The 144,179-nt window shown below is 34.1% G+C and overlaps 2 pseudogenes; both read left to right on the top strand.

Moving 5' to 3' along the window:
- Positions 1-17,163: 17,163 nt before the first annotated feature.
- LOC149559568 (uncharacterized) lies at positions 17,164-18,580 on the top strand (annotated as a pseudogene).
- A 35,745-nt stretch (positions 18,581-54,325) lies between these two features.
- On the top strand, positions 54,326-113,525 carry LOC149559567 (pre-mRNA-splicing factor cwc22 pseudogene; annotated as a pseudogene).
- The last annotated feature ends 30,654 nt before the right edge of the window (positions 113,526-144,179 follow it).

Raw genomic sequence — 144,179 nt, 5'->3', positions numbered from 1 at the left:
TTTGGATGAAGTGTCTATTCAAGCTACACACTTAGAGTCAAGGGGTAAAGGACCTTTTGTTGATATTTTTGATAGTGATGTAAAGAAATCTTCTAAGAATGCAGAGACAAAGGAAGGAAAGAAGTAAAATACAGATAAGAAGTATGAGAAACTTTCTTGCACTCATTGTGACAGGAAAGGTCATGATGAAGAACATTGTTAGAAGTTGCATCCTAAATTGAAGCCTAAGTGGGCTCAGAAATTTGATCAGAAATAGAAAGGTAAGGAGAAAACAGCAAATGTTGTTATGAATCTTGGTTCAGATTCAGATGATGAGACTAAGATAACAACTACGGGTTTGAATGGTAAAGCTCCTATTTCTAGTATTTCTATTGCTAGTTGTGCTTCTACTTCTATAGTAAATGATTTGTTTGAGGATAAGAAAAGGAATGAGCCTTTTCATTTAAGGGTTTTTGCTAAGAACACTAAAATTGATCCACTCATACATAGTGGTTCTCAAGTGAACTTGATTTCTGAGAGTATTGTGAGAAACTTGGGATTGAAAACCACATTACATAAGAAACCTTATCCACTAGGCTAGATTTGTGAAAATGATAAGTTGCAAGTAACAAGACAATGCACCTTAAGATTCCCAATCACTAGTAAGTTTGTGGATGAAGTACAGTTTGATGTGGTTCCACTGAATATCTATGGGATAGTGCTCGGTAGCCCTTATCTTTATGACAGAAAAGAAATTTTCTACAGGGAAAGGAATCATTATCACTTGTTTAAAGATGGCATTTAGTATATTGTACATTCTCACAGGTTTAAGACTAATCATTCTTTTGCAAACATAGGGCACTTAAAGAGGTTAATTAATGCAAGTAAAGAGTTAACTCTTATGTTTGTTAGTACAGGTGGCTCTACACTTGAACTTGGAGAAGCTAACCAGGGTCAGATGTTGCAGGATGTACCCACAGTACAACATCAGGGAATAATGATTGAAAGCATTGATGGTTGCTTGGGTAAAAATGTTTCTATTGTGAAGGATCGATATGTTGTTGATTTATTCTCTTTCATTTCTGCATTATTGTTCAGCTTGATGCTAGTCAATGTTTGTTGGTTAGTGGCTATGACAATTGATGTAGATGCTTATGGAAGTGATAGAATAATGTTTATGTTCAACAATATTTCTGCAGTCTTCATTGTGCTTGTGAGCCAGGTATTCAGAAGTATAGATGATACAGGACAAGTGGGGAGGCCAAGTCCTCACTATATGTCAGAGTAAATGTCACTTTTGGAGGTCCAAAAGGTCTTCTGTGGGGAGGCCTAATCTGGTGGCTAATTTTAGTGAAAATTGAAGTGTCTTCAAATATCTTGATTTTTGCACCATCAAAAAGATCTCAACGTCCTGATTCCAACATAACTTGAATGGAGCAAAAAGGAGTCCATTTGTGCAAGTTATGCTCGGTCAAAGTTTTGGTCAACAGGAAGACCAGAGGGCTAGATAAGGGTTGCAATCAGACCATCTCAAAAGTGGTCAAAAAGTGGATTTCAAAATGAAGATCTCATCACAAGCTTTCCAACAATGTTTGTTTTGTCAAAAACGGACTTCATATGTGAAAGTTACAAGAATTTGAATTTTGGAGGTAAAAAAATATCATGTTGAATTATGATGACATCATGGTGGCATTTACACATCGTTGGCAAGTGGATGGAAGACTTGGGCTGGTGGGGACCAAACCCCCAACCACCTCTTTACCAAAATAAGACTTGGTCGTTGGGCCACACGGAGCATTCAACTTAAAATGTCAAATTTGCTATTTAAATTGTTCTTGCTGCCAAGTTTAGTTTAAACAACTCGTAGATTTGAACCCCTGACCTTGTGGCTGGTGTAAAAGCTATGTGGCCATTATTCCATGCGTTGCTTTTAGTTATATGTGGGGCATAATTTTTATTTGAGTTTAAAACAAAAAACCGCCTACTCTTTGAATAGGATATATTTGTTATTTTATTAATAATTAACCCCCAAAATTGTATAAATGCCAAAATATAAAAATGGCAAAGGGGTTATTCGAAGGGGGTGTTTTTTTTTATATCCTTAATTGGTTTTGAGACAATTTAGGCAAATTATTTTGTATAAAAAAGGGGGGTAGGATGTCATTTTGGAAGGCAATCAAAGTTGGAGAATTATTGTAATTCTTGAAGGAGACTTGTAAAGAAATTGGTTTTGGTGAAGTTTTGAAAGAATTGAGAGGTCTTGTAAGGAAATTTTTGAGCCATTCTTGTACATCAGAGTTTTGTTGCTATTGAAGTGCTCGAAGGAATGGACTTGGTGCATTTGTAATTGATTTTTGGAGATTAATCAGATCGGTTGCACTCTATTGGAGCCGACCCAGAGACGTAGTCACATTTGTGGCAAACTCTGAAATAAAACTTTGTTTGCACTTTCTATCTTCTTCTCTCTCTCAATTCTATTTATTTCACTTCAATCATTTGAGTTTTTGATGCTTAATTTCATTTACTTTAAATGTATTAAGACTTCCGCTAAGTTGTATTTTTAATTAAATATTCAATACTGCAATTAGTCTAGATCTATCCATCAGATCAGCTACAAGCATATCGTCAACATATAAACATAAAATAATGCAGCTATCATCATTCAACCTCTTAAAATAAACACAATGATCTGAATGACACCTACTATATCCATGCTCATCCATAAAATTGTCAAACTTCAGATACCATTGCCGAGGTGCTTTGTTTAAGCTATATAAACTTTTCTTCAATTTGCACACTAAGTTCTCCATACCTTTGACCTCAAATCCATATGGCTATGACATATATATCTCTTCATCCAAATCATCATGAAGGAAGGTTTTTTTAACATCAGACTACTCCAAATGCAAATCTTCAATAGCCACAATACTTAAAACAGTGTGAATAGAAGTCATTTTAACAATAGGAGAGAATATCTCATCAAAATCAATACCCTTTTTCTATGCAAATCCTTTTATAACTAACTTGGTGAAATGGACTCTTTGTTGAAAAATAAGACACGGGATTTATGCAAGTTGCCTGCAAGTAAAAGGGCTTTACAAAACAAGTGGGTTTACAGGTTGAAAGAAGAGGATGGAAGTTTACATAAACACAATGTAGCTATCATCATTCAATCTCTTAAAATAAACACAAGGATCTAAATGAAACCTACTATATCCATGCTCATGCATAAAACTATCAAATTTTAGATACCATTTTCGAGGTGCTTTGTTCAAGCGATATAAACTTTTCTTTAATCTACACACTAAGGTCTCCATACCTTTGACCTCAAATCCATATGGCTATGCCATATATATATCTCTTCATCCAAATCGTCATGAAAAAAGGTTATTTTAACATCAAACTACTCCAAATGCAAATCTTCAATAGCTACAATATTTAAAATAGTGTGAATAGAAGTCATTTTAACAACAGGAGAGAATATCTCATCAAAATCAATGCCCTTTTTCTATGCAAATCCTTTTACAACTAACTTGGTGAAATGGAATCTTTGTTGAAAAATAAGACATGAGATTTGTGCAAGTTTCCGGTAGGTAAAAGGGCTTTAAAAAATAAGTGGGTTTACAGGTAAAAGGATGTTTTTCTTACCTCCATCCTCTTCTTTCAACCTGTAAACCCACTTATTTTGTAAAGCCCTTTTACCTGTAGGCAACTTGAATAAATCCCATTTCTTATTTTTCAACAAAGAGTCCATTTCATCTTGAATTGTAGACTCCCTCTGAATCTTAGTATCCACCTACATAGCTTCATCATAACATTCAAGTTCACCAGCATCAGTTAGTAAAATAGAATACAAAGAGAGAGAAAATCTTTTTGGAGGTCTAATTAGCCTTGTTGATCATCTAACACTCACTAGTGTCTGTGGTATTTATTGTTGTAGTTGTTGCACATCATGACGAATTGTTAGAACATCATCTTTTGGAGTATTATCTAGCACTGCATAATCATCTTCTTTCTTCTCGTGTTTCTGCAACAGATCTTTGTACAATACTTTCTTATTGAATATGACATCCCTGCTTCTTACAATTTTACAATTTTCAAAATCCCAGATTCTTTAACCAAATTCTTTAATGCCATATCCAACAAATACACATTTCTTTGACATAGCTTCCAACTTGGTTCTATTTTCAAAATATATATGAGCAAATGCTTCACAACCGAAGGTTTTGTGAAAAGATTAACTCACCTTCTTACCAGTCCATGCTTCCTCTAGAATACTACAACCCAATGGAGTAGAGGGACCTCTATTAATCAAATATACAATAGTATTGAAAACCTCCACCATCATGTGTAAGGGTAGCCCAACGTGAAACCTCATGCTCCTTGCATGCTCCATTATAGTCATGTTCATGTGTTCAACCACTTCATTTTTCTGTGGAGTCCTTGGAATAGTTTTTGTCTACGAATACCATTAGTGGATCAATAATATTCAAATTCATGACTGCAATACTCACCACCATTATCAGATCTAAGACATTTTAATTTCTTACCAATCTTATTTTCAACCAAGCATTTTCATTTCTTAAAATCTTTAAATACATCAAATTTTTGTCTAAGGAAATAAACCAATACTTTTCTAGTTGCATCATTAATAAATGTAACATAATAATGAGACTCACCAAAGGAAGATACCCGAGCCAGTTCCCATACATCTATATGCACAAGCTCTAATTTCTCCCTTTTATTTTCCTTCCCAGTCTTCACAAAATTCACTCTCTTTTATTTTTCATACACACAACTTTCTCAAAAATCCATATTAAAACATTTTAGACCTGGTAAAACTTTCTTTAAATGAACTACTTTCATACCTTTCTCACTCATGTGCCCAAGTCTGTTGTGCCACAATGCTGTATCAAAATCTAGAGTAGCTATTTGTTCTCCCTGCTCAACTACAACAACTATTCCTAAACATTTTTGTTTCTTTGAAATAATTAAAGTAGAAGGAATAATATGATCTGTATAAAGATATAAGGTGCCTACTTTCACACATTTTGTTACTACAAGGGAACCTTTTGAAACCTTTCAATTTTTATCATTAAAAGTAACTACACAACCCTCATCATTGAGTTTCCCTACTGAAATTAAATTCCTACTCAGCCTTGGAACATGTCTTATATCATGTAGTAGCCAATGATTCTTATTCTGCAACTTAATCTTGACTTTTCCTTTTCCAACAATCTGACAGGTTTCATTATCTTCCAAATAAATAAGCCCAAAATCACCTTGGACATAATCAATGAAATAACCTCTATGAAGTGTGGCATGAAATGAAGCACTAGAATCTAAAACCCATGAATCATGAACACTTTCTAAAGACAAAAGAAAAGCATCCTCTTTGGATGTGTTACTTACCACATTTGCCTCCTTGTCTCCATCTTGCTTTTCTCCTTCATTTTTCAGTCGAGACTAGTAATCTTTCTTCTTATGCCCTATTTTACCATAATACCAGTAGTCATTTGGTATGGTAGAGGAATAAAAATCAGTAGTTTCACTAATGCAAAGTTAAAATTTTGAATTCATGTTATTGCACACAAGATATACAGTTCAAGTTGACTAAACTGTGTGTCATGTGAAGGCATGGATTTTCATACAAGGTGGTTAAGAACAACTTATCATATGACCTTGCCACTATTGTTAGATAGTTCAACAAAAACATGGAAAGCATAAGAACATCAAAGAATAACCCGTACAAGTTTGGTTCATTGTTAAACTACCTATTCTTTTATGTATAGAATTTTTTCCCTTCTAAAGGAACTATAGTTTGGAGAAAAGATTTTCCCGTGCTCTACAAAATAAATAGTCTATTGTCGAGATAGGTGAGAACTACAACAATATCATGGACAACTAATTCGATGTATTCAAAGAGAAAGTGAACAATAGGTTCAAAATTCTAAAGAAGTGAGTGGAAGACTACAAGGATGATGTATGCTTCATGGTAAATAGTGACAAGGTGTATATCCAGGTAGTTAAGCCTAGAATTGTGTGGGTGAAACCTCTTGGCTATGAGGTGAATATTGATGAGACAAAGGATATCATTGAAGCTCTTGTCAATGAACTAGTTGATCCTAAGGCCTCTTACTTTGGAACATGTGATGAAGCAAAAGCTAGGATTGAACTTGAAATAAAACTCCCATAGGTGGTCAACAAAGGAAAGAGAAGGATAGCAAAGCTAAAATCAAGTGCACCTCTCTTGTTAACCGAGGGAAAAGAATCTGAGAAAGCAGAGGATGTGGAGGAAGTAGAGGATGAGGAAGAATCTAAGAAAGAAGAACCTTTAAAGAAAAAGGGCAAGGTGATCATCACCAAGCCAATAAAGTCATCCACTGTTGTCTTCACAAGGAGATCACAAAAGAAAGCTAACAAGGAAGGAGGTGACATTATATTCAATAGATCTCCACCCAACTTCTAGGATAGGTTAAAGCAATTGGAAGAAGGAGCAGGGATAAAAAATTTTAAATCATTGAAATATGAGATTAGGACAATAAAGGACAAATTGTAAGTGGAAATACTCACTAGATCAGATCGCTTCTCAAGTCCCTAGTGAATTATTAGAAAAGATAAAGCCAAGATGGGATTTTGCTATGCAAATAGTTAAAGACATATATGCAAAAACCTTGAAGCAGTTATTACCATGCATATTAGATGCTAAGGTGAAATATTCATTAAATAAAAATGAAGAAAATTTGACTCTAAAGTTAAAAATACTTGTCTAGTTTTGATCAAGGACATTGAGCATGTTGTTAGGAATGAAACAAACACTTGGAAAAATGTCTATCATCTTCACAAACCAAGTGAATTTCTAGTTGAAGTAAAGGATGATGATGATGATGTTGAAGACAAGGATGAAGAGGATGATGAAGGATCAAATCATTTTGTTACAGTTGATTACAAAGAATACAAGGAGCAAGAGGATATTGAGGAAGAAAAGCAAAATGATGAGGAGACTAACCCAGTCAAAATAGCTGCAACAGTCGTTGCCTCTCTTCCTCACTCCCTAATAAAAGAATTGACTACATCAAGTATGGAGACAACTTTAGCAAGTTTGATTGTGACCACTAGTGATGTATCAAATTTCCAATCACTCTTTGCCCCTACTCAGCTCAACACATCATTGATAGAAGTAAATTCTACTTCATCTACTGAGCTGCAGACTCCTTCTTCATCAACTAAGTTGGCATTATCAACTATGGATGCATTGGCTACTTCAATTTTGAGTATATTAGTGCTAAGCACACTAGCTTTGACTACTTTAGTTTTGGGTTCTACAATTTTGGCTTCATCAATTTTGGATTCTTCAAGTATTTAAGTAAGTATTCATTTAGTTAATATACTATCAATTTTTATTGCAAGCCCAAGTATGTCTACTATTGTTTCCATTTTGGATATGAAGGCAATAAGTGTAAGGACAGTTGAGCCTAAGGGTCAATCGAGAAAAAAAATTTTGGGGAAAGGAAAGGAGATAGAGGAAGACATCAATTTAGATGAGGAAATAATAATCCCCAACTGGGATATTTACAAGCTTACTCTAGACTAAATGCAGATATTTGGTTAACTCCTCAAGGAAAATGCTAAACAAAAAAGACCAAGAGAGGAGAGAGATAAAGAGTAATTGAAGATGCTAAGAAGATTTTGACAGAGGCAATAGGAATTGAGATTGATTCTTCTCAACCTATTTTGTATCAGCTAGCAGAAGTAGTCCAAAAATTCAATGAGAACACTAATGGACAAGATAAGCTAGTGGAAAAGGCTGAAAATAAATTTAATAATACAGTGTTGCAGCACATTGCTCAGCAAATAGCCATTCAGCAAGTAGAGCTTTATATAATTTTGGTCAATCTTGAATCATTATGTTCAAATGTGTCATCACTTTTTGGGAAACTATGTGATGTCTCTAAGTTTACAAAGGAAATAAAGGACAAATTGTCCAAAATAGATATAGATGTAAAGGCTAGTGCTCAATAGTTGCAACTTGACCCTAGTTGGGGGAGAAATATGCTATGGGGGAGAACTTGTAACAAGTGTGAAATGATCAGTAAGACATGTATATAAAAAAAGATGTATAGTATATTATACATACCTTACAAAATCAATTTTGAAAAATCTCAAAAACTATAGTATACTCTTCTGAGCTAGTATCACATGGTGATGAATACAAGGTATTTAATTTTGGCTAATAAGTGTTTTTGTCACTAATGCCAAAAGGGGAGATTGTTGACATATCAGTGAGGTTTGTTATTAGTGTTGCCATCAATGCCAAAGGGGGAGATTGTTGACAATTGGCTAATGGAGATATGTAATTATTATCATTTATGGCAATAGATGATGTATGTGATTACATGAAACCTCATAAATAAAGATACTTAGCTTTTAGGACTCAAAAATTTGTCTAAGTATGAATTTGGTATATAATAGTGTATTGTTTTGTTTATAACTTGTTGTTGATGTCAAATTATGACTAGCAAAATTAGATGAAAATTGTATACATGTTGACGGTGATGTGTATAACCTTGGAAGTCAATACTAACTGTATGAAAATGAGATATTTATGTTTTAGCGAAACAAAACAATAGAATTGAAGGAAAGGATTATTTTGTTTACAAAATAATTACTTGTCCAATTACGGTCGACATCCTATATGTTTAATCTAAGTTGCAAAAGTGTATTGTAGTCTTAGCCAACCTGGAAAAAATTTGTGTAAGGGCATGGCATTTATGTAAAGGACATCTCGCAATGAGAGTGTGATTGTATGTGTTATCTTGTAATTGTTATGTTGAGTAATTGGATGAGAACCTTTTTGACAGTGATATATGCAAAGTTTTGTAAAAGCTATTTCATGATCTTGGATCGAGCTGAAGATCAAAGATCAGTTGAAAAGAAGTTACAATACCTATTCTAGAAGTCTGATTACTCATTTGGCCAGTGCACTCTTCTTGTAATTGGAAGTGCATGTTTGGGCAGTGGGCTCATCTTGCATTTATTGTACTACAACTCCTAACAGGGTTGGCATAACTCCTAATAGGGTTACAATCTTCTAACAAGGATTCATAGTATCCTAACAAGGACTCCTTATACTAAATTTTCTCATTGACTCCTAACTAGGTCCATCCTCTAACAAGGAACTTATATATCAGTATATTATCTAGTGGGTATCATCCCCACTGGGGTTTTCCCTTGGCCAGGGTTTCCCTAGTTAACAAAATATGGTGTTATGAGTTATCTTTGTGCATGGTTACTATTACTATTCAACATTACTTTATTACTTTGTTATGTATGGTTTAAAGTAAGAAATAATATCTAGTTGGTGACTAAAGTTTATAGATTACTGATTCACCTCCCTCCTAGTAATCCCTATTTCTAACAATTATGTGTTCCTAAGAGATCAATGAGGGGAAACTTGATTCAATAAAAGCATAATGGGGAACTTAGTGGTAAGTTTGGGGTCAATAGGACACAAGAACTAGTTGCTATGTTTTACTTTTGGCCTAAAAAGAACAGGGATATTAGACAATATGTGGAGTGTTGTCTGGCGTGTCAAAAGGCAAAAGGTACATCTTTCAATGCAGGTCTTTACCAATTCCTAGTAGTACTTACCAATTCCTAGCAGACCATCAGAGTGTTTAAGCATGGATTTTGTAGTAGGATTACAAAGGACCAAGCACAACTTTGATAAAATTTATGTCGTGGTAGACGGATTTAGTAAAATGACACACGTTGTTCCTTGTAGGATAGTACATGATGCTTGCCAAATTGCATACTCATTCTTTAAAGAGGTGGTAAGGATCCATGGCCTACCCTTAAGTATTTTTTCAAATAGGGACACAAATTCATGAGTCATTTTTGGAAGGCCTTGTGGCACAAGTTAGGCTCAAATTTGTGCTTTGGATCTGCCTACCATATTCATATAGATGTAAAAAATGAGGTTATCAATAGGAGTATTGGAAACCTACTGAGGTCTCTTACTAAGGAATATGGACAGTCTAGGGACCAACTCATTGGACAGGTAGAGTATTCATATAATGACACATTCAATAGGTCGAATCGTAAAGGCCCTTTTGAAACCATTTATGGGTTACACCCTAGAGGTGTGTGTGAATTAAGAGAGTTGAAGCATGGGAGACAAGGCAATGGTTATGTTGAAGACTTTACACATTCCATGAGGGAGCTCCATGAAACAGTGAGGAAGACTCTCATTAAGAACACTAAGAAACTTAAACATAAAATGGATGATAGTAAGAGGGAAATATAGTTCATAGTTGGGCACCTATTTATGGTCCATTTATAGAAAGCCAAGTTGTAGAAGGGGGTCCCTCACAAGATTTCAAATGAGGAGGTTCAGACCATGCAAGATATTGGCCAAATATGGCAACAATGCCTACAAGGCAGAACTTCTCGAGGAAGTTGGCTTGTCACCTATCTTCAATGTGGTAGACCTAATTATGTATAAACGTCCAGTTCCAGATGATGATCAAAGACTTAAGGAAGTCACCTAAGTAGTTGAAGACCTAAATTTGACTCCTCCCCCAACATAAATAACTAACATAGTACTTGATTCAAAGGTCTAGAAGAAGACTAGGACCACAACTTATTGGGAACATCTTGTCAAGTGGCATGGCCAAGAAGATGTAGAGGTTTTTGGCTTGCATTGACCCTAGCCTTGTAGTCCTAACTCTACCCTTTGGGTTTTTGGCTTGCATTGACCCTAGCCAAGTCAATTTGGTGTGTTTTGGCCTCAAAAGGTCATTGTTGGGTTTGCTCCTAGGTGGATTTGACTAGGTTCAATTCACTCTAGGTGGTTTTTTTTTTCTTGCTTTAGGTTGTTTATGTTTTGGGTGTTAGGGGTTTTGGGTCTTATACCCTAGCAACCCAAGAAAGGTGTGTTTTTGAGTTATCTTGTCCTCTATGACATTTTTACATCATTGTGCATAGGTTGAAGAGTATACCTTGTCAATTGGAAAAAGTTGGGGAACGATGTCAAAAAGATATCAATTGTGCAAAAGTTGCCAAACAGGTAAAAAATGGTCAAAATTATGTGAAATGATTTTGTAAAGGATAAATCATGCCTAGACATCATGACTGGGTCATAGTGGATAGATTTGGAAGTCCCCAGGTTCATAGTGGGCATTTCCCTATGGGTCATAGTGGATAAATCATGCCTAGACATCGTGAATGTGTCATAGTGGACAAATTTTTGAGTTTCTTGATTGCATGTATGGATAAATTGTTGACAACTACTTGTGGGATTGTTGCAAGAGTAGGGAAATGTCTAGAACTATATCTTGATCTACCCGAGCGCCTCCATGGGGATTTTAAACATTTCCCTCATGCGTAGAACCCCATACCCATCATATTATTTGCATGCATTATGTCAAACATATGGTTGATGTCATGCCTATGATTCCATATGTTGCATGCATATCAGTTTGGTATAACCTAAAACTCAAATCTTACATCTTTCGAGAGGAAGATTGAATAATCAATCCTTATAGATCTCCTTTTGATATTTGAATGATTTATTCTTGAGTTATATCACTTTATTAATGAATATATATCCTCTTTTCATGAAGAGATCAAGAGCATGAGGCATACATGAGTGCATCGAATACTGACTTTAGGTTAATGATCTCTCCAATTGTGCTTATATCTACTCTACATTTGTCTTCTCACAAATTTGTGAGACGAATGTTGAATCACTTTGTAAATCAAGTAATCCCTCAACTGTATATGAAGATTGATATTGTGGTGCTCTAGAAATGCTATGTAGAGGCTCAGCTACAAGAAAAGGGAGATTGGTATATACTTTTATATTTGTTTCTATCCTGCACCTCCTGATGTGTATGTATAGTGTTGGTCTTCTTATGAAGATTTGTAACCGTGACCCACCATACCCAATTTATAACTCTTGATGAATCTAGTTGAAGCGTAGTACCACTGTCAAATGATTCTTTCTTGGCACCCATCAACTTGTCAGTCGTAATAATGAACTCCACATCAAACACCTCCATGTTTCCATTATCTACTAAAGATGTCTTATGGAGTCTATCATATGGGCATGGTTATTATGTTAAATAGATTACATTCTTAGATTAACAATAACCTATCAACATCAAGAAACATCCATTGCATTGGTGTAATGATGTATATTGCCTTGGTACTTTATCAAACAAGTTAGTAGCTTTGCTTAGTAGAATCTTGACAACTATTGATCATGAAATCAATCTGAATACCTGCAGTTGCATCTATTTTGCCAAATGTATACAAAATTTGTAATCATGATGAACACTCTTTAGTGTGGAATTTGGTCACACAATTCACCTGCCTTGTTTATACTGCCCAAGCTGCAAGGATAACATCATTTTTAGACAATCGATCAACTAGTTTCCATGTCCTCTTTATGTTTCCACATAATTAGCATGTCACGTGGAGTGCCCGATCATGAGTAGAAAGTCTGTATCCTAGTGCATTTTGTCAAGTAGGTCATAAATTTCATACTTTGGCTAGTGCTTTCCTTAGACCAACATATGGCTTCACCATGTTTTTCTCATGTTGATATTTGCAATCAAATAAAAAGTATGGGGTTTGGTTTCCATACAAACTTTCTACATAGGCAAGAAAGCCACCACCCTTCTCTTATTATCAAAGGTTAATAATAACTGACTTCCTATACATAAGCACCCAATTCTAGTCTCCTTCATTGATTTACATAGCTGACTCTTCAATAACCAACTTCACACTTTACTATCATGCCTCCTACATATCGGGCTACACCCTAACTCCTACTTGAGCTTCCTCCTTGAGGTTCTCTCACGACTATTTCTTACCATTGAAGCTGCCACCTTTCTATTATCTCCAAAGCATTCTTGTTGGAGATTCTTCCTTTGCCATCCACCACCATCACCCTTGCACACGACGATGGTAAATTTAGTGAAGTAAAAAAAAATGTTCCAATGACTATTTAATCAATCATGGATTAGGGAGCACAGGCCAAGGAGTATTTGCAACAACTCTTTCAAACATTGTTCTTTCTCCTTCATCACACAACCCAACCCAAACCACTTCTTCATGATCTTCATGGATACCTTGCATCTTTGTGTAGATGTCATCCAATGCCAAATAACTTGGAATGATGCACATCATGGGTTTTGTATGGAGAAGTAATATCACTTTCCCTTGTAAATCAATAATCTTCACCTACTAATTTTTCTTGAGGAGGAAATCTGTTTCCAAGAGAGCTCTTAGGATTTCAACATTTCTCTCCCCAATGATTTCTTTAAACATTATCTTGCTTTTAGATTTTTTAAGCCTCTATCGAATACCTTGAAGAAATATCTTCGTTCTTTCACGATTGAGATGTATTTTCTATCATAGAGAGGCCTTTGAGATGACTCCTCTTTCAAATCTTATCTTTCAACATTCAGAAAAATGAGGTTAATAATTGTTTTTGAAATACGTGTTTTGAGCCTCTAGCCTTAACCTTTTTGGATGAGAGGTTAAGGTTAATGGTTCAAAATACGTGTTTTGGAAATTTATCTTAACCCCTTTTTGATGGAGAGGTTAAGATTTTAAGATGAAATACATGTTTTGGATCCCAAACCTTAACCTTTTTAGATGAGGTCAATGGTTGAAAATTTGTTTAAAAACACGTATTTTGGAAACTTATCTTAACCTTTTTTTGATGGAGAGGTTAAGATTTTGAGATGAAATTCGTGTTTTGGAAGGCATCATTAACCTTTGATAACTTAAGACTCGGGAACCAGATTTAAAAAATTCAAAGTGTTGGACAAGCCTGAGACAAAACAGATGCATCAAGTTCAGGAAGTCATTAAAAATACAATAGATAATTGGCCCTTTCAAAGCTTGAAGTTTGATATGTTCAAACTTGTTTTCACTCAAAATATAGATTGAATTATTACAATTTAGCAGGTAAAAGATCCATGGCAACAATAATCAATTCAATTATATTTGATTAAAATCAAGATTAAGATTGAAAAGAAATAGTAGTTGATATTTTACTAAGATTATAATTAGATTTTCATATAAAATTGAAACTTTAATTAATTATATAATTAAAGTTAACCATTAAATAAGTATGAATATGATATTTATAATTATATTATTCTAATATATTTTAGCCGATAGGCTATTTGTGGGAACTTTGTTCCCGAAAATTAAACTTTTGACCAAAATTTTGCAAGAGTTTGACTGAAAAATTGAAAATCCTTCCCGTTAATTATTTATCAGCTAGTTTTTTGATATTTATTAGTTGTTATCTCCAGTTTTAACTATTTTTTTTTTTTTTTTTCTATTTATTAGTTGTGATCTTCACATTAGCTCATGTTGTGATCTATTCAACTAACTTTTGATTTTTAAAATTGATTTAGATTTTAGTTTTTAAAATTTAATTTTTTTTTTATATTAGTTTAATTTTTTTTTTTAATATTATTTTTTAGTTTCTATAATTTATTTAGTTAATAGAATATTTATTAGACTTTTTTTTTGTATTTCTCTTATTAATTTTTCATAATAAAGTTTTTGATGGGTTTTTTAAATGAATTTTTTTTCATATTTAATAAATTTAATTTAAATAAATAATATTTATTAATCTATTTAAAATATTTTAGTAAATATTTTGTTATTTAAATTAAAAATTAATAATAATCTAATTTGTTCACATAAGATTATGATTTAAATATCCACTTTTAAGTATTTTTTTTCTTATTTATTTAAGAAATAATTACTTGTTATCTCACATTAGATTATGTTGTGATCTCTATTTATTAAACTGTTCATTTTTTTAAATTAATTTAAGTTTTAGTTTTTGAATTATTATTTTTTAATTAATTTTATTTTTTGGTTAAATATTATTTTTTCAATTTCTATAATTTATTTAGTTAATACAATATTCATCAGAGATGTTGCTATTTTTCATATTATTAGTTTTGTATTTTTCATATTAATTTTTTGTAATAAATTTTTTGTTTTTTTTTTTCATATTTGATAAATTGAATTTAATTGTAAAATATTGAAATTATTGAACACATTTCTTAAGCAATATTCAAATTTCTTAAATATTGTAAATTTTATATCTATGTTTTAATCATTAAATTTTTTTATTTTTATTTAAAAAAAACCTATATTTACATTATTTAATGTTCATTCTACATTTTTCTCTTAAATCCCATTTCCCACTATTGCATGTACAAAAGCATGCGACTGCTAGTATACTATACGATATTAAATAAGTAAAATTGTCAGTATAGTATTTAATAAAAATATTGAAAAATTTTCTATAATTTTTGTTTTTAATTACACTTGGATATGATTTATGATTTATTGAATTTTTATTTCTATTAAAAGTATATGTAATGTATTATAATTTTAATAATATAATTATTTAACATATAAAGTCATGAATAAAATTGAAATAATTACAAAATGTAAGTATATTATAGATTTATTTGTTAAATTATAATAATTAAAAATAGTTTATTCTTAATGTTAAATTTTATTTTTTATATAACTATTTATTTAATTTTTATTCAAAAATAATTTAACTCAAAATATACCATTTAAATATTAATTATATACTATCTATTTCAATTAATTAATTTTTTGTACATCATTCTTAAATATTCAAATAGCAAGATATTATCTAAATTTAGACATTGAACTAAATACCACAGTCAACATATGCTCTCTTATATTTTATTATAATATAATTTTTGTTGCTCAAAAAATTAAAAAATTATGTTATATAATTATTTAAGAAATATTATTTAATATTATTATTATGAAAATACTACTGCTTTCATATTATAATTTATTTATAATATATAAATAATTATATTTATATATAATTTTTTCAATATATTATAATATTATAATTAATTTATTAAATTAAAATTAGATTTATAAAAACTAAATATATTAAGCCACTCTATGACACTTGTTTTATTATTACGCCGAGAGGCGTTCTATACAATGGTAGCAAAAATGCCCAGGAATATCTCAAGATTCTTTGTCAATAAAAAAGAATTGGGAGCAGTTACAAACTTCAAAATTAAATATTTAAAAAGAATTCTTGAAATAATAGCTGGCCGAAATAATAGGTAGCCAAATAAGGCCAAAATAATAGGCCCAAAAAAGTAGGTCCTGAAAAAGTAGGACTCGAAAAAGTAGGGCCCAAAAAAATAGGGGCGAAATAATTTCAATATGATTTTTTTTTTTTGTTAAATATAATTTTTCATGCACATTCATGCTTTTTTTTTTGTGGGGAGTGGGGGAATTTGAAACAAATTCGTGGAATGTGAAGAGACGTCTGTTTGGGGATATGAGGAGCCTCTCAGAAGTTATAAAACCAAGGCTCCTCATTTCATTTTCATTTTATGTTTTTGCAGGAAGGAAGAGGTGGAGGTTATTAGAAGATTAGATTGGAGTTTTTGAATAGGAGTAAATTGAAATTTTTGAGTAATATTTTTGCAGGTGAGATTTCTATTTTTTATTTACATTTTCATTTAGATTTAGATGTAGATGTAAATTGAAATTCAAAATTAGTTATAATATTCTACTTTGATTTAGATTTCAATTTTAATTAATTTTTAATTCTTCTAAAGATTATCTCTGAAAAACAAACAAATTTTGTTCTAGGAAAATCTATTATGGATGGAATTCTAATCATTCAAGAGATGATTCACTCGGCCCAAAAGAACAAAGAGGCTTGTATGTTATTTTAATCACAGTTGGAATTTATGAAAATGAAAATAGGCGCCTCGAGAATGATTACTCTCAGCGTAATATATATAGAGGTATATAAAAATGTATTGCGTATTACGGTGTTTTAAGAATATGCATGTCTATTTTCTCCGAAATAAAAGTACTTTGACGTGTGGTCAGTTGTATATCTTCGAGACGAGTTTTTTTTTATAGTTTCAAGTTGAGCTGCAGGGGTTCGAAAGCCAATTTTCTTGATTTGTTTGTTTGATTGAGGCTCTCCTTGCCAAGTAAGTTCACAGCATCTTCCCTGGTTTGTGTGAAATCTGAAAAAAAACTGAATCTGCTATTGTAAACGCTTGAAAATATAGGGATTAAGTATTTTAAATTTTGTTGTAGGCGTGAATCTGAATTGGCCATTCAAACCGAGACATCAAACATGAGCAGACACGGTGAACGAGGGAAGCAGTTCTCAGAGGGTGAAATTTTTGCGGAAGAAGACAGAAAGGGAGAGGATAGCGAGGATGAGAAGTTTGGAACAGGCAAGAGAAATAAGCAAAAGATCGTGGAAGATAATTCTAGAATTAGGGTTTCTCCCCAGGAACGCAGGAATGAAAGGGATCGCGGCAGAAGGCACCGATCAGATGAAAGAAAATCCTGCGAAAAAGAAAAGCTTGTCGATTCCAGCGAAGAAAAGATCAACCGGTAGCTCTTGCATAGAAGTAGGGAGATGGACAGGGACAGGGACATAAACAAGAGAAGACACGAAGATCCTGACAGATATAGAGAAACAAGGAGTCACATAAAAGAGAAGCCTGAAGAAAAAGATGGTTATGAGAAAACCAGGTCTCATAAGGAGACAGGCAATACAAACAAGCGGGACAGACAGGCAGTGGAAATGAAAATTTCTGGTGTGCCCGCTCCATCTCATAATGGGAATGGCGAGGGTCCTGTAAGAGGAACAGAGAAAGGTACTGGAAGAAGTGGGGGGGTTTACATTCCCCCATTCAAGCTGGCGCAAATGATGCACGATGTCGAAGATAAGAGTAGTGTGGAATACCAGCGGATGACATGGGATGCCCTTCGAAAGAGTATCAATGGGTTGGTAAATAAGGTAAATGCATCCAACATCAAGACCATCATTCTAGAATTGTTTGCAGAGAATCTGGTCCGTGGAAGGGGTCTATTTTGTAGGTCGTGTATGAAATCCCAAATGGCATCCCCTGGATTCACAAATGTTTTTGCTACCTTGGTTGCTGTAGTTAACACCAAGTTTCCTGAAGTTGGTAATCTGCTCTTGCGAAGGACTATATTACAGCTCAAAAGGGCATACAAGCGCAATGACAAGCACCTGTTGATAGCAGCACTAAAATTCATAGCTCATTTAGTGAATCAACAAGTTGCACATGAGATCATTGCCTTGGAACTACTTACTCTTTTACTTGAGAATTCTACAGATGATAGTGTAGAGGTTGCTGTTGGGTTTGTTAAAGAATGTGGATCTTTGTTGCAAGACCTTTCACCCAAGGGTCTCTATGGGATTTTTGAAAGATTTAGAGGTATTCTCCATGAGGGGGAAATTAACAAACGAGTGCAGTTTTTAATTGAAGGTCTTTTTGCAATTCGCAAAACAAAGTTTGAGGGTCATCCAGCTGTGCGTCCAGAATTGGATCTTGTAGAGCAAGAGGATCAGTTAACACATGAAGTTTTCCTAGAAGATGAACTTGATCAAGAAGCTGGTCTGGATGTTTTTAAACCAGATCCTGATTTCATAGAGCATGAGGCAACCTATGAAAAACTGAAGAAAGATATTCTTGGATTTCACAACATGTAGCACATAAGAAGGTGCTACCACTGCATTTACAATCGTCGCTGGCATATAACTGGCAGATCTGCATACTTCTAGTTGCTGGTTTAAAGAAGAAAACCCATACATACCTGAGTGGAACCCTAACCAGTTTCTATTCACTGTCCTTGGGGGTTCTTTATTTTACCCTAAGGAATATTACATGTTGTCCTCACCTTTTGAGCTTAAAAGATTTATTAGATAGGGTAGTTCCTTGACCAAACAAGTGGTGTACCTTTAAATCCAAATTGCTTATGTTCTCACTAAAGGGACATGTGGTCACTGGTGATGAAGAAGATGGTTAAACAAATGAATAAGTGGCATAATAATTTCATGTCTATTGCTGAAAATTTCAAGTTTGCCTTAAGGTTGGTATTGTTCTTCACAATAGAAGTAGCTTAAAAAAAAATGGTTAGAGCTTTCCTTCGATCAGATGGTAACCTAGGTAGGAGTCTTGGAGTCAATTGAGAGTGAAGTTGCAAACCTAGAATTCAAGGGAGAATATACCCTACAAATTTTGTATATTAAGGATATTTCTTTGGTTGTGAAATGGATCCTAAAAGCTCTTAATGGCTGTGAAACCTGGAAACTTTTTGTGAGATATTGATAGTGGTTTCTCTTAATCTAAACCCCAAATGAAAAGAACTGTACTTTTTGCACCTGTTGTTTGGGAACTTCAAAAACCATACTAGTGAATCTTTGGTGTTTAGCTTAATCTAAAAGGATGGAAAACCAGTGAAAACTGAAAACATTTGCAGTGTAATGGGATGTGAATAATATCAAGATTTCTACTTCTGCCCTTTCAAGCTTATATGACAGTCTATAAAATTATTAGTTAGCATTTTGCTTTAAATGAGATTCACTCTACTATTAAGTTATCAATAAAGAAGTTTAGTCAAACTGTTACATCCCTTGGCAAGCCCCCAGACTTGAAATTTCACATTTCTAAAAAGCACTTTTAGCTTTATGAAGGTTTGCAGCTGGTGTTGCATACATTATTGCTGATTAGTGATTACACTAGCTACCCTAAATAAAAATCAGAACTAGGGTTTCTATGTTGGTGTTTCCATTTTTATTGCTACTGTCATATTTATCCAACAGTTGGTTACCATTATTAGATTTCCACAGTTCATTTGAAATGTGTGAATTTATATCTAGATTTTATTGTGTAATTATTTTTAACATCAACGTTTCGGATCACACTCCATGATCCATCATCAGGATGAGAGAATACAAAATAGAGAAAAAAACTTGCACAAGAGTTGATTATCAGATTATCCAATTCCATTTTCATATATGGTTAATCTCAGTGTATAAGGGTTTCATATAAACAATGGTAAATGCCTCTATCACTGTTCATAAAATATCAGTCACGATCAGCAGTCATATTTGACACATACAATTCATATCGTAGTATTTTACTATTTACTATTTAGTATTTGCAATTTTGTTATTTTACTAATTTACCACAGATTCATTTGAAATGCAATTCTTATACATTCTTCATAACTAGTTTTTGAAGTACTATATCTATATTATCTCTGCCCCAAGCCCCATCAATCATCTTGCCATCCCCAAATTTAGGTCTTTTGCCCCCCCCCATCTTGTCCCCTCATTCCCCTGTCCCAAAATTTGGTGAAAAATGATTTAAATCTAAATCAAGTATTTAAAAATATTAAATGTTAATATTAGAAAGACAATCAAAACATTTTCAAAATGAATGTATTAATTTTTTTTAAAAAACACATAAAATCAAGGTGACAAGCTAATTATATGAATTGACCACCATTATTCAGAGAGCAAAGTTATCAAAATACATAGGAAAGAAATGGATTCGAGGTTATTTCTCTTTGTTGAGCTTCTACACCATTGTCAAAGTTGCCACTCAACAAAATAGCCCCAAACTAACTCTGCAACAATGAGCAGTTGTCATAACCATCACTATGTCAAGAATGCAACCAACAAACAGAAATTCCTCTTTGCAAAGTTAGTGAGACAAAGATGGAGTCTAGAAGTAACATTTAGATGCCCAGTGATGTAACTTTATGTGTTAAGTGAAATAATATTAAGCTGCTAGTTCGGATTCCAGTTCTGATGCGGGTTTGATAATCAGCTTCGAAATTCACTTAATTTTTTTTGGGTTCGATTGTCCAAGATTTTTTTTTTTTTAAATTATATATATATATATATGATGCAACAAATAAGTTCATACACCACTATGCAAATATTAATGCAACTTAGCAAAATACACCGCCACATATATTAATGATTTAATTGGAATGGCATGACAAAATGTCGGAATACACCATATCAATGTTTCAATGTAAAAAAAATAATGCCAACATTATTAATCAGTCATGCGATCAAATATTATCAAAACTCATCAACGAAATCATCATCATTAGGTAGTTGCTGGTTAGAAGCACAATTGTGTCACTAGCATTAGTATTCTCATCTGCAGCCTCAGGATCAACTTAAATATCACTTCTGCAGGTTCATGATCAGCTTCAACATCATTAAGTATCTCATGAGCACCATCATCAATTGCAAGTGCATCAAAGTGGATTAACAACTCTGCGGTCTAGGTTTTAACATCCCAATGTTTTGCCTCCCCTTTTTTGTAGGTATTCTCTTTGTGAGTTGTGAGCTTCAAGTTTGAATGCACAAAGACCAAGTTATCTATCTTCTTAGATTTTAATTGGTTGCATTTTATTGAGTGGATGGAGGAGTATGTGTTCCAATTCCTCTCGGATGATGATGAACTAACAACCTATCAAGATTTACAAATTTGAAATTATAGCATGACGAGTTTTGAATATTTATCAACAAGAAATTAGAAATTATAATTTTAAGATTAAAGAACTTGTGATAAAATTTTGATGGCAATAGGTTGCAAGTTCTGGTATATTTGTCCATGGAAGCACCCCCATTCATGAGCATCAACATTGTTCTTGGCTTTAAGAGCTTCAAGACCACAATCATCGGTTCTCTCGAAACTCTTAAATTCAGACCTCACTGCATGTCATAGGAGCTTGGGAAAGAGTCTTCGAAGGGCTCCCTTGTACCTTTTAGCAACTTCAGAATCTCTTAAGTGGGGCAACTCTTGTCATACCCCCCTTGAGGACCAATTCACATAGAACTCGAGGCTCAATGCAAAGGCAAGTAGATGTAAAGGGCCAACTTGCTCAATGGCTTGGATGAGAATGTTTGCAATGAAAGGATTGTCCTTTACCTCTCTTTCACAATCCACAATTTTAAAAAACATTGCACCTTCTATAGAAATTGCAATAACATTCATTTAAGAGGAATATTTAGCAGGCATCTTCAATATTAAATCTAGTGGCTTCACCGTAATTTGGCATCAAATTTTGGCCGAGCAAGCCTTCACCAAACTATGGCCAAGTCTCAAAATTTACGACAGACAGCCAAACACACTGCGACAACCTTTTCCTCAATCGTGGCTTGCTTTGTGTTTAAACATTACAAGCATAGTGTTTTATATACTTTGCATCCAACTCTCCCATGAATGTGGGACAAAAGATTGTAAAATTTTGGCACCTACCAAATCTTTTATTAGTAGTGTTTTTAAATTCTCTGGCCACTGAACAGTCTTCCCAGCATGCAATTTTTGTCCATTGGAAAGTGATCTCCGGCCGTTGTCAAAAATTTCTGGCCATGGTGTAAAGTTATGGTCCATAGCGTTGAATTTCCAACAAAATTTGTGATTCCTGGCACATTTTTTTGCCATGCTCTACATGACACACAGAACATTGACAAGTGGACACACATTTGCCCCACAATTGCGCACAGAATCTAGTTAACGCTTACTTAGCTAAAACATCTACCATGTTCGTAAGCCATACAACACAGACAACACTATTCGTATAGCCACATAGACAATTATGCACTATACCTAACACATCAACAAGTTTTTACTGTATCTATATGACACATGTTCATACCATACTGTATGAACAACCCAATCAATTGCCACGTCACCTAGGGAGGCTAATTTTTTGCTGACATCATCATTTCACAAGAAAAAAAATTGAGGGTCATATGACCATCAAAACTAGGCCTATTATAATTGTTGTGATGGCCATTTGAACATCAATTTTAAGATAGTAGTTTTCCTGCTAGACCCCTCTCTAGATTGCTTTTTGATTTGGCAGCCTAACTTTGAAAGCCCATAACTTGGTCATCCAAACTCCAATTCAGGTGCAATTTTTTTTTGAAATTGGGTATAATTTCCTAAATTTTCTAGTGATGGTATTCTTTTCTAGTTTTGGTGCAAGGAGTTTTTAGAAATTGGATCTTTTGGCAACTGTACCTGCTTAATCCTACATTTTGCAACTTCAAACACTCCATACGAGCTCATCTAGTCACCTTTTTAGGTTCTATTTTTTTTTGAAATAGCATTATTTTTCATTTACTTTCCAGATCTATAGTCAAATTCTAGGTTGTGTGGACCAAAATCTCACTTTTAGAACTAGGGTTTTTTTGCATTGTAAAGCTTTGATTACTTTACATATTTGTTGTACATATGAGCTATAGTGCTCAGTGACAAATTTGGGTCTCAAAAGGTAGTTGTAAAAGAAAAATTGAAAAGTCCACTTCGTTCATTTTGACAAGTGGCTCATTGTACATGCACTACTTGTAAAGTGCCAAAAGCATCTTTTTTTGGGCGTCTTTTGATTGAGTGAAAGGGGGGGGTGTACTTTGTTCTTGTGTCTCTCTTTTGTGCTCTTTTCATTTTCTACATCATGGGTTCATCTAAATGTCCATCTCTAACTTCACACAATTATTCTACATGGAAATTTATTGCATGGAGTATATTAGTGGAAAAAGGTCACAGTCTTTATGTTGATTTTACAATTACCAAACCTACTAATGCTAAAGAACTCATTGAATGGAAAAAATAAGACCAGTAGGCTTTAGGAATTATCATGAGATGTGTACATAGAGATCTATTCTTTCACATTGCTAGTTGTACTGAATCCAAACCTATATGGGACAAACTTGAATCATTATATGGTAAGGTGGATGAAGAAAAGGGATTTCAGAGTGAGGATGATCTACTTCTCTTGGATCCAAAGAACTTTGACACAATTTAGGATTACATCAACAAAGCCAATGAGTATAGGGCACTACTTAAAGATTGTGTAAATCCCATGAAGGATGACAAGTTGATTCATCACATCCTAGAGAGGCTACCTTCAGAGTATGCTTCCTTTGTTTCAAGTTTTAACACTCACAAGTTAACCATGGGGACTGCTTACCAAAAGCCCACATTTGATACATTTGTAGAGATGTTGATTGTTGAACAATCTCACTTGATAGACTTAGGACTTCCCACAACATCAAATACCAAAGCCTTGATGGGCAGTGATGAGCACCAATCAAGTCAAGGGGGAAAGTTCTAGCAACAACAACAAGAAGTAGTGGAAGAAAAAATCATAATCTGAGACACAATAGTCGTCCTCACAGCAAGACAATTCTTCTTCCAACAAGAAGGGAAGTAATGAAAAGAAGGACAAACTTTTTTGTGCATATTGCAAAAAGCCAAATCATGATGAGCATCATTGCAAGACTAAGTGAATCGATGAGTTGGAAAACCTACTTAGGAAGAACAAAATGCAAGTGCTAGGTACTTCTAAGGATTCTACTCCAACCTCTTCAAAGGGTAAAGGGCAAGCACTTATGGAAAATTCAAGTTTTTCTTTGGAATGGATACTCAACTCAGGTGCCTCCTATCATATGAGTTCTTCAAAGGGAGATTTTTCTTCATTGAAGCAGTCAAAGGTACCACACATCTTCCTGGGAGATGATACTAAAATTGAAGTTGAAGGAAAAGGACATGTGGAAATGGACAATGGGGAATTAAAAGATGTTCTCTACATTCCAAACCTTAGCTTCAATCTCCTATCATTTTACCAAATCACTCACCTTGGAGATGGTCACAAAGTTCAATCGATATGCATCTTGAAGAGAAGTATGATAAAAGGAAGTCTTCCAAAGCACCTGTTGTTCTCCAATTGGTTCACATGATTTTAGCTAGACCTTTTGTAGTGACTTCAGTCAGCCAAAGTCACTACATCATTACTTTTGTTGATGACTTTTCAAGATTCACATGGGTCTACTTTCTTCATCACAAGAATGAAGTGGTTCATAAGCTTCAAGTCTTTAAGACTCATGTTGAACACAAATCAAGGAAAGCCATCAAGGTTCTACAGGTGGACAATGAGAACAGATATGTGGATAGAAGACTTAGAGACTTTTGTAAACATGAGGGAATCGATCTTCAGAATCCACCAGCATTTAGTTTGCATAAGACAAATGTTGCAGCTATGAGGATTAGGACTCTCAAAACCATGGTAAGTTGCATGATTAAAGACAAGTCTCTTGATCCAACACTTGAAGTTGAAGCCATTAGCAGTGCTACTCACATACTTAACAGGTCTCCTCATAATGCCTTAGATGGGAAGACTCCTTTCACGGCATGGTGCAATGGAAAACCAATTGTGAGTCACTTCAGATTCTTTGGTTGTCAAGCATGGGCAAACCTATCTTCCAGTGGATGCAAGGCACTAGCACCTAGGCCTTGTACTTTCATAGGATATGAAGACAATGTGAAGGCTTACAGACTTATGGATCTAGAGACTCGTGTAATCTTTGTGGAGAAAGATGTTCACTTTGGGGAAAGTTCACCCTGCTTATCCTTTACTCCTCTTCGCACTTCATACACAATGGAAACTAATAGTGACACCAGTGATAATGCTTCAATAGATTCAAACATGTGGGGTTCTATCAACAGTTGCAATGAGAGGTCATGTCATCAGTATAGTCCACATGCATACATTGCCATAGTGAAAGGTCTAGCACATTAAGGTGCATGTTGTCTTCCAGCTCAAGCTTCAGTTGATGACTACATGGCAAACATTGCAAGTTTTTTTATGGAGTCACACACCGTAGACTTGGGAGATAGCCTTGATGATTCACATCTTCTCATTAATGAAGATGAACCTTCTACAGTGGTTGCGAGGGTTCACTCTGACCCTTATGTCCATTCTCCACATGATCAATATTTATTCGTTGGCGTGATTATGGACCCTTATGTACAACAATTGGAGGAGGTCTCTTTGGCAGTTGAGGAGATAGTTGGTTCATTGGAATAGGTTCAATAGGCATCCTTGCCAAATCTACATTCATTCTTTTCAGCATAGTTGGAAGGGGCGAACATCAACATCAACACAAGGATACTTGAGCACATTTTATGAACACCATAAATCTTCAAGATTTTACCTTTGTCATTTTTTCTTCCAAAGGGGAGGAACTTCATTCTGCATTCTTGGACCAACTTCTTCTTTGGAGTAGCACTCACTAGTCACCATTCTTTTTTTTTTTTTTTTTTGGGGGTGGTGGGGGGGAGGACTACCTTGTCTCTCTTCCTCTTATTTCTTATGGGGGACTTTTTCCTCATATGAGGTTTAGTTCTTCTCATTCTTCACTTTTGTATATATTGGATGTATGTCATAATGGGGGGTCTTAATCACTCCATCTATCCATGTATCCCTTTTCATATCCCTTTCTCGGGGAGGATTTTTCCCATGAGATTTTCCCTCTTTCTTTGCTTTATGAGTGATTTCATTTCATTATGTACATGGGTCCCTAACATGGCCTAGTAGCTAGGACCCATCGTACATTTTATCCTAGTTTTTGTAAGCTTAAATGCATTCTCCTAAGTTGAACTTAAGGGGGGGTGTTGGTGTAAATACATATTTATTATTTACACTTACTTAATTTTACTTAGGTTAATGCATTATTTTTTTTATTTTGCATTATTTTATTATTTTATTTTGTGAGACACTTAGGAGTTTGTGTACCTTTTTGAGTTGTCATGTTGACAACATAGAAGTATGCAACTTTATTTCAGTACATGGTGTCTACAACACTGGAGTTTGCATCATTCAATAAGTTGTCATGTTGACAACATAGTTATTCACACTCCTTTAATTTTAGCACATATTGTCTACAATGCTGATTTGTGTGTAGGCTTATCCTCTCATCATCGCACTTACTTCCATGCTTAATAGAGGATAACCCATATCTGGTGGACATGTGCCTAGTTGTATGACTTATCATGTAGCTGATTCCAAGGCATTCTAGATGTATCTTAGAGGCCTTTATATACAGGCACTCCTAGTGTACTCACACAATGCATATTGAATGAATATATTGTCATTTTGATCGTACTCTCGCTTTCTAGTCTACAGTTTACTTATGTCTGAGTTCTTAGTTCCTCGGTGAATTTTACCCTAAGGAAAATTCTTACACATCCAATCTTGAAAATTCTTAGTTATCTCATTCTCAACCACCATGCTAAGAAGAAAAATCATATTTGAAATATCTTTATTAGAAAGTGTCCTATGAAGAGTCCTTGGTAATTGTGATTGTCATTTCCTTAGTTGATCTAACCAACTTTTGGAAACAATATTCAAACAATTATTTTTATTTTGAAGGAAATATCCTCAAGCACCTTCTTTGGAGATCTCTATGAATTCCTCCCTCACTGGAAATCTAGATTAAATGGAAATAGATACCAGATTAAGTCTTGTTATGACCTTACATTCTAAATTTTTAATGGCTTTAGAGTTTCAATCACATATTTTCGTAACTTCTCGAACTAACTAGTTTGGTGCACCAAAGTGCAAGTGAATGTCCTCTTGCATGAGCTAGCAGATAATCCAATGTTTTTCATGCCAAAGGTGATCTATCCTCTTTACTTATTGCTTGCTAAAAATATGCAATATCAATGTGTTCCATATTTGTGTTTGATATTTTCAAAAGAGTGCCTATCAATATTATAGGAGGCTCCTTGCCTTGGAACTTGTATTTTGTTATTTTACTTGCCCAACTTCTTATTCAAATGACTTGAGTGTGATGAGCGGTGATATATTTTTGCAAAACTCCAACCATCGTGCTCTAATTGCTTTCACAAATATCTTAAAATTCCAAATATTGTCCTTTCACTGACTCAGGAAAAGTCTTCAAGGTTATCTCTTCAAAAGAACATTAAAATCCAATCTATTTGATTTAAACTATCAAAATCAACCTTTGACTTCTATAGAATTTGATTGCATGTGTTGTAAGGAAACTTGCAATAAAAATTATAATTGTTTCCAATAACCCATAATATATCTAAAACATATAAATACTTAAAATACACATGCAAGAGAATAGACAACATACCAAAAAAATGTGACACAAGATATATGCTAGGAAACCCTCATCGAAGAAAAACCTAGCCTCCAAAAACATCCATCACCATGTATTTCAACAAAATCACCATTGCAATACAACCATGGAAGCCTTCAAAGCCATAGTCACAACCAATCAATCCATGTGAACAAACATGAATCCACACATCCCATGCCATGCTTCCAACCTTCACAAATGCTCCCTTGGGTAACCTATCAAGCCTTGTCTTGCTTGACTTTCTTTTTTGCCCTTTTGCCTCTTTTTTCTTTTCTCTACAATTACCCTTGTGGTTGCTTATATAGTAGCAAGTCCCGCAAAACCACCAAGTTGTATTACATAAACCAAATGTGCTACCTAACCCATTGACCTCACATTTAATAATGGACATTTAGTTATTTTTCCCAATATTAAATAATTACATCAAATATTATCACAATGTGTCAATACAACACACCAAGAATGCCCCATGGGAGCCTCTCATTATTGCATGCTCATCTAGGTGATTCTAGGTACAACATTACATGATAAAACAAAATAATACAATATAACAATATTATGCAATGTGTGCAACAGATAATCTCAACATTTGTCTTAATGGGTATCTTCACAGCTATATCATTAACAAGTACCACATTCTCTAGATTTGGCCATCATTCTCATTTTTTTTGTGCTATGTTGGCAGGTAAAGGAGTATGGATAAGCCTATGAATTAAAATATTAGTCTTTCTAATTGTCTACTTCAAATACCACTTGATAACTTTCTATCTCTTTTTGCATAGACTTGACTAGTCATACATTGACAATCAAACATTCTAGAAGCAAAGGTATTATGTCAAATAGACTGCATGCTTAGTTGGCACCAAGACATGAATCCTTATCTAAGGTGGCATTAGTGACAATTTTGTGTATCTTTCCCAGTGAGATAGTCACCAGAGACATTGATATCAATGTAGTTTAGACATTTGTCAAACATACTCACATGCTTTGCTTATATTCCCCACAATCACTTGAACTACATAATTGACAACATTTATTCCTTTCTGGTGCAGGAACACCTAGGCTAACTCCTAGTCCTAACTCTACCCTTTGGGTTTTTGGATTGTACTAACCCTAGCCAAGTTAATTAGGTGTGTTTGGGCCTCAGAAGGTCATTGTTGGGTTTGTTCCTGTTGGAATTCTTTAGAATAAATGAGAGGGGTGGTGAATCAGTTATCCAAGGTCCAGATGTACAAATAAAAATTTTCATAGCTTAGTGAACCCATATCCATAAAACATATTTATCATTCATGCATCCATTAGATCATACAATCACTTAAACTTGTAGGTTACTGTCAAATCAACTTTATATAAATGTAACATGAAACATAACATATTCAATAACACATTTGACACAATGATTTTACGTGGAAAGTAAATTTGGGAAAAGCCACTAGTAACATGCTACTCATTCTCACTCTTTTGAAGTGATGCCTTGTGCAAGGAAAACCCTATTAATGGTTACAATGCAGACTATTAAATGTGACTTGGTTAGAGCATTTCAATCACCCTATTATGAGTGAGCCTTGTTAGAAGATTTTAGATCATTCACTTCAAATGTCACGGGGCTAAAGGATTTACAAATGACTGTTAGGTCAACCTTCATCCAAAGGATTTACCCTAGACTGGTACAATGATTAGAATGTAATAGTAAGGCTTGATCTAATAACAACTTACAACACACTTGCAAATTACAGATCTCTGTTTCAATCCTCCATTTTGCTTGGCTTTCACACTTCAGCTTTGATAACTAGTTCATCCTTCAAGCATCCATGCCCTTAAGACTTCTTGCTTTACCTCCCAATATCAGTCTCTTCTATTTAGTCACTGAATGAAGCAATACCCTAGACTCCTTGTCTTCCTTAGGTTCTCACACATGACAACCATTGCTGCTAACCAACTGTCTCTATAAATAGATAATTAAGATCTTTTGTCATTCTTCCTCTATCATCCATTTTAGGGTTAGGTAGGATTAAATGGATTCGCCCATCTTTTCATTCTTTTTCCTTCTAGAAACTTCTCTTTCAATCCTCTTTGAATTCACCTCCAAATGGTTTACTAGTTTACCATAAACTATGTGCCACCAACTCATCATTGTTATCTTCAACACACTTTACAAAATTCAAGAAAATAAAATACTTAACTCAAATTATCAAATCCATGATTTAACATGAATACTGACAGTTGACATCAATATGTTGTCATTCAACTTCCATACTATTCTTCCACTCATCATCCACTAGATAACTCAATAAACACTAAAGCTTACTGGTGCTTGACATCAACTAAACTTTACTCAGCTTACACTCTATCACTCTGCATACACTAAACTTTGAATTTTCTTGGCTCTAACTAATTTCTACTTGGCTTGCACTAACTTTGCTTGGCACCTACTATCTGCTCAGTCAAGCTTGGCAAACTCAATTCTTCTTACTTGTTCTTCTAGACTTAATCAGTGTATCCATCCTTTGCAACCTTAAGTGATGGGAAACTTGTATCAATCTATTTTCAACAATCTCCCTCTTTGGTGATGGGAAACTAGTAAAACCAGTACAACCAACAATAACAACAAAAATAAAATAATTCTTTGCATTGAAATCTCTCCCACTATCATCAAATTTCATCTTAAGTATAGGTTACAAAATTCTATTTTGATCAACAAAAAATCAACTCATCCTTATGATTCCCTCTTGATCACTTCTTATATCTCCCTCTTACTAGGTAGACATAATCATTAGGTACACTATCTCCCTTTCTGGATTACTAGATTTCTCCCTTTCTTTGTCTTCCTCCCTCTTTGACAATAATTCCAAAGACTTGTTATCTTAATATGCAGATATGAACATTTTCAATTTCTTCCTCTATCACCTAGCTTGTGATTGATCTGCAACTCTAGCTCTTTGATTACTTTAGACAACTCCTAAAGTAAGATCCACTACATCAATGTGTAACATATGTCAATTTTAGGGAACTTCTCATGCTTTTTAAATAGCCTTTGATAGGAGTATCACCCCTAGTTTACCTCTTAGATACTCATGAGTATCCTTAGGTAATGCATTTGTGAAGATATCAGTTATTTGCTCTTTTGTATTCACATATTCCATCTTCACCTCTTTATCTAACTAATTCTCTCAAGTAATGATACTTGATTGCAATGTGCTTAGTCTTTGTATGCATCACAATAAAGTAGCACTTGTATTATCACAATAAACTATCACTAGTTCAATGATTTCCTCCATCATACCTTTAAGTAGTTGTTTGATCCATACAATATTTGTACAATTTATTGTAACAACAACATATTCAACTTCAACAATAGATTAAGATATGCAATTTTATTTTTTTCTAGTCCATGTAACCAACCTTTTTCCTAAGAAAATGCTCCTCCACTAGTGCTCTTTTTTTCATCAATATTTCCAGCCCAATCAACACTATTGTAGGCTCTCAATTCAAATTTTTCATTTTTCTTGTAGTGTAGACCATAGTCTTATGTTCCTTTTAGATATCGAGCATTATTCTCTTAATAGCCATCAAATGATTCTCCCTGGGATTAACATAGAATCTTGCAACTATCCCAACAAATAATGCAATATTAGGTTTGTTATGTGCTACATATTGCAATTTTCCAATCATAGACCTATGTAATGTTTGATTCACCTCGACTGAATCATCATTAATAGACAATTTTTATCCTATCACCATAGGTGTGCTTATTGGCTTGAAATCTTCCAATCCAAAAGTTTCTAGTATCTTCTTTACATATTTTGACTAAGTGATATATATACCATATTTCACCTAATGTACTTGCAAACCCACAAAAAAATTAATCCCTCCAAACATAAACATCTCAAATTCTTTCTTGATTTTATTTGCAAAAGCTTTATATAAAGTATCCTGACCTCCAAATATGATATCATCAACAAAAAATTTAGATATTAAAATACCTTTTCCTTTTTCTATCTTAAAGTATAGATTTTTGTTATCATCAATCCTCTCAAATCCAATTTTCACAAGATAATTGTGAAGCCTTTCATACCATGCTCTTGGTGCTTGTTTCAAACCATATAAAGCTTTGTATAGATTACATACCATGTTTTTATCGTTAGCATCAACAAATCCTTCTGGTTGTTCTATATAAACTTCTTCTTCCAATATTTCACTCAGAAATGTATACTTAACATCCATTTGATAAAATTTGAACCCTTTATATGTAGAGTAAGCAAGCAAATTTCTTACTCCTTCCAATCTTACAATAGGAGTGAATGTTTCTCCATAGTCTATCCCTTCTTCTTATGCATACCCCTTGCAAACTAATCTTGCCTTATTCCTTGTGACTTCACCATTTTCATCTAACTTGCTTCCATACACCCACTTGGTGCCAATCACATTTTTATCTTTTGGTCTAGGAACTAGAGTCCATGTCTTATTCTTTTCAATATGCTCAATCTCTTCTTTCATGGGTTTACTCCAATCCACATCTTCTAAGGCATCTTTCACTATTTTAGGTTCATGCATGCTAAGAAAACATATATCATTTCTCAACTTGTCCCTTGTCATTGGTCTTGCATCTTTATTTGCAATAATTTGCGCATCGTGGTGATGTCTTCTAACGTACTTTGACAATCTTCATTTTTCCCTATTTTCCTCATTTGGTCTATCAACTTCTAAATCACTATGTACTTCTCTAATAGGTAATTCAACATCTCTTTCATGTACACTAATCTTAGAATTAGAATGTGCCTCAACTTCATTTTGTAACTCGACACTTGAATGTAACTCAGTTCCTAAATGCAACTCGACATTCATGGTATGTGACTCAACAGTTACTGAAACTTACTGTTTATTTGCAACTTGATTTACAACGTCTTCATCAATAGGCACACCTTCATAAAATTATACAAATGATTTATATTCCTCTAGTTCCTTCATAGATTCGGCCTCATGTACATTTGTATATTTATCAAATTTCACATTTGCACTTTCTACAATTTTGTTAGTGTTAAACACTTATAAGCTTTACTTCTTGTGGAATAGCCAAGGAATATACCTTCTTCACTTTTTGCATCAAATTTAACATTCTTGGAATCCTTGAGAATATAACATTTTCTTCCAAATACCTTAAAATATTTTACATTGGGTGATTATCTATACGATAGGTCAAAAGGTGTTGAGTGAGTACCTTTCTTGAGTTACACACAGTTCAAGGTATAGACAGTTGTACTTACAAGCTCTCATTAGTATTTCAAAGCAACATTCTTCTCCATTACGAGTGTTCTAGCACAGTCCATTATAGATATGTTCCTCCTTTCACCAATTCCATTTTGTGGAGGGGTCCTAGGGGTAGATGTTTGTCTTTTGATTCCTCTGTCATTACAACACATCTCAAACTCATTTGATGTAAATTCTCCATCTCTATCAAATCTCAAACATTTTAGAATTTTACCTATTTCCTTCTCAACTCTTGCGAAGCACCACTTAAATTTTTGGAAAGCATCATATTTCTATTTTAGAAACATAATTGTCATCATCCTAAAATAATCATCAACAAATAGCATAATATACTTATCACCTTTGTTGCTTTGCATATCAAATAGTCCACCCAAGTTAGTATGAACAATATCCAATATTCCTTTAGAGATATGAGTCTTACTCTTAAAACTTGACTTTGTCATTTTTCCTAACTAACATTGTTTGCAATTTATATTGTCAGGTTTCTTCAACTTAGACAAACCTTTGACTCTTTTTACTGGTACTAACCAACTTATCAAAATTAACATAACATAACCTCTTGTGCCAAAACCACACATCATCAAATTGTACAGCTAGATAAGCAACATCATCCATATCAAGGTAGAATAGATCACCTCTAGTTTGATCACCTTTCCCCATTAGTTTTCCATCAGTATCATATATCTTAGCAATCTAGTTCTAAAACTCAACCTTACAACCTGAGGTATTCAGTTTTGACACACTCAAAAAATTATAGTTAAGTCCTTCAAGATAATAATCATTGTCAAATATATAAAAAATTATGAGTTTGATAGAACCTTTTCCTTTTATCAGACAGGGTGCATCATTACCAAACCTTACACTATTTCCACCATAATAATTCAAAGTAATGAACTTACTTTTATCTTTAGTCATGTGATGTGAACACCCAGTGTCAATGATCCATCTATCATTCTTGTTCACACAAGACACTAGTGCAGTTGCCTCATCCTCATTAGAATCATCCTTCATTGCAACATACACCACTTCATCATCATGATCATCATATCCATCTTTGGTTTCCCAATGGAGTAAGACTTCTTGCCTTTGTTTTTATAGTCTTTGTTGTCTTCTTCTCTTCTAATTTTATATTTGTCTCCACCTTTGTAGTTCTTCTTCTCTGCACATCTAGTAGCAATATGACCAACCTCATTGCAATTAAAACACATGATAGGTAACTTATCTTTGAATTTTCCTTTACCACTATGAAATATCCTTGCTAGTAGTGCTTCAAGTTGTTCTACATCCTTCTCATCTGTATCATTGTCACCGAAAACATATTTTCCCTTTTTCTTCTTCTTCTCATTAGGTTTCTTTAATGTCAACTTAGCTTTGAAAGAATATTCAACATTGTCAGATTTGAAGTTATCAAAATTGGATAGCTTAAAAGTAGTGAGCCTACCTACTAGATTTTCAAGAGTCAGATTAGAACCTGGTATACATTTCAGGTCATGTATTATAGGAACTCTAATAGCATAGATGGGCATTAATGTTCTCATAACTTCTCTTAAAACAATATCATCATCTATCTTATAATTAGATCCTCTTATTGTATTAACAACATCTTTTATCCTAGAGCAGTATTGAGCAACATTATCACCATCTTTCACTCTCATATCATTGAACTTACCTCTACGACTTTTAAATTTGGCTCTCAAAACATTTGTATCACCTCCATAAATGGTGCGAAGGGCATCCTACATTTTCTTTGCATCATTACAACCTTTGATATCATTGAACTCGACATATCTTAGGGCAGAGGCCTAGTTGTGTTCTTTCTTCTTTTTTAGATCTTTAGTAGTTAGGGCTCTAGTAGGATTGACATGCTCATTAGCAATGGTAGATTGTGCATGAACTCCAAGATCTCCTAGCCTAGCTTCATCAGACTTTTCCATGTAGGAAAGTTATCTCTATTAAGCTTGGGTACCTATCTTTTTGACATCTTGATCTTATGCTTCTAGTGCGTTCAAGCTAGTCCTCTTTAAGTAGATGGCTCTAATACCAATGGTTAAAATTCTTTAGAATAACTGAGAGGGGGATGAATTAATTATCCAAGGTTCAGATGTACAAATAAAACTTTTTATAGCTTAGTGAACCCATACCTTAAAACATATTCATCATCCATGCATCCATTAGAGATCATACAATCACTTAAACTTGTAGATCACTATCAAATAAACTTTGTAGAAATGTAAGCATAAAACATAACAAATTTAGTAACACATTTAAGACAATAATTTTACGTGGAAACCAAATTTGGAAAAAACCACAAGTAACATGCTACTCATTCTCACTCTTATGAAGTGATGCCCTATGAAAGGCAAACCTTGTTAAAGGTTACGATACACATTGTTAAATATGACTTGGTTGGAGGATTTCAATCACCCTATTAGGAGTGGTACTTTAGATCATTCACTTGGAATGTCACCCAGATAAAGGATTTACAAATGATTGTTAAGTCAACCTTAATCCAGAGGATTTACCCTAGACTGGTACAATGATTAGAAAGTAACAATAAGGCTTTGATCTCATAACAACTTACAACATAGTTGTAGATTACAAGTCTTTATTTCAGTCATCCATTCTACTTGGATTTCACACACTTCAAATTTGATAATTTGTTCACCCTTCAAACATCCATACCCTTAAGCCTTCTTTCTTTGCTTTCCAATAGTAGTCTCTTCTATTTGGTCACTAAATGAAGAAATATCATAGACTGTCTTCCTTAGGTTCTCACACATGACTACCATTGCTTCTAATCAACCATCTCTATAAATAGAAAATTAAGATATTTTATCATTCATCCTCTATCATCCATTTTAGGGTTAGGTAGGATTAAATGAATCTACTTCTCCTTCAACCCTCTTTGAATTCGCCTTTAAATGGTTTAACATGAATTTTGTTCAACCAACTCATCATAATTATCTTCCACATGCTTCACAAAATTCATGAAAACAAAATAGTTGGCTCAAATTCATCAAATCCATGACTTAACATGAATACTGGCAATCAACAATAATATGTTGTCACTCGACTTTCATACTGTTCTTCCACTTGTCATCCACTAGATAACTCAACAAACACTAAAGTTTATTGGTGCTTGAAATCAACTAAACTTTTCTCGGCTTACACTATATCAATTGGCATACACTAAACTTTGACTTTTCTCGGCTCCAACTGATTTTTGTCTTGGCTTGCACTAACTTTTCTTAGCACCTACTATCCACTCGGTCAAGCTTGACAGACTCAATTCTTCTTACTTGTTCTTCTAGACCTAATCAATGTATCCATTGTTTGCAACCTTAATTAGATAGTCAATGCACTATATCATCATTGTCTTAAATTATCCTTGTACTTCTTGTCCATACGATAACCCAACCTTTCCTTTAGGTTCTATTGTTATCTCATTTGATCAAAACCTCCTCATTAATCAAACAAATGATAGAACTCAAATCATCTAAGTAGTTGTCTTATAAGAAAGTAATAAGTTTGACATCAATGACAAAAAAATGATTGAAACACATTCTCATACATGTATCAATATGTTTTCAACAGTTCCTAGGTGGATTTGACTAGGTTCAATTCACTCTAGCTAGTTTGGTCTTCTTGGTTTACGTTGTTTGTGTTTTGGGTGTTAGGGGTTGTTGGTATTATAGCCTAAAAACTTGAGAAAGGTGTGGTTTTGAGTTATCTTTTCCTGTATGATGTTTTTATATCCTTATGAATAGGTTGGAGACTATACCTTTTCATTTGGCAAAAGTTGGGGAAAGAGGTCAAAAAGATGTCAATTGTACAAAAGTTGAAAATAGGTAAAAAATGGTTAATATCATGTGAATTGGTGTTGTAAATGTTAAATCATACCTAGAAGTCATAAATGGATCATAGTAGACAAATTTGGAAGTCCCTAGGTGAAGAAAATCAAAGTTGCTAAAAAATGCAAAAAGTTGTCAATGTTGCTAGCAATTTTGAAAAGTTGCTTGACAACTTTTTGACAGGAAAGTTGTATAACACAAGAAAGAGGTTGATGGTTATTATAACTATCTAAAACCTCTTGGGAAACTTATAAAACCATGAAATGAAGCCATCCTAGGGGTTGAGAGTTGTAACAAGCAAAACTTTGCAAGTAAATCCAGGATATATAGTTCAAAGTTTGATAGTTTTAAGTTTCTTGATTGCATGCACAGACCAATAGATTGAAAGGCTCATTTTTGTGTTGGATTCTTATTTTTCATGATGTTATAATACTTTTCATTTTAGACTTCAAGTTATTTAGAGTTCAATTGTGCATAGCTAGCAAATCATTTGTACATAAATTGTTCGTTGTTTTTGCTTTGACTGTTTTTGGGAAAATGGCTCACCCATGAATGCTCAAAATGGAATCATTATGGTTTTTGGGGATATGTAAGTGTATCCCTTTGGCAATGTAGAACGTAAAGGAGAGGCCTGGAAAATCATGACAACTATTTTTAATGTGATGCCCTAATTGAGTCTTGGATGCATGGCTAGGTGGTCATAGACTTAACAAGTGGATGCGAGTAGGTTGAATGCATTAGGTGGTTCAATATATGAGTTTTAGAAGGAGAAGGGATGTGAAAGGAAGCCTCATTTGAAAGGGCATGTTTCCATGATCAATTTTGCTAAGGTTTTCAATAGACCCTAGTGAATGCTGACAAGAAGGCTTAAAACCCTTATTTTTAGGCACCTATATAGGAAGGAGGTGTACAGATATGTTGGAGACTTGAAACCAAAAAAATATTTAAGCTCTCCCAAAAGGGTATCTAGATCTTGAATTATACTACTAGCTTGTTAAGACAAATTTGATGGTATAACCCAATAACCTAGTTTAGAGGCCTAATTTAGCTAGTTTGGTCTAAATTGGTGAAATCGGTCAAGAAGATTATGGATTTTGAGACCAAGAGCATAAGTGAGGTCCAAAACCCTTAGGATGAATTCTTCAATCCTTTTAGAAGGTGTAATGACCCCTTTTTAGGATCATTTGTTTATTTACAACTTTTTCTTTATTTGTATTCTTTTAGCCACAATTGTCTGATTGATAATATTATGGGGGTGATTCTTTCAATTGCCGAGATAAGACCTGATTTGGAAGTTCTGATATGTTGTGATTCTATGTGAATTTTATTATAAGCATAGTAGGTAAAGATGTAACAAATTTTTCTTTTTCAATGATCTAATTAGTTTTCCTTTGCTGGATATCTGAGGTTGACAGCTGCCAATCTGTTTGGCTGAATAAATAGTAAATAGTATCGGATTCTAACTCATAATTCATTGTACCAAATGTTCAATCTCTTCTCCTGTTGTGTCTCTATTTATTTCCTCCAATTATTCCAGGTGTATATCTAGGTTCCTCTATCTGCCACTCATTTGAGATTTTCTCTGATGAGCCAGATACCCCTTCTTGATGTATGCCTACTGATGAAATTCCCAAGAAGATAATTATTCATGCTCCAATATGTTTTCCTTGCTGAAGGTATTTCTCCTTATCCAAAATTAGGTTGATCTTATACCTCCTATCTCTTATATGTTATATGGTTGCAACCCTTAGTATGAGTCAAAGGTCATATACATTAAACTAGTTTACATATGTTAACATTTTAGTTAATGTATAGTACATACTTTTAACAATATTTATTTATTATAATTTGTGAAAGTTAAATGATATTTATTTCTTTTATATTTTAGATGATATAAATTACATCAATTATTATAACATATATTTAATGATTATATAATATTATACAATGGTTTGTTCTATGTATAGTTTTATAATTATTATCTTTCTTATATGTGTTTAATGGTTTTCATTATTTAACTTAAACTATCAACTTGTTATTGATTTAATAATATCAATATAAGAGTGTTAGTTTATAAGGATTATTAATTGATTATAATTGATTTATTTATAAAAGTATCTAAGTGAAATATGAATTTACCATCTTAAATATGTTTATTATTATATATAGTTGACATAGAGAATTATATTTAATAGATAATGATATTATTATATATTTTTATTATCTTATATATATTCATATTATATCATTTAATTACATTTTAATGTTTAGGTATATATATTCTTACTGTTGTATAGTTGTTGGGTCTTATTTAGAGGTTCATGACACATTGCCCAACATTCTATTGCCTCAGTGAGAATTCTAGAAATGAATTGTGAACCCTTAACTTGTCCTTTACAATCATTATTAATTATATTAATATTGTAATTATGTATTTTATTATTTTTATTAATTATATATAATTTTTAATGATTATATATTTATTCTTTAATAATATATTATACCATTAATAATATATCAATATTTCTTTTAATATATTATAACATTAAGTAATAATATATTTATTTATTCGTAATTATTTACTTAGATTGCCCAAGTTAGGGGACATGACAGAGGTATCAATTGTAATGACCCCTTTTTAGGATCATTTGTTTATTTACAACTTTTTCTTTATTTGTATTCTTTTTGCCACATTTTGCTGATTGATAATATTATGGGGGTGATTCTTTCGATTACCGAGATAAGACCTGATTTGGAAGTTCTGATATGTTGTGATTCTATGTGAATCTAATTATAAGCATAGCAGGTAATGATGTAATAATTGTTTCTTTTTCAGTGATCTAATTAGTTTTCCTTTGTTGGATATCTGAGGTTGACAGCTGCCAATCTATTTGGTTGAATAAATAGTGAATAGTATCAGATTCTAACTCATAATTCATTGTACCAAATGTTCAATCTATTCTCCTATTGTGTCTCTATTTCTTTCCTCCAATGATTCTAGGTGTATATCCAGGTTCCTCTATCTGCCACTCATTTGAGATTTTCTCTTCTGAGCTAGATACCCACGCTTGATGTATGCCTGCTGATGAAATTCCCAAGAAGATAATTATTCATGCTCCAATATGTTGTCCTTGCTGAAGGTATTTCTCCTTATCAAAAATTAGGTTGATCTTATACCTCCTATCCCTTATAGATTATATAGTTGCGACCCTTAGTATGTGTCAAAGGTCATATACATTAAACTAGTTTACATATATCAACATTTTAGTTAATATATAGTATATAATTTTAACAATATTTATTTATTATAATTTGTGAAAGTTAAAATGATATTTATTTCATTTATATTTTAGATGATATAAATTATATCAATTATAATAATATATATTTAATGATTATATAATATTATACAATGGTTTCTTCTATGTATAGTCTTATAATTATTATCTTTCTTATCTGTTTTAATGGTTTTCATTATTTAACTTAAAGTATCAACTTGTTATTGATTTTAATAATATCAATATAAGAGTGTTAGTTTATAAGGATTATTAATTGATTATAATTGATTTATTTATAAAAGTATCTAAGTGAAATATGAATTTTCCATCTTAAATATGTTTATTATTATATGTAGTTGACATAGAGAATTATATTTAATAGATAATGATATTATTATATATTTTTATTATCTTATATATATTCATATTATATCATTTAATTAAATTTTAATGTTTAGGTATACATATTCCTACTGTTGTATAGTTGTTGGGTCTTATTTAGAGGTTCATGACACATTGCCCAACATTCTATTGCCTCAGTGAGAATTCTAGAAATGAATTGTGAACCCTTAACTTGTCCTTTATAATCATTATTAATTATATTAATATTGTAATTATGTATTTTATTATTTTTATTAATTATATAATATTTTTAATGATTATATATTTATTCTTTAATAATATATTATACCATTAATAATATATCAATATTTCTTTTAATATATTATAACATTAAGAAATAATATATTTATTTATTCATAATTATTTACTTAGATTACCCAAGTCAGGGGACATGACATAAGGTGGAAGGATCATGTCTAGTGAAAATGGGAGTTTGGAAGGCATGTTGAAGTGACTCATTTGAGAATGCAAGTAGAAAACTCATTGGTGTAATTAGATAGGGAGATGTAGGGGGTAAATTAGAAATCTTTTGAGATAAGGGTGATAAAGGGGAACTACAATAGGCTAGTAATGAAGCCTAGGAGGTCCTTAGTGAAGATAAGGGCTAGTGGAACCAATCCTATTATATTGGATTGGTATGAGGGACATAAAAGATTGGGCTTGTAGTTAGATGTATCAAATGGAAGAATCAGTAGGCGAGACAAAAATGGTGACTAATGCAGAGTTAGGCAAAGAAATGGGTAAGAAAGGGGAGAGAGGGATCCTTGAAGAAGCCATATGAGAAATGAAAACAAAATTAGAGGAAGTTGTTAAGGAAGCTAAGAAGAAAGACCAAGAAGGTGAAAGTAGTGATAAGGGTAAAGAGAAGATTGATCTCATTCCTAAACTAGATCCTTCATTAAATAACCATTCCTAAAAGCCATCAAGGCATTGGGTTGAAAAGTCCTAGAAGGATTTTTTTTGTTCAGTGGGAAGATGGACCTTGAACTAGTGATGGAATGTGTTTAAGGGATGGAAAACCACTTTGAGCATAAGGGGGTCACTAAAACACAAAAGGTTAAGATATCCCAATCTAGGCTAAGAGGGTCAACAATAACCTGGTAGAAGTATCTCCAATAAGAAAGGGAGAAGATGGGAAAGAAACCAATTTCAAATTGGAAAACTATGGTGACAAAGGTAAAGGAACAATACCTACCTAAAGACTATGAGATCCAAATACACAATGAGAGGTAGAGCTTAAAGAAACAAGAAATGGATGTAGCAACCTATACTAAGGAGTTTCATAAATTATGTCTGAGATTAGGGACTCAAGAAGAAGAACCTATTAATGTGGCTAGGTATTTAGGTGGTTTAAGGTGGAACACACAAGAAGAAATCAGTCTATAAATGCCTACAATAGTCCATAAATGTTTCCAATTGTCTCTTAAGATGGAAGAGAGAAAGAAGAAGAAATAAAACTCCAAATCTAGAGGTAGAGGTGGAGGTAGGGATGGAAGGAATCAAAGAGTGTATGGTAGTCAAGGTGTAGACTCAAGAAACCAAGGGGAAAATAAGTGAACTAGACAACGAGAAGGGAATTCCAATAGTGGGGGTTTTAGTAGGGGAAGAAGCTACAATAATGGTGGAGGAAGAAGAAGCAACAATCAAGGTAGAGGATCCTACTTTTCAACCATGAAGTGCTACAACTGCAATCAGATGGGACACCTTGTATATAGGTGCCCTGATAAAGGATCTACTTCCCAAGGGAGTCCAAAAAGAGTCAATTTTGTGCACAAACAATCTAGTAGTAGTAACAAACCATCTAATCTATCATTTGAGTCAGAAGAAGGGGGAAATCTAATGATAAGAAGAACACTAATTAAAGAACCTATCAAGGAACAAAGAAGCCAAATAAGAGCTCTATTTAGTGTAAAGTGAAAGATGATGTGAAAAGTGGATAAGGTCATCATAGATTTAGGTTCTACAGATAACATTGTGTCAGAGGAGGTAGCTAAAAAATTGAATATGAAAAGAATTTCACATAGTAATCCCTACAAGGTTATATGGCTCAACAAAGGACATCATGTTCTTGCAAGTGAAAAAGCACGCATTGAATTCTCAATAGGGAGGTATAAGGATAAGGTGTTATGTAACATTCTACCTATGGATGCATGCTACCTTCTACTAGGAAGGCTATGGCAATTTGATAGGCAGGCAATACACATACATTCAAGAAGGATGGTGTAACATTCAAGATTTAGTCTTTAATAGAAGAAGGAGAGGTGCAATTTACAAGTGCTAATGTCCTCATAGTCAGTGAAAAGGATTTCTTGTAGACATTGGAGAAAGGACAAGGGTTAGGGTATGCCCTGTTGTTGAAGCCCAAACAACAAGTTGCTGATAAGATAGGAAAGAAAAAAAAGTTACCCAAAGAGGTACAATAAATGCTTGAAGAATACAATGAAATTACTAGTTATGGACAAGTTGTTACCCTACCTCCCAAGAGACCTATTAGCCATCAAATTGAATTCATTCTAGGAGCCACCCTTCCTAACAAAGCTAGCTATAAAATAACCCCTTAATAGAATGAGGAAATTACCAAGCAAATCCAAGAACTCTTAGACCAAGGCCTAATTAGCAAAAGTATAAGCCCTTTTGTTGTGCCTACTATTTTAGCACGTAATGGGAGGGGGGGGGGGGGGGGGGGGGGGCGGTGGGGGGGAGGGGGGGAGAACTTGGAGATGTTGTACAGATTCAAGAGCCATAAATAGGATCACCATTAGGTATATGTTCCCAATACTTAGGATTGAAGACCTAATGGATTGTTTAGACGAACCAAGATACTTTACCAAGATAGATATTAAAAGTGGTTATCACCAAATTAGGATAAGGAAAGGAGATGAATGGAAAACAAACTTCAAGACCATAAAAGGTTTGTATGAATGGCTTGTCATGCCATTTGGCTTATCAAATGCACCATCTACTTTTATGAGGCTTATGAACAAGGTATTGAAGGATTACATTAGTAAGTTTGTTGTTGTATATCTAGATGACATTTTTATTTTTAGCAAAACTAAAGAGGAGCATATCAAGCATTTGAAAATTGTTTTCAAGAAATTTCACGAGGAAAAGCTAATGATAAATTTGGAGAAATGTGACTTCATGAAGCAAGAACTGGTGTACCTTGGGTTTGTTTTGTCTCAGGGGAATCTCAAGATGGATCCTAGCAAGGTGGATGCCATCCTCAATTGGCCTACTCCTAAAGTTGTGTTGCCCCACTTTTTGTTTTCTAACGAGTTGGAAAAAGTCAGTATTGTTTAGTAGGAAAAGTGATTGAAGTCCTCATTCATGTTCGAGTCTAGGTCTAAGTCCCTGAGGTTAGGTGACCTTTATTGATTTTTCCTTTTTACCTTCTCTTTCCCTCTTGCCAGGTGGGTGTTTATTTTCTTATGTACTAGTCAAGTAAGTTAGTACCTAGTTTGATAGAGATCAAATTTTCCCATTTGATGATCAATCATGTTTCATATTTTCTCAAAACATACCACTCTTTTATAAACAGGCGTTGGCAAAAAAATAAAAAATATCTTCTTCTTGGTAGGTTTCGTACCCATGAAGGTGATTTCCTGTAATAACCACTTAAAGACATATATGTATTAGAAACATGCAAAGGTGAAAGGTTACAAGATAAATCAACATTCTAATCTAAGTTAAGATCTCCAAGCATTGTTCAAATTTTCTAATACTCAAATATTTAAGCCTTGGTGAAAAATTTGAAGTTGTCTTCTCCTCGGCAAGTTTTCAACCCATGAAGACAATTTTTCGCAAGACAACTTTAGGCGAATAACAAGATATTTTAGGATTCTTAAATAGGTCCTCACATCTCAACCAAGCATTCCTAGCTTCCATAAATGTTGTTGTAGAATATTTGGTTTAGAAGGAAGCAACAGTGGAAAAGTGGAAAATGTCTTCTCTTCGGCAAATTTTCAACCCATAAAGACAATTTTCCAATTTTTCAAAGAAATCAAGTTAATGATTAAATCCAACCTCTATATTGGATGCAGAGCATGTTACAATGATATTGGAATGGATCAAACATTAAAGAAGAAGAAACATAGCAAGGATCTCATCAAGTAGATTTTCCTCAACGGGGTACCCTAATGGTAACTTTTCAAAACTTAAAGGAAACCAAAAAAAATAAGTAGTGGAAATATAGAAAGTTACCATTGAGTTCAATGGAATAGTGAAAAGGCCTCTAGATGTGCATTGAACTCTCACATTTACTATCCAATTGGTATTTCCTTAAATTCATTTGTGTGGCATGAATTCTCAAGATCAATGAATGAATTGAGACTCTCATATATAGATGGATAAGCAGTTGAATAAATTACCACTTTCATTTGATGTTTCTTTATATGAATACACATAACTTTTGAAAAAACTATGACTATTGCATTCTTTATCTCATTCACTTTCTCAATTCAAAATCTCATTCATGAACTCATGACAACCAAGTTTATGGGTTTTGATGGGTTAACTGGGATTAAGTCGGTATTGCAGAACTTCACAGATACTTCTTTTCACTTCTTTGACATGGTAGACTTCCAGAAAAGTTTGAGATCTGTATGAATTCATCCCATCATCAAGAAGCCCCAAGGATGTGGTTTAGTTGAAACAACTAGTTTCTTGGTTGTGGTCCAAGCCCTTGAGTTTATTTATGAGTGTAGTCATCACTACAACCTAGAAACCAGGCAAATTGTGCTACTCAATGATACAGTGATAATCTCAGTTGATAGGGAAACAATGGTGAATTGCCTTCATGTGCTAGAGCAAGAGGAGTTCCCCAATTTAGGCTTTGGTGGAGCCATCTCAAAATTCGTAGCTAAAAAGATGATTTGGAGGAAATAAATCAGGAAGACATGGTTCTAGAAACCATGGAGTGATAAGAGTAAAGTTCCCAAAACCTTGTTTGGGACAAACCTTAAGCCAAAAATCATTGATATTTTTGTCCTCTTGCATAGGTTGAAAGGTAAGGTAGAAACTTTGGTTTCTTTCAAGCAATATTTCTTTTTAGTTCAAGTAATTTTCTCAAATACCCAATACATTGACTGGGCTCAAGAGGTAAGCAAAATCATGTCCAATACTCTCTAGGCAGCCAAGTTCTATAATACATTCTACATGTCTTCCTTCTAGATTTACCTCATTCCAATTATGGCTTGGCCTCCCAAGATTAGAAAATTTCCCTGATGATGTTAAATCTTATGAATTCTATCCATGTCTATAGTTATAGAATAGTTATTCAGATGATATGTTAAGGTGAATGATGCATTTACTATGAGGATTTGTAGGGAGCTACAGGGATGCTCAGAAAGGAGATTTAGCCTAGAAGCCTTGGTTTCCATTAGTCAATTTGGATGTTTCTTCATTTAGTTCTCATCATTTTCATATTTGTGTCTTATGACATTTGATGGATTCCCATTAAAGTTACCAAGGTATCTAAGCGACATGATCATGTTGATCGAGATCAAAAGGAAAGCCCTACAAGTGAATATACTAAGTGAGAGCCTAAACAAGAAAGGATAGGAATTCCTTGTGAAAGTTAGAGCCTTCACCTCTGAAACCCAGTCAAATGCCAAAAAACATGATGAAATTTTTTGAGAAGAAATATAAGCGAGACACATATGAAGTCCTAAGGCTCATGTTTGACCCAAATGGGTATGCCAGAGATGTCTTGTAAATAGGGAGCATGATAAAACATGTTACTACCATTGAGGACTATTGGGAAAACTACAAAGATGAGTTCGAGAGTCATGATCAAGCCTTTGAGAGATTGATAGTTGACCATGTGAAAATGTATAAGATTAACATTGATGTAGAAGGAGTTGAAGGCAATGGTCAGAACATGTATAGCAACACTTACTTGACTAAGCTAAGGAGTGTTCCAAGAAATTCAAAATCTTATGAAGAAGTTGTAGTAGACCTAGATATGATAATGGCCATAATCTACAAGAGAATTGGAAAATGGGTTGAATGGGCCATGACATAGTGAAGTAGGAGCAAAGGTACAACCATCCAAGCATCTCTGGATATAGTGACAACCTCCTCTTCCCAAAGTGGTAGTAAGATGTGACAACCACTTGGAAATCAATGAAAATTTTTAGTGTTTTGGCCGATGTTGAATGTGGCTACCAAAAATAATAAGGAATATTCTAGATTTATAGTGAATATTTCCTATGGGGGCCGGGGTTTCACCACTTGGTTCCTACAAAAGAAATTCTCTGCAGGCCGAATAGGCCTAAAAAAAATTCTAAAATTTTGTAGAAAAATGCAAATGGAAATTACAGAGCAATTAAATCAGATTTGAAGAATTAATTTGTAGATCTAAAAAATGATCATACTAGATTTGCAAATAAGGCCTTCGGGTACCAGTCTGAAAAAAAAATTGCCTCAAATTTGACTATGGCCTAGGGTAGGAAAATTTATAGTCAAATTTCATTGAATTGACATTCCAAACGTAATGGCGAGGTCCACTTTGGCTCTGGATGCTCCTAATGACTATAATACTCCAAATCTAGGTTGAGGTCCTCTAAGAGGTGAGGCAAGAAGATGGTCTCCAATGGCTATGTGAAGAGAAATTCCTTCAGCTCTAATACCATGTAAGAATTTTACTTAGGGAAAAATCACCCAAGATCAAGGAACTCAAGCACAAGCATAGAATAGACCAAAGTATGATCAAATAACAATATGATATTCAATTGATGTTATGTCATGTACATATACACTAGGAGTGCCTAAATATAAAGGCCTCTAGAATGCTTCTAGAATGTCTAGGAGTCAGCACACTAATAAATCTTACAACAAAGCACATGTCCACTAGGAGTAGATTATCCTCCATTAAGCATAGGATTAAGTGTGATAATGAGAGTATAAGCCTACAAAGGTGTAGCACGTAAAATTATGTTATAGACACCATATGCTTAATTAAGAGTGCAAACTACTATGTTGTCTACATGAAAACTCAGTTAATTATGCAAACTCTAGTGTTGTAGAAACCATGTGTTGAATTAGAGTTGCTTACTTCTGTCTTGTCAACATGACAACTCATAAGAGTACGCAAAATCCTAGGTGTCAAACTAATAAATAATAAAATAATGCATTAACCTAAGTAAACTTAAGTAAAGTGTAATAAGTAAATACTTATTTACACCAATATTGACATCTATAAAGAAGCAACCTACTATAAGTATGAGGGATTTTGTTGCTAATTTCAATAAGATAAATTGTAGAATATGCTAATTTAAATAAGATAAATTGTAGAATCCATACTACTAATAGACCTACTATGGGTAATTTGAAAATATTCTTCATAAGCTCCATGCCACCAAATATCAACTATGACCTCAGGAGATCCCATCCCATGAATTTGATGGATGCTCAAAAGAAGGTAGTTGAACTAGAAGATGACTTGTCTCTGTTGGATAAAGGAAATGAGAGCTCCAAACCAAAGGGATTTCCAGTAATACTACTTCATCAGATGATATGTTTCAAACATTGTCAAATGAACTTGTTGCTATGAAGAGACAACTTCCCAGATTCAACAATTCTTACCAATGAAATTACCACAATCAGCTAGGAAGGAATACCAATGGAAAATTCCCACAACTTACAAGTTCTCTATAGAAATTGGCTATAGAAGTTACACCTAAGAAAGGAAACATGTATGTTTTCCACTTAACAATAGATCATGGTAATGAAAGTTGTCCTGAAACGACCTGTATGATGCAATTGTTATCTACTAACAAGTTGAATGTTAAAACTTTTGGTTCTAATTCATATTTGTACTCAAATAACAACTCTAGAAATTTATTTTTAGAGTATGAGTTGGGCTCAGAAAGACAAGGTGAATGTTATGCAATGATTGATGGAACCTCATACACAATACTGACCAGGAGCCAAAAACACAAAAATCAGTCTTTCAGTCATAGCTCGGGAAGTGAATGTGCCTCTCTTTTAGGTACCAGTCATATTGATCAAGGAACCACAACCTCTCAATCAAGTAAGAACAAAAATTCTTTTGATTTCTTCCAATTTTTTAAAGACTCTAGTATTAAAATTTCCCCAATAAACTATTTGAAATCTTATCCTTCTGAGTTAAAAAGATTGGTAGATCATTGCAAAGAAGATAATTTGACCTTGAACCATAACATTACCACTAAAAAGGAAGACAAGTCATTAAAATCTAACCTTTTTGATCAAGAAGAGTCCATAGTTCTAGCAACTTTCCCTAGACCGAAACTAGATCCATTCTACGTATTATTATATATTAATGGGTGCAAGTTGAGTAATTGTATAATCGATTTGGGTGCCTTGGACAATGTAATGCCTTATCTTGTAGCTAAAGCTCTAGGCCTCACTCTTACTTGTAAGGTGCATGGTAGATGTTATTCTATGGATGCCAAACATGTCCCCCTACTTGGAAAAATTAAGGATGCTCAAGTAGCATTGACCTCCCATCCAAAAAGAAATAGTTGCCAACTATCCTAGTCATAGATATTCCAGCCAACTATGGATTGCTTCTAAGAAAAAGTTTCTATAGAGACCTAGGAGGAGAAATAAAATAGAATTGGTCTTAGGTAGTCATACCCATAGGAAGCAAGAAAGTAAAGTTAGAACTTGAGGAGAAAGTAAAATTTATAGTTCTAAAGTCAGATGATCCCAAAAGTTAGATTCTCTACCAGGAATTTGAATTTGGTAGCTATATGTTGTTTACTGAAGATGTTTCAAGTGACCAAAAAGTCAAAAATAAAGAAGATCAAATTCTTATGGAAGAAAAAGAATCATCATCAATATGGACACTATAATTTGATGGAAGTTGTTCCTTATCTAATTTCGGTGTGGGTGTGATATTCATATCGCCTAAAGGAGAACCTAAAGCCCTGGCATTTAAGTTAGAATTTGGGAACATGAACATTACAATGGAATATGAAGCCCTATTACTTGGGATAATAGTTATGAAGGAAAAATGTATAAAAATATTGAAAGCTCAGGGTGATGCAAAGCTTGCTGTGCGACAAATCACGGGGTAGTACTTTGTAAACAATCATAAATTGAAAAATTACAAAAATAGGTTTTGGGCTGAAATCAAATGGCTCGTCGCATTCTCAATTGGATCAGTCCCAAGGGAAATGAACTCTAAGGTAGATTCTCTGGCCATTTCTACCTCCTTACCACTTCTTCATCCAAAATTCAAGAAGAAAATGTATCAAATAGAAATTGTGTACAAACTTTTCATCCCCAACAATGTAGAAGCATGACAAGTGTTCGAAGATGACAAATGTCTATAGCTATTTCTAAAAGATGCTGAAACTATGCGAGAAAGCCATCCTAATGAAACCAACCAAGAATATCCTCGCAAAAAGAAAAAAAGAGGAGACTGATGTAATATAGCTACAAGGTAGTATCGTTTGCCCATACTTTGTGTCATTAGAAAGATTGTTTTAATAGGCATGATACTTACACTAAAGAAAAGAGGATAGAAAATGGACCTACCACTAGTGCAAATGAGGGAGTAAATATTGGAGATCTATAAAGTCCCAAAATGATCAACATCAGAAAATGTTACTCACCCGAGGAAAAGGAAGATGCCAAACATATTTTTTTAGAATATCAAAATGTATTTTTAGAACAAGATTTAGTGTGCAAAGAACATTAGCAATAAGAAAAACATTCACAAACATAAAACTATATTCTCATATAAGATTAGACAAAAGAAGGTGTAAGAGAGTGCAAACTAAGAGCAAGATCACTCCAAAAGCCTCCTTGATGTTGTAGATGTATCCTTTGATGTAGATGTATGCTCAATAATATTGCTCAAACTTCAAATGGATGGATGGGGTGAGTGAAACAAGGTTTCAAGAATCGAGTCATGGAGCGATTTTGCCATTATAATGGTATTTTGGTAGTTTATGAGCTCTCAAAATAGTATTATAACTTTGCATGGAAGGTGGATTTTTTTGTGAAGGGTGGAGGTTCAATTTATAGGCAAGAGGCTTGAGGGATGGAGGGCTAGGATGCAAGGATGGCAAGATGGTGAGGGAGGGTCAGAATGCACTCAAAGGGGAGCACATGGATTGTACTTGTTTAGCACCAATCAGAGAGTGACACATGTCACAGGGAGAGTGGGTGGAGGAAAAGGCATGGATGAGTCAACAAAGGAGGCTCAAGGCCTTAAATGGCCCTCATAAGTGCTTGTAAGAGAATTCATTGGGTTTTTAAGAGCAATGAAGGCTTGGTGGTTGGGATATTTTAACAAGATTTAGTGTGCAAAGAACATTAGCAATAAGAAAAACATTCACAAACATAAAATTATATTCCCATATAAGATTAGACAAAAGGTGTAAGAGAGTGCAAACTAAGAGCAAGAGCACTCCAAAAGCCTCCTTGATGTTGTAGATGCGTCCTTTGATGTAGATGTATGCTCAATAATATTGCTCAAACTTCAAATGGATGGATGGGGTGAGTGAAACAAGGTTTCAACAATGGAGTCATGGAGTGATTTTGCCATTATAATGGTATTTTGGTAGTTTATGAGCTCTCAAAATAGCATTATAACTTTGCATGGAACGTGGATTTTTTTGTGAAGGGAGGAGGTTCAATTTATAGGCAAGAGGCTTGAGGGATGGAGGGTTAGGATGGGAGGATGGCAAGATGGTGAGGGAGGGTCAGGATGCACTCAAAGGGGAACACATGGATTGTGCTTGTTTAGCACCAATCATAGAGTGACACATTTGACAGGGAGAGTGGTTGGAGGAAAGGGCATGGAAAGGGCATGGATGAGGGTGGGTGAGTTAGTGGCTAAGCTTAGTTAGTATGGGTGGATGGGGTGGATTAGGCTAAATGGAGGATTTAGGATAGGTTGGGGGTTTATTCTATTTGAGGGTTTTATTTATTAAAGTGATTTTAATAAATTTGGGATTTGGAATTAGATAGGAGAATAGGATTTAATTGATATATAATAGGTTATTTGATTTATCAATTAGGAATATAGATGATTAATTAAATTAATCAGCTAGGGGATGACAAAGGATTAATTATAGGAATTTAATTAATGATGCCTTTAGAGATAGCTAAATAGGATTACTGAATCGGTGTAATCAGATTTAGGTGTCTACAATATTCGCCTAGAGCTATGAAGATTTGAAAACTTACAAAGGTGGGAAAATGAAACACTAGATCCCCTTGAAATTTGATGCAGCTCCTCCCTAACAAAAGCAAAGGAACTATAATTTCAAGGTAGTAGACATCATATTTCAGGAGGTCAACAAGATCCTGAAGGCCATAATCATTTACCCCATTCATCACTATACGTGGATAGCAAATATAGTACTAGTTAGAAAGAAGAATGGAGAGATAAGGATCTGCATGGATTTTAGAAATCTAAATGAGGCATCTTTGAAAGATAATTATACCCTTCCAAACATGGATTATCTACTACAAATAGTAGCCAAAGATAAAATGATGTCTATGCTTGATAGCTTCTCAAGATAAAACCATATAGAAGTGGAAGAGAAAGATCAACATATGACAACTGTAGTGCCTGCCCCTAAGTCACATTTCAGTCATCCTTGCCAAACTCTTTTAGGCCAATTTTATGTTCGATGATTAGTATTATTATTTTAGAGATTATCAGATGTTGTTTTACACTCAGTTTATTATATGATGAGATTACTTGGTATTCTATATTTCATGCATGTATGATGATTATTCAATGTTTTCAATTATCGATGATGATTAGTTAGATGGTTTATTATCACATGTACTTTCTTATGGATACTTACCCCATACTACATGTGTATGGTGTATGTGTTTGCTTTCTTTATGTATGGTGTTTCTGATGTGGTTAAGGAAGGGAGTCGTAGTCACTTGCTAGTCGGGATCTACACGATGCACCACTTCCTGCCATTGTCTGTTTAGCTTAGAATATTGTGTTTGTACATGCGTGAATTTTATGCAGGTTGTAGGTACTGGATATCAACTTCCCTGAATTGCCAGGATGAGCGTACCCTATCGCATTATCTCAATGGTAAGAGAGGGGAGATAAACTCTTAAGTCCAAATCCTAAACCCTTTAGCCGATTGTCCTAATTGATAATTAGGACAAGTATCTGAGTTAAGTACCCTCTCAATGCATCAAATGATGTAATTTCGTGATTATAACCCTTTTGTTTGATTTAGTATGTGTTTTTCTATGATGGGTTTTAGTATGTTGTTAAATGAGTCCTTGGTGTACTTTCTATTAATTAAGTTTAATTAAAGAGATTAAATTAATGATTTAATTTAATGTGAATTATTATGACACTTCAATATTTAATGAAATTTAATTAATTGAGAAATTAATTAAATAATAAGGAATTAAATTTGGAGATAAAAGTTTTATGTCTAAATTTAGAACGTGATAATATTTAGTTAATTTACTAATAATATATTTAGAGTTCATTTTAAAATAAATGCTAAATATTATTATTATTTGAGTTAATAAATATTTTATCAATTAAGTTTCTAAAATAATTTTAAAAGTGAAAATATAATTATTTAATAAAAGATTCTAGTTCGCATGACTTGTGCATAAGATTAAATATAAGAAATAAATTAAAAGGATAATATAATAGAAATAATAATGTTATTTTAATTTCATAAAGTGCGCATGGGTTTAAAAGTAATAAAGATTAAAAATAGAAGTCAAGTGGAAAAATTAAATAAAGTTATTTAATGATTCATTTAATATGCATTAAAAAGAGAAAGCAAAGATTAATAAAAGTTAATTTTAGAGTTAACTCAGTGGGGCAAGGAGTCCTCTTGGGTGAACGCACAATTAGTGCCCCAATTTGAGGAGAAAACTCCTTATCACAACTTTGGGGGTTCATTTTTTTGGAGACACATGAATTTGGACAAGGAATTTGGGAAAAGAATTTTAGAGACAAGAATTTTGGGAGACAATTTTCGGAAGGGGATTTCAGAAAGAGAATTATAGGAAAGATATTGAAGAGAAGCAAATCCTCTCACAGTTTCGGGGACTTCGTATTAGCATCAGGACCAGGTAGGGTCTTGTGCTTTGATTATTTGTTAAATTATGCAATTTGAGATTCCTGTCTTCTTCGTGAGTGTTAAAATCAAGTCGCTAGGTTTCATTGCATGAATCTCCTGTTCTTTGGTTCTATATCTATGATAGGGCATTGTTAAATTATGTTTAGAAGAAAAATAAATAAATTTAATTAGGAACCCTCATCTTCTAACTTAAAGAAGACACAATTGAATTAGGAAGGGTTTGAATTTTTTTTTAAAAAAATTCTAAATTGAAAATTTGGATAGTTGGCAATAGTTCCTCTATCAGAGTAATGTGGTGATCAAATTAAAATATATATATTTATAGTTTAATAAATTATAAATTATTATTAATTTCATAAAATAAATAAATTTATATTTGAAAAGAATTGGTTATAAAATGTAGTCTATGTATAAAGTTTATAAAATAAATTTATTTATTTAAAAAAAAATTTATTTTGCAAACATTATAATTATGATAAAATAGTTTGTATATAAAATAAAATTAAATTAAAATTTATATTAATATTGGGGGGGCGGGGGGGTCGTTGACCCACACCCCCACCCGTCCTTTCACTACCATATGTTGTAGTAGGTACTGCTATGGCAGCAGTACTGCTGCGACAACAGGTACTGCTGATGCAGCAGTACCCTGCGACAGCAAGCCAGGAGTATATGATACTGCCGCAACGATTCAAGGGATCGCTTATTATATTTTTTTTTAATTTTAAAAGTTTGATTATATGATGCATGATTACAATTCAACTTTTAAATAATTTTTTTAATTAAAATTTTAATTATTATTTGAATTTTATTAATTATTAAAAGATTTTAATATTATATATATCATTTTAATATATATATTAACTTTATTAATATATAATAATTTTTTATGAATAGTTTTATTAACACGTAATAATTAATCTATTAATACATTTTTAAAGAAGTTTTGTAAATATCCATCTATTAATAAGCTTTTAGTTATATATTAATAAATTGATAATTAATGAAGATATTAATATGTGTGTTAGATCTATAATTATTAATTAATTTAATTAAACTTAAATTTAATTAAAGGTAATTAATGATGAATACTAAGTGATTAAATTGTGGAATTATTACTTTTAAAATATGATGGGAGTGTAATTCTAGTTTCATTCGAACAAGTAAATGGGTCAACCTGTAGGGTAATCTAGAAATCTTTTGAATTAGAATCATACATTGAAAAAAAAACTAAAATGTTACATTAACTCAATAGTATATTATCAATCAAACCAAACTTGATACCTACGTTTTGTTTTATGTATGTTGTTTGTGTTTTGGGGTTTTGAGGTTTGTTCTAGTGTTGACCAGTTTAGGTTGTTACCAGAGGCTTGGGATTGTGAATGTGATGTTATGATGTTTTGGTCTTGATCTTTCTTAACCCAACCATGGTAATGTGATGGAGTGCTGTATGATATGGATGTTTTTACTGGTTGTTATTGCTTTTCAGTTTTTTTATGTGAAGCGGAGGTGTATGTTTTTGAGTTCCCTGACTTAACCATTTTTGAATCATCGATCAGTTATACCTAGGGTTTCTTTTCAGTCGCCTCGATGGGATTGAAGTGTCTTGCTATGCTCTTGATGATGTCATGTTGTGACATGTTTGACTTGACCATTTTGGAGTCTTCGATCAATACTGTGATTTATCATTGATGTCTTCAGATGCTGATAGAGATTTGTGGTGATCATTATGAGTATTATTTGATGCTATTTAGTTGCTCATGGAGAACTGATATAATGATTGTGGATTATATTTATGATGTTTTCAGTTGCTTGTATAGGACTGAGGAGATTTTATTATGATTCTTTGATTTCATGAGCCTAGGGTAGGTTATCTATGTGTAGTGTCGGGAAGTGGCTTGCAATGAGGGACGAGAGACTCGAAGTGGCTCTGGGCATGACTCATTGGAAGTTTTTTGTTTTAATAAGTGAAAATATCTCATCTAAATACTGACTTAAATGAACCTAATAAGATAACTCTATGTTCTCTCCCATGGCTTGAGTGTTACTATAGACTAGGATGGGGTAGAGAGAATGCTTGGTTGCGACCTTGCATTCCATAGCATGCCTCGTCAATACGAGAGGATACTAATGGCCGCAAGACTACTGGGGACCTGAGATTCCTGAGGGATTGCTCGAGTAACTTCCAATGTAATTCATGTGATGACACTTTCCCGCTTGCATAGCAGGTTTCCTACATCTCTTTGTGGTGCCTCTGGGTCTAGATGTCTATCTATGTTGAACCTTTGAGTTAGTATACTTTTAGGATTTCCCAGACTTAGAGAGTACTTGTGTTTTGTGTTTTGATACCTTGTTTGGGACTTGAAACTATCTCCTCATCGCGGTGGGAGTGGACCATCTAGGTTCCACACGGTCGGGTGGTAGTGCTTTTACTCTTACCATTGAGATCCATCTGAGACACTGTGGCTGGAGTATTACTATTGGCTTATATCTTCATTCTGTTCATGGATTATTATGATGAATAGTTAGATTTTATGGTGGATGTTTTATCATTTTATGATGGATGGATGTATCATGTATGGTATATAATTTCATTTATTTTACTGTGCTTTGTATCATGGAATTGAGGATGATGTATCTTTATCTTTATATATGTATATTCTTTTAAGCCTTTCATACCCTGTGACATGTATAGTGGATGATTGAGCATTCTGAATTAATTTGCCAAGAGGCATTCGGAACAAATGTATATTATGGACATTGGACTTTCTGATTATTCTTTCATATGTACGTGGTAGTTGTTAGACTTAGAATTAATTAAATTTAAATATGACTCCATGTCTTGGGATCCTTAAGGAATGTAACTTGTGATGTATGTTTGTTAATGATTACATGTTATTGCTTCTGCTACTATGTGTTTGATGTGTATGTTATACATTCTTACTTTAAAAAAAAAAAATGTTCAGTAAACTTAGTAAAACTTTAGGTTAATTCTTTTGGGTCCCTTGGCGGGGCGTTACATATGGTATCAAAGCCCAAGTTTCTACATTGGGAGCTCTAGGTATATTGGAACGCCACTAGTGTTAACTAATTGAACAAAAATGAAAACTTTAAAATGTTATGTGTATCTCTTTCAAACTGAAACTTGAAACTAGTTGAACTGAAACATGATGTAAACTATTAGTTGCATATTTTTCATACTTCAACACTTAGACTTCAAAACTGAAATTATAATTAAATTGAAATTATAGGTAAACTGAAAATTGAAACTATCTTGTTTGCAAAACATGTATTTTTTATCTATGTGTTTGAGTAGTATGTTTAATGGTTATTATAGCATCTTGTGTCTTGGATATTATTGTAGGATGGTATCTCGGATGAGATCTTCCATTAGAGGTCATAGCCTTGGCCGTGGCAGAGGCTGTGGACAAGGTAGAGATATTAGTGTTCACGAGTCTATCCACGAGAGCCCCATTCAGGAAGAGAATAGGGAAGAGCATGTCAGTGAGCATTAGGAAGAGAACCATAGAGAGGAGCATGCTGACTCGGAGGAGGTTGACATGAGGCAAATGATGCGAACCATCATTGATCGCCTACCTCCTGTTCATGATCAAGATAGAGCACATCGGGCAGGACATGAGCATAGACCTAGGTCTAGGAGCCCTCTGAGCGATCCACATAGATCCATTGTATCTTGACACATGAAGGACCTTCAGAGGTCCAAGGTCAAGCCCTTTAATGGGAAGGGTTCTGGATATGTAGCTGAGCAGTGGCTTATTTCCCTTGACAAGATTTTTTCTATGCAGGACTTTGACAGTAATGTCAAAGTGAGGTTTGCTATCACCAACCTGGAGTTCTTTGGGGCCACTTGGTGGACAATCGTGGAAAAGAAGTTGGGCTTAACCATGAATAGTTTGACATGGGATTTATTCTTAGAGAGCTTCTGTGAGCGATTCCTACCAGAGGAATGGAAGCAGCATAGAGAAGATGAGTTCCATAACCTGAGACAGTACACTATGACCGTTATAGAGTATGAGCGCAAGTTCTTTGAGCTCATGCCCTTTTCAAGATTCAGTGACAACCCAGCACAATTGGCACAACATTTCATTAGAGGTTTGAACAACCGTTTAATTGGGGGTGTTAAGGTGTTTGAACCTAAAACCCTCAAGGATGTGGTACATTGAGCAGTCCTTGTAGAGCAGAGTGTGAACTTAGGACATGGGGGTTTTGTAGGAGCACCTTCAACATCAGGATCGAAGGGTGGTCAGGGAGCAGGTGGCATTAGGAAACCTCCTTCAGGGGGTAATCAGCAACAGGAAGGAACTTATCCTCCAACACAAAATGGTGGTGATGGTTCCAATGCTAAGAACTATCACAAGACTCATTGCAACAAGCCCAACTAATATGATTGGCCATCTCAGAGTGTTCAGTCTTATCCTAGTGGGGGTAGTTTTCAGTAGTCTAGTACACAAATCATCTTATTGCACTCAAAGGAAACCACAATTCTCAGGCCAGAGACCTGCAGCTTTTGAACCTACAGTTGGTGGCATGGGTAGAGCCCAGATAGTGTACTCAGTGGAGTCTTATCCTCCTACAAGGGGAAAGGGTCCAATGGGACCCGCACAGTAAGTCCTTAGCTTTTCTTTTGTTGTAGGCTTCCAAGAGTAAGCCTAAGTCTAGGGCAGGTGGATGTAGTGCCGGCCCCTAAGTCGCATTTCAGTCATCCTTGCCAAACTCTTTTAGGCCAATTTTATGTTCGATGATTAGTATTATTATTTTAGAGATTATTAGATTTTGTTTTGCACTCAGTTTATTAGATGATGAGATTACTAGGTATTCCATATTTCATGCATGTATGATGATTATTCAATGTTTTCAATTATCGATGATGATTAGTTAGATGGTTTATTATCACATGTACTTTCTTATGGATACTTACCCCATACTACATGTGTATGGTGTGCGTGTTTGCTTTCTTTATGTATGGTGTTTCTGATGTGGTTAAGGAAGGGAGTCGTAGTCACTTGCTAGTCGGGATCTACACGATGCACCACTTCCTAACATTGTCTATTTAGCATAGAATATTGTGTTTGTACATGCATGAATTTTATGCAGGTTACAGGTACTGGGTATCGACTTCCCTGAATTGCCAGGATGAGCGTACCCTATCACATTATCTCAATGGTAAGAGAGGGGAGATAAACTCTTAACTCCAAATCCTAAACCCTTTAGCCGATTGTCTTAATTGATAATTAGGACAAGTATCTGAGTTAAGTACCCTCTGAATGCATCAAATGATGTAATTTCGTGGTTATAACCCTTTTGTTTGATTTAGTATGTGATTTTCTATGATGGGTTTTAGTATGTTGTTTTATGAGTCCTTGGTGTACTTTCTATTAATTAAGTTTAATTAAAAAGATTAAATTAATGATTTAATTTAATGTGAATTATTATGACACTTTAATATTTAATGGCATTTAATTAATTGAGAAATTAATTAAATAATAAGGAATTAAATTTGGAGATAAAAGATTTAAGTCTAAATTTAGAACGTGATAATATTTAGTTAATTTAATAATAATATATTTAGAGTTCATTTTAAAATAAATGCTAAATATTATTATTATTTGAGTTAATGAATATTTTATCAATTAAGTTTCTAAAAGAATTTAAAAAGTGAAAATATAATTATTTAATAAAAGATTCTAGTTCGCATGACTTGTGCATAAGATTAAATATAAGAAATAAATTAAAAGGATAATATAATAGAAATAATAATGTTATTTTAATTTCATAAAGTGCGCATGGGTTTAAAAGTAATAAAGATTAAAAATAGAAGTCAAGTGGGAAAATTAAATAAAGTTATTTAATGATTCATTTAATATGCATTAAAAGTAGAAAGCAAAGATTAATAAAAGTTAATTTTAGAGTTAACTCAGTGGAGCAAGGAGTCCTCTTGGGTGAACGCACAATTAGTGCCCCAATTTGAGGAGAAAACTCCTTATCACAACTTTGGGGGTTCATTTTTTCGGAGACACACGAATTTGGACAAGGAATTTGGGAAAAGAATTTTAGAGACAAGAATTCTGGGAGACAATTTTCGGAAGGGGATTTCAGAAAGAGAATTATAGGAAAGATATTGAAGAGAAGCAAATCCTCTCACAGTTTCGGGGACTTCGTATTAGCATCAGGACCAGGTAGGGTCTTGTGCTTTGATCACTGGTTAAATTATGCAATTTGAGATTGTTGTCTTCTTCGTGAGTGTTAAAATCAAGTCTCTGGGTTTCATTGCATGAATCTCCTGTTCTTTGGTTCTGTATCTACGATAGGGTATTGTTAAATTATGTTTAGAAGAAAAAAAAAAAAAAATTAATTAGGAACCCTCATCTTCTAACTTAAAGAAGACACGATTGAATTAGGAAGGGTTCAAATTTAAAAAAACAAAATTCTAAATTGAAAATTTGGATAGTTGGCAATAGTTCCTCTATCAGAGTAATGTGGTGATCAAATTAAAATATATATATTTATAGTTTAATAAATTATAAATTATTATTAATTTCATAAAATAAATAAATTTATATTTGAAAAGAATTGGTTATGAAATGTAGTATATGTATAAAGTTTATAAAATAAATTTATTTATTTAACAAAAAAATTGTTTTGCAAACATTATAATTATGATAAAATAGTTTTTATATATAAAAAAAAATTAAAATTTATATTAATATGGGGGGGGTCGCTGACCCACACCCCCACCCGTCCTTTCACTGTCGTGTGTCGCAGTAGGTACTGCTGCGGCAGCAGTACCCTGCGACAGCAGGCCGACAGTATATGATACTACCGCAGTGATTCAAGGGATCGCTTATTGTATTTTTTTTTAAGTTTAAAAGTTTGATTATATGATGCATGATTACAATTCGAATTTTAAATAATTTTTTAATTAAACTAGAGAGAACGCTTGGTTGCGACCTTGCATTCCATAGTATGCCTCGTCAGTACGAGAGGATACTAATGGTCGCAGGATTACTGGGGACCCGAGATTCCTGAGGGATTGCTCAGGTAACTTCCAATGTGATTCATGTGATGACACTTTTCCGCTTGCATAGAAAGTTTCCTACATGTCTTTGTGGTGCCTCTGGGTCTAGATGTCTATCTATGTTGAACCTTTGAGTTAGTATACTTTTAGGATTTCCCAGACTTAGAGAGTACTTGTGTTTTGTGTTTTGATACCTTGTTTGGGACTTGAGACTATCTCCTCAGTGCAGTGGGAGTGGACCATCTAGGTTCCATGCATTTGGGTGGTAGTTCTTTTACTCTTACCATTGAGATCCATCCAAGACACCATGGCTGGAGTATTACTATTGGCTTATACCTTCATTCTGTTCATGGATTATTATGATGAATGGTTAGATTTTATGGTGGATGTTTTATCTTTTTACGATGGATGGATGTATCATGTATGGTATATAATTTCATTTATTTTACTGTCCTTTGTATCATGGAATTGAGGATGATGTATCTTTATCTTTATATATGTATATTCTTTTAAGCCTTTCATACCCTGTGACATGTACAGTGGATGATTGAGCATTCCAAATTAATTTTCCAAGAGGCATTCAGAACAAATGTATATTATGGACATTGGACTTTCTGATTATTCTTTCATATGTACGTGGTAGTTGTTAGACTTAGAATTAATTAAATTTAAATATGACTCCACGTCTTGGGATCCTTAAGGAATGTAACTTATGATGTATGTTTGTTGATGATTACATGTTATTGCTTCCGCTACTATGTGTTTGATGTATATGTTATACATTCTTACATTAAAAAAAAAATGTTTAGTAAACTTAGTAGAACTTTAGGTTAATTCTTTTGGGTCCCTTGGCGGGGCATTACAACAACTTTTACCACTCCTTGGGGTATGTTTGCACACCATAGAATACCATTCAGTCTTATTAATGTCAACATCAATTTTTAGAGGTGTACGAATAAATATTTTTCTTACTTGTTTATACACCCTAAAATGGTCGCCTAGACTATGGGCCCCCATTATTCAATTTATCAATTTATCAAATTTCTTGAATCAATGGTTTGCAATATATTATTAAATCAATTCAAATCAATTTCCTTGATCAAATTTGATTATTTTATTTCTAAGGTTGATCATTTTATCCTAAGTCTTATTTAATTAAAAGAAAATCTCCTCTTTTAATTAAATAAAATAAGTCCCCATTTAATTAAAAGGAAACCTCTCTTTTAGTTAAATAATTCATCCGCATTTAATTAATTAAGAGAAAAATCCCTCTTTTAATTTAATTAAATATCTCCTATTTAATGAAAAGAACTTGCTCCCTTTTAATTAAATAAAAATCCCACTTAAATATCTCTTGTTTTTGAAAGAGAAATAAAATGAATTCTTTTATTTAATCCCTACACTTAAATGCACATATTTCTAAGTGGGACTTATCTTTTCACTTTCTTCTCAACCACTCCTCTTTTCTCATTGGTGGAATTTCGTCTCACATGGATCAAACTCTATTATCCCTTATTTGTTGTGAGAAGCCTCTCACCCCCATAATTTCCTTTATAAGGGAGAGCCCTCTCCTCATTTTAGACACGGATGATGTTATTGTTATGCTGCAGGTTTGGAGAGCAATTTTTGAAAAAGGAGTTTTTGAATGCTAAAGCTTTTTGTGGAGAACTTCTATCTTCTTTTCTCATTCTCTCTTGCACCCATAGCTTTCATCATGGGCTTTTATCATTGCATTTGCATGTTAGTTTAGAGTCATATTTGCTTTCATAAGATTAGATCTTGCTTTCATAGATTAGATTTTGCATTGTTCTTGCATTGTTATCATATAGATTAGTTTTCATCTCCATTTGCATGCATTTTGGATCTTTGAATCTCTTATTTCATGGTGCACTTGCATGGGCATGAACTAGGTCAATCTGAAGGCCTCCATTGCAAAACCCTTGCACTCCATGACTAGAGAGCTATGAGTCACCATTTGAGACCTCATTCTTGAGTAATCTTGAATATAATGATTCATAGAAGTGTGCTCACATTTTAGGCATACATTTCTGGTGCCCACCATGTTGCAACCCACCTTTTCTTGCTAGTTTTTGTGCAAATTTGTTTGCAGACTCAAAGAAACCGTGTATTTGAAAGATTTGCTCATATCTTTCAAACGGATGCCTATTTTGATCTAAATTTTTTTTTGCAGGGCAGCAATATATCCAAGAAGCTTTGGACCAATTTTTAGACTTTTCTAAACTTTTTTTCGAGCTTTTATGATATTTTCTTTATTTTTCATAAAAAAAATATTTTCAGGCATAAATTAGCAGATTTTTGTTAGGATAAACCATAGACAGAAATAAAAACTACATGCAAATATAACCAATAACAGAAAAATAATAGAACACATAGAAATGAACACAAGGCACCAAGATTTAACATGGTTCACCCAACCCTTGGGCTACGTCCACCAAATAGCAAGTCCGATCTTATTACAATCCAGTGATTACAACCTGATTACAAACCGTAATCCCTTACAGCTGAATACCGCCGCAAGAACCAATTTTGTATCACAACATTATGAAAAATACCCAACCATGCAAATATAAGCAATAATAGAAAAATAATAGAACACACAGAAATGAACACAAGGCACCAAGATTTAACGTGGTTCACCCAACCCTTGGGCTACGTTCACCAAACAGCAAGTTCGATCTTATTACAATCTAGTGATTACAACCTGATTACAAACTGTAATCCCTTACAGCTCAATACTGCTGCAAGAACCAATTTTGTATCACAACATTATGAAAAATACCCAACCCTAAGCCCTTTTTATACAAATATTAAACCTCTTTAAGGTTATAACATGTCGGCCATATGGTGGCCATAATATGTCGGCTACGATGTCGGCTACTGCCCTGATTAGTCACCACAATCTAACAATCTCCCACTTGGGGATTGATCAGGCTCCACACTAAACAACAATCTCCCACTTGGAGATTGATCCTGTAGCAATACCACTACCACATGGGGCTCCCAGTGGATCAAACCATCCTGGACTCTACTATTCTTTTATTCATGTTCAATCTAAAAGACCAACCGAAGCTGAAGAGGAGTTCAGCTTCTCCCTTGTTACAACCTTTGTCAACATATCTGCTGGATTGTCATTGGTATGTATCTTCTCCAGCTTTAACTGTCCATCCTCCAAAACTGACCGAATGAAATGGTACCGCAACTGTATGTGTTTGGTCTTAGAATACAGAGCTGAATTCTTAGCAAGATGAATGGCACTCTGACTATCTGTGAACAAATAATTATCCTTCTGAGGATGTCCCAATTCTCCCAAGAAGAACTGAAGCCATATCAACTCCTTGGCTGCTTTTTTAGTAGCAACATACTCTGCCTCTGTAGTGGAGAGAGCATTAATCTTCTGTAACCTAAAAACATAGCTCACGACTGCCCCACCAACAGTAAAGACCTAACCTATAGTACTCTGCCTGGTATCAATATCCCCAGCCAAATCTGAGTCAACATATCCCTGTAAATCAGTAGTAGAGCCCCCAAAGTGTAAACACTTATTGGATGTTCCTTTCAAATATCTAAGAATCCACTTGATAGAATTCCAATGCTCAAATCCTGGATGACGCATATACCTGCTAACGACTCCCACTGCATGTGCAATATCTGGCCTAGTGCATACCATAGCATACATCAAACTTCCTACAGCTGAAGCATAGGGTACCTTGGACATCTTATCCTCCTCTTCCTATGTCTTGGGACACATCTCCTTAGTCAATTTCAAATGACTAGGTAAAGGTGTGCTAACAGCTTTAGCATTCTCCATAGAGAAACATTGCAACACCTTCTCAACATAATCAGCTTGAGATAGCGTCAATGTTCTATTATTCCTATCTCTGCAAATCTTCATACGAAGGATTTGTTTTGCTGCCCCCAAATCCTTCATAGAAAATGCATGTGCTAATTGGCGTTTTAGCCCCGTAATATGATCCATGTTAGACCCAGCTACAAGCATATCATCAACATATAAACATAAAATAATGTAGCTATCATCATCCAACCTCTTAAAATAAACACAGTAATCTAAATGACACCTATTATATCCATGCTTATGCATAAAACTGTCAAATTTTAGATACCACTGCTGAGGTGCTTGCTTCAAGCCATATAAACTTTTCTTCAATTTGCACACTAAGTTCTCCTTACCTTTGACCTCAAAACCCTATGGCTGAGCCATATATATTTCTTCATCCAAATCACCATGAAGAAAGGTTGTTTTAACATCCATCTGCTCTAAATGCAAATCTTCAGTAGCCACAAGACTTAAAACAGTACGAATAGAAATCATTTTAACAATAGGAGAAAATATCTCATCAAAATCAATTCCCTTTTTCTGTGCAAATCCTTTTACAACTAACCTGGCCTTAAATCTTTTCTTCCCTCCTTCCTCTTCTTTCAACCTGTAAACCCATTTATTCTGTAAAGCCTTTTTACCTGCAGGTAACTTGCACAAATCCCATGTCTTATTTTTCAGCAAAGAGTCCATTTCATCTTTCATTGCAGACTCCCACTGAATCTTAGTATCCACCTGCACAGCTTCATCATAACTTTCAGGTTCACCAGCATCAGTAAGTAAAATAGAATACAAAGAGGGAGAAAACCTTTGTGGAGGTCTAATTTGCCTTGTTGACCATCTAACATTCACTGGTGTGTGTGGTATTTGTTGTTGCAGTTATTGCACATCATGAGGAATGGCTGGAACATCATCTTTTGGAGTATCATCCAGCACTACATAATCATCTTCTTTCTTCTCATGTTGCTGCAACAGATCTTTATACAACACTTTCTCATTGAATATGACATCCCGACTTCTAATAATTTTAAGATTTTCAAAATCCCAAAGCCTATAACCAAATTCATTAATGCCATATCCAAAAAAGACACATTTCTTTGATTTAGCTTCTAGCTTGGTTCTATTTTCAGAGTCTATATGAGAAAAAGCTTCACAACCGAAGGTCTTGAGAAAAGAATAACTCACCTTCTTACCAGTCCATGCTTCCTCTGGAATACCACAGCCCAAAGGAGTAGAGGGACCTCTATTAATCAAATATACTACAGTATTGATAGCCTCTGCCCACATGTGTAAGGGCAACCCAGCATGCAACCTCATGCTCCTTGCGCACTCCATTATAGTCCTGTTCATGCGTTCAGCCACTCCATTTTCCTGTGGAGTCCTTGGAATAGTTTTTTGTCTATGAATACCATTAGTGGAGCAATAATCTTCAAATTCATGACTGCAATACTCACCACCATTATCAGATCTGAGACATTTTAATTTCTTACTAGTCTCATTTTCAACCAAGCATTTCCATTTCTTAAAAGTTTGAAATACATCAGATTTTTGTCTAAGGAAATAAACCCATACTTTTCTAGTTGCATCATCAATAAATGTAACATAATAATGAGAGCCACCAAGGGAAGATACCTGGGCTGGTCGTCATACATCTGTATGCACAAGCTCTAATTTCTCCTTTTTGTTTTCCTTCCCTGTCTTTACAAAACTCACTCTCTTTTGTTTTCCATACACACAACTTTCACAGAAATCCATATTCACACATTTTAGACCTGGTAAAAATTTCCTTGAATGAAGTACTTTCATACCTTTCTCACTCATGTGCCCAAGTCTATTGTGCCACAACACTGTATCAGAATCTACAGCAGCTATTTGTTCTCCCTGCTCAACTGCAGTAATTGTTCCTGAATATTCATTTTTCTCTGAAACAATCAAAGTAGAGAGGAACAATATGACTTGTACAAAGATATAAGGTGCCTACTTTCACACCTTTTGCTACTACAAGGGAACCTTTTGAAACCTTCCAATTTTTATCATTAAAAGTAACTACACAACCCTCATCACCGAGTTGCCCTACTGAAATTAAATTTCTACTTAGTTTTGGAACATTTCTTACCTCATGTAGTAGCCAATGATTCCCATTCTACAACTTAATCTTAATTTTTTCCTTTCCAACAATTTGACAGGGTTCATTATCCCCCAAATAAGCAAGCCCAAAATCCCCTTGGACATAATCAATGAAATAACCTCTATGAGGTGTAGCATGAAATGAAGCACCAGAATCTAAAACCCATGAATCATCAACACTCTCTAAAGACAGAAGCAAAGCATTCTCTTCAGATTTGTTACTTACCACATTTTCCTCCTTGTCTCCATCTGATTTATCTCATTCATTTTTCTTTCGATTCCAGCAATCTTTCTTTTTGTGCCCTGGTTTCCAATAGTACCAACAATCATTTGGTCCTCTCGATTGAGACCTCCTCCCCTTTGACTTTCCTCTTGATTTTCCATGATTTCCAGAGTTACTTCCTCTTTCAATCGTTCTGCCCCTGCTTTGTGCATTTAAAGCACTTCTTGATGTAGATCCACCTGAGGATTTTCTACTAGTTTCCTCACTTAAAATAACATCGATCACATCATCATATTTTATGGTACTAGATCCAAGAACAAAATTACTCATCGCCATTACCAAGCCATTCCAGCTTTCGAGCAAAGAACACAAAATCAAGAGAGCCCTAATTTATTCATCAAAATTAATACCCACAGAAGATAATTGACTAGTAATAGTATTAAACTCATTTAAATGATCTGCAATAGATCCACCTTCTGCCATTTTCATATGAAATAAACGCTTCATGAGAAATACCTTATTTGAAACGGAGGGCTTTTCATATAGTGTCGCTAGGGTTTTCATCAAATCTTCTGTCATCTTTGCTTTTGTAATATTAAATGCCACCAATGGTGCCAAGCATAACCGAATGCTTTCGAGTGCCTTTCTGTCCAAAAGATCCCATTTAGCCTTTGACATAGTTCCCTGATTCTTGGCTTTTCCTTCCAACGGCTTCCATAAATCCTTCTGATATAAATAGTCTTCCATTTGCATCTTCCATAATTGGAAGTTCTCCCCATTAAACCTGTCAACCCTCAACTTACCCTCATCTGCCATCGCTCCCACTCAACTATGAGACTCCCACTTAACCGTGACACTTTCCTACAGAGGATAACTAAAAGACAACCTTGCTCTAATACCACTTGTTAGGATAAACCACGGACAGAAATAAAAACTACATGCAAATATAACCAGTAACAGAAAAATAATAGAACACACAGAAATGAACACAAGGCACCAAGATTTAACGTGGGTCACCCAACCCATGGGCTACGTCCAACAAACAGCAAGTCTGATCTTATTACAATCCAGTGATTACAACCTGATTACAAATCGTAATCCCTTACAGCTCAACACTGCCGCAAGAACCAATTTTGTATTACAACATTATGAAAAATACCCAACCCTAAGCCCTTTTTATACAAGTATTAAACCTCTTTAGGGTTATAACATGTCGGCCATATGTCGGCCATAATATGTCGGCTACCATGTCGGCTACTGTCCTGATTAGTGACCACAATCTAATAATTTTTTAGAAACATTTATAGTTTCAGAAAGCTCTTAGAATTTCAAATAGAATTGGTTCTTTGTGTTTCAATTTTAGAGGTCATATTACGGGTCAATAATTTGATTTGCAAAAATTGGTCTATTTTGACAAAACAACTCCCTAGGGCACAAATTAAATGATCTTTTCAAAAATTTTACATTTTTGGAAAGCTCTCTAATTTTTGATAGGGGTTACTTTTCTGTATTTTGAGTTTTGGATCTGAATTCATATCATGTAGATCCTATCTTTATGACTAAGTCAAAAATCAATTGAAAAAAAAAAGCATTGAATGAATAGTTTGCATTTCATTTTTACAATGAATCAATGCATAATGTTGGATTTCATTTGGGTTACTTGCTAACTATCATCACTCTTAAAAATTAGATCTTCATATCTAACCTTGATTTTGCATGAGTTGACATATATTGCATTCATGAGTTTGTTGCTTTGTTCATTGCGAGCGAGCGATCAAGTGTAAATGAAAGGTACAACAAAGAAAAGATGTGTTGCGAGGATTACCAGGTAATTTTTTTTGACTGATAACACTTCATTTGGAGCTAAAACTAACATCTCTTGTGTTAAGCTTGTGTGTGTATTTCCTTTCATGTTGTCATTTTACAACACGTGCATAATTTGATACTAGGTTGTGATCTCCATTAGTTTCCATTTAGCAGGCTTAGTTACTTGTGATAGATCTAATTAGCTATCTTGGGTTATTGGACTCGCTAATCCACCGGCCCCTCATTCCACCTTGTGGTTGCAAGCTCAGCACCACATTAAACGGGGAGGGGTCTACAGGACATAAGCGTTAAATGTTCCACTAGGCAACCCTTTTGTGCTTTTCAGAACTCACTAGTTTCACATCTTTGGACTCACCTCACATTATTTAAAGTGTTAAGTGTACCACCTTGTGCTCTTTGGTTGCTTTTGGATAGATTTGCTTTCGAGAACTAACATCTGTACACACATAGTAATTAGGCCCCCATGAACACTATTCATGGATCTTAAGGGAGTGGGTTCCTAGTGAAACTCCTCTCTAAGACAGATTCCTTGTAGGTGGGGAGGATACTTTGAGCATCTCACAGATAGATGAATCTTCAACTTGTTGATTAAGGCATCCTTTCTCCGGAGAGGTTGATAGATCACCAGGAGTTGATATCATAGATCTTTAAGAGATACTCTTAGTTTAGCATGTCGGATTAATTTGTCTACTCTTATTGGGCTAAAAGTGAAAAGGTGTCAAAAATTAAGATCTGGAAGCTAAGTCCCCTTATGGTACACTATTGTGGGTTGGTCACCTTTAGAGAGGGTTAACCATAGTAGACAATCCCTCTACAGGGAAAACTACGTTAACAAAACCTCACGCGGTAATAGCCATTTTTGCCATGGTAGTGACAACCACTATATAAATGTCCTTGTGGAAGAAATCTCCATGGGTGTGGTTCATTGTGGGTTGTCAGATCTCCCCAGTAGCTCTTGAAGATTAAGTTCTCGGACTGTGTCAAAACCTCAGTGCGTCGAGATTGGAGGTCACCCCTGTGATTCATAAAAGTTGCAGAGTCAAACCATTACTAAAAACTTTAGAGAGGCCAAACTTTTTCATTTTCTAGGAATGTGTGCAATGATTGCAAGACTCTTTGAAAATATACATAATTAGCTCTCTTAGGGATTAGCACAAACTAAGTCACTTGATTGTTCATGCGAAAGGTTGCTTTTCCCTTGCTCATTGTTTTCAAACGTGCTTGATATCACCTGCTTGTTGTTCTGCGTGCTTGTTTATCTACTTGCTTACTCAAAATGATTTAAATCTGCCGTCTATCTATAAACAATCCTAAAATAGTGGCACTTCACTTAGCTGAAGACTTGCGTCTTGAAGTTTGACTAGTCTCATCTCTTAAGTTACCTATGGTCTTCATTTCTTAATGTTTGTCATACCTTGTGTCACATTGGTCATAATCTCTGGCTATTCTAGCCTTTAAATCAGACCATTTGTGCCTAGGTGGACAACATTCTTGTTATTATCTCACCCTTTTTGAGACTAAGTTCTAGTGTGGTCATTGTCTAAGCTTCTGCTTTTTGTCATTATCTATGACTATGGCAACTTGACTTATGTTCTAAAACTTGGCTGTCACTACTTGAAACATAGTAGATCAAAATGGCTAACAACAAATGTGCTAAATCGAATATTCCTAGTGAGGAAAAAGGGATTCTAATTACAAACATTAAGAAACAAATTGAAATGATAAGTGCTCAACTTCAAATACTAAAAGAAGAGGAAAACATATCATTGAACAAATTCTGTTTCGAGAGAAATTTTCCCTTTTTCCTATGACAACCAAAAATCACATTCTTGTGATCTTGAATCCAAGACATCTGAGAACACCTTACATACACCCAAGAAATCTAGGAATATCTTTGAAAACAAACCTTGGGAACCTAAACCAAAGTGTGATTTCACACCTTTGAGAAAATCTTATGAATTAATCTTGGAAGAACTTCTTGAAGAAAAACTCATTACTTTACCTAAGCTCACTTTGGCAGGAGTTTCCTTTATGAGTAACTATTGTGTCTATCATAGACATAATTTACAAAAAACTTCCCATTGTAAGGAGCTGAAAAACAAGAACCAAGATCTCTTTGACAATGGTATAATTCAAAAATCTAAGCTCTCAACTACTAATGATTATACTCTCAAGAAGGATCAACCTCATGAAACCATGTCTAATAATGGTTCAAACACAACTTCTACTTCCTCCAACATACATCCACTTTCTCAATTGTCCAATCTTTCCAACACATATTCACCAAAAGAACTCACTACTCCCCCAGTTGACTATGTGTACCCTCAAGGACTACCTTTAAAGGAAAATCAAGCTAATCTTAACTTAGCTGTAAACCTCTCCCATACTACACAAAGCAAAGATCCAAAACCTCCATGTGTTGCTCCTCCTATTATCCCCAATCCAACTATTCCTCCATTGTCCCTTCAAGAGCCTATTATGGAGACTCTACAAATATATTCGAATATAGATTCAGATACTCCCTTATCCTTGGATTTGGTTTCATGTCAAGAGGACCACTTAAATGATGAAGAAACAAATGTTGATCAAGACCAAGATTCCTTCATCCCCTTTCAAGTCTTCCAAGGTCTCGTTCCTCCATCTCAAAAGCCACATAGTCCTCCATCTCCCATGTCATGCACCTCTACTAAGCAAGATCAAGATATTCCTTCCACCATCCTTAAGGAGATTATAAAAGACCAAGAGAAGGATACTTTTCCTATGTTACCTAAAATTCCTTTTGAAGAGAAAAGTGCTCCCTCGCTCTCTTATTCTACCTTGCTACATTCACTTCCAAACTATGCTCAAGCTTTAAATACTCCTGTCAAAGATATTGGTCCTATAACAGTTATTCATAAATCTATTGATGACTTTGGTCATATTTCTCACTCTAAAGATGCTGATATCCCTACTCATGGTCCATTCACATCTTCTAAATCTATCCTTGGTCCCTACCCATCCAAGCTAAAACATTCAAGTCTTCCATCCATATTGGGACATTATGTTCCTCTATCTCATATTGCCACTACTAGCTCATTACACATTCCTCCTACCTTACCCCAAGATCAACAAAGATACACATACTTGAACTCTTCACATTCACCTTTCCATCTAAACCAGTCATATTGGCCTCATTCCTCCACAAGTCCCAAGTCCTTTGGAAGCAATTTGGATGATCAACTCAAAGACAAGTGCATGAATCCATCCTCAACAGTTCACTATGTCTCCTCTAATTGACATGTGAACGTCAAGAAGGAAAAAACAAAAAAGAGACCACAAAGGTCGACTATTCAAAGAGCTCAACCAAAAATAATGTGGGTTCTTAAATATTTTCTTGAAGAAATGTGTTCCAAAGCATCTAATGAAAATCAAAATCTATATGGATTCCCAAGTCTCTTTTGAAGGACTTGAATATTGAAAACAAATAAAAGTTGACATTCAAGCTTCCAAAGGCTTCCACTCCATCTTCTTCCCAACATCTTCCTAAAAAGGTTTCAAAACCTTCTACTCCACCTTCCTCAAAAATTATTCCACCAGCTCATACATCTAAATCTCATACTATTTCATCCATATTTCCTCCATCATTCCACTACCCTTCAAGGTGCATGTCAATGTTGATCTTGCCCACTTTTTCTTCTCCTCTTGCACATCCCTTTCAATACCCTATCCACTCCACCTTCTATACTTCCCCTTTTATCCTTCCATCCCATTTATCTCATCCATGGCCTAAACCTTGTCCTCCATATACCTTTTCGACTATCTCCCTCGATTACCTTATCAACATCTTTGAGCGTACCTTGCTATGGCTTTGGCTTATCATAACTTATCTTTCTTATAGGAGTGCTATCTCACTTGAGAAAGGCTTGAATTCTTTCCAAAAACTCTAAAAATCAAAAAATCAAAAAAAAAAAAAATTTAAAAAAATGAAAAAGTGCCTTGGTGAAAACCACTTCTTATGGCACCTTGGTAGCAAAAATAAAGAAAAATAAATCTGTCCTATGGTGAAAACCACTTGTTGTGGCACCTTGGACAAGTACCATGATGAAAACCTGGTAAACAAGCATCATGTGCAATTCTTCCATCCATGACATCCTATCATGATCTTTCGTATCCTTCAGACGTTCTCATTCCTAAAGTCATTCACTCATAACCTCCATAACAAACTTTGCTATCATATTTGGTGAACCCTTTGGTCTTGATCAACAAAAGAAAGAAGAAAATTTAGTTCTTAGCAATCTCTTGACATGGTCACTTTCTTGGATTACCTACACGACACCCTTCACTATACCATGAGCTTATATTGTTATCCTTTTCCCTAGCTTGGGTAATCTTGTGAAGACTTTCCTTGAGGGTAACATTCACCGCTTCATACTCCTTGTCTTTCCATCTCTGCTTATCCACCAACTTGCTAGTACATCTCATCCTACACCTTGCTAGACACTGGAACAAAATCAAGGTGATTCTTCTTTAGAGTTAGTAATCTCTAAAAAAATCCTAAAAATCAGAAGAAGTCCTAAAAAAAATAGTTATCCTGGTGAAAACCTAGCAATAGGCGCCTTGGTAACACCAAAACAAAAAATTGAAACATCTCAAAAAAATACAAAAAAAGAAAAAAAATTAAAAAAATACAAAAAAATCAAAAAAAGAGAAAAATACAAAAAAAATTGAAAAATAGAAAAGCGCCATTGGTGAAAATGTAGAAATAGGTATCATGGTAGCAAAAGAAGAAACATTTCTGGCAAGAAGGTGGAAACCTGGTAAATAGGTGTCTCTTGTTCCCAATGCTTCATCTTGCAGTGCATCTTCTGGCTATTCTGTACAGTCGCTTTCACGCTTTTGCTTTCCTACTTTTCCTGCTCATGTATCCATGGATTGAGTCTTTTCCCAGCTTGGGGGCATCCCCCCTTAGTGTCACTCTTTTCAAGGTTCTCCTCATAGAATCTCTTTCATGACAGTCACCAGTTGTTTCAAACTGCGTCTGCCTATTGTCGTTAGTGTCATGCTTTTTGAGATTCTCCTCATAGAATCTCTTTCGCAATAGTCACCAGTTGTTTCAGTTGTGTTTGCCTACTATTGCTTAGGTCACGTCTCCAGCTTCATTTATGGAAGATCTCTATTGCGTTAGTCACGAGTCATTCTGGCTGTGTCTGTCTACTGTCGCCCAGTCCTCTTTAGGTTCTTCATCGTGAAGATTCCTCTTTAACATCAGTCACCATTCATTCTGACTGTGTCTACCTACTGTTGTCACCCTACTAAAGAGATTTCTTTCAAATGTATTCTGGACATTAGCACTTGACATCAATCCCAAAATATTGACCTCAAAACTGATGTACTTGTTTGGATATGTTGAGCATTTTCTTTGTTTTCTTTTTTTTGCTTTATCATATCTCCTCAAGCAACTCGATGATGTCATCTTTGACTAGAGAAGTAATGACTGGGGGCATGATCTTTTTCTGTGCTTTTTTTTTGCAGTTTAGTTCCAATAAGTTGATCTACTCCTATAAAAGGGGTGTCCACTATAAGAGCCTCCATCTCATATTGGATGGCCATGTGTACCTCAACTCCTTTTATAAGAATACGTCAATAACGTTGGTTTTTCTGCTTGTTTTTTGGAGTGAACTTTTCATGCTATAGTAAATAATAATACTCGTCCTGCTAAGTGAAAGTATGGGTCACTGCGAGTATATCTAGCACACTTCTGTCTTAGGTTATGAACACAAGGGTTGTTGCGGACAGAATGAATACTGAATTCTTAGCATAAGAGGGATCTCCTGTGTGTTTGGTGTGCCTGTCATGCAAGCAACATTTTGGTCATCCTACCATTTATGCTTTGATGCTTATGTTAACTTGCTACCTTAAAAGGGACAAATGTTCTGGTCATTCTAGCTTCTTGTGCCTTGAATGCTTACATTTAATCTCAACAAACCAATAAGGTATGTTATATTCATATTTCCATGATTGCAATGTCAGTGGGAATTGTATGACCTATGAGCTTTGCTCTATATCTGGTGATGATTAAATATTGAGGCTTGGTAACCAGACCTAGGGATACATTTAACATAGTCTCGCATTGCATACTTCACTTGTATAAGCATGTGATTCAATTGTGAATCTACTTTCACCTTCTCCGATGAGGGATTTTTGATCTCTTCAAAGTATCATGTTCTTCACGACTGCACAAATGATCCATTAATCACTCTTTTGGCTACTTTGGCTGCTTAGAACCCATTTTTTGGGGATCAAATTCAAAATTTGACACACTTGAGTAGCTCAAAAATGCATTTTAGAATTTTGGTCAATCCAAATTCTTTTGATACTTTTGTGATTCTTGGAATCTTTTCAAATCAAACTTGGACTTTTGGACCTCAAAATCACTTCGGATCAACTTCCACATTTCTTTAGATCATTCTGATCTCTTCAATTTCTTTCAATCATTTTGATCTCCTCATCTTTTCTTTAGATCATTATGATTTCTTCTACATTCTATTGAATCTCAAAATTGATATACTGCTTCACATCATATTTCTAGTGTGTCATCTTTTGATTTTTCTCCCGAGGGGGCAGGATGATTACATCATTGAATACTTATTTCTTGGGTCATCTCATTCCCATCTTATGTCCTCGTCACTTAGGGCATCTCATCACTCGCGGCATCTTGTTAACTTCTATCTGGCATCTTTTCTATCGATATTATCTTTTCATCAATTGATCAACCTTATAAAAGCTCTTCTTAGAGTTCGATGGATAGGTATTGGGATAGTCTAAACCTCAACTCCTAAAGATCAAACCTCGTTTTGGGGATGATTCTACAACTCATGATTGGACCTTGTTATCTTTTATCAATCTCAGGTATCTAGGTGTTCTATCTAGATCCTTGAAGGTTAAGCTCCATTTTGGAGATAATCTTCTAAATGCTTTCAATCTCAAGTATCTAGGTGTTCTATCTAGATCCTTGAAGGTTAAGCTTTGTTCTAGAGATAATCTTCTAAATGCTTTCAATCTCAGGTATCTAGGTGTTCTATCTGGATCCTTTAAGGTTAAGCTCCATTCTGGAGATAATCTTCTAAATGCTTTAGATCTCAAGTATCTAGGTATTCTATCTAGATCCTTGAAGGTTAAGCTCCATTCTGGAGATAATCTTCTAAATGCTTTCAATCTCAAGTATCTAGGTGTTCTATCTAGATCCTTGAAGGTTAAGCTCCATTCTGAAGATAATCTTCTAAATGCTTTCAATCTCAGGTATCTAGGTGTTCTATCTGGATCCTTGAAGGTTAAGCTCCGCTCTGAAGATAATCTTCTAAATGCTTTCAATCTCAGGTATCTAGGTGTTCTATCTGGATCCTTGAAGGTTAACCTCCATTTTGGAGATAATCTTCTAAATGCTTTCAATCTTAGGTATCTAGGTGCTCTGCCTGGATTCCTTAGGATTAAGCTCTCTTCTAGAGATAGTCCTTAAAAGCTTAGCAATTGGTCTTCGTATCATACACTTCAAAACCGATCCTTAAATTAAATCACTTTTAATAAATACACCTATCTTGATTAATTAAATGTAATTATTTAATTAAATGAGAAAGGTATCTTCATAGTTGCACTTGTGACTAGTGATTATTGTGTGATTTTTTTGATGTCCGTTAATAATGGCCCAATGATGAAAATAAGTTCTTTAGATTCTCTAATGAATGATGAACACAATATCCTATGTTATAGTTGCTCTTTTGCAAGTACACCATTGCATTTTCATGTAGCTTGCATTATTAGACTTCATGTTAGTTTGCATTTTTAGGCTACATTATGAGTTTGAGAGGGTTCTCCCTTCATCTTTATTGTGGACTTTTAATCAACTATGGTCATGTTTTGATCTTCATTTCCTTATCTTCTTTCATGATCTCAATCAAAATTTTTATCTTAAATAGTTGATTGATTTTGGGGCATTTTCTTTTCTTCTTTCTATTTTCTTTCCATATCTTTCAAACTCCTATCTTCCATTTTCTTTATCCCCCACTTCTTTTCTTCTAAAATCACCTTTGGGGCATAATATTTCATGCTTGATGATCTACCTTGATTCAATGATTCTTATATCTTTCATCTTACATCAAGAACCTTATCTTTTGTTTGATTTGATCAAATTTATAATTTTTTTGTCTCTCCTCTATCTCATTTCGATTTCGATCATGAGGGGGCAATAATTATTAACTTCAATCTTTGATTCAATTTATTTCTTTGACTACATGTGTTCCCAAATATATTACACATTAGTCAAGGAGGGGAAAATGTATACACCCTAAAATGGTCACCTAGACTATGGGCCCCCATTATTCAATTTATCAATTTATCAAATTTCTTGAATTAATGGTTTGCAATATTTTATTAAATCAATTAAAATCAATTTCCTTGATAAAATTTGATTATTTTATTTCTAAGGGTGATCATTTTATCCTAAGTCTTATTTAATTAAAATAAAATCTCCTCTTTTAATTAAATAAAATAATTCCCAATTTAATTAAAAGGAAACCTCTCTTTTAATTAAATAATTCATCCGCATTTAATTAATTAAGAAAAAATCCCCTCTTTTAATTTAATTAAATATCTCCTATTGAATTAAAAGAACTTTCTCCCTTTTAATTAAATAAAAATCCCACTTAAATATCTCTTGTTGATGAAAGGGAAATAAAATAAATTCTTTTATTTAATCTCTACACTTAAACACACATATTTCTAAGTGGGACTTATCTTTTCACTTTCTTTTCAACCACTCCTCTTTTCTCATTGGTGGAATTTCGTCTCACATGGATCAAACTCTATTATCCCATATTGGTTGTGAGAAGCCTCTCACCTCCATAATTTCCTTTATAAGGGAGAGCCCTCTCCTCATTTTAGACACGAATGATGTTATTGTTATGCTGCAGGTTTGGAGAGAAATTTTTGAAGGATTTTTTGAATGCTAAAGCTTTTTGTGGAGAACTTCTATCTTCTTGTCTCATTCTCTCTTGCACCCATGGCTTTCATCATGGGCTTTTATCATTGCATTTGCATGTTAGTTTAGAGTCATATTTTCTTTCATAAGATTAGATCTTGCTTTCATAGATTAGATTTTGCATTGTTCTTACATTGTTATCATATAGATTAGTTTTAATCTCCATTTGCATGCATTTTGGATCTTTGAATCTCTCATTTCATGGTGTACTTGCGTGGGCATGAACTAGGTCAAACTGAGGGCCTCCATTGCAAAACCCTTGCACTCCATGACTAGAGAGCTATGAGTCACCATTTGAGACCTCATTCTTGAGTAATCTTGAATATAATGATTCATAGAAGTGTGCTCACATTTTAGGCATACAACTTGAAGGATAGAATCATCATTATATATTTGGTTGACCTTATTGTATTCTCAAAGAAGATAAAAAATCACGTAGAAGATCTGAAGAAGGTGTTACAAAGGTGTCGAGAACACATAATCTCTTTAAATCCTAAGAAGTCTATTTTCAACATGAAAAAAGGAAAATTACTTCGTCATATAGTATCACAAGAAGGTATCTGAATTGATTCTGAATGAATTGAGGCCATGCAAAGATTAAGTCTACCTGTGAGCAAGATAGGAGTTAAGTCATTTTTTGGACAAGTGAATTTCCTCATAAGGTTTGTATCTAATTTTTTCGAAACCATTAAGTGTATTTTAGACATGATGAAAGGGAATTCAAGCTTTAAATGGAATGATGCTAAAAATAAGCCTTTTAAAGTATAAAGACTGCCATTGCTAATGCTCTTGTCTTATGTCATCCTGACTACAAACTAGACTTCATGATCTATTGTTATGCCTCTGAACACACCTTGTTAGCTATCCTCATGTAGGATAATAAAGAAGGAATAAAAGCTCCTATTTCCTTCATGAGTATACCCCTAAAGAACCATGAGTTGAAATATTCTCAAATTGAAAAACATGCTTTTGTTGTGGTCAAAGCATTGAATTTTTTGGATTTTATATCCTACACTCTCATTTTGTGCTTCATGTACTTGACATAGCAATAAAAAGTGTATTGAATCAACAAGATGTAGTGTGCAATACCAGAGGGACATGGGTAGTTAAAACACAAGAGTATGACATTAAAATTAAGCCTACAAAGTTAGTGAGAGGTAACACCTTATGCAAGGCTATAGCAGAGAACAAAAACGTTGAAGAAGAGGATGAGAAATAGTTGGTTTTTGGTGGTAAGTCTACAAGACCCTTAGTTCAAAAATATTACATACCTCCTAACATATGATGAACATCCTAAAAGATTGAAAAAAAAGCAAAGAAGAGACCTAAAATTAAAGGATTCTAAGTATGTGATTTGGGATGATAACCTTTTCAAAAGATCCTTAGATGAAACTTTCTTGAGGTGTGTAGATAAACAACAACAAGAAATATTGTTGAAAACATTTCACGATGAAGCATGTAGTGGGCATTTCTCATCCTCAGTTACTGCTTTTAAGATATTGCGATAGTGTTATTATTGGCCCAGAATGTTTAGAGATGCCTACTACAGGGTGTCCAAATGCAAAGAAATTTAAAATGTTCATAGGTAGGCCCCAATTAGCTGCACTACCTCTCAGACCCATGGTAATTGAAGGTCCTTTCCAACAATGGGGTCTTGATTTCATTGGCCCTATTAACCCAACATCTAGTGCTAATCACACCTACATCATCACTACAACCAATTACTTCAAAAGATGGGTGGAAGCAAAGGCCACAAAAAAAGCACTTCTGAAGTAGTCTATGAATTCATAAAAGAAAATAAACTAGTTAGTTTTGGTATACCCATTAAATTGGTAATGGATAATGCAACATATTTCTCTTCCATTGAAATCACCAAGTTTTGTTTTGAATATGGCATAATAGTTAGCCACTCGTCTAACTATTTTTCGCAAGGGAATGGTCAAGCAAAATTTAGTAGCAAGAACTTGGTGAACATTGTGAAAAAGATGGAATCAGATAATTAAAGGTCCTAGCACAAGAAGATTCATGAGGCCCTTTGGCCAGATAGAGTGACCCCAAAGAGAGCGATTGGAATTTCCCCTTTTGAACTAGTCTATGGAATGAAGGATAGTCTTCCGTTACCTCTAGAATTGGATACAAAAAAATTAAGGATAGTAATTGAAGATGACATCTATAAAGATGGATTGGAGAAGAGGATCCTATATCTAAGCAAGCTTGAAGAAGAAAGAAAGAAATGGTGGATCACATCACACAACATTAGATGCATGTGAAACAACTGTTTGATAAGAAGATTAGACAACAAAAGTTTATGATAGGAGATATTGTACTATTAGGATTTAACCACAAATAGAAATCACAATTACATGCAAATATAAACAATATTAGAAAAAGAATAGATCATACAAAAAAGAACACAAGACACCAAGATTTAATGTGGTTCACCCAAACCTTGGGCTATGTCCACCAAATAGCAAGTCCAATATTATTACGATCCAATGATCACAACCTAAGTACAATCCATTGCAAGAACCAATTTTCGCATCACACCTTATCTTACAATCCCTAACCCTAAACCCTTTTACAAGTATTTTTTCTACTTTAGGGTTAAAACTAGTTACAACATGTCAACCATAAATTGGTGAATATAAACAATAGCCAATTGGAAAATACTAGCCCAAAATTTTATGCCATTGGTGAATGGCGAATAGTAGCCCAAAATTTTGTGCCATTGGTGAATAGTACCCCAATTTTTTTCTAACCCGAAGAATTTATGAAGTATGTACAGTAATTCTTTGATTAGTCACCACAAACTAACAATCTTCCACTTGGGGACTGATCAGACTCCACACTAGACAACAATCTCCCACTTGGAGATTGATCTTATAGCAATATTGCTACCACATGGGGCTCCCACTAGATCAAACCATCCTAAACTTTGTTGTTCTTTTATTTATGTTCAATCTAGAAGACCAACAAAAGCTAAAGAGGAATTCAACTTCTCCCTTGTCATGATCTTTGTAAACATATATATTGGATTGTCATCTATATATATCTTATCCAACTTTAACTATCCATCATCCAAAACTGATCGAATAAAATGGTACCACAATTGAATGTATTTTGTCTTTGAATGTAGAGCTGAATTCTTTGCAAGATGAATGGCACTCTCACTATCTATAAACAAATAATTATCCCTCTAAGGGTGTCCCAATTCTTTTAGGAAGAACTTAAACCAAATCATCTCCTTGGTTGCCTCTGTAGCAGCAACATACTCTGCCTCTATAGTGGATAAAGCATTGAACTTCTGCAACCTAGAAACCCAACTCATAACTGCCCCACCAATAGTAAATACATAACCTGGAGTATTCCTCCTAGTATCAATATCCCCTACCAAATTTGAGTCAACATATCCTTGTAAATCAGTAGTAGAGCCTCCAAAGTGTGAACACTTATTGGATCCTCCTGTCAAATATCTAAGAATCCATTTGATTGCATTCCAATGCTCAATTCTTTGATGACTCATATACCTACTAACGACTCCCACTATATGTTCAATATCTAGCCTTGTACATACCATAGCATACATCATGCTTCCTACAACTAAAGCATAGGGTACCTTGGACATCTTATCCTCCTCTTCTTGTGTCTTTAGACACCTTTCCTTAATCAACTTCATATGACTAGGTCAATGTGTGCTGATAGCTTTAGTATGCTCCATAAAGAAACATTGTGACACCTTCTCAATATAATCAACCTGATGGATAATTTTAGTAAAAATTGAAGTGTCTTCAAATCTCTAGATTTTTGCACCATCAAAAATATCTCAGCATCCTAATTCCAAGGTAACTTGAATGGATAAAAAAGGAGACCGTTCGTACAAGTTACGCTTGGTGAAAGTTTTGGTCAATAGACAGACCAAAGGGCTAGATAAGGGGCAAAATCAGACCATCTCAAAAGTGGTCAACAATAGATTTAAAAATGAAGATCTCGTCACAAGCTTTTTAATGACATTCGTTTTGTCAAAAACAGACTTCATATGTGAAAGTTATGAGAATTTGAATTTTGGAGGAAAAAAAATATCATTTTGAATTCTAATGACATCATGGTGGCATTTACACATCATTGGCAAGTGGGTGGAAGACTTCGGCTGGTGGGGGTCGAACCCCCAACCACCTCTTTACCAAAATAAGACTTGGTCGTTGGGCCACATGAAGCATTCAACATACAAATGTCAAATTTTCTATTTAAATTATTCCTGCTACAAAGTTTAGTTTAAAAAACCCATGGATTTGAACCCCCGACCTCGCGGCGGGTGTAAAAGCTATGTGGCCATTACGCCACGCATTGTTTTTAGTTATACGTGGGGCATAATTTTTATTTGATTTTAAAATAAACAAACCGCCTACTCTTTAAATAGGATATATTTGTTATTTTATTAATAATTAACCCCAAAAATTGTATAAATGCAAAAATATAAAACTGGCAAAGGGGTTATTCGAAGGGGGTGTTTTGTTTTATATCCTTAATTGGTTTTGAGCCAATTTAGGAAAATTATTTTGTATAAAAAAGGGGGGTAGGATGTCATTTTGGAAGGCAATCAAAGTTGGAGAATTATTGTAATTCTTGAACGAGACTTGTAGAGAAATTGGTTTTGGTGAAGTTTTTAAAGAATAGAGAGATCTTGTAAGGAGATTTTTGAGCCATTCTTGTACATCAAGGTTTTTTTGCTACTGAAGTGCTTGAAGGAATGGACTTGGTGCATTTGTAATTAATTTTTGGAGATTAATCAGATTGGTCGCACTCTATTGGAGCCGACCCGAAGACATAGTCACGTTTGTGGCGAACTCTGAAATCAAACTTTGTTTCCACTTTCTATCTTCTTCTCTCTCTCAATTCTGTTTAATTCACTTCAAGATTTTTAGTGTGTGATGATTAATTTCATTTACATTAAATGTATTAAGACTTTCATTGAGTTTTATTTTTAATTAAATATTCAATACTGCAATTAGTCTAAACCTGTCCATCAGATCAAGTGGTATCAGAGCCCAGTTGACTATTATTGCAGTTGTTTTCTTGAATGCTAACAAGATCTAGGATTCAAAAGGGCGAATGCAATCTTGAAGAATTTAATCCTGAGATCGAGAAGCGTAGGACATTTCAAAAGATGTCAACTTCTGGAATGGAGGTTCCTGATGAGATCAGTGAGCAAAAATTTCGAAGAGTGTTCCTTGAGATGAAGTCTAAAGTGGAAATTCTTCTCCAAGAGAGACATGAACGACAATTGAGAAAGGAAAATAAGGCTAAGAAGAAGGAGGAAGCAAAATCCTCATTAAAGGATGACAAAGCCAAAGGAGTAGGAGGTGGTAGTGACCCTCCTGAACCTCCGTCCTTGTCTTCATAATCTTATTCATCTTCTCCTTCTTCTCCATCTTCTCCTCATTCTACTTCTTTTAATCCTTTCAAGAGTGGGTATAAGCCTAAGATCAAACTAGATGTAAAATTTGACTTGCCTAAGTATTGTGGTGAACTTGATGCTGAAAAATTGGATGATTGGATTCAAAAAGTTGAAGTCTATTGTAGAGTCTAGAACCTATTAGATGATGTTTATAGGATCCAATTAGCTACTCTTTAGTTAGGAGGTACAACTTTAACTTGGTGGGAGAGTAAGACTAAGGTAGAAGTTTCACAACATGGTACAATTATTTTAACTTGGGCAGAGTTTGTTAATGCTCTTAAGAAGTAGTTTTATCCCTTAGGACATATGCAACAGTTAATGACGGATTGGCAAATGTTTAGGCAAGGGAAAGGTCAAACTGTCCAAGAGTACAACCATGAATTTAAGAATAGCGCTATTGCTTTGAATGTTCCTTTGTACACCCAGGATACTTTGTTGAAGTACATAGGAGGTCTTCATTCCTACCTTAGACATTCTGTTTTGTTATTTAAACCTTGTAATTTGGATGAAGTGTCTATTCAAGCTACACACTTAGAGTCAAGGGGTAAAGGATCTTTTGTTGATATGTTTGATAATGATGTAAAGGAATCTTCTAAGAATGCAGAGACAAAGGAAGGAAAGAAGGAAACTACAGATAAGAAGTATGAGAAACTTTCTTGCACTCATTGTGACAAGAAAGGTCATGATGAAGAACATTGTTGGAAGCTGCATCCTAAATTGAATCCTAAGTGGGCTCAGAAATTTGATCAAAAATAGAAAGGTAAGGAGAAAGCAGAAAATGTTGTTATGAATCTTGGTTCAGATTCAGATGATGAGACTAAGATAACAGCTATGGGTTTGAATGGTAAAGCTCCTATTTCTAGTATTTCTATTGCTAGTTGTGTTTCTACTTCTACAGTAAATGATTTGTTTGAGGATAAGAAAAGGAATGAGCCTTTTCATTTAAGGGTTTTTGCTAAGAACACTAAAATTGATCCACTCATATATAGTGGTTCTCAAGTGAACTTGATTTCTGAGAGTATTGTGAGAAACTTGGGATTGAAAACCACATTACATAAGAAACCTTATCCACTAGGCTAGATTTGTGAAAATGATAAGTTGCAAGTAACAAGACAATGCACCTTAAGATTCACGATCACTAGTAAGTTTGTGGATGAAGTACAGTTTGATGTGGTTCCACTGAATATCTATGGGATAGTGCTTGGTAGCCCTTATCTTTATGACAGAAAAGAAATTTTCTACAGGGAAAAGAATCATTATCACTTGTTTAAAGATGGCATTTAGTATATTGTACATTCTCATAGGTTTAAGACTAATCATTCTTTTGCAAACATAGGGTAGTTAAAGAGGGTAATTAATGCAAGTAAAGAGTTAACTCTTATGTTTATCAGTACAGGTGGCTCTACACTTGAACTTGGAGTAGCTAACCAAGGTCAAATGTTGCAGGATGTACCCACAGTACAGCATGAGGGAATGATGATTGAAAGCATTGATGGTTCCTTGGGTAAAAATGTTCCTGTTGTGAAGGATCGATATGTTGTTGATTTATTCTCTTTCATTTTTGCATTATTGTTCAGCTTGATGCTAGTCAATGTTTGTTGGTTAGTGGCTATGACAATTGATGTAGATGCTTATGGAAGTGATAGAATAATGTTTATGTTCAACAATATTTCTGTAGTCTTCATTGTGCTTGTGAGCTAGGTATACAGATGTACAGATGATACAGGACAAATGGGGAGGCCAAGTCCTCACTATATGTCAGAGTAAATGTCACTTTTGGAGGTCCAAAAGGTCTTCTGTGGGGAGGCCTAATCTGGTGGTGAATTTTAGTGAAAATTGAAGTGTCTTCAAATATCTTGATTTTTGCACCATCAAAAAGATCTCAATGTCCTGATTCCAACATAACTTGAACGGAACAAAAAGGAGTCTGTTTGTGCAAGTTATGCTCGATCAAAGTTTTGGTCAACAGGTAGACCAGAGGGCTAGATAAGGGTTGAAATCAGACTATCTCAAAAGTGGTCAACAAGTGGATTTCAAAATGAAGATCTCATCACAAGCTTTCCAACAACGATTTTTTTGTCAAAAATGGACTTCATATGTGAAAGTTACGAGAATTTGAATTTTGGAGGTAAAAAATATCATGTTGAATTATGATGACATCATGGTGGCATTTACGCATCATTGGCAAGTGGATGGAAGACTTGGGCTGGTGGAGATCGAACCCCCAACCACCTCTTTACCAAAATAAGACTTGGTCATTGGGCCACACGGAGCATTCAACATAAAATGTCAAATTTGCTATTTAAATTGTTCTTGCCAGCAAGTTTAGTTTAAACGACTCGCAGATTTGAACCCCCGACCTTGTGGCTGGTGTAAAAGTTGTGTGGCCATTGTTCCACACATTGCTTTTAGTTATATGTGGGGCATAATTTTTATTTGAGTTTAAAACAAACAAACCGCCTACTCTTTGAATAGGATATATTTGTTATTTTATTAATAATTAACCCCCAAAATTGTATAAATGCCAAAATATAAAAATGGCAAAGGGGTTATTCAAAGGGGGTGTTTTGTTTTATATCCTTAATTGGTTTTGAGACAATTTAGGCAAATTATTTTTTATAAAACAGGGGGGTAGGATGTCATTTTGGAAGGCAATCAAAGTTGGAGAATTATTGTAATTCTTGAAGGAGACTTGTAGAGAAATTGGTTTTGGTGAAGTTTTGAAAGAATAGAGAGGTCTTGTAAGGAAATTTTTGAGCCATTCCTTCACATCAGAGTTTTGTTGCTGCTGAAGTGCTCGAAGGAATGGACTTGGTGCATTTGTAATTGATTTTTGGAGATTAATCAGATCGGTTGCACTCTATTGGAGCTGACCCAGAGACGTAGTCACATTTGTGGCGAACTCTGAAATCAAACTTTGTTTGCACTTTTTATCTTCTTCTCTCTCTCAATTCTATTTATTTCACTTCAATATTTTGAGTTTGTGATGCTTAATTTCATTTACTTTAAATGTATTAAGACTTCTGCTAAGTTGTATTTTTAATTAAATATTCAATACTGCAATTAGTCTAGATCTGTCCATGAGATCAGCTACAAGCATATCATCAACATATAAACATAAAGTAATGTAGCTATCATCATTCAACCTCTTAAAATACACACAATGATCTGAATGACACCTACTATATCCATGCTCATCCATAAAATTGTCAAACTTCAGATACCATTGCCGAGGTGCTTTGTTTAAGCTATATAAACTTTTCTTCAATTTGCACACTAATTTCTCCATACCTTTGACCTCAAATCCATATGGCTATGACATATATATCTCTTCATCCAAATCATCATGAAGGAAGGTTATTTTAACATCAAACTACTCCAAATGCAAATCTTCAATAGCCACAATACTTAAAACAGTGTGAATAGAAGTCATTTTAACAATAGGAGAGAATATCTCATCAAAATCAATACCCTTTTTCTATGCAAATCCTTTTATAACTAACTTGGTGAAATGGACTCTTTGTTGAAAAATAAGAAACGGGATTTATGCAAGTTTCCTACAAGTAAAAGGGCTTTACAAAACAAGTGGGTTTACAGGTTGAAAGAAGAGGATGAAAGTTTACATAAACACAATGTAGCTATCATCATTCAATCTCTTAAAATAAACACAATGATCTAAATGACACCTACTATATCCATGCTTATGCATAAAACTATCAAATTTTAGATACCATTTTCGAGGTGCTTTGTTGAAGCTATATAATCTTTTCTTCAATCTACACACTAAGGTCTCCATACCTTTGACCTCAAATCCATATGGCTATGCCATATATATATCTCTTCATCCAAATCGTCATGAAGAAAGGTTATTTTAACATCAAACTACTCCAAATGCAAATCTTCAATAGCTACAATATTTAAAATAGTGTGAATAGAAGTCATTTTAACAACAGGAGAGAATATCTCATCAAAATCAATGCCCTTTTTCTATGCAAATCCTTTTACAACTAACTTGGTGAAATGGACTGTTTGTTGAAAAATAAGACATGGGATTTATGCAAGTTTTTGATAGGTAAAAGGGCTTTACAAAATAAGTGGGTTTATAGGTTGAAAGAAGAGGATGGAGATAAGTGGGTTTACAGGTAAAAGGATGTTTTTCCTACCTCCATCCTCTTCTTTCAACCTGTAAACCCACTTATTTTGTAAAGCCCTTTTACCTATAGGCAACTTGAATAAATCCCATTTCTTATTTTTCAACAAAGAGTCCATTTCATCTTTCATTGTAGACTCCCTTTGAATCTTAGTATCCACCTACATAGCTTCATCATAACATTCAAGTTCACCAGCATCAGTTAGTAAAATAGAATACAAAGAGAGAGAAAATCTTTCTGGAGGTCTAATTAGCCTTGTTGATCATCTAACACTCACTAGTGTCTGTGGTATTTATTGTTGTAGTTGTTGCACATCATGAGGAATTGTTAGAACATCATCTTTTGGAGTATTATCTAGCACTACATAATCATCTTCTTTCTTCTCATGTTTCTACAACAGATCTTTGTACAATACTTTCTTATTGAATATGACATCCCTGTTTCTTACAATTTTACAATTTTCAAAATTCCAAAGTCTTTAACCAAATTCTTTAATGCCATATCCAACAAATAAACATTTCTTTGACTTAGCTTCCAACTTGGTTCTATTTTCAAAATATATATGAGAAAATGCTTCACAACCGAAGGTTTTGTGAAAAGATTAACTCACCTTCTTACCAGTCCATGCTTCCTCTATAATACTACAACCCAATGGAGTAGAGGGACCTCTATTAATCAAATATACAATAGTATTGAAAACCTCCACCATCATGTGTAAGGGCAGCCCAACGTGAAACCTCATGCTACTTGCATGCTCCATTATAGTCATGTTCATGTGTTCAACCACTTCATTTTTCTGTGGAGTCCATGGAATAGTTTTTTTTCTACGTATACCATTAGTGGATCAATAATATTCAAATTCATGACTGCAATACTCACCACCATTATCAGATCTAAGACATTATAATTTCTTACCAATCTTATTTTCAACCAAGCATTTTCATTTCTTAAAAGTTTTAAATACATCAAATTTCTATCTAAGGAAATAAACCAATACTTTTCTAGTTGCATCATTAATAAATGTAAAATAATAATGAGAGTCACCAAGGGAAGATACCCGAGCCTGTTCCCATACATCTATATGCACAAGCTCTAATTTCTCCCTTTTATTTTCCTTCCCAGTCTTCACAAAATTCACTCTCTTTTATTTTTCATACACACAACTTTCACAAAAATCCATATTAACACATTTTAGACCTGGTAAAACTTTCTTTAAATGAAGTACTTTCATACCTTTCTCACTCATGTGCCCAAGTCTGTTGTGCCACAATGCTGTATCAAAATCTAGAGTATCTATTTGTTCTCCCTGCTCAACTACAACAACTATTCCTGAACATTTTTGTTTCTCTGAAATAATTAAAGTAGAAGGAATAATCTGATCTGTATAAAGATATAAGGTGCCTACTTTCACATGTTTTGCTACTACAAGGGAACCTTTTGAAACCTTCCAATTTTTATCATTAAAAGTAACTACACAACCCTCATCATTCTGTTTCCCTACTAAAATTAAATTCCTACTCAGCCTTGGAACATGTCTTATATCATGTAGTAGCCAATGATTCTTATTCTGCAACTTAATCTTGACTTTTCCTTTTCCAACAATCCGACAGGGTTCATTATCTTCCAAATAAATAAGCCCAAAATCACCTTGGACATAATCAATGAAATAACCTCTATGAAGTGTGGCATGAAATGAAGCACTAGAATCTAAAACTCATGAATCATGAACACTTTCTAAAGACAAATGCAAAGCATCCTCTTTGGATGTGTTACTTACCACATTTGCCTCCTTGTCTCCATCTTGCTTTTCTCCTTCATTTTTCATTCGAGACTAGTAGTCTTTCTTCTTATGCCCTATTTTACCATAATACCAGTAGTCATTTGGTATGGTAGAGGAATAAAAATCAGTAGTGTCACTAATGCAAAATTAAAATTTTGAATTCATGTTATTGCACACAAGATATATAGTTCAAGCTGACTAAACTGTGTGTCATGTGAAGCCATGGATTTGCATACAAGGTGGTTAAGAACAACTTATCATATGACCTTGCCACTATTGTTAGATAGTTCAACAGAAAACATGGAAAGCATAAGAACATCAAAAAATAACCTGTAAAAGTTTGGTTCATTGTTAAACTACCTATTCTTTTATGTATAGAAGTTTTTCCCTTCTAAAGGAACTGTAGTTTGGAGAAAAGATTTGCCCGTGCTCTATCAAATAAATGCGTCTATTGTTGAGATGGGTGAGAACTACAACAATATCATGGACAACTACTTCGATGTATTCAAAGAGAAAGTGAACAATAGGTTCAAAATTCTAAAGAAGTTAGTTGAAGACTACAAGGATGATGTATGCTTCATGGTAAATAGTGACAAGGTGTATGTCCAGGTAGTTAAGCCTAGAATTGTGTGGGTGAAACCTCTTGGCTATGAGGTGAATCTTGATGAGACAAAGGATATCATTGAAGCTCTTGTCAATGAACCAGTTGATCCTAAGGCCTCTTACTTTGGAACATGTGATGAAGCAAAGGCCAGGATTGAACTTGAAATAAAACTCCCATAGGTGGTCAACAAAGGAAAGAGAAGGATAGCAAAGCTAAAATCAAGTGCACCTCTCTTGTTAACCGAGGGAAAAGAATCTGAGAAAGTAGAGGATGTGGAGGAAGCAGATGATGAGGAAGAATCTAAGAAAGAAGAACCTTTGAAGAAAAAGGGAAAGGTGATCATCACCAAGCCAATAAAGTCATCCACTGTTGTCTTCACAAGGAGATCACGAAAGAAAGCTAACAAGGAAGGAGGTGACATTATATTCAATAGATCTCCACCCAAATTCTAGGATAGGTTAAAGCAATTGGAAGAAGGAGCAAGGATAACAAATTTTAAATCATTGAAATATGAGATTAGGACAATAAAGGACAAATTGTAAGTGGAAATACTCACTAGATCAGATCGCTTCTCAAGTCCCTAGTGAATTATTAGAAAAGATAAAGCCAAGATGGGATTTTGCTATTCAAATAGTTAAAGACATATATGCACAAACCTTGAGGTAGTTATTACCGAGCATATTAGATGCTAAGGTGAAAGATTCATTAAAGAAAAATGAAGAAAATTTGACTCTAAAGTTAAAAATACTTGTCTAGTTTTGATCAAGGACATTGAGCATCTTGTTAGGAATGAAACAAACACTTGAAAAAATGTCTATCATCTTCACAAACCAAGTGAATTTCTAGTTGAAGTAAAGGATGATGATGATGATGTTGAAGACAAGGATGAAGAGGATGATGAAGGATCAAATCATTTTGTTACAGTTGATTACGAAGAATACAAGGAGCAAGAGGATACTAAAGAAGAAAAGCAAAATGATGAGGAGACTAACCCAGTCAAAATAGCTGCAACAGTCATTGCCTCTCTTCCTCACTCCGTAATAAAACCATTGACTACATCAAGTATGGAGACAACTTTAGCAAGTTTTATTGTGACCACTAGTGATATATCAAATGTCCAATCACTCTTTGCCCCTACTCAGCTCAACACATCATTGATAGAAGTAACTTCTACTTCATCCTCTAAGCTGCAGACTCCTTCTTCATCAACTAAGTTGGCATCATCAACTATGGATGCATTGGCTACTTCAATTTTTAGTATATTAGTTCGAAGCACACTAGCTTTAACTACTTTAGTTTTGGGTTCTACAATTTTGGCTTCATCAATTTTGGATTCTTCAAGTATTTATGTAAGTATTCCTTTAGTTAATATACTATCAATTTTTATTACAAGCCCAAGTATGTCTACTATTGTTTCCATTTTGGATATGAAAGCAATAAGTGTAAGGACAGTTGAGCCTAAGGGTCAATCGAGCACAAAATTTTTGGGGAAAGGAAAGGAGATAGAGGAAGACATCAATTTAGATGAGGAAATAATAATCCCCAATTGGGATATTTACAAGCTTACTCTAGACTAAATGCAGATATTTGGTTAACTCCTCAAGGAAAATGCTAAATAAAAAAGACCAAGAGAGGAGAGAGATAAAGAGTATAAGATAATTGAAAATGCTAAGAAGATTTTGGCAAAGGCAATAGGAACTGAGATTGATTCTTCTCAACCTATTTTGTATCAGCTAGCATAAGTAGTCCAAAAATTCAATGAGAACACTAATGGACAAGATAAGCTAGTGGAAAAGGCTGAAAATAAATTTAATAATAAAGTGTTGCAGCACATTGCTCAGCAAATAGCCATTCAGCAAGTGGGTATGTGCAGGATCATGGTGTGCCAAAAAGTGGCGATCTGAAAAATATGTAGTTCTGAAATGCCTCAAAGAATTTCAAAATCTATTCCCACTTTTTTCCCACCCATCCTGATACTAAATGAAAACAATTAATACCTTCATAATTCCTACTATATCTTTCAATACCAACCTTATATGGTCATCTTTAAAACATCCTGAAAATGTGTTTTTGGCATGTTCTTATGTGTTTTTTACTTCAAGCATGTAGCTGACGACTTTTTTTTAACCAAAATTTGATGCAATGAAAAGGGTTTCTCAAGAACGTTCTTAGCTTTTCATAAATGTACGTTTTGTCAAATTATGAGTTTAGTAAGTAATTATTACTTATTTTCTAATGGAGTTAGCTACAAAGTGTTGATTGACATACTGGTTGAAAAATAGCTATAACTTTCAAACCGTATAAGATTTGTGAAATCCAAAAGATGCATCAGATTCTATGCTTTGACTAGTATAAGAAAAAAAAAAAAAAAACTTAATTTTGATTTTTTTTGAACTGGTTAAGGTGGTCAGGCATGGGAGTTTTTTAATTCTGAAAATAGTATAGTAGAAAATTCATAATTAATTATTTATTTGAATAAAAATTGCCAAAAATATGCATCACATCCAGGCATGAGTCTACTTTTTATATCTAAAATTATATTTAAAAATAGTATCATTTGATTATGATTAAGGTGGTCAGACATACACCTACTTTTTATTTTTGCCCTAAAATTTTTGTAGCACTACATTAAAATCCAAACTTTTGACCAATCAAATAATTTTTTCTCTAGATAAGGTCTTATAGTTTAGAAACTAGATTCAATTTCCTATAGATTATTTTCTTATAGCTTTTTGATATAAAGTCCAGAACCACTTTAAAATTATGTGTCAAGTTGACATCACCCTGATCTGGTGGTTTTTCACTGCCACTTAAGGCCATAGTTTGGTACACCATGATCCTGCACATACCCAAGTAGAGCTTTCTATAATTTTGGTCAATCTTGAATCATTATGTTCAAATGTGTCATCACTTTTTTGGAAACTATGTGATGTCTCTAAGTTTACAAAGGAAATAAAGGACAAATTGTCCAAAATAGATATAGATGTAAAGGCTAGTGCTCAATAGTTGCAACTTGACCCTAGTTCAAGCTCTACACATTTCAAGAAAGTAAGATTCTTGTTAGACATGCAAGTTGAATTGCTAAGAGAAGAAGCAAGGATTAGATCAACATTGATTGACATACAAAATATGATCCTTCCAAACATATTGTACCTTCAAAAACTCTAATCCATGATAATAGCTTCTCTATTGTGGACCATATTATTGAACTATTAGTAGAGGTACAAATTACACTTCATACATGTAAAGTTGTGCAAGAAAATTGGGATAAAACCTTGGCAATCATTCTCGAGATACATTCTAAATTCTTATCCCATTTTGGTGTTTCTATGTAAATAAGTTAGAATAATTCTTTGGCATTACTGTCAAAAAGGGGGAGAGACACATAATATGAGGAGAAAGACAGAAGACAGTATGGGGGAGAAATATGATATGGGGGAGAACTTGTAACAAGTGTGAAATTATCAGTAAGACATGTTGTATATAAAATAAGATGTATAGTATATTATACATACCTTACAAAATCAATTTTGAAAAATCTCAAAAAATATAGTATACTCTTCTGAGCTAGTATCATGTGGTGATCAATACAAGGTATTTAGTTTTGGCTAATAAGTGTTTTTGTCACTAATGCCAAAAGGGGAGATTGTTGACATATCAGTGAGGTTTGTTATTAGTGTTGCCATCAATGCCAAAGGGGGAGATTGTTGATAATTGGCTAATGGAGATATGTAATTATTATCATTTATGGCAATAGATGATGTACATGATTACATGAAACCTCATAAATAAAGATACTTAGCTTTTAGGACTCAAAAATTAGTCTAAGTATGAATTTGGTATACAATAGTGTATTGTTTTGTTTATAACTTGTTGTTGATGTCAAATTATGACTAGCAAAATTAGATGAAAATTGTATACATGTTGACGGTGATGTGTATAACCTTGGAAGTCAATACAAACTGTATGAAAAAGAGATATTCATGTTTTAGCGAAACAAAACAATAGAATTGAAGGAAAAGATTATTTTGTTTACAAAATAATTACTTGTCCAATTACGGTCGACATCCTAGATGTTTACTCTAAGTTGCAAAAGTGTATTGTGGTCTTAGCAAACCTAGCAAAAATTTGTGTAAGGGCATGGCATTTATGTAAAGGAATTCTTGCGATGAGAGTGTGATTGTATGTGTTATCTTGTAATTTTTATGTTGAGTAATTGGATGAGAACTTTTTTGAAAGCGATATATGCAAAGTTTTGTAAAAGCTATTTCATGATCTTGGATCGAGCCGAAGATCAGAGATCAGTTGAAAAGAAGTTACAGTACCTATTCTAGAAGTCTGATTACTCATTTGGCCAGTGCACTCTTCTTGTAATTGGAAGTGCATGTTTGGGCAGTGGGCTCATCTTGCATTTATTGTACTACAACTCCTAACAGGGTTGGCATAACTCCTAATAGGGTTACAATCTTCTAACAGGGATTCATAGTATCCTAACAAGGACTCCTTATACTAAATTTTCTCATTGACTCCTAACTAGGTCCATCCTCTAACAAGGAACTTATATATCAGTGTATTATCTAGTGGGTATCATCCCCACTGGGGTTTTCCCTTGGCCAGGGTTTCCCTAGTTAAAAAAATATGGTATTATGAGTTATCTTTGTGCATGGTTACTATTACTATTCAACATTACTTTATTACTTTGTTATGTATGGTTTAAAGTAAGAAATAATATCTAGTTGGTGACTAAAGTTTATAGATTACTGATTCACCTCCCTCCCAGTAATCCTTATTTCTAACAATTATGTTTTCCTAAGAGATCAATGAGCGGAAACTTGATTCAATAAAATCATAATGGGGCACTTAGTGGTTGCTTTGGGGTCAATAGGACACAAGAACTAGTTGCTATGTTTTACTTTTGGCCTAAAATGAACAATGATATTAGACAATATGTGGAGTGTTGTCTGGTGTGTCAAAAGGCAAAAGGTACATCTTTCAATGCAGGTCTTTACCAATTCCTAGCAGTCCTTACCAATTCCTAACAGACCATGGGAGTGTTTAAGAATGGATTTTGTAGTAGGATTACCAAGGAACAAGCACGACTTTGATAAAATTTATGTCGTGGTAGACGGATTTAGTAAAATGACACACGTTGTTCCTTGTAGGATAGTACATGATGCTTGCCAAATTGCATACTCATTCTTTAAAGAGGTGGTAAGGATCCATGGCCTACCCTTAAGTATTTTTTCAAATAGGGACACAAATTCATGAGTCATTTTTGGAAGGCCTTGTGGCACAAGTTAGGCTCAAATTTGTGCTTTGGATCTGCCTACCATATTCATATAGATGTACAAAATGAGGTTATCAATAGGAGTATTGGAAACTTACTAAGGTCTCTTACTAAGGAATATGGACAGTCTAGGGACCAACTCATTGCACAGGCAGAGTATGCATATAATGACACATTCAATAGGTTGAATCGTAAAGGCCCTTTTGAAACCATTTATGGGTTACACCCTAGAGGTGTGTGTGAATTAAGAGAGTTGAAGGATGGGAGACAAGGCAATGGTTATGTTGAAGACTTTACACATTCCATGAGGGAGCTCCATGAAACATTGAGGAAGACTCTCATTAAGAACACTAAGAAACTTAAACATAAAATGCATGATAGTAAGAGGGAAGTATAGTTCATAGTTGGGCACCTTGTGATGGTCCATTTAAAGAAAGCCAAGTTGCAGAAGGGGGTCCCTCACAAGCTTTCAAATGAGGAGGTTCAGACCATGCAAGATATTGGCCAAATATGGAAACAATGCCTACAAGGCAGAACTTCTCGAGGAAGTTGGCTTATCACCTATCTTCAATGTGGTAGACCTAATTATGTATAAAGGTCCAGTTCCAGATGCTGATCAAAGACTTAAGGAAGTCACCTAAGTAGTTGAAGACCTAAATTTGACTCCTCCCCCACCATAAATAACTGACATAGTACTTGATTCAAAGGTCTAGAAGATGACTAGGACCACAACTTATTGGGAACATCTTGTCAAGTGGCATGGCCAAGTAGATGTAGAGGTTACTTGGATCAAGGAAGTAGACTTTAAGAAGTTGGGCATAGACTCCAACTTGCTTAATCTAAGGGGGGATTGAACCTTTTTTTTTTAGGGGAGTATGGTGGAGGAGCACCTAGGCTAACTTGTAGTCCTAATTCTACCCTTTGGGTTTTTGGCTTGCATTGACCCTAGCCAAGTCAATTTGGTGTGTTTTGGGCTCAAAAGGTCATTGCTAGGTTTGCTCCTAGGTCGTTTTGTTTTCTTGCTTTAGGTTGTTTATGTTTTGGGTGTTAGGGGTTTTGGGTCTTATACCCTGGCAACCCAAGAAAGGTGTGTTTTTGAGTTATCTTGTCCTCTATGACATTTTTACATCGTTGTGCATAGGTTGAAGAGTATACCTTGTCAATTGGAAAAAGTTGGGTAACGATGTCAAAAAGATGTCAATTGTGCAAAAGTTGCCAAACAGGTAAAAAAATGGTCAAAATTATGTGAAATTATTTTGTAAAGGATAAATCATGCCTAGACATCATGACTGGGTCATAGTGGATAGATTTGGAAGTCCCCAGGTTCATAGTGGACATTTCCCTATGGGTCATAGTGGATAAATCATGCCTAGACATCGTGAATGTGTCATAGTGGACAAATTTTTGAGTTTCTTGATTGCATGTATGGATAAATTGCTGACAACTACTTGTGGGATTGTTGCAAGAGTAGGGAAATGTCTAGAACTATATCTTGATCTACCTGAGTGCCTCCATGGGGATTTTAAACATTTCCCTCATGCGTAGAACCCCATACCCATCATATTCTTTGCATGCATTATGTCAAACATATGGTTGATGTCATGCCTATGATTCCACATGTTGCATGCAAATCAGTTTGGTATACCAAACTATCTTTGGGCATTTCACCATACAGGTTGATGCTTCTTTTATTATTTTTCCACTATGCATTCTAGGTGTCAAACTTTCTATTAATGGAGGCCATCAAATAGTGAGCATTCCATTTGATTTTTCCTTTGAGCATGTTCACCATTATTATCTTACCATACAATGTGTGTCTCTTTCATTCTCAATAACCCACCAAATCCATCATTGTTGCATATGTATTTCCTATTCAAATTTGGAATTCTCTTAGGGTCATTTTCTCACCATTATCAGATCTTGAGGGGACCACTCTCTCTATGTGCCTATTTTTTTGTCAAATTCAGGGCATTCACACTCACATTTGGAATTGTTTAACCATTATCTACAAAATTTTAATGAACTTTGAATTGCACATTTTACATCATTTCATATTGTGGTTTAACATTAAGAATATGAAAGCATATGAACCTTTATGGGAGTTATTTGTCAAACTCCTCGTGCTTTTGTTTCATGAGGCCACATAACTCTCTCTCCAAAATATTTGTCAATAGCTCATTGTCAATTGTGTACTCTACTCCAGAAGAGAAGTTGAGAGGTAAATACTCTAAAATAAAGTTTGAGTTGGGATTGTTGGAAATATTGAGAGGTGGCAAAAAAAAATCTGGGGTGAAATTCAAATCTTAACTCAAACTTTTGAAAAGTTAAGGTTTGGGGAGAGAGAGTGAGTATGGGTTCAAGGAGAGAGAGTGAGAAGGCTGATCATTAACTCAAACCCTCCAACTTAACTCCAACTCTAACTCTCTAACCTAACTTTTTTGAAAAGTTTGAGTACGGGGGAGAGAGAGTGAGAATTAGTTCGGGAGAGAGTAACTAATTGTGGCTTTTATTTTGAAAAGGATAGGTTTAAATATTTTCTAAAATGTCATTTTTAAATATTCAAATAAAAAATTATAGATTCAAATTTTCTATTTGACAATTTAAGATTACATGCAGAAATATCTTTTATTTAGTTTTATTAATTTATTTAGGTCTTATTCATACTTTCCCTATGCTAGTATTATTGCATCATTTAATAACATTTCCATTTTTACTACTTTTACTAAACCATTTAACCTTGTATAGGAAACACTATAAAATTACAATTTTTAACTAGTATAGTTCCCTAAAACTATTCTTCATTGTATTTTTATCTTATTGTAATTAAAAATTTAGATTCTATTATTTTATTTTAAATTTAATTTTTGTATGGAATTATATTTTTAGATCAAAAAATAATATATAATTGTGTCATATTTGAAAATAAGTATTATATAAAAAATTATAATTTATATAATATGAAAGTTACCATGATATAAAATATATAATATTACTAATCACATATATATTAAAAAATGTACCTTAAGATACATTTAAGCTAAAAACTTTTTTTTAAAATTTAATTTTATTACAATTATAACTATATTAAACATACCTATTCATTTTATAATTGTTGATAAATAGATTTGTCACTTGAAAATAGCCCAACGGAGTGTATGTGGCAAATTGTTCATAGTAGTTGGATAGCTCGTTGATATGCGGCCTTCCTTTGTGTTTAGAGGGGCAACTCCCTCGTAAGATATAATTTTGAAGTTTTCAAAAAAGGATGAAATCAAACTTTAAAAGATCAATAGAAAGCCATTGATGACAAATGCACCACACAACTTCAAAGCTTTCCTGGACTAACTTAAACCACTAATAAAAACAATCAAGATGAATGCTTGAGAATTACCACCAGCACAATGTTGATGAAAAGATTCATAAACATCTGCACAATACCATGAAAATGATCACTGCAAAGAGAACCAATATTTTTAACAATTTAGATTTTGAAAGAAAATAACTCAAATAACATTTTCCTTTATTTTCTTGCACCAAGAACCTAAGAGGAATTTTCAATTACAAAGATAAAATTTGTACACACTTTCCAAATATCATCTTATCACTAAAATTCTAATCTAAGTCTTCTCCTATTCAAAAATTACAAAAGAAGTCCCTAGACAATGGTAAGATGATTCCTTATATAGAGATGGATGTTAAGAACTACCCTTCTGTGGTTAATAACTACTTCCCAAATACGTGATTTGGGTGAGGTTAATTAACCTCTACAAAATTAACCCAATATAACCTAAAACTCAAATCTTACATCTTTCGAGATTGAATAATCAATCCTTATAGATCTCCTTTTGATATTTGAATGATTTATTCTTGAGTTATATCACTTTATTAATGAATATATATCCTCTTTTCATGAAGAGATCAAGAGCATGAGGCATACATGAGTGCACCGAATACTGACTTTAGGTTAATGATCTCTCCAATTGTGCTTATATCTACTCTACATTTGTCTTCTCACAAATTTGTGAGACGAATGTTGAATCACTTTGTAAATCAAGTAATCCCTCAACTGTATATGAAGATTGATATCGTGGTGCTCTAGAAATGCTATGTAGAGGCTCAGCTACAAGAAAAGGGAGATTGGTATATACTTTTATATTTGTTTCTATCCTCCACCTCCCGATGTGTATGTATAGTGTTGGTCTTCTTATGAAGATTTGTAACCGTGACCCACCATACCCCATTTATAACTCTTGATGAATCTAGTTGAAGCCTGGTCTACCACTGTCAAATGATTCTTTCTTGGCACCCATCAACTTGTCGGTCGTAATAATGAACTCCACATCAAACACCTCCATGTTTCCATTATCTACTAAAGATGTCTTATGGAGTCTATCATATGGGCATGGTCATTATTTCAAATAGATTACATTCTTAGATTAACAATAACCTATCAACATCAAGAAACATCCATTGCATTGGTGTAATGATGTATATTGCCTTGGTACTTTATCAAACAAGTTAGTAGCTTTGCTTAGTAGAATCTTGACAACTATTGATCATGAAATCCATCTGAATACCTGCAGTTGCATCTATTTTTCCAAATGTATACAAAACTTGTAATCATGATGAACACTCTTTAGTGTGGAATTTGGTCACACAATTCAACTGCCTTGTTTATACTGCCCAAGCTGCAAGGATAACATCATTTTTAGACAATCGATCAACTAGTTTCCATGTCCTCTTTATGTTTCCACATAATTAGCATGTCACGTGGAGTGCCCAATCATGAGTAGAAAGTCTGTATCCTAGTGCATTTTGTCAAATAGGTCATAAACTTCATACTTTGGCCAGTGCTTTCCTTAGACCAACATATGGCTTCACCATGTTTTTCTCATGTTGATATTTGCAATCAAATAAAAAGTATGGGGTTTGGTTTCCATACAACCTTTCTACATAGGCAAGAAAGCCACCACCCTTCTCTTATTATCAAAGGTTAATAATAACCAACTTCCTATACATAAGCACCCAATTCTAGTCTCCTTCATTGATTTACATAGCTAACTCTTCAATAACCAACTTCACACTTTACTATCATGCCTCCTAAATATCGGGCTACACCCTAACTCCTACTTGAGCTTCCTCCTTGAGGTTCTCTCACGACTGTTTCTTACCATTGAAGTTGCCACCTTTCTATCATCTCCAAAGCATTCTTGTTGGAGATTCTTCATTTGCCATCCACCACCATCACCCTTGCACACGACGATGGTAAATTTAGTGAAATAAAAAAAAAATGTTCCAATGACTATTTAATCAATCACGGATTAGGGAGCATAGGCCAAGGAGTATCTGCAACAACTCTTCCAAACATTGTTCTTTCTCCTTCATCACACAACCCAACCCAAACCACTTCTTCATGATCTTCATGGCTACCTTGCATCTTTGTGTACATGTCATCCAATGCCAAATAACTTGGAATGATGCACATCATGGGTTTTGTATGGAGAAGTAATATCACTTTCCCTTGTAAATCAATAATCTTCACCTACTAATTTTTCTTGAGGAGGAAATCTGTTTCCAAGAGAGCTCTTAGGATTTCAACATTTCTCTCCCCAATGATTTCTTTGCACATTATCTTGCTTTTAGATTTTTGAAGCCTCTATCGAATACGTTGAAGAAATATCTTTGTTCTTTCATGATTGAGATGTATTTTCTATCATAGAGAGGCCTTTGAGATGACTCCTCTTTCAAATCTTATCGTTCAACATTCAGAAAAATGAGGTTAATAATTGTTTTTGAAATACATGTTTTGAGCCTCTAGCCTTAACCTTTTTGGATTAGAGGTTAAGGTTAATGGTTCAAAATACATGTTTTGGAAATTTATCTTAACCCCTTTTTGATGGAGAGGTTAAGATTTTAAGATGAAACACATGTTTTGGATCCCAAACCTTAACCTTTTTAGATGAGGTCAATGGTTGAAAATTTGTTTAAAAACACGTATTTTGGAAACTTATCTTAACCTTTTTTTGATGGAGAGGTTAAGATTTTGAGATGAAATTCGTGTTTTGGAAGGCGTCATTAACCTTTGATAACTTAAGACTCGAGAACCAGATTTAAAAAATTCAAAGTGTTGGACAAGCCGGAGACAAAACAGATGCATCAAGTTCAGGAAGTCATTAAAAATACAATAGATAATTGGCCCTTTCAAAGCTTGAAGTTTGATATGTTCAAACTTGTTTTCACTCAAAATATAGATGGAATTATTACAATTTAGCAGGTAAAAGATCCATGGCAACAATAATCAATTCAATTATATTTGATTAAAATCAAGATTAAGATTGAAAAGAAATAGTAGTTGATATTTTACTAAGATTATAATTAGATTTTCATATAAAATTGAAACTTTAATTAATTATATAATTAAAGAAAACCATTAAATAAGTATGAATATGATATTTATAATTATATTATTCTAATATATTTTAGCCGATAGGCTATTTGTGGAAACTTTGTTCCCGAAAATTAAATTTTTGACAAAAATTTTGCAAGAGTTTGACTGAAAAATTGAAAATCCTTCCCGTTAATTAATTATTAGCCAGTTTTTTGATATTTATTAGTTGTTATCTCCAGTTTTAACTATTGTTTTTTTTTTTTTCTATTTATTAGTTGTGATCTTCACATTAGCTCATATTGTGATCTATTCAATTAACTTTTGATTTTTAAAATTGATTTAGATTTTAGTTTTTAAAATTTAATTTTTTTTCTTATTAGTTTAATTTTTTTTTAAATATTATTTTTTAGTTTCTATAATTTATTTAGTTAATAGAATATTTATTAGACTTTTTTTTTGTATTTCTCTTGTTAATTTTTCATAATAAAGTTTTTGATGGGTTTTTTAAATGATTTTTTTCATATTTAATAAATTTAATTTAAATAAATAATATTTATTAATCTATTTAAAATATTTTAGTAAATATTTTGTTATTTAAATTAAAAATTAATAATAATCTAATTTGTTCACATAAGATTATGATTTAAATATCCACTTTTAAGTATTTTTTTCTTATTTATTTAAGAAATAATTACTTGTTATCTCACATTAGATTATGTTGTGATCTCTATTTATTAAACTGTTCATTTTTTTAAATTAATTTAACTTTTAGTTTTTGAATTATTATTTTTTAATTAATTTAATTTTTTGGTTAAATATTATTTTTTCAATTTCTATAATTTATTTAGTTAATAGAATATTCGTCAGAGATGTCGCTATTTTTCATATTATTAGTTTTGTATTTTTCATATTAATTTTTCGTAATAAATTTTTTGAATTTTTTTTCATATTTGATAAATTGAATTTAATTGTAAAATATTGAAATTATTGAACACATTTCTTAAGCAATATTCAAATTTCTTAAATATTGTAAATTTTATATCTATGTTTGAATCATTAAATTTTTTTATTTTTATTTAAAAAAAACTTATATTTACATTATTTAATGTTCATTCTACATTTTTCTCTTAAATCTCATTTCCTATCGGCCCACTATTGCATGTACAAAAGTATGCGACTGCTAGTATACTATACGATATTAAATAAGTAAAATTGTCAGTATAGTTTTCAATAAAAATATTGAAAAATATTCTATAATTTTTATTTTTAATTACACTTGGATATGATTTATGATTTATTGAATTTTTATTTCTATTAAAAGTATATGTAATGCATTATAATTTTAATAATATAATTATTTAACATATAAAGTCATGAATACAATTGAAATAATTACAAAATGTAAATATTGTATAGATTTATTTGTTAAATTATAATAATTAAAAATAGTATATTCTTAATGTTAAATTTTATTTTTTATATAACTATTTATTTAATTTTTATTCAAAAATAATTTAACTCAAAATATAACAATTTAAATATTAATTATATATTATCTATTTCAATTAATTAATTTTTTGTACATCATTCTTAAATATTCAAATAGCAAGATATTATCTAAATTTAGACATTGAACTAAATACCACAGTCGACATATGCTCTCTTATAATGTATGTTATTATTAAATAGTTTTTGAATTTTAATTTTTTTTCTAGTGTTCCAAATAATCATTCTTTAAATTTTCTTATCAAACTATTACATTGCATATTATATATGCAAGTTTTTTAAATGTAAGTGAGTTGATTTAAATTTTAATATTTTAATATTATATTTTATTATAATATAATTTTTGTTGCTCAAAAAAATAAAAAATTATATTATATAATTATTTAAGAAATATTATTTAATATTATTATTATGAAAATATTTCTGCTTTCATATTATAATTTATTTATAATATATAAATAATTATATTTATATATAACTTTTTCAATATATTATAATATTATAATTAATTTATTAAATTAAAATTAGATTTATAAAAACTAAAGATATTAAGCCACTCTATGACACTTGTTTTATTATTACATTGAGAGGCGTTCTATACAATGTCAGCAAAAATGCCTAGCACGGGAATATGTAAAGATTCTTTGTCAATAAAAAAGAATTGGGAGCGGTTACAAACTTCCAAATTAAATATTAAAAAAGAATTCTTGGAATAGTAGTTGGCCGAAATAATAGGTAGCCAAATGAGGCCAAAATAATAGGCCCAAAAATGTAGGGCCCGAAAAAGTAGGACTCGAAAAAGTAGGGCCCGAAAAAATAGGGGCGATATAATTTCAATATGATTTTTTTTTTTTGTTAAATATAATTTTGCATGCACATTCATGCTTTTTTTTTGTGGGGAGTGGAAGAATTTGAAACAAATTCGTGGAATGTGAAGAAACGTCTGTTTGGGGATATGAGGAGCCTCTCAGAAGTTATAAAACCAAGGCTCCTCATTTCATTTTCATTTTATGTTTTTGCACAAAGGAAGAGGTGGAGGTTATTAGAAGATTAGATTGGAGTTTTTGAATAGGAGTAAATTGAAATTTTGGAGTAATATTTTTGCAGGTGAGATTTCTATTTTTTATTTACATTTTCATTTAGATTTAGATGTAGATGTAAATTGAAATTCAAAATTAGTTATAATATTCTACTTTGATTTATATTTCAATTTTAATTAATTTTTAATTCTTCTAAAGATTATCTCTGAAGAACAAACGAATTTTGTTCTAGGAAAATCTATTATGGATGGAATTCTAATCATTCAAGAGATGATTCACTCGGCCCAAAAGAACAAAGAGGCTTGTATGTTATTTTACTCACAGTTGGAATTTATGAAAATGAAAATAGGTGCCTCGAGAATGATTACTCTCAGCGTAATATATATAGAGGTATATATAAGCTAGATTAATTTTATTTGTACAATTCTAAAATTTTAAAGTTAGACGAAAAAATGTATTGCGTATTACGGTGTTTTAAGAATATGCATGTCTATTTTCCCCGAATTAAAAGTACTTTGACGTGTGGTCAGTTTGTTGGAAAATGAGAATGGAGTGACTGAGAGGGGAGGGGTGAATCAGTTACTCCAAAAACTTTTCTCACAAGTCCCTTAAGATGTCAAAGGAAATACTCATTGCTGATATTCATATAATCAAACTGAAAACATAAGAAACAAGAAACAAGAGACACCAGTTTTAACGTGGAAACTCAATATGGGAAAAATCACCAATGTAACTAGTTACTGTTTTTCACTCTTCTAAAGTGAGCCCTGTTAGGAGCCAACCTTGTTAAAGGTTACAAAACACACTGTTAGGTGCAACCTTGTTAGAGGATTTGATCACCCTGCTAGGAGTGGCCTTGCTAGAGGTCTTTTAGATCAATTCAACTGAATTGCCACCTTGTTAGAGGATTTTACAAAAGGCTGTTAAACCCACTCTGTTAAGAGATTTGAAAACACTGTTACAATTGTTAGAAAGTAACAATGAGTGATCTGAAATAAATACAACTTATCTTTGCTGATACAGATCTCTGTTCTGTTCCTCTGGATCTTCTCTGATCAAATGCAACTCTGCATCTCTGATCCTTCAAAAATTTGCTCTGATCTTCCTTATAATTCACATATTAGATATTCAATCATATCTGCTAGCTTTTTCACATTCATTCTTTCATACTTGAATTCGCAACTTGATCCTTCATATATACCTTTCAGATTATCAAGTCGGCTCAAATACAAGTTACAATTATAAATAATTGTGCTATAAGTCGTCTTTATACATTACATAAAGTAATTAATTTTAATTACTTAACCTTCGAGAAATCCTTCGCTGGCCGACTTAACTCGGTAAATACTACACAAAAAATAATTCTTGTGTTAACCGACTGAGCTCGGTTAATACAGAGAATTTCGTGAAATCCTTCAGTCGCCGAGTGAACTCGGTAAACACCGATTTCTCCGACTTTCCTTTGATGACCGAGTGAGCTCGGTTAACACTGTCTGTTACTTTTCTTCGATGACCGAGTGATCTCGGTTAACACTGTCTGCTACTTTTCATTGTCTACTACTTTTCTTTGATGACCGAGTGATCTCGGTTAACACTGTCTGCTACTTTTCGTTGTTTGCTACTTTTCTTTGATGACCGAGTGATCTCGGTAAATATTGACAACCTATCTCATATCCTTTATTTATCGAGTGAGTTCGGTAAACACTGAACTTCCTTTGTTTATCTTGCAAGCTCGGTAAACTCTGTCAACAGCTGTACTTACCTTCAGAGCTCGGTAGACTCTGTCTGATGACTGATATGACATTTTGTGTAACATCAAAGACAATCATGCAATTTTCAATTGTATCCAACAATCTCCCTCTTTGGCATTGATGGCAACACAACATGTCATAGCAGAATGAAATTTGAAATCAAGTCCTTATCAGCACAATGTGTCAACAAAACAATTTTCCTTCTAAGATGATAGACTCTCCCTCTTTCAGTAATCTCCCTCTGTGAAGGAATTTCATAAGAACTTTCTTTTTCACACAAATTTCAGAAAGATATGACAGTAAATCTCTCCCTCTTTGACAACAAATGCCGAAGACAATAGAACTTAAATGAATTGTAATGTACCTATAGTACTGATTCATATGCAAGGCTTCCAGATTTGACTGCATCAACAGATAGATTTTCATTTTGGTATGCGTTGATGCATCACTAAAACTTGTTTTTAGTGAATTTCGGATAGGGGTGTAACCCCTAACTTACCTCTGAGATACAAGAATGCATCCTTAGGTAGTGGCTTTGTGAATATGTCAGCAATTTGTTCCTTTGAATTGACATATTCCAATCTAATCTCCTTGTCTTGTACCAATTCTCTGACAAAATGATATTTGATTGCAATATGCTTGGTCTTAGAATGCATTACTGGATTCTTTGATATATTGATTGCACTAGTATTGTCACAGAACATAACAACTGGTTCTTTGATTTCCATCCTCATTCCTTGCAATAACTGCTTAAACCAAACAATATTTGAACAATTTACTACTGCAGCAACATACTCTGCCTCTGCTGTAGATTGGGATGTACAATTCTGCTTTTTGCTTGTCTAGGAAACCAATCTCTTTCCAAGAAAGAATGCTCCTCCACTTGTGCTTTTCCTGTCATCAAGGTTTCCTGCCCAATCAGCATCAGTAAATACTTTCAAATCCAAATTACCTCCAAATTTATACCATAGCCCATAATCTTCAGTTCCTTTCAAATATCTCATTATTCTTTTGATTGCCATTATATGAGTTTCTCTTGGTTTTGCTGAAAATCTTGCTACAATACCGACTGCAAGGGCAATATCTGGCCTAGTATGTACTACATACTACAACTTTCCAATCATAGATCTATACAGTGTTTGATCCACTTCTTTGGATTCATCTTCCTTGGTAAGTTTCAATCCAGTACACATAGGGGTTCCAACTGGTTTACAATCCTCCATGCCAAATTTTTTTAATATCTCCTTGATGTATTTTGACTGTGTGACGAAGATGCCATTCTTACTTTGTTGGATTTGAAGACCTACAAAGAATTTAATCTCACCAAACATAGACATCTCAAACTCCTTGTTCATTTGTTCTGAAATTTTTTTGCATAGATCATCATTGCCTGTGAAAACAGTGTCATCTACAAATATTTCTGCCAAAACAATCTTATTATCTGGACCTTCTTTTATATACAAGCTACTGTTATCATTAGTCCTTTGAAAACCAATCTGAGTAAGATAGTTATGCAATCTTTCATACCATGCTCTAGGAGCTTGTTTTAGACCATACAGCGCCTTGTGTAATTTGCAGACCATGTTCTTCTTATCTGGATCAACAAAACCTTCAGGTTGTTCAATGTAAACTTCTTCATCCAGTATTCCATTGAGAAATGCTGACTTGACATCCATCTGATAAACTTTGAATCCTTTGTGAGCAGCATATGCAAGTAAGGTTCTTACACCTTCCAATCTTGCAACAAGAGCAAAGGTTTCTCCATAGTCTATACCTTCTTCTTGAGCATATCCTTTACATACTAGTCTACCTTTGTTTCTTGATACCTTGCCATCTTCATTTAGTTTATTTCTAAATACCCATTTTGTTCCAATCACATTCTTATCTTTGGGTCTAGATACAAGAGTCCATGTTTTATTTTTCTCTATCTATTCTATTTCTTCATTCATAGCCTCAATCCAACTATCATTTGCCAATGCATCTTTGATATTTCTGGGTTCAAAATCAGCAAGTAAACAAGTGCCTTTTAACTTACTTCTTGTCAGAGTTCCTTCAGATTTGTCTCCAATGATCTGATCTGGAGCATGATGCCTTCTGACATATTTAGCTAACACAGGTTCTTTACTTCTTGAATGAGTTTCATTGTTGTCCCTTTGTATTTCAGATTCTTGCTGTTCTGGCTCGGTAGATTCAGACTCGGTAGATACTTGCTTGGTAGAGTCTGAAAGTGACTCGGATTCTTTTAGTTCGGTAAAAACTTCCTGTGTCTCGGTTTGAACTTCCTGCAACTCGGTCATTGATGACTCGGGAGTTGAGGATTCCTGATAAACTGGAGTACTTGGTATAGTATCAGGTTCAATGTAAATAAATCTTCTGTAGTCTTTAGGAACCTTCTTGCTTTCTTCTTCTGATTTCTCTGCAAACTCATCAACTTTCACATGTGCACTTTCTATGACCTTGTGAGTAGATAGATTTAAACATCTATATGCTTTGCTTTTACAAGAGTAACCTAGAAATATTCCTTCATCTCCTTTTACATCAAATTTACCTTTTCTAGATTCTTTCAGAATATAACATTTGCTTCCAAATACTTTTAGATAACTTACATTGGGTTTGTAGCCATACCATAATTCATAGGGAGTTTTGAATGAGTCTTTTTTTAGTTGTACTCGATTCAAGGTATGAACTGCAGTGCTGATAGCTTCCTTCTAGTATTTGATAGCAATGTTCTTTTCAATCATTAGGGTCCTTGCACAATCCATAATGGATCTATTTCTTCTTTCAGCTATCCCATTTTGTTCTGGAGTTCCTGGTGCTGAAACTTGTCTTTTAATTCCTCTTTCAACGCAGAAGTTATTGAACTCATGTGAAATGAATTCACCACCTCTATCTGACCTTAAGCATTTCAATCTTTTCCCTGTTTCTTTTTCTACTCTTGCCAAGTACCATTTGAATTTCTCAAAAGCTTCTGATTTATTCCTTAGGTACATAACAGTCATCATTCTTGAGTAATCATCAACAAAAAGAATGAAGAACTTTTCTCCAGTATAACTTTCAATTCCAATGGGTCCACATAAATCAATATGCACAATTTCTAATATATCTTCAGACTGATAGCTTTTACTTTTAAAACTAGTCTTTCCCATTTTTCCAATCTGACAATTCTTGCATAAGCCAACCTCAGGTTTCTTTATATTAGGAATGCCTCTTACCTTTTTGAATTTTCTTATCTTCACCAGATTATCAAAATTGACATGACACAACCTCTTATGCCATAACCAACTTTCTTCTATTTGAGCAATAAAACATGAGCATTCACCAAGTTCTAGGTAGAACAAGTTACCTTTAGTTTGTGTGCCAGATCCTATCAACTTTCCTTGCTCATTCAACAGTCTTGCCTTTCCATGCATGAATTCCACCTTAAATCCAGTATTGAGTAATTGTGCCACACTTAGCAAGTTATGTTTAAGACCTTCAACCCAATAGGCATTGTTGCATATAAGTTCTTTGGTTAGAGAGATTCTTCCTCTTCCTTTTATGAAACGAGGTTCATTATTACCAAACCTTACACTGCCACCATCATAATCTTCAAACTGATCAAACTTAGTTTTATCACCAGTCATATGATGAGAGCAACCACTGTCTATAATCCATGTATCATTCATACTTATATGAGAGATAAGAGCCACTTTATCTTCCTCATCACTATCAGAATCATCTTTCACAGCAATATAAACAATTTCATCTTCACTGTTATCAGAATCCTTAGAATTTTCAGCCATGAAACATGATTTCTTACCTTTGTTCTTGAATGATTTGTAATCTTTCTTTCTATTCCATTTATGACCCTTCTTTTCATCATTGTTCTGCTTGTTTGGGCACCTAGCTACAATATGACCAATTTCTTCACATGAAAAATAGATTAGAGGAACTTTACCTTTATATTTTCCTCTGCTTTTGGAGTATTTCTTTGCCAGTAGAGCTTCAATTACTTCAAGATCACTGTCTGAACTTTGGTCTGATTCATCATTGCTTTCTGACTCTGATTTCTTTTTGCCTTTATCTTTGAGTGAAAGTTTGGCCTCAAATGTTGATTCAGTGTTTTTAGAAGCTGGAACATAGTTGTCAAAATTGTCTAATTCAAATGCGATTAGTCTTCCAACTATAGCCTCCAAATTGATATTATGATTTGCTTCACACCTTCTTTCTTGAATTGCAGAAACTCTGATTGCATAGATGGGAAGCAAGGTTCTGAGAACTTTGCTTATAACCGTCTCTTCTTTGATATCACCTCCAGATGCCCTAATTGCACTGACACATGCTTTGATTCTATCAACATATTTTGCAATGTTTTCATCCTCTCTCATTCTCATTTGGTCAAATTGTCCTCTTAGACTTTCTGCTTTTGCTCTTTTCACATTGTCATCTCCTCCATAGATTTCTTTCAGCTTGTTCCACATGTCAAAAGCGGTTTGGCAATCCTTGATATCATCAAATTCTTCATAGCTTAGTGCAGATGCAATGTCTATCATCATATTGTTATGAGTCTTCTTTTTAGCAATATCATTGACAGATAATGTGTCGGAAGGTTCTTTGTATTTTTCATCAAGATATTTCAGTCCTGTATCACCAATAGTAGCCAAGTGAAGTTTCATCAATCCTTGCCATGCAGAGAAGTTATTTTTGTTGAGTCTTGGAATTTCTCTCTTGTAAGACATCTTGATCTTTGGCTTAGATCCTTGAAATCTTTTCCTGCAAGCACCAATATACTCTGATACCAATTGTTGGAAAATGAGAATGGAGTGACTGAGAGGGGAGGGGTGAATCAGTTACTCCAAAAACTTTTCTCACAAGTCCCTTAAGATGTCAAAGGAAATACTCATTGCTGATATTCATATAATCAAACTGAAAACATAAGAAAAAAGAAACAAGAGACACCAGTTTTAACGTGGAAACCCAATATGGGAAAAACCACCAATGTAACTAGTTACTGTTTTTCACTCTTCTGAAGTGAGCCCTGTTAGGATCCAACCTTGTTAAAGGTTACAAAACACACTTTTAGGTGCGACCTTGTTAGAGGATTTGATCACCCTGCTAGGAGTGGCCTTGCTAGAGGTCTTTTAGATCAATTCAACTGAATTGCCACCTTGTTAGAGGATTTTACAAAAGGCTGTTAAACCCACTCTATTAAGAGATTTGAAAACACTGTTACAATTGTTAGAAAGTAACAATGAGTGATCTGAAATAAATACAACTTATCTTTGCTAATACAGATCTCTATTCTGTTCCTCTGGATCTTCTCTGATCAAATGCAACTCTGCATCTCTGATCCTTCAAAAATTTGCTCTGATCTTCCTTATAATTCGCATATTAGATATTCAATCATATCTGCTAGCTTTTTCACATTCATTCTTTCATAGTTGAATTCGCAACTTGATCCTTCATATATACCTTTCAGATTATCAAGTCGGCTCAAATACAAGTTACAATTATAAATAATTGTGCTATAAGTCGGCTTTATACATTACATAAAGTAATTAATTTTAATTACTTAACCTTCGAGAAATCCTTCGCTGGCCGACTTAACTCGGTAAATACTGCACATAAAATAATTCTTGTGTTAACCGACTGAGCTCGGTTAATACAGAGAATTTCGTGAAATCCTTCAGTCGCCGAGTGAACTCGGTAAACACCGATTTCTCCGACTTTCCTTTGATGACCGAGTGAGCTCGGTTAACACTGTTTGTTACTTTTCTTCGATGACCGAGTGATCTCGATTAACACTGTCTGCTACTTTTCGTTGTCTGCTACTTTTCTTTGATGACCGAGTGATCTCGGTTAACACTGTCTGCTACTTTTCGTTGTCTACTACTTTTCTTTGATGACCGAGTGATCTCGGTAAATATTGACAACCTATCTCATATCCTTTGTTTATCGAGTGAGTTCGGTAAACACTAAACTTCCTTTGTTTATCTTGCAAGCTCGGTAAACTCTGTCAACAGTTGTACTTACCTTCAGAGCTCGGTAGACTCTGTCTGATGACTAATATGACATTTTGTGTAACATCAAAGACAATCATGCAATTTTCAATTGTATCCAACACAGTTGTATATCATTGAGACGAGTTTTTTTTTATAATTTCAAGTTGAGCTACAGGGGTTTGAAAGCCAATTTTCTTGATTTGTTTGTTTGATTGAGGCTCTCCTTGCCAGTTAAGTTCATAGCATCTTCCCTGGTTTGTGTGAAATCTGAAAAAAAACTGAATCTGCTATTGTAAATGCTTGAAAATTTAGGGATTAAGTATTTTAAATTTTGTTGTAGGCGTGAATCTGAATTGGCCATTCAAATCGAGACATCAAAGATGAGCAGACATGGTGAACGAGGGAAGCAGTTCTCAGAGGGTGAAATTTCCTCGAAAGAAGACAGAAAGGGAGAGGATAGCGAGGATGAGAAGTTTGGAACAGGCAAGAGAAATAAGCAGAAGATTGTGGAAGATAATTCTAGAATTAGGGTTTCTCCCGAGGAACGCAGGAATGAAAGGGATCGCGGCAGAAGGCACCAATCAGATGAAAGAAAATCCCGCGAAAAAGAAAAGCTTTTCAATTCCAGCGAAGAAAAGATCAACCGGCAGCTCTTGCATAGAAGTAGGGAGATGGACAAGGACAAGAACATCAACAATAGAAGACACGAAGATCCTGACAGATATAGAGAAATGAGGAGTCACATAAAAGAGAAGCCTGAAGAAAAAGATGGTTATGAGAAAACTAGGTCTCATAAGGAGATAGGCAATACAAACAAGCAGGACAGACAGGCAGTGGAAATGAAAATTTCTAGTGTGCCCGCTCCATCTCATAATGGGAATGGAGAGGGTCCTATAAGAGAAATGGAGAAAGGTACTGGAAGAAGTGGGGGGGTTTACATTCCCCCATTCAAGCTGGCGCAAATGATGCGCGATGTCGAAGATAAGAGTAGTGTGGAATACCAACGGATGACATGGGATGCCCTTCGAAAGAGTATCAATGGGTTGGTAAATAAGGTAAATGCATCCAACATCAAGACCATCATTCCAGAATTGTTTGCAGAGAATCTGGTCCGTGGAAGGGGTCTATTTTGTAGGTCCTGTATGAAATCCCAAATGGCATCCCCTGGATTCACAGATGTTTTTGCTGCCTTGGTTGCTGTAGTTAACACCAAGTTTTCTGAAGTTGGTAATCTGCTCTTGCGAAGGACTATATTACAGCTCAAAAGGGCATACAAGTGCAATGACAAGCACCTGTTGATAGCAGCAGCAAAATTCATAGCTCATTTAGTGAATCAACAAGTTGCACATGAGATCATTGCCTTGGAACTACTTACTCTTTTACTTGAGAATTCTACAGATGATAGTGTAGAGGTTGCTGTTGGGTTTGTTAAAGAATGTGGATCTTTGTTGCAAGACCTTTCACCCAAGGGTCTCTATGGAATTTTTGAAAGATTTAGAGGTATTTTCCATGAGGGGGAAATTAAAAAACGAGTGCAGTTTTTAATTGAAGGTCTTTTTGCAATTCGCAAAACAAAGTTTGAGGGTCATCTAGCTGTGCGTCCAGAATTGGATCTTATAGAGCAAGAGGATCAGTTAACACATGAAGTTTTCCTAGAAGATGAACTTGATCAAGAAGCTGGTCTGGATGTTTTTAAACCAGATCCTGATTTCATAGAGCATGAGGCAACCTATGAAAAACTGAAGAAAGATATTCTTGGATTTCACAACATGTAACACATAAGAAGGTGCTATCACTGCATTTACAATCATTGCTGGCATATAACTGGCAGATCTACATACTTCTAGTTGCTGGTTTAAAGAAGAAAACCCATACGTACCTGAGTGGAACCCTAACTAGTTTCTATTCCCTGTCCTTGGGGGTTCTTTATTTTACCCTAAGGAATATTACATGTTGTCCTCACCTTTTGAGCTTCAAAGATTTATTAGATAGGGTAGTTCTTTGACCAAACAAGTGGTGCACCTTTAAATCCAAATTGCTTGTGTTCTCACTAAAGGGACATGTGGTCACTGGTGATGAAGAAGATGGTTAAACAAATGAATAAGTGGCATAATAATTTCATGTCTATTGCTGAAAATTTCAAGCTTGCCTTAAGGTTGGTATTGTTCTTCACATATGAAGTAGTTTAAAAAAAAATGGTTAGAGCTTTCCTTTGATCAGATGGTAACCTAGGTAGGAGGCTTGCAGTCAGTTGAGAGTGAAGTTGGAAACCTAGAATTCAAGGGAGAATATACCCTAAAAATTTTGTATATTAAGGATATTTCTTTGGTTGTGAAATGGATCCTAAAAGCTCTTGATGGCTGTGAAACCTGGAAACTTTTTGTGAGATATTGATAGTGGTTTATCTTAATCTAAACCCCAAATGAAAAGAACTATACTTTTTGCACCCGTTGTTTGGGAACTTTAAAAACCATACTAGTGAATCTTCGGTGTTTAGCTTAACCTAAAAGGATGAAAAACCAGTGAAAAATGAAAACATTTGCAATGTAATGGGATGTGAATAATATCAAGATTTCTACTTCTGCCCTTTCAAGCTTATATGACAGTCTGTAAAATTATTAGTTAGCATTTTGCTTTAAATGAGATTCACTCTACGGTTAAGTTATCGATAAAGAAGTTTAGTCAAACTGTTACATCCCTTGGCAAGCCCCCAGACTTGAAATTTCACATTTCTGAAAAGCACTTTTAGCTTTATGAAGGTTTGCAGATAGTGTTGCATACATTATTGCTGATTAGTGATTACACTAGCTACCCTAAATAAAAATCAGAACTGGGGTTTCTATGTTGGTGTTTCCATTTTTATTGCTACTGTCATATTTATCCAACAGTTGGTTACCATTATCAGATTTCCACAGTTCATTTGAAATGTGTGAATTTATATCTGGATTTTATTGTGTAAGTATTTTTAGCATCAACGTTTCGGATCACACTCCATGATCCATCATCAAGATGAGAGAATGCAAAATAGAAAAAAAAACTTGCACAAGAGTTGATTATAAGATTATCCAATTCTATTTTCATATATGGTTAATCTCAGTGTATAAGGGTTTCATATAAACAGTGGTAAATGACTCTATCACTGTTCATAAAATATCAGTCACGATCAGCAGTCATATTTGACACATACAATTCATATCTTAGTATTTTACTATTTACTATTTAGTATTTGCAATTTTTTTATTTTACTAATTTACCATAGTTTCATTTGAAATGCGATTCTTATACATTCTTCATAACTAGTTTTTGAAGTACTATATCTATATTAGCTCTGCTCCAAGCCCCATCAATCATCTTGCCATCCCCAAATTTAGGCCTTTTGCCCCCCCATCTTGTCCCCTCATTCCCCTGTCCCAAAATTTGGTGAAAAATGATTTAAATCTAAATCAAGTATTTAAAAATATTAAATGTTAATATTAGAAAGACAATCAAAACATTTTCAAAATGAATGTATTAATTTTTTTAAAAATAACATAAAATCAAGGTGACAAGCTAATTATATGAATACACCACCATTATTCAAAGAGCAAAGTTATCAAAATACATAGGAAAGAAATGGATTCGAGGTTATTTCTCTTTGTTGAGCTTCTACACCATTGTCAAAGTTGCCACTCAACAAAAGAGCCCCAAACTAACTCTGCAACAATGAGCAGCTGTCATAACCATCACTATCTCAAGAATGCAACCAACAAACAGAAATTCCTCTTTGCAAAGTTAGTGAGACAAAGATGGAGTCTAGAGGTAACATTTAGATGCCCAGTGATGTAACTTTATGTGTTAAGTGAAATAATACTAAGCTGCTGGTTCGGATTCCGGTTCTGATGCGGGTTTGATATTCGGCTTCGAAATTCACTTAATTTTTTTTGGGGTTCGATTGTCCAAGATTTTTTTTCTTTTTTAATAATATATATATATGCTGCAGCAAATAAGTTCATACACCACTGTGCTAATATTAATGCAACTTAGCAAAATACACCGCCACATATATTAATGATTTAATTGGAATGGCATGACAAAATGTTGGAATACACCATATCAATGTTTCAGTGTAAAAAAAATAATGCCAACATTATTAATCAGTCATGCGATCAAATATTATCAAAACTCATCAACGAAATAATCATCATTAGGTAGTTGCTGGTTAGAAGCACAATTGTGTCACTAGCATTAGTATTCTCATCTACAGCCTCAGGATCAACTTAAATATCACTTCTGCAGGTTCATGATCAGCTTCAACATCATTAAGTATCTCATGAGCACCATCATCAATTGCAAATGCATCAAAGTGGATTAACAACTCTGGGGTCTAGGTTTTAACATCCCAATGTTTTGCCTCCCCTTTTTTGTAGGTATTCTCTTTGTGAGTTGTGAGCTTCAAGTTTGAATGCACAAAGACCAAGTTATCTATCTTCTTCAATTTTAATTGGTTGTGTTTTATTGAGTGGATGGAGGAGTATGTGTTCCAATTCCTCTCGGATGATGATGAACTAACAACCTATCAAGATTTAAAAATTTGAAATTATAGCATGGCGAGTTTTGAATATTTATCAACAAGAAATTAGAAATTATAATTTTAAGATTAAAGAACTTGTGACAAAATTTTGATGGCAATAGGTTGCAAGTTCTGGTATATTTGTCCATGGAAGCACCCCCATTTATTAGCATCAACATTGTTCTTGGCTTTAAGAGCTTCAAGACCACAATCATCGGTGCTCTCGAAACTCTTAAATTCAGACCTCACTGCATGTCATAGGAGCTTGGGAAAGAGTCTTCAAAGGGCTCCATTGTACCTTTTAGCAACTTCAGAATCTCTTAAGTGGGGCAACTCTTGTCATACCCCCCTTGAGGACCAATTCACATAGAACTCGAGGCTCAATGCAAAGGCAAGTAGATGTAAAGGGCCAACTTGCTCAATGGCTTGGATGAGAATGTTTGCAATGAAAGGATTGTCCTTTACCTCTCTTTCACAATCCACAATTTTAAAAAACATTGCACCTTCTGTAGAAATTGCAATAACATTCATTTAAGACAACATTTAAGACTACTGATGGTCTTTATGAATGGCTTGTGATGCCATTTGGTCTTTCCAATGCCCCTAGCACATTCATGAGGCTCATGAATGAAGTGCTCAAAGACTTCACAGGCAGATTTGTGGTGGTGTACTTGGATGATATCCTCATCTACAGCAAGACCAAAGAGGAACATGTCAAGCATGTAGAAGCGGTTTTGAAGAGGCTTCATGAGGAGAAGCTAGCTATCAACCTTGAGAAGTGTGACTTCTTCAAGCAAGAGTTAGTGTATCTAGGATTTGTGGTGTCTAAAGGAACATTGAAGATGGACAAGGAGAAAGTTGCTGCTATCCTAAGTTGGCCTACACCTACCACTACCACTAAGGTAAGAAGCTTACATGGATTGTCCCAATTTTATAAGAAATTCATTAGAAATTTCAGTGGTATTTTTGCACCCTTACGTGGTACCATAAAGGGGGGAGTTAAGTCTAATTTTAGGTGGACCTTAGAAGTTGAAAAGTCCTTTGATATGTTGAAGAAGCAAGTAGCCACTCAACCCATCCTACAATTGCCTAGCTTTGAAAAGTTGTTCCCCTTAGAGTTTGATGCAAGTGGCCTAGCAGTGGGTGGGGTGTTGAGTCAAGAAGGTAGACCAGTTGCCTTCTATAGTGAGAAGCTAAATGAAGCTAAGAAGAAATACTCATCCTATGATCTAGAATTGTATGCCTTAGTCCAGTGTCTTAGGAAGTGGAGATACTATTTGCTGCCTAAAGAGTTTGTTGTCTTTACTAATAACCAAGCCCTTAGTTATATCAATACACAAGAGAAACCAAGTAACAAGCACTTGAAATGGATGGAGTATTTGCAAGCTTTCACCTTAACCATAAAGCATAAAAGGGGCAATTAAATAAGGTTGTTGATGCCTTAAGTAGAAGAGTCTTGACTGTTTGAGAGATTCAGCTCCAAAGAATTGGAATAGGGTGTTTTAAGGACCTCTATAAAGAAGATAGTGACTTTGCTGATGCATACAAGGTATGTATTGATTTTGAGAATCACTTCCATAGCAATTTTTAGAATTCACATTGCAAAATGGATTACTTTTCAAGGTTAATCAGTTGTGTATTCCAAGAGGTTCCATGAGAGAGAACCTAATACAAGAGAAGCATAATGGCAGCTTGAGTGGACATTTTGGTATTAGCAAGACAATAGAACTAGTGCAAAGGTTCTATTATTGGCCTAAATTGGTCAAAGATGTAACCAAGTATGTGGAGCAATGCATGGTATGTATGAAGGCAAAAGGAGGAATGAGCAATGCAGGTCTTTATCAGCCTCTTCCAATTCCCATACGACCATGACATTGTTAAGTATGGATTTTTTTGTAGGTTTGCCTAAAACTAAGCAAGGATATGATAGCATCTATGTTGTTGTTGATAGATTTAGTAAAATGGGGCATTTCATTCCATGTTAGACAACTAATGATGCAAGTCATATAGCTCATTTTTTTTTTTTCAAAGAGACTGTAAGGATTCATGAACTTCCATTAAGCATTGTGTCAGATCGAGATGTGAAATTCATGAGTCACTTTTGGAAGACTTTATGGAATAAGCTTGGCACTAACATGTCTTTTGGTTCAGCTTACCATCCTTAAACTGATGGTCAAACTGAGGTGGTTAATAGGACTTTAGGTAACCTTCTTAGGTGCCTAACTAAGGAGTATGGTCAGACTTGGGATGTTATCATCTCACAAGCAGAATATGCCTACAATGATAGCAAGAATAGGACTACCGGAAAGAGTTTGAAATTGTTTATGGCATCCATCCAAGAGGTGTGTGCGAACTAAGGTGTCTTGGAAACATGGATCAGATTAGTGGTCAAGCTGAAGACTTTGTACAAACCATGAAGGAGATTAAGGAGCAAGTCAAGAAGACTATTCAAGAAAACACTCTAAAACTCAAAGCCAAGGTGGGTGAAAAGAAGAAGGATTTTTAGTTTGCTGTTGGGGACTATGTGATGGTCCATTTGAACAAAGCAAGGCTTCAAAAAGGTATTCCTACTAAGCTACAAATGAAGAGGGTAGGGCCTTGCAAAATATTCGCTAAATATGGAGCAAATGCCTATAAGGTAGATTTACCTTCCGATTTGGGCATATCCCCTATTTTTAATGTGCAAGACTTGGTGCCATACAAAAGTGACTCATCTCAGATCAGCCCAAATGTTCATGAAGATCTTGAACCTGTTGCATCACCTACAAACAACAAGTTGGAGGTAGAAAAGGTATTAGACTCAAGGTAAAGAAGACTACAAGGCACAAGGTGTACATGGAACACCTCATCAAATGGAAGGAAAAACTAGTTTTAGAGGCTACATGGGTTGCTGAGATAGAGTTCAAGAAGGTTGGCATACCTCTAGATTTGTTGCAAATTGATCCACCTTGAGTTCTTTGTTGGAGGGGAGTATGGTGCATGAGCACCTAGGTTGGGTAAGCGTGAAACCTAGGTATTTTCTTATTTTTGGCTTGTAGTGATGCTAGCCACATCACTAGTCTAATAATAGGATCAACTAGGTCCTAAGGTGAGGTTAGATAGGTTAGAAGAGCCCCACAATGTAATATTGCTCCTAATTGCTAAAAATTGCTCATTTGGCTCAATAGAGAATTTTTGGTTTTTGAGGGCCAAATAGGGAAAGAAAGTGTTTTAGGGTCCTTATTAGGTGTTTTGGATCCATCTTAATCCTTTTGGAAAGTTTGGTAGCAAGTAGAGAAAGTTTGGATAGATAATTTGCAAAATTGCAAAAATTGCTCATTTTTTTGCAAAGTTGTCATTGACAACTTTTGTAACTTTTATGCAAAAAGAGCAACTTCTTTGTGGGAGACCTTTAACCACTTAAAGTATTTAGTAACATCCATGCCAAGACTATATTATGTTGAACTCAACCTTTTCAAGAGGTTGAAGGAAGGAGAAATGAGAGTTTAAGAATTGTAATCAACATTTTTACTACATTACAACAGTTTCTTGCTTTGGAGTGTTTTTCATGGTTTGTACAAATCAGACTTAGGTTTTTCTAAGTTTGAAGTGTTAGTATTAGTTGTCCTTCAATTCTTTTTTTAGTTTTTGTGTTGTTATAGAGAGTTGTGTGTGGTTGAATAAATTATTTTGTAAGTTAGCAGGTTGTTGTTCTGAACTGGGCAGCGAATAAAAAATGGAATCTTAGGGCCTTTTCCCACCGTATAAAATGTACGGCCTCTTTGGATTTTTATCTAGACTCCTTGAAACTTATGTACAGCAAAGAAGAGCCCATGGGAAACACATAAAGTATTTTTAAAGTGATGCCCTAGGCAAGCCAAATGCAACTTGGTTAGGGATCACAATCGGAAAAACAAGCTATGGAGGGGATTGAGAGTTAAAATGCCTCAATCTAACCACAGAGTGATTAAGGAGAAGGTCTAACCTTGTTCCAATCCAAAGGAGAGGTCTTGGAAAGGTTTCTAAGGTGGTTTTGTATCACAATAGCGATAAAGCCTTTGAAACCCCCATTTTAGCCAAATTTTGTACTTTGGTTGTACGGATAGTTTGAGGGTTGAAAAATTACAGAATCTTGAGGAACTTTGAAAAGGGTATCCATAAATATAATTTTTTTATAGGGTTGTGAAGAAGTTTTCCAAGAAATGTTGTTGCTGGCTATTTAGGAGGGCTAATTCCTAGTAGCCTTTTTGGAACATTTTGGTGTTTGAAGCCTTGTGGGTTGAATGTGCCCATTATATCAGAATTGTTTGGGATCTTGGATGTTAGAAGGAGTCCAAAGAAACCATAGATGACTAGTTAGCACCCTTGGACATCTAGGTGGATTTGAGGGTTGATGGTGGACTGGGGAAGGCTAGTGAGCAATGATGTTACTTTGTTGGTGTGCCTCCAACTGAAGGAATAGGATCTCTTGAGCAAGATCCTAGGAAGCATAGGGTGTGTAGAAGCCCTAGTGGGTTAGGTGAATGACCTAAGGAAGCCCTGAGAAAGCTTGGGTTTTGGAAGCAAGGTTAGGGTGTTACATCAAATCATTTCCCCCCAATCAATAAATTGTTTTATGATAGTTATGGTATTGATGTATAAAAACATCCTATTGGTGTAAATATGTATTTACTATTTACACTTACTTAAGTTTACTTAGGTTAATGCATTATTCTCTTATTTTATTATTTTATTTTGTGAGAGATTTAGGAGTTTGTGTACCTTTTTGAGTTTTCATGTTGACAACATAGAAGTACACAACTCTATTTCAGCACATAATATCCACAACACTAGAGTTTGCATCATTCACTAAGTTGTCATGTTGACACTCCCTTTTTAGCACATGTTGTCTACAACACTGATTTTCATGTCACACCCTTGTAGGCTTATTCTCTCATCATCACACTTACTTCCGTGCTTAATGGATGTTAACCTATATCTAGTGGACATGTGCCTGGTTGTATGACTTATCATGTAGTTGATTTCGATGCATTCTAGATGTATCTTAGAGGCTTTTATATACATGCACCCCTAATGTACTCACACAATGCATATTGAATGAATATATTATCGTTTTGATCATACTCTCTCTTTCTGGTCTACAATTGTGCTTGTGTGTGAGCTCTTAGTTCCTAGGTGAATTTTTCCCTAAGGCAAATTCATACATGGTATCAGAGCTTTGAGATTTTCTCATCACATAGTTGTTTGAGATCATTGCTTTAGCACTTGAGTTTGAATCCAGAGTATTGCAAAAATTGGGAGCATCTAGAGCTAGATCTAAACTTGCCATTGCATTCTAAATGCTAATTTGGTGAAGATTGACTATAAACTCAACTACGTTAGCCAAAAGTCAACCGTGAGGCAAATTTTTTTGCAAATTGGCACCTAAAGGCCCCGATTTGCAACACGGGTATGATCTTTAGATTTGTAATTTTTTAATTCAGATATGGTATTTTTATTTAATCTCTATAATTATTTCAATTTTCAAAAAAAAAATTAATCCTCTGGACAGGTAGCAAAGAAACTTTTGTAGGTACTAGGTTGTTAGATCCCAACCCTGCATAGAGAAATATTTAGCAGGCATCTTCAATATTAAATCTAGGGGCTTCACCATAATTTGGCATCAAATTTTGGCTGAGCAAGCCTTCACCAAACTTTGGCCAAGTCTCAAACTTTATGACAGACAACCAAACACACTGCGACAACCTTTTCCTCAATCATGGCTTGCTTTGTGTTTAAACATTACAAGCATAGTTTTTTATACACTTTGCATCCAACTCTCCCATGAATGTGGGACAAAAGATTGTAAAATTTTGGCACCTACCAAATCTTTTATTGGTAGTGTTTTTAAATTCTCTGGCCACTGAACAGTCTTCCCGGCATGCAATTTTTGTCCATTGGAAAGTGTACTTTGTTCTTGTGTCTCTCTTTTGTGCTCTTTTCATTTTCTACATCATGGGTTCATCTAAATGTCCATCTCTAACTTCACACAATTATTCTACATGGAAATGTATTGCATGGAGTATATTAGTGGAAAAAGGTTACAATCTTTATGTTGATTTTACAATTACCAAACCTACTAATGCTAAAGAACTCATTGAATGGAAAAAAATAAGACCAGTAGGCTTTAGGAATTATCATGAGATGTGTACATAGAGATCTCTTCTTTCACATTGCTAGTTGTACTGAATCCAAACCTGTATGGGACAAACTTGAATCATTATATGGTAAGGTGGATGAAGAAAAGGGATTTCAGAGTGAGGATGATCTACTTCTCTTGGATCCAAAGAACTTTGACAAAATTTAGGATTACATCAACAAAGCCAATGTGTATAGGGCACTACTTAAAGATTGTGGAAATCCCATGAAGGATGACAAGTTGATTCATCACATCCTAGAGAGGCTACCTTCAGAGTATGCTTCCTTTGTTTCAAGTTTTAACACTCACAAGTTAAATATGGGGACTGCTTACCAAAAGCCCACATTTGATACATTTGTAGAGATGTTGATTGTTGAACAATCTCACTTGATAGACTTAGGACTTCTCACAACATCAAAGAACAAAGCCTTGATGGCCAGTGATGAGCACCAATCAAGTCAAGGGGGAAAGTTCTAGCAACAACAACAAGAAGCAGTGGAAGCAAAAATCACAATCTGAGACACAATAGTCATCCTCACAGCAAGGCAATTCTTCTTCCAACAAGAAGGGAAGTAATGAAAAGAAGGACAAACTTTTTTGTGCATATTGCAAAAAGCCAAATCATGATGAGCATCATTGCAAGACTAAGTGAATTGATGAGTTGGAAAACCTACTTAGGAAGAACAAAATTCAAGTGCTAGGTACTTCTAAGGATTCTACTCCAACCTCTTCAAAGGGTAAAGGTCAAGCACTTATGGAAAATTCAAGTTTTTCTTTGGAATGGATACTCAACTCAGGTGCCTCCTATCATATGAGTTCTTCAAAGGGAGATTTTTCTTCATTGAAGCAGTCAAAGGTACCACACATCTTCCTGGGAGATGATACTAAAATTGAAGTTGAAGGAAAAGGACATGTGGAAATGGACAATGGGGAATTAAAATATGTTCTCTACATTCCAAACCTTAGCTTCAATCTCCTATCAGTTTACCAAATCACTCACCTTGGAGATGGTCACAAAGTTGAGTTCCTTCCAGATTCAATAATGGTGCACAGTCTTAAAGATGATTCATTGGTTGCAATGGGAAAATTCAATGATGACAAGAGGCTTTATTCCTTCTCCCACTTTCTGCCTAAGTCTCCTTCTCAAGCCTTGTTAACTCACTCTAATTCACACATTAACCTATGTCATGAGTAGTTTGGTCATCTTGAATTTTTCTATCTTTAGCAACTTTGCTTCAAACACATGGTCAAAGGTCTACCTACCATCAACTTTTCTAAGGGAGAGTGTTCGTCATGTTCAATGGATATCCATCTCGAAGAGAAGTATGATAAAAGGAAGTCTTCCAAAGCACCTGTTGTTCTCCAATTGGTTCACATGATTTTAGCTAGACCTTTTGTAGTGACTTCAGTCAGCCAAAGTCGCTACATCATTACTTTTGTTGATGACTTTTCAAGATTCACATGGGTCTACTTTCTTCATCACAAGAATGAAGTGGTTCACAAGCTTCAAGTCTTTAAGACTCATGTTGAATACAAATCAAGGAAAGCCATCAAGGTTCTACAGGTGGACAATGAGAACAGATATGTGGATAGAAGACTTAGAGACTTTTGCAAACATGAGGGAATCGATCTTCAGAATCCACCAGCATTTAGTTTGCATAAGACAAATTTTGCAGCTATGAGGATTAGTACTCTCAAAACCATGGTAAGTTGCATGATTAAAGACAAGTCTGTTGATCCAACACTTGAAGTTGAAGCCATTAGCAGTGCTACTCACATACTTAACAGGTCTCCTCATAATGCCTTAGATGAGAAGACTCCTTTCAAGGCATGGTGCAATGGAAAACCAATTGTGAGTCACTTCAGAGTCTTCGGTTTTCTAGCATGGGAAAACCTATCTTCCTGTGGATGCAAGGCACTAGCACCTAGGCCTTGTACTTTCATAGGATATGAAGACAATGTGAAGGTTTACAGACTTATGGATCTAGAGTCTCCAAAAATCTTTGTCGAGAAGGATGTTCACTTTGGGGAAAGTTCACCCTACTTATCCTTTACTCCTCTCCGCACTTCATACACAATGGAAACTAATAGTGACACTAGTGATAATGCTTCAACAGATTCAAACATGTGGGGTTCTATCAACAGTTGCAATGAGAGGTCAGGTCATCAGTATAGTCCACATGAATACATTGCCATAGTGAAAGGTCTAGCACATTAAGGTACATGTTGTCTTCCAGCTCAAGCTTCAGTTGATGACTACATGGCAGACATTGCAAGTTTTTTTATGGAGTCACACACCGTAGACTTGGGAGATAGCCTTGATGATTCACATCTTCTCATTAATGAAGATGAACCTTCTACAATGGTTGCGAGGGCTCACTCTGACCATTATGTCCATTCTCCACATGATCAATATTTATATGTTGGCGTGATTATGGACCCTTATGTACAACAATTGGAGGAGGTCTCTTTGTCAGTTGAGGAGATAGTTGGTTCATTGGAATAAGTTCAATAGGAATCCTTGCCAAATCTACATTCATTCTTTTTAGCATGGTTGGAAGGGGCGAACATCAACATCAACACAAGGATACTTGAGCACGTTTTATGACCACCATACATCTTCAAGATTTCACCTTTTTCATTGTTTCTTCCAAAGGGGAGGAACTTCATTTTTCATTCTTGGACCAACTTCTTCCTTGGAGTAGCACTCACTAGTCACCATTCTTCTTTTTTATTTATTTTGGGGGTGGTGGGGGGGGGGGAGGACTACCTTGTCTCTCTTCCTCTTATTTCTTATGGGGGGACTTTTTCCTCATATGAGGTTTAGTTCTTCTCATTCTTCACTTTTGTATATATTGGATGTATGTCATAATGGGGGGTCTTAATTACTCCATCTATCCATGTATCCCTTTTCATATCCCTTTCTGGGGGAGGATTTTTCCCATGAGATTTTCCCTCTTTTTTTTCTTTATGAGTGATTGCATTTCATTATGTACATGGGTCCCTAACATGGCCTAGTAGCTAGGACCCATCGTACATTTTATCCTAGTTTTTGTAAGCTTAAAGGCATTCTCCTAAGTTGCACTTAAGGGGGGGTGTTGGTGTAAATACATATTTATTATTTACACTTACTTAAGTTTACTTAGGTTAATGCATTATTTTTTTTTTTTTTTGCATTATTTTATTATTTTATTTTGTGAGACACTTAGGAGTTTGTGTACCTTTTTGAGTTGTCATGTTAACAACATAGAAGTATGCAACTTTATTTCAGTACATGGTGTCTACAATAGTGGAGTTTGCATCATTCACTAAGTTGTCATGTTGAAAACATAGTTATTCACACTCCTTTAATTTTAGCACATATTGTCTACAATGTTGATTTGTGTGTCACACCCTTGTAGGCTTATCCTCTGATCATCACACTTACTTCCATGCTTAATAGAGGATAACCCATATCTGGTGGACATGTGCCTAGTTGTATGACTTATCATGTAGCTGATTCCAAGGCATTCTAGATGTATCTTAGAGGCCTTTATATAGAGGCACTCCTAGTGTACTCACACAATGCATATTGAATGAATATATTGTCATTTTGATTGTACTCTCTCTTTCTAGTCTATAGTTTACTTATGTCTGAGTTCTTAGTTCCTCAGTGAATTTTACACTAAGGCAAATTCTTACACATCCAATCTTGAAAATTCTTAGTTATCTCATTCTCAACCACCATGCTAAGAAGAAAAATCATATCTGAAATATCTTTATTAGAAAGTGTCCTATGAAGAGTCCTTGGTAATTGTGATTGTCATTTCCTTAGTTGATCTAACCAACTTTTGGAAACAATATTCAAACACTTATTTTTATTTTGAAGGAAATATACTCAAGCACCTTCTTTGGAGATCTCTATGAATTCCTCCCTCACTGGAAATCTAGATTAAATGGAAATAGATACCAGATTAAGTCTTGTTATGACCTTACCTTCTAAATTTTTAATGGCTTTAGAGTTTCAATCACATATTTTCATAAATTCTCGAACTAACTAGTTTGGTGCACCAAAGTGCAAGTGAATGTCCTCTTGCATGAGCTAGCAGATAATCCAATGTTTTTCATGCCAAAGGTGATCTATCCTCTTTACTTATTGCTTGCTAAAAATATGCAGTATCAATGTGTTCCATATTTGTGTTTGATATCTTCAAAAGAGTGCCTGTCAATATTATAGGAGGCTCCTTGCCTTGGAACTTGTATTTCATTATTTTACTTGCCCAACTTCTTATTCAAATGACTTGAGTATGATGAGTGGTGATATGTTGTTGCAAAACTCCAACCATCGTGCTCTAATTGCTTTCACAAATATCTTAAAATTCCAAATATTGTCCTTTCACTAACTCAGGAAAAAACTTCAAGGTTATCTCTTCAAAAGAACATTAAAATCCAATCTATTTGATTTAAACTATCAAAATCAACCTTTGACTTCTATAGAATCTGACTGCATGTGTTGTAAGGAAACTTGCAATAAAAATTATAATTGTTTTCACATAACCCATAATATATCTAAAACATATAAATACTTAAAATACACATGCAAGAGAATAGACAACATACCAAAAAAATGTGACACAAGATATATGCTAGGAAATCCTCATCGAAGAAAAACCTAGCCTCCAAAAACATCCATCACCATGTATTTCAACAAAATCACCATTGCAATACAACCATGGAAGCCTTCAAAGCCATAGTCACAACCAAGCAATCCATGTGAACAAGCATGAATCCACACATCCCATGCCATGCTTCCAACCTTCACAAATGCTCCCTTGGGTAACCTATCAAGCCTTGTCTTGCTTGACTTTCTTTTTTTCCCTTTTGCCTCTTTTGTCTTTTCTCTACAATTACCTTTGTGGTTGCTTATATAGTAGCAAGTCCCACAAAACCACCAAGTTGTATTACATAAACCACATGTGCTACCTAACCCATTGACCCCACATTTAATAATGGACATTTAGTTATTTTTCCCAATATTAAATAATTACATCAAATATTATCACAATGTGTCAATACAACACACCAAGAATGCCCCATGGGAGCCTCTCCATATTCCATGCTCATCTAGGTGATTCTAGGTACAACATTACATGATAAAAAAAAAATAATACAATATAACAATATTATGCAATGTGTGCAACACATAATCTCAACATTTTTCTTAATGGGTATCTTCATAGCTATATCATTAACAAGTACCACATTCTCTAGATTTGGCCATCATTCTCATTTCGTTTGTGCTATGTTGGCAGGTAAAGGAGTATGGATAAGCCTATGAATTAAAATATTAGTCTTTCTAATTGTCTACTTCAAATACCACTTGATAACTTTCTATCTCTTTTTGTATAGACTTGACTAGTCATACATTGACAATCAAACATTCTAGAAGAAAAGGTATTATGTCAAATAGATTGCATGCTTAGTTGGCACCAAGACATGAATCCTTATCTGAGGTCACATTAGTGACAATTTTGTGTATCTTTCCCAGTGAGATAGTCACCAGAGACATTGATAGCAATGTAGTTTAAACATTTGTCAAACATACTCACATGCTTTGCTTATATTCCCCACAATCACTTGAACTACATAATTGACAACATTTATTCCTTTCTGGTGCAGGAACACCTAGGATAACTCCTAGTCCTAACTCTACCCTTTGGGTTTTTGGATTGTACTAACCCTAGCCAAGTTAATTAGGTGTGTTTGGGCCTCAAAAGGTCATTGTTGGGTTTTTTCTTGTTGGAATTCTTTAGAATACTGAGAGGGGTGGTGAATCAGTTATCCAAGGTCCAGATGTACAAATAAAAATTTTCATAGCTTAGTGAACCCATATCCATAAAACATATTTATCATTCATGCATCCATTAGATCATACAATCACTTAAACTTGTAGGTTACTATCAAATCAACTTTATATAAATGTAAGCATGAAACATAACACATTCAATAACACATTTGACACAATGATTTTACGTGGAAAGCCAATTTGGGAAAAGCCACTAGTAACATGCTACTCATTCTCACTCTTCTGAAGTGATGCCTTGTGCAAGGAAAACCCTATTAGTGGTTACAATGCACACTATTAAATGTGACTTGGTTAGAGGATTTCAATCACCCTGTTATGAGTGAGCCTTGTTAGAAGATTTTAGATCATTCACTTCAAATGTCACCGGGCTAAAGGATTTACAAATGACTGTTAGGTCAACCTTCATCCAAAGGATTTACCCTAGACTGGTACAATGATTAGAATGTAATAGTAAGGCTTGATCTAATAAAAACTTACAACACACTTGCAAATTACAGATCTATGTTTCAATCCTCTATTTTGCTTGGCTTTCACACTTCAACTTTGATAACTAGTTCATCCTTCAAGCATCCATGCCCTTAAGACTTCTTGTTTTACCTCCCAATATCAGTTTGTTCTATTTAGTCACTGAATGAAGCAATACCCTAGACTCCTTGTCTTCCTTAGGTTCTCACACATGACAACCATTGCTGCTAACCAACTATCTCTATAAATAGATAATTAAGATCTTTTTTCATTCTTCCTCTATCATCCATTTTAGGGTTAGGTACGATTAAATGGATTCACCCATCTTTTCATTCTTTTTCCTTCTAGAAACTTCTCTTTCAATCCTCTTTGAATTCACCTCCAAATGGTTTACCGGTTTACCATAAACTATGTGCCACCAACTCATCATTGTTATCTTCAACACACTTCACAAAATTCAAGAAAATAAAATACTTAACTCAAATTATCAAATGCACGATTTAACATGAATATTGACAGTTGACATCAATATGTTGTCATTCAACTTCCATACTATTCTTCCACTCATCATCCACTAGATAACTCAATAAACACTAAAGCTTACCGGTGCTTGACATCAGCTAAACTTTACTCAGCTTACATTGTATCACTCAACATACACTAAACTTTGAATTTACTTGGCTCTAACTAATTTCTACTTGGCTTGCACTAACTTTTCTTGGCACCTACTGTCTGCTCAGTCAAGCTTGGCAAACTTAATTCTTCTTACTTGTTCTTCTAGACTTAATCAGTGTATCCATCCTTTGCAACTTTAAGTAGATAATCAATGCACTATATCATCATTGTCTTAACTAATCCTTGTACTTCTTTTTCATACCATAACTCAACCTTTCCTTTAGGTGCTATTGTTATCTCATTTTATCAAAACCTCCTCATCAATCAAAAAATGATAGTGCTCAAATCATCTAAGCAGTTGGCTTACCAACAAGTAGTAGGTTTGACATCAGTGACAAAACAATGATTGAAACACATTCTAATACTTGTATCAATCTATTTTCTACAATCTCCCTCTTTGGTGATGGGAAACTAGTACAACCAGTACAACCAACAATAACAACAAAAATAAAATAATTCTTTGCATTGAAATCTCTCCCACTATCATCAAATTTCATCTTTAGTATAGATTACAAAATTCTATTTTAATCAACAAAAAATCAACTCATCCTTATGATTCCCTCTTGATCACTTCTTATATCTCCCTCTTACTAGGTAGACATAATCATTAGGTACACTATCTCCCTTTCTGGATTACTAGATTTCTCCCTTTCTTTGTCTTCCTCCCTCTTTGACAATAATTCCAAAGACTTGTTATCTTAATATGCAGATATGAACATTTTCAATTTCTTCCTCTATCACCTAGCTTGTGATTGATCTGCAACTCTAGCTCTTTGATTACTTTAGACAGCTCCTAAAGTAAGATCCACTACATCAATGTGTAGCATATGTCAATTTTAGGGAACTTCTCATGCTTTTTAAATAGCCTTTGATAGGAGTATCACCCCTAGTTTACCTCTTAGATACTCATGAGTATCCTTAGGTAATGCATTTGTGAAGATATCAGTTATTTACTCTTTTGTATTCACATATTCCATCTTCACCTCTTTATCTAACTAATTCTCTCAAGTAATGATACTTGATTGCAATGTGCTTAGTGTTTGTATGCATCACAATAAAGTAGCACTTGTATTATCACAATAAAGTATCACTAGTTCAATGATTTCCTCCATCATACCTTTAAGTAGTTGTTTGATCAATACAATATTTTTACAATTTATTGTAACAAAAACGTATTCAACTTCAACAATAGATTAAGATATGCAATTTTATTTTTTGCCAGTCCATGTAACCAACCTTTTTCCTAGGAAAATGCTCCTGCACTAGTGCTCTTTTTTTCATCAATATTTCCAGCCCAATCAACACTATTGTAGGCTCTCAATTCAAATTTCTCATTTTTCTTGTAGTGTAGACCATAGTCTTATGTTCCTTTCAGATATCGAGCATTATTCTCTTAATAGCCATCAAATGATTCTCCCTGGGATTAACATAGAATCTTGCAACTATCCCAACAAATAATGCAATATTAGGTTTGTTATGTGCTACATATTGCAATTTTCCAATCATAGACCTATGTAATGTTTGATTCACCTCGACTGAATCATCATTCATAGACAATTTTTATCTTATCACCATAGGTGTGCTTACTGGCTTGAAATCTTCCAATCCAAAAGTTTCTAGTATCTTCTTTACATATTTTGACTAAGTGATATATATACCATATTTCACCTAATGTACTTGCAAACCCACAAAAAAATTAATCCCTCCAAACATAAACATCTCAAATTCTTTCTTGATTTTATTTGCAAAAGCTTTATATAAAGTATCCTGACCTCCAAATATGATATCATCAACAAAAAATTTAGATATTAAAATACCATTTCCTTTTTCTATCTTAAAGTATATATTTTTGTTATCATCAATCCTCTCAAATCCAATTTTCACAAGATAATTGTGAAGCCTTTCATACCATGCTCTTGGTGCTTGTTTCAAACCATATAAAGCTTTGTATAGATTACATACCATGTTTTTATCGTTAGCATCAACAAATCCTTCTGGTTGTTCTATATAAATTTCTTCCAATATTTCATTCAGAAATTTAGACTTAACATCCATTTGATAAAATTTGAACCCTTTATATGTAGAGTAAGCAAGCAAATTTCTTACTCTTTCCAATCTTACAATAGGAGTGAATGTTTCTCCATAGTCTATCCCTTCTTATTATGCATACCCCTTGCAAACTAATCTTGCCTTATTCCTTGTGACTTCACCATTTTCATCTAACTTGCTTCCATACACCCACTTGGTGCCAATCACATTTTTATCTTTTGGTCTAGGAACTAGAGTCCATGTCTTATTCTTTTCAATTTGCTCAATCTCTTCTTTCATGGGTTTACTTCAATCCAAATCTTCTAAGGCATCTTTCACTATTTTAGGTTCATGCATGCTAAGAAAAAATATATCATTTCTCAACTTGTCCCTTGTCATTGGTCTTGCATCTTTATTTGCAATAATTTGCGCATCGGGGTGATGTCTTCTAACGTACTTTGACAATCTTCATTTTTCCCTATTTTCCTCATTTGGTCTATCAACTTCTAAATCACTATTTACTTCTCTAATAGGTAATTCAACATCTCTTTCATGTACACTAATCTTAGAATTAGAATGTGCCTCAACTTCATTTTGTAACTCGACACTTGAATGTAACTCGGTTCCTAAATGCAACTCGACATTCCTGGTATGTGACTCAACAGTTACTAAAACTTACTGTTTATTTTCAACTTGATTTACAATGTCTTCATCAATAGGCACACCTTCATAAAATTATACAAATGATTTATGTTCCTCTAGTTCCTTCATAGATTCAGCCTCATGTACATTTGTAGATTCATCAAATTTCACATTTGCACTTTCTACAATTTTGTTAGTGTTAAACACTTTTAAGCTTTACTTCTTGTGGAATAGCCAAGGAATATACCTTCTTCACTTTTTGCATCAAATTTAACATTCTTGGAATCCTTGAGAATATAACATTTTCTTCCAAATACCTTAAAATATTTTACATTGGGTGAGTATCTATACGATAGTTCAAAAGGTGTTGAGTGAGTACCTTTCTTGAGTTACACACAGTTCAAGGTATAGACAGTTGTACTTACAGGCTCTCTTTAGTATTTCAAAGCAACATTCTTCTCCATTACGAGTGTTCTAGCATAGTCCATTATAGATATGTTCCTCCTTTCACCAATTCCATTTTGTGGAGGGGTCCTAGGGGTAGATGTTTGTCTTTTGATTCCTCTGTCATTACAACACATCTCAAACTCATTTGATGTAAATTCTCCATCTCTATCAAATCTCAAACATTTTAGAATTTTACCTATTTCCTTCTCAACTCTTGCTAAGCACCACTTAAATGTTTGGAAAGCATCATATTTCTATTTTAGAAACATAATTGTCATCATCCTAGAATAATCATCAACAAATAGCATAATATACTTATCACCTTTGTTTATTTGCATATCAATTAGTCCACCCAAGTTAGTATGAACAATATCCAATATTCCTTTAGAGATATGAGTCTTACTCTTAACACTTGACTTTGTCATTTTGCCTAACTAATATTGTTTGCAATTTATATTGTCAGGTTTCTTCAACTTAGACAAACCTTTGACTCTTTTTACTGGTACTAACCAACTTATCAAAATTCACATAACATAACCTCTTGTGCCATAACCACACATCATCAAATTCTACAACTAGACAAGCAACATCATCCATATCAAGGTAGAATAAATCACCTCTAGTTTGATCACCTTTCCCCATTAGTTTTCCATCAGTATCATATATCTTAGCAATCTAGTTCTCAAACTCAACCTTACAACCTGAGCTATTTAGTTTTGACACACTCAACAAATTATAGTTAAGTTCTTCAAGATAATAAGCATTGTAACATATATAAAAAATTATGAGTTTGATAGAACCTTTTCCTTTTATCAGACAGGGTGCATCATTACCAAACCTTACACTATTTCCACCATAATAATTCAAAGTAATGAACTTACTTTTATCTTTAGTCATGTGATGTGAACACCCAGTGTAATTAATCCAGCTGTCATTCTTGTTCAAACAAGACACTAGTGTAGTTGCCTCATCCTCATTAGAATCATCCTTCATTGCAACATACACCACTTCATCATCATGATCATCGTATCCATCTTTGGTTTCCCAATGTAGCAAGACTTCTTGCCTTTGTCTTTATAGTCTTTGTTGTCTTCTTCTCTTCTAATTTTGTATTTGTCTCCATCTTTGTAGTTCTTCTTCTCTGGACATCTAGTAGCAATATGACCAACCTCATTGCAATTAAAACACATGATAGGTAACTTATCTTTGAATTTTCCTTTAACACTATGAAATCTTCATAAATGGTGCGAAGGGCATCCTACATTTTCTTTGCATCGTTACAACCCTTGATATCATTGAACTCGACATATCTTAGGGCAGAGGCCTAGTTGTGTTCTTTCTTCTTTTTCAGATCTTTAGTAGTTAGGGCTCTAGTAGGATTGACATGCTCATTAGCAATGGTAGACTGTGCATGAACTCCAAGATCTCCTAGCCTAGCTTCATCAGACTTTTCCATGTAGGAAAGTTATCTCTATTAAACTTGGGTACCTGTCTTTTTGACATCTTGATCTTATGCTTCTAGTGCCTTCAAGCTAGTCCTCTTTAAGTAGATGGCTCTAACACCAATTGTTGAAATTCTTTAGAATAACTGAGAGGGGGATGAATTAATTATCCAAGGTTCAGATGTACAAATAAAACTTTTTATAGCTTAGTGAACCCATACCTTAAAATATATTCATCATGCATGCATCCATTAGAGATCATACAATCACTTAAACTTGTAGATCACTATCAAATAAACTTTGCAGAAATGTAAGCATAAAACATAACAAATTTAGTAACACATTTAAGACAATAATTTTACATGGAAACCAAATTTGGGAAAAACCACAAGTAACATGCTACTCATTCTCACTCTTATGAAGTGATGCCCTATGAAAGGAAAACCTTGTTAAAGGTTACAATACACATTGTTAAATATGACTTGGTTAGAGGATTTCAATCACCCTATTAGGAGTGGTACTTTAGATCATTCACTTGGAATGTCACCCAGATAAAGGATTTATAAATTATTTTTAAGTCAACCTTAATCTAGAGGATTTACCCTAGACTGGTACAATGATTAGAAAGTAACAATAAGGATTTGCTCTGATAACAACTTACAACATAGTTGTAGATTACAAGTCTTTATTTCAGTCATCCATTCTACTTGGCTTTCACACACTTCAAATGTGATAATTTGTTCACTCTTCAAACATCCGTACCCTTAAGCCTTCTTTCTTTTCTTTTCCAATAGTAGTCTCTTCTATTTGGTCACTAAATGAAGAAATATCATAGACTGTCTTCCTTAGGTTCTCACACATGACCACCATTGCTTCTAATCAACCATCTCTATAAATAGAAAATTAAGATATTTTGTCATTCATCCTCTATCATCCATTTTAGGGTTAGGTAGGATTAAATGAATCTACTTCTCCTTCAACCCTCTTTGAATTCGCCTTTAAATGGTTTAGCATGAATTTTGTGCAAACAACTCATCATAATTATCTTCCACATGCTTCACAAAATTCATGAAAACAAAATAGTTGGCTCAAATTCATCAAATCCATGACTTAACATGAATACTGGCAATCAACAATAATATGTTGTCACTCGACTTTCACACTGTTCTTCCACTTGTCATCCACTAGATAACTCAACAACACTAAAGTTTATTGGTGCTTGAAATCAACTAAACTTTGCTCAGCTTACACTATATCAATTGGCATACACTAAACTTTGACTTTTCTCAGCTCTGATTGATTTTTGTCTTGGCTTGTACTAACTTTGCTTAGCACCTACTATCCACTCGGTCAAGCTTGACAGACTCAATTCTTCTTACTTGTTCTTCTATACCTAATCAATGTATCCATTGTTTGAAACCTTAAGTATATAGTCAATGCACTATATCATCATTTTCTTAAATTATCCTTGTACTTCTTTTCCATACGATAACTCAACCTTTCCTTTAGGTGCTATTGTTATCTCATTTGATCAAAACCTCCTTATTAATCAAACAAATGATAGAACTCAAATCATCTAAGTAGTTGTCTTATAGTAAAGTAATAGGTTTGATATCAATGAAAAAACAATGATTGAAACACATTCTCATACATGTATCAATATGTTTTCAATAGTTCCTAGCTGGATTTGACTAGGTTCAATTCACTCTAGCTAGTTTGGTCTTCTTGCTTTACATTGTTTTTGTTTTGGGTGTTAGGGGTTGTGGGTATTATAACCTAAAAACTTGAGAAAGGTGTGGTTTTGACTTATCTTTTCCTCTATGATGTTTTTATATCCTTTTGAATAGGTTGGAGACTATACCTTTTCATTTGGCAAAAGTTGGGGAAAGAGGTCAAAAAGATGTCAATTGTGCAAAAGTTGCAAATAGGTAAAAAATGGTTAATATCATGTGAATTGGTGTTGTAAATGTTAAATAATACCTAGAAATCATAAATGGATCATAGTAGATAAATTTGGAAGTCCCTAGGTGAATAAAATCAAAGTTGCTAAAAAATGCAAAAAGTTGTCAATGTTGCTAGCAATTTTGAAAAGTTGCTTGACAACTTTTTGACAGGAAAGTTGTATAACGCAAGAAAGAGGTTGATGGTTATTCTAACTATCTAAAACCTCTTGGGAAACTTATAAAACCATGAAATGAAGCCATCCTAGGGGTTGAGAGTTGTAACAAGCAAAACTTTGCAAGTAAATCCAGGATATATAGTTCAAAGTTTGATAGTTTTAAGTTTCTTGATTGCATGCATATACCAATGGATTGAAAGGCTCATTTTTGTGTTGGATTCTTTTTTTTCATGATGTTATAATACTTTTCATTTTAGACTTCAAGTTATTTAGAGTTCAATTGTGCATAGCTAGCAAATCATTTGTACATAAACTGTTCGTTGTTTTTGCTTTGACTATTTTTGGGAAAATGGCTCACCCATGAATGCTCACAATGGAATAATTATGGTTTTTGGGGATATGTAAGTGTATCCCTTTGGAAATGTAGAACATAAAGGAGAGGCCTGGAAAATCATGACAACTATTTTTAATGTGATGCCCTAGTTGAGTCTTGGATGCATGGCTAGGTGGTCATAGAGTTAACAAGTGGATGCGAGTAGGTTGAATGCATTAGGTGGTTCAATATATGATTTTTAGAAGGAGAAGGGATGTGAAAGGAAGTATCATGTTAAAGGGCATGTTTCCATGATCAATTTTGCTAAGGTTTTCAATAGACCCTAGTGAATGCTGACAAGAAGGCCTAAAACCCTTATTTTTAGGCACCTATATAGGAAGGACGTGTACAAATATGTTGGAGACTTGAAACCAAAAAAATATTTGAGCTCTCTCAAAAGGGTATCTAGATCTTGAATTATACTACTAGCTTGTTAGGACAAATTTGATGGTATAACCCAATAACCTAGTTTAGAGGCCTAATTTAGCTAGTTTGGTCTAAATTGGTGAAATCGGTCAAGAAGATTATGGATTTTGAGACCAAGAGTATAAGTGAGGTCCAAAACCCTTAGGATGAATCCTTCAATCCTTTTAGAAGGTGTAATGACCCTTTTTAGGATCATTTGTTTATTTACAACTTTTTCTTTATTTGTATTCTTGTAGCCACAATTGTCTGATTGATAATATTATGGGGGTGATTCTTTCAATTGCCGAGATAAGACCTGATTTGGAAGTTCTGATATGTTGTGATTCTATGTGAATTTGATTATAAGCATAGTAGGTAAATATGTAATAAATTTTTCTTTTTCAATGATCTAATTAGTTTTCCTTTGCTGGATATCTAAGGTTGACAGCTACCAATCTGTTTGGCTGAATAAATAGTAAATAGTATTGGATTCTAACTCATAATTCATTGTACCAAATGTTCAATCTGTTCTCCTATTGTGTCTCTATTTATTTCCTCCAATGATTCCAGGTGTATATCTAGGTTCCTCTATCTGCCACTCATTTGAGATTTTCTCTGATGAGCTAGATACCCCTGCTTGATGTATGCCTACTGATGAAATTCCCAAGAAGATAATTATTCATGCTCCAATATGTTTTCCTTGCTGAAGGTATTTCTCCTTATCCAAAATTAGGTTGATCTTATACCTCCTATCCCTTACAAGTTATATGGTTGCAACCCTTAGTATGAGTCAAAGGTCATATACATTAAACTAGTTTACATATGTTAACATTTTAGTTAATATATAGTACATACTTTTAACAATATTTATTTATTATAATTTGTGACAGTTAAATGATATTTATTTCTTTTATATTTTAGATGATATAAATTATATCAATTATAATAATATATATTTAATGATTATATAATATTATACAATGGTTTGTTCTATGTATAGTTTTATAATTATTATCTTTCTTATATGTGTTTAATGGTTTTCATTATTTAACTTAAAGTATCAACTTGTTATTGATTTAATAATATCAATATAAGAGTGTTAGTTTATAAGGATTATTAATTGATTATAATTGATTTATTTATAAAAGTATCTAAGTGAAATATGAATTTGCCATCTTAAATATGTTTATTATTATATATAGTTGACATAGAGAATTATATTTAATAGATAATGATATTATTATATATTTTTATTATCTTATATATATTCATATTATATCATTTAATTACATTTTAATGTTTAGGTATATATATTCCTACTGTTGTATAGTTGTTGGGTCTTATTTAGAGGTTCATGACACATTGTCCAACATTCTATTGCCTCAGTGAGAAATCTAGAAATGAATTGTGAACCCTTAACTTGTCCTTTACAATCATTATTAATTATATTAATATTGTAATTATGTATTTTATTATTTTTATTAATTATATATTATTTTTAATGATTATATATTTATTCTTTAATAATTTATTATACCATTAATAATATATCAATATTTCTTTTAATATATTATAACATTAAGAAATAATATATTTATTTATTCGTAATTATTTACTTAGATTGCCCAAGTTAGGGGACATGATAGAGGTATCAATTGTAATGACCCCTTTTTAGGATCATTTTTTTATTTACAACTTTTTCTTTATTTGTATTCTTTTTGCCACATTTTGCTGATTGATAATATTATGGGGGTGATTCTTTCGATTGCCGAGATAAGACCTGATTTGGAAGTTCTGATATGTTGTGATTCTATGTGAATCTGATTATAAGCATAGCAGGTAAAGATGTAATAATTGTTTCTTTTTCAATGATCTAATTAGTTTTCCTTTGTTGGATATCTTAGGTTGACAGCTGCCAATCTATTTGGCTGAATAAATAGTGAATAGTATCGAATTCTAACTCATAATTCATTGTACCAAATGTTCAATCTGTTCTCCTATTGTGTCTCTATTTCTTTCCTCCAATGATTCCAGGTGTATATCCAGGTTCCTCTATCTGCCACTCATTTGAGATTTTGTCTGCTGAGCCAGATACCCGTGCTTGATGTATGCCTGCTGATGAAATTCCCAAGAAGATAATTATTCATGCTCCAATATGTTGTCCTTGCTAAAGGTATTTCTCCTTATCCAAAATTAAGTTGATCTTATACCTCCTATCCCTTATAGATTATATGGTTGCGACCCTTAGTATGAGTCAAAGGTCATATACATTAAACTAGTTTACATATGTCAACATTTTAGTTAATATATAGTATATACTTTTAACAATATTTATTTATTATAATTTGTGAAAGTTAAAATGATATTTATTTCATTTATATTTTACATGATATAAATTATATTAATTATAATAATATATATTTAATGATTATATAATATTATACAATGGTTTCTTCTATGTATAGTCTTATAATTATTATCTTTCTTATCTGTTTTAATGGTTTTCATTATTTAGCTTAAAGTATCAACTTGTTATTGATTTAATAATATCAATATAAGAGTGTTAGTTTATAAGGATTATTAATTGATTATAATTGATTTATTTATAAAAGTATCTAAGTGAAATATGAATTTGTCATCTTAAATATGTTTATTATTATATGTAGTTGACATAGAGAATTATATTGAATAGATAATGACATTATTATATATATTTTTATTATCTTATATCATTTAATTACATTTTAATGTTTAGGTATACATATTCCTACTGTTGTATAGTTGTTGGGTCTTATTTAGAGGTTCATGACACATTGCCCAACATTCTATTGCCTCAGTGAGAATTCTAGAAATGAATTGTGAACCCTTAACTTGTCCTTTATAATCATTATTAATTATATTAATATTGTAATTATGTATTTTATTATTTTTATTAATTATATAATATTTTTAATGATTATATATTTATTCTTTAATAATATATTATACCATTAATAATATATCAATATTTCTTTTAATATATTATAACATTAAGAAATAATATATTTATTTATTCATAATTATTTACTTAGATTACCCAAGTTAGGGGACATGACAGAAGGTGGAAGGATCATGTCTTGTGAAAATGGGAGTTTGGAAGGCATGTTGAAGTGACTCATTTGAGAATGCAAGTAGAAAACTCATTGGTGTAATTTGATAGGGAGATGTAGGGGGGTAAATTAGCAATCCTTTGAGATAAGGGTGATAAAGGGGAACCCTAATAGGCTAGTAATGCAGCCTAGGAGGTCCTTAGTGAAGATAAGGGCTAGTGGAACCAATCCTATTATATTGGATTGGTATCAGGGACATAAAAGATTGGGCTTGTAGTTAGATGTATCAAATGGAAGAATCAGTAGGCGAGACAAAAATGGTGACTAATGCAGAGTTAGGCAAAGAAATGGGTAAGAAAAGGGAGAGAGGGATCCTTGAAGAAGCCATATGAGAAATGAAAACAAAATTAGAGGAAGTTGTTAAGGAAGCTAAGAAGAAAGACCAAGAAGGTTAAAGTAGTGATAAGGGTAAAGAGAAGATTGATCTCATTCCTAAACTAGATCCTTCATTAAATAACCATTCCTAAAAGCCATCAAGGCATTAGGTTGAAAATTTCTAGAAGGATTTCCTTTGTTCAGTGGGAAGATGGACCTTGAACTGGTGATGGAATGTGTTTAAGGGATGGAAAACCACTTTGAGCATAAGGGGGTCACTAAAGAAAAAAAGGTTAAGATAGCCCAATCTAGGCTTAGAGGGTCAACATTAACCTGGTAGAAGTATCTCCAATAAGAAAGGGAGAAGATGGCAAAGAAACCAATTTCAAATTGGAAAACCATGGTGACAAAGGTAAAGGAACAATACCTACCTGAAGACTATGAGATCCAAATACACAATGAGAGGTAGAGCTTAAAGAAACCAGAAATGGATGTAGCAACCTATACTAAGGAGTTTCATAAGTTATGTCTGAGATTAAGGACTTAATAAGAAGAACCTATTAAGGTGGCTAGGTATTTAGGTGGTTTAAGGTGGAACATACAAGAAGAAATCAGTCTATGAATGCCTACAATAGTCCATAAATGTTTCCAATTTTCTCTTAAGATGGAAGAGAGAAAGAAGAAGAAATCAAACTCCAAATCTAGAGGTAGAGGTGGAGGTAGGGATGGAAGGAATCAAAGAGTGTATAGTAGTCAAGGTGCAAACTCAAGAAACCAAGGGGAAAATAAGTGAACTAGACAACGAGAAGGGAATTCCAATAGTGGGGGTTTTAGTAGGGGAAGAAGCTACAGTAATGGTGGAGGAAGAAGAAGCAACAATCAAGGTAGAGGATCCTACTTTGCAACCATGAAGTGCTACAACTGCAATCAGATGGGACACCTTGTATATAGGTGCCCTGATAAAGGATCTACTTCCCAAGGGAGTCCAAAAAGAGTCAATTTTGTGCACAAACAATCTAGTAGTAGTAACAAACCATCTAATGTATCATTTGAGTTAGAAGAAGGGGGAAATCTAATGATAAGAAGAACACTAATTAAAGAACCTATCAAGGAACAATGAAGCCAAATAAGAGCTCTATTTAGTGTAAAGTGTAAGATAATGGGAAAAGTGGATAAGTTCATCATAGATTTAGGTTCTATAGATAACATTGTGTCAGAGGAGGTAGCTAAAAAATTGAATATGAAAAGAATTCCACATAGTAATCCCTACAAGGTTATATGGCTCAACAAAGGACATCATGTTCTTGCAAGTGAACAAGCACACATTGAATTCTCAATAGGGAGGTATAAGGATAAGGTGTTATGTAACATTCTACCTATGGATGCATGCCACCTTCTACTAGGAAGGCTATGGCAATTTGATAGGCAGGCAATACACATACATTCAAGAAGGATAGTGTAACATTGAAGATTCAGTCTTTAATAGAAGAAGGAGAGGTGCAATTTACAAGTGCTAATGTCCTCATAGCCAGTGAAAAGGATTTCTTGTAGACATTGGAGAAAGTACAAGGGTTAGGGTATTCCCTGTTGTTGAAGCCCAAACAAGAAGTTTCTAATAAGATAGGAAAGAAAAAAAAGTTACCCAAAGAGGTACAATAAATGCTTGAAGAATACAATGAAATTACTAGTTATGGACAAGTTGTTACCCTACCTCCCAAGAGACCTATTAGCCATCAAATTGAATTCATTCTAGGAGCCACCCTTCCTAACAAAGCTAGCTATAAAATAACCCGTTAATAGAATGAGGAAATTACTAAGCAAATCCAAGAACTCTTAGACCAAGGCCTAATTAGCAAAAGTATAATCCCTTTTGTTGTGCCTACTTTTTCAGCACGTAATGGGAGGGGGGGGGGGGGGGTGGGGGGGAGGGGGGGAGAACTTGGAGATGTTGTACAGATTCAAGAGCCATAAATAGGATCACCATTAGGTATATGTTCCCAATACTTAGGATTGAAGACCTAATGGATTGTTTAGACGAACCAAGATAGATCTTAAAAGTGGTTATCACCAAATTAGGATAAGGAAAGGAGATGAATGGAAAACAAACTTCAAGACCATAAAAGGTTTGTTTGAATGGATTGTCATGTCATTTGGCTTATCAAATACACCATCTACTTTTATGAGGCTTATGAAAAAGGTATTGAAGGATTACATTAGTAAGTTTGTTGTTTTATATCTAGATGACATTTTTATTTTTAGCAAAACTAAAGTGGAGCATATCAAGCATTTGAAAATTGTTTTCAAGAAATTTCACGAGGAAAAGCTAATGATAAATTTGGAGAAATGTGACTTCATGAAGCAAGAACTGGTGTACCTTGGGTTTTTTTTTTCTCAGGGGAATCTCAATATGGATCCTAGCAAGGTGGATGCCATCCTCAATTGGCCTACTCCTAAAGTTGTGTTGCCCCACTTTTTGTTTTCTAACGAGTTGGAAAAAGTCAGTATTGTTTAGTAGGAAAAGTGATTGAAGTCCTCATTCATGTTCGAGTCTAGGTCTAAGTCCCTGAGGTTAGGTGACCTCTATTGATTTTTCCTTTTTACCTTCTCTTTCCCTCTTGCCAAGTGGGTGTTTATTTTATTATGTACTAGTCAAGTAAGTTAGTACCTAGTTTGATAGAGATCAAATTTTCCCATTTGATGATCAATCATGTTTCATATTTTCTCACAACATACCACTCTTTTATAAACAGGCATTGGCAAAAAAATGAAAAATATCTTCTCCTTGGTAGGTTTCGTACCCATGAAGGTGATTTCCTGTAATAACCACTTAAAGACATATATGTATTAGAAACATGCAAAGGTGAAAGGTTACAAGATAAATCAACATTATAATCTAAGTTAAGATCTCCAAGCATTGTTCAAATTTGCTAATACTCAAATATTTAAGCCTCGACAAAAAATTTGAAGTTGTCTTCTCCTCGGCAAGTTTTCAACCCATGAAGACAATTTTTCGCAAGACAACTTTAGGCGAATAACAAGATATTTTAGGATTCTTAAACAGGTCCTCACATCTCAACCAAGCATTCCTAGCTTCCATAAATGTTGTTGTAGAATATTTGGTTTAGAAGGAAGCAACAGTGGAAAAGTGGAAAATGTCTTCTCTTCGGCAAGTTTTCAACCCATGAAGACAATTTTCCAATTTTTCAAAGAAATCAAGTTAATGATTAAATCAAACCTCTATATTGGATGCAGAGCATGTTACAATGATATTGGAATGGATCAAACATTAAAGAAGAAGAAACATATCAAGGATCTCATCAAGTAGATTTTCCTCAATGGGGTACCCTAATGGTAACTTTTCAAAACTTAAAGGAAAACAAAAAAAATAAGTAGTGGAAATATAGAAAGTTACCATTGAGTTCAATGGAATAGTGAAAAGGCCTCTAGATGTGCATTGAACTCTCACATTTACTATCCAATTGGTATTTCCTTAAATTCATTTGTGTGGCATGAATTCTCAAGATCAATGAATGAATTGAGACTCTCATATATAGATGGATAAGCAGTTGAATAAATCACCACTTTTCTTTGATGTTTCTTTATATCAATACATATAACTTTTGAAAAAACTATGACGATTGCATTCTTTATCTCATTCACTTTCTCAATTCAAAATCTCATTCATGAACTCATGACAACCAAGTTTACGAGTTTTGATGGGTTAACTGGGATTAAGTTGGTATTGCAGAACTTCACAGATACTTCTTTTCACTTCTTTGACATGGTAGACTTCCAGAAAAGGTTGAGATCTGTATGAA

Source organism: Cupressus sempervirens, chromosome 5, assembly GCF_028749045.1.
Source record: "Cupressus sempervirens isolate cs-2001-9-10 chromosome 5, ASM2874904v1, whole genome shotgun sequence".
In the NCBI taxonomy this organism is placed as follows: Eukaryota; Viridiplantae; Streptophyta; class Pinopsida; order Cupressales; family Cupressaceae; genus Cupressus; species Cupressus sempervirens.
Note: the sequence above shows the minus strand (reverse complement) of the source record. Positions and strands in the feature narration are given on the sequence as shown.